The 144,179-nt window shown below is 39.9% G+C and overlaps 4 protein-coding genes and 1 long non-coding RNA gene across 5 annotated transcripts in view; 3 read left to right on the forward strand and 2 right to left on the reverse strand.

Moving 5' to 3' along the window:
- Positions 1–2,173: 2,173 nt before the first annotated feature.
- LOC311084325 (uncharacterized protein) lies at positions 2,174–11,207 on the forward strand. Its single transcript, XM_084116280.1, has 11 exons — positions 2,174–2,487; positions 4,741–4,897; positions 5,416–6,396; positions 7,048–7,095; positions 7,243–7,322; positions 8,691–8,734; positions 8,913–8,964; positions 9,166–9,254; positions 9,502–9,541; positions 10,108–10,181; positions 10,532–11,207. The coding sequence occupies exons 1-7, from the start codon at positions 2,278–2,280 to the stop codon at positions 8,962–8,964; spliced, it is 1,572 nt and encodes a 523-aa protein (XP_083972406.1). The 5' UTR covers positions 2,174–2,277; the 3' UTR covers positions 9,166–9,254; positions 9,502–9,541; positions 10,108–10,181; positions 10,532–11,207.
- A 3,481-nt stretch (positions 11,208–14,688) lies between these two features.
- Positions 14,689–24,975, reverse strand: LOC311084564 (uncharacterized protein). The gene is made up of 17 exons (XM_084116697.1): positions 24,772–24,975; positions 24,559–24,685; positions 24,408–24,467; positions 24,239–24,316; positions 23,756–24,124; positions 23,574–23,675; positions 23,253–23,485; positions 22,990–23,168; positions 22,801–22,894; positions 22,345–22,695; positions 21,830–21,947; positions 21,138–21,229; positions 20,918–21,035; positions 20,663–20,767; positions 19,211–19,375; positions 16,932–17,114; positions 14,689–15,059 (listed from the first exon to the last, which is right to left on the reverse strand). Exons 1-17 carry the CDS (start codon positions 24,856–24,858, stop codon positions 14,827–14,829), a joined length of 2,694 nt encoding a protein of 897 aa, XP_083972823.1. The 5' UTR covers positions 24,859–24,975; the 3' UTR covers positions 14,689–14,826.
- Positions 24,976–34,956: 9,981 nt separating this feature from the next.
- LOC311084248 lies at positions 34,957–72,586 on the reverse strand. The gene is made up of 3 exons (XR_014606475.1): positions 72,288–72,586; positions 70,934–71,035; positions 34,957–35,589 (listed from the first exon to the last, which is right to left on the reverse strand). It is a non-coding gene; the product is annotated as an uncharacterized lncRNA (long non-coding RNA).
- Positions 72,587–126,138: 53,552 nt separating this feature from the next.
- On the forward strand, positions 126,139–139,525 carry LOC311084219 (GTPase IMAP family member 9-like). The gene is made up of 3 exons (XM_084116134.1): positions 126,139–126,558; positions 136,872–136,941; positions 137,611–139,525. Exons 2-3 carry the CDS (start codon positions 136,930–136,932, stop codon positions 138,664–138,666), a joined length of 1,068 nt encoding a protein of 355 aa, XP_083972260.1. The 5' UTR covers positions 126,139–126,558; positions 136,872–136,929; the 3' UTR covers positions 138,667–139,525.
- A 3,437-nt stretch (positions 139,526–142,962) lies between these two features.
- The window catches only part of LOC311084218 (GTPase IMAP family member 9-like), a 2,950-nt gene continuing 1,733 nt past the window's right edge, over positions 142,963–144,179 (forward strand). Inside the window, exon 1 of the mRNA XM_084116133.1 lies at positions 142,963–143,640. Within this exon, the coding sequence (XP_083972259.1) occupies positions 143,629–143,640 (12 nt within the window). The 5' untranslated portion in view covers positions 142,963–143,628. The remainder of the gene's footprint in view (positions 143,641–144,179) is intronic.

Below are 144,179 nucleotides of genomic sequence, written 5' to 3' on the forward strand. Positions count from 1 at the left end.
CTCTAGTTTAATTAAAGTTTCAATGCATTTTTACGTGGATAAAGATGTGAAAAGGGGAAACTCCTTTTCCTCGATTTACTGAAGCCTGTAATGTAAAACGCATTTAAACCACAATCGCCGTCCCGGCGCAACAGGGCCACACCGGGCGGCACGTCACCATGGTTACAGGTGGCAAAGAGATGCATTTTTCCTTCCTTTCCAAGTAGCTGCTACAGGGATGCAAACAGCGCGCTTTTCGGCGCCTCCCGCTTTTTTTCCACGTCAGTTTGGGTGACAAAGTCATCTGAAGCCTATTTCATAGATTAATGTGAGGGACAGAAGTCTATTTACATCATTAAAGTTTACGAAAACTCGTTTTCCCTCCTCTGCGGCTGTCAATCATTTTCCATTCAGTATTCAAACAGCGCGCGCGCCTCTTCCGGTTACAGCAGCATACATGCACGGTAAAACTCTCTCCAATATGATATCCACATTATAATGCTTGATCTGTAGAGAAAAGGCTGTGGATTTGCATAAAATGACTATTTTGTTGGAGTTTGTTGCTGTTTTTAAACGACTCGCGCTACCGTTTGCCTGTTAGATCCAACCCAGGCTCATTGGAAATACGTTACTCTGGGTACTTTTTTGCAAACCCTGAAATACGTACCTGAAAGTACATTTCCCTGCACTTTCCGGGTGAAACGTCCACTAGAGGCATACATACATTTAAGCTTGGCATACATTTCCCCCGTTCCAGATGCTTGTTTATAAGCTTATAAAGGCGACAATATTAATAAATGATGTTCAGCATACACTTATTTTAATATAAATTAGGAATTATTTCCACGCCTTTGAGGTGCCAAGCATGCCAGACTGAGGATAGACGTCCGACGAGCACCTTGGATCGCACTTCCCCGAGGTAACTTACCGAAATAGTATGGTATTGCCTCGCAAAAGGAACAATTCATAATTAAAATGCTTTTGCATGTTTTAGTTTTCATGTGTTTTGTGTAAATTAAACGGCAGGGAATCGCGCAATCATGACCGTGTTGATTACGTACCAAACCGCACAAAACTTGTTGGCAAACTATTCGCGAACAGCCAGCCAAAAAATATTATACCTTTGCTATGTGTCTCACTATGTCTCACACTAGTATGATTTAATAAGATATCAAACGCATTAACAAGTTTTGCCAGAACGATACGTTTCAGTCAGGTGATTTGTTTTATTAACACTTTATTGCAGCGCCACAAATATGTACCACTCGGTACGTAAAGTTAATGCTCAATGCTCAAACATCCATTGGAGTCGCTAAAGAGAAGGACTGTCACTGTATGTGGCATTGCGATCGACAGTCGGAGAGGTATGTACTGTAATATATCCAATTTCCTAAAACTGTGTTATTTAATGATAAATGTTAAGTGGTACGCGTTGTTTTACTTGATCATGTTTTCTGTAATGATAAATCTAACTTTAGAACCATGTGAGTGATCATGACGTCAGTAGGACAAATGAATGCCTCGTGATTTAGCTGAAGTTCGTAAAGTTACATCGGCAAAGTACGCATGTAGCCAGCTGGCCAGCTAGCTGCTAGCTAGCGCTTGTTAAGTTATTTTTTAGTGATATGTTTGCTGTAATGGTAAATATGATGTTAGAATCGTATGTGAGCACTCTCGATGAAACCAATGGCCTTCAGTTACGTATCCTGTAATGTTTTGTAAAGTTAGTTAACGTTACGTATTTAGTGAGCTAACCCTGTACTGTCTGAACGATATATATTTGCACATACACACATTCTTCAACAAATATGTGCAAACAAATGCAAGATATATTGCATTACTTTCATGTAGATAAGCTGCGTGTAGGCCTATGCCTTAAGAACTACAGATCCCATGAAACTTTCGACCAATTAAGTCACGTGTTCCTGCCATAATACAGCGTGTACTATGGTACAAACCTTACAGTGTTAGGTGCAAATTAAAAACGTGTATTTTTAGTATAACGTACACAGACAGGTGAGTTGATTAATGCTAGTTGGTTGCTTTTTTTATATATACAATTTAATGTTTGCCTATCCAAAATTTTAATTTATTTATTTTATAATTTAACAGCAACATTACACTAACTAAAGTTAGAAAAGTGAAATCATATTCAACCACCCCTTTACTTTTTAAATGCTTTTTAAATGTGATTTTTGGTTTAACCCAACATTATAATTGTGCCTCTTGTTACTGGATCTCATGTTACAAAAACAAGTTGTATATAGGTTTTAATATAATTTTTTCTTCATTTTAGAGATGCCAGGAAGTTCTCAGAAAATGTGCACAGGGTGCAACACCCTAATAAGTGTTGCATACAAGACCTGTCCAGCTTGCAAACAACTGCAGCCGTACAAAGCCAAAGTTGCAGCCAAGAGACGCAACTTTGAAAATCAAAAAATCAAGTGGAAGGATTCAATAAATAAAAACAACAACAGGACAGTTGTTCTTAATAGCAGTCATCTGTTGGTAAGATTAGTTCAGAGTTAAGGATGCTAATATGGATTTATGAAATTAAGTCAATTGACCCTTTGCAGGGAGCTCGATTGACAGGACGATTGACACCCCCTGACAAATCATACTTCGCCATCTGCCATTTTGCCCGACAACTTTTCGGTTACTTTTGATATTAAACATATTAAAGGCACAATATGTAGTTTTTTTGCTTTAAAAATAGCAAAAATCAATATATCTATGTTATGTATCTTTTTAGTTGTGTACTTACATTATCCCGACTCTTTTCAACAACTTTCAAATAAGGATAAATTTGTAATTTAATTCTAAGACATGGGACGTGTCTTTATTTTCGTTTTGTCTCCCGTCAATGGCGTCATATCCGCTTCTCTCTGGTTTCCGCTCGTACTGACATACACCCATATACAGTCTATGCATACACCAGAGCACCTTAACCAAGGCGACAGACATGGACAACTGTGTAGCTTGTAATGTCTATCTGCATGCTGTTGTTGTTTCGTTCAAACATTATGCATCATGGCAAGCAGACTTTGGATAAAAAAGGAGAACTAAAACGAGGATTAAGATCAGCGCTGTGTTTTTGAGATGTTGAGATCGAGTTCCACGTCTATGACTAACTTCGACCGCTCGTACATGTACTTTATTAAACAGGTGAGCACATTTACATAAACTAATCAATGTTATATAGTTCAGCAATGATAAAATGTTATAATATGATCTGTAGGGCCTACGTTATTCTAATATTAATTGAGCTTACTGCTACAGCTTAATGTTCGTTTGTCATACAGACAAACGAACACATAGAATAACATAAATGTTTATTGTGTTTATGTGCAGTTTTGTGTGATAGTGTAACGTTAGACCAAGTGAAACAGTGCTGCATTACCTCACATGTTTAATTTGTTTAATAAACTGACCTGTGAGTAGTAATTCTGCACTTTGGTAGAATGAAATGTCCATATTCCTTTTGACGTTACATTTGCGTGGGACTCGATTCGCGTGTGATTCTGCTGATAGCTGAAATGTCCATAGCATATTCCTTTTAACGTTAGCTGTTATATCTGCTGGACTCACGTCGCGTTTGGAACTGATAGCTGTCTCTTAGCAAACGCGCCCTGCTTAATATCACATTGATGTATTTACTCATCCGTAAACAATATTAGATTGGTGGACTTGGAAGTTGACCACAAGATCCATAATTCTTCTTAGCAAGTGTTGCGTCATCAAAATACGCCTTTGTTATTGTAAGAGGTTAGCGACCCCTAGCGGCGAAAAAATTACATATTGTACGTTTAAACAAAGGCTCGCCTTTCAAATTTGGTCATTTTTTTAAAAGAAATATAAACAATAAATATCGTAATAATGTGTCGTGAGACTCTTGACAGATCATTGTAGAGCATCAGTTACAGCTTCTCGTGACACGATCATCTCTTCCTTTCAGTTCAGTTATATCATCAAATAAATATGAATGAACATAAGAAGAAATGTTGTTTTAACCGCGGAAAGACATTAGTACACTCCGTTTCTCAACTTCAAATCCTCACGTTAATCTGCTATCTCTTCTGACTGCATTGTCGGGCAAAATGGCAAAGTATGATTTGTCAGATCACCTGTCAATTAAGCTCCCTGTGAAGGGTCAATTGACACAGTAAAGGTCAACAGTCAATAGCCATGTTTCCATTTATTTGTCAAGTGAAATTTTTAAATGTTTCGAAAAAGAGAAATTTTTTGTAAAATATGAATCAGGTGTTTCTATCAACTGGTTTGGAGGGAATTAATTAAGATCCAGCTAGGGAAATTACAGATTTGCCTTACACCACATTTCCCATTCCGCCTGTCAGATAAGTATTAAGTGCTGGGATCTTTGCTCACTGCTACTGAGAGTTTCCTGGTTAGTTTATTTTCTTCCTCTTAGTAATGTGCCTGACTGCATATACAGCTTGGAACTTTGTCAAAGCTTTTTCCATATCCCGTTCAGCACATTAACTCTTTTTCGAAAAAGGCAAATACCACCTCAAACAACAGTTAAAATAAAGTTTTTTGCTAAATTGAGGATATTTTTTTCTCTAATGTTGATGAAAACATGGTTAGTGAAACATATAGTATAGTAATGAATTCCTTGATATGAGCTGTACATTAAATATTACCATTAAACAGCTGTCATGAAATTCATATTTAAATATTTTTTTAATATTTAAATTAAAAAAAATATGTGCATGTTTTTTATTTAATGTTTTTATATTTCAGCTTGACAAACTTGCTGCCCTTGATTTCTACCCCGTACTACTTTTGGGGAAGAAATGCAAAGGAAGCTTAGTGGCCGATGTCATCCTAGGAGGGGATTATGTTTTGGATCCTGATTTGCTTCAGAGGGTTAAACTTATGTATGAAGCTGTGCTAAAGAGTAAGTATTTTTGTACAAACACGGAGCTCTGTAATGTGGAAACACTGGTAACCCAAAGGAATGTGAACCCACAAGTATCTTTCTCTTTATTTTTCATATTGACGCAAAGGATGAGCATTACTTTCAGCCATAATAGGATAAAGTAGCATGTGATCACCCAATCGTTTTTTTTAGCAGTTTTTCAACAAGCTAGATAAAAAGTAAGCAGAAAATCAAGAATGCTCTGATCAGCACAGCATTACCTTGACTGAGAACTAGATGACTAGATTTGTTGACATAGACTGTAGATAATTAATGGCACTTTTCAGTCATAACATAAAACACCTGTAATGTAGAAATCAATCTTATTATAAATACTATTCTGTTATCATCACCCGCTGCAGGTCCTATTAATTAGATCCGCTGCAGGTCCTATTAATTATAATTAGTCATATTCTATATAGAATAAAGTGGCACTAACAAAAATGTAGGCAAACTGTTTAATTTTTCTTGTGTTTGATGTTTGTCTTTTCTGCAAGTTCATTTTCAAAGACAGAAGGCAACAAGTAGCACAGAAACCCCTGACCCTCCAGAAGCTACTGTCAGCGAGACCGAGAACCCTCCAGTAGCTACTGTCAGCGAGACCGAGAACCCTCCAGTAGAGAACCCTCCAGAAGCTACTGTCAGCGAGACCGAGAACCCTCCAGTAGCTACTGTCAGCGAGACCGAGAACCCTCCAGTAGAGAACCCTCCAGTAGCTACTGTCAGCGAGACCGAGAACCCTCCAGTAGCTACTGTCAGCGAGACCGAGAACCCTCCAGTAGCTACTGTCAGCGAGACCGAGAACCCTCCAGTAGAGAACCCTCCAGTAGCTACTGTCAGCGAGACCGAGAACCCTCCAGTAGAGAACCCTCCAGTAGCTACTGTCAGCGAGACCGAGAACCCTCCAGTAGCTACTGTCAGCGAGACCGAGAACCCTCCAGTAGCTACTGTCAGCGAGACCGAGAACCCTCCAGAAGCTACTGTCAGCGAGACCGAGAACCCTCCAGAAGCTACTGTCAGCGAGACCGAGAACCCTCCAGTAGAGAACCCTCCAGTAGCTACTGTCAGCGAGACCGAGAACCCTCCAGTAGAGAACCCTCCAGTAGCTACTGTCAGCGAGACCGAGAACCCTCCAGTAGCTACTGTCAGCGAGACCGAGAACCCTCCAGTAGCTACTGTCAGCGAGACCGAGAACCCTCCAGTAGCTACTGTCAGCGAGACCGAGAACCCTCCAGAAGCTACTGTCAGCGAGACCGAGAACCCTCCAGTAGCTACTGTCAGCGAGACCGAGAACCCTCCAGAAGCTACTGTCAGCGAGACCAAGAACCCTCCAGTAGCTACTGTCAGCGAGACCGAGAACCCTCCAGTAGCTACTGTCAGCGAGACCGAGAACCCTCCAGTAGCTACTGTCAGCGAGACCACAGGCTCATCAGAAGCTACAAGACCCCGGGGCCCTAAGGCAAAAAAAAGACAAAGAAGTGAAGTATATTTCCTTAATTGTCAGTAATGTCTTATTAGTGAATAATATGTGGGGCATCTCAGAACTATGTCTTTTAATACAGTACCAGTCAAAAGTTGGAACCCACATACCCATTTGAGAGAATGGGAAAGCGTGCCCAATCTTTTGACTGATACTGTACATTCTAAATGAGTCTGTAGAACCCAGTTCTGGCAGGTCACGTTAGACAAGCTCGCATCAGCTGATCCACGTCTACCTATAGGAATACAACGCCTATCACTGAATACATATATACGCTCCTCCAGTATTATTAACAGCTATTGCGTTTCCCAGGAGCTATTTACTCTCCTCCATCCCCAGCTCCTCCTCTCATCAATCAGTATGTGGCATTCTGATTCCCTCTGAATGAGACTTAAATTCTCTAATAATGTTGTACATTACAAATAATTAATGATATCTGCAATACATTAATGTTGGTTATGTTCTGTTATTGCTGCTCTCCCTGCTCTTATTCATGCTAGGCTGCATGGATGCGCATGGAGTTCTTGTCCAGAGCAAAACTAAATCGCCAATCAAAACTGTATGCTAACTGTCAATCATGTTTGATGATTGTGGTCCTGACTGAAATAATGTTTAATAAAATGTGGTATGTTGTATATTCTTTATACAGATTCAGTCCAACAGAGGGTAGCCAGCAAGATGAAGCAAAAAAAAAAGTGTTAAGTAAATTTTCTCTATTTAAAATGATATGATGTATCAATTACACATTGATTCAGGGTATTTGGTAACAGTTTGCCACAGTTTGGTATTGTCTATACTGGCATATTGGTATACTTATTTCAATGTTATATTGCCTATCTTTCAGATGAGTGTCCAGAATGCTGTATGAGAGTGAGGCAAAACAACTTTGAGTACTCCAAGGTTTTGAAAAGAAGAGTGAGAGAGGTTTGTCTTTCTAAAGCCATTTCAAACTGTCTTGCTTTATATCAATGTACCCTCATTCACTCATTATTAATATTTTAATCCTTTTTGATTCTACAATGAAAAAAGGCCATGTGTCCACCAAAGCGTTTTTTTCACGCGACTGCCGTATTTTTCCAATTGTTTTTAATGGGAGTGCCGTGGTTTTAAAACATGCATGGGTGTAACAAGGTGCTGAGCGTATTTTACACGCTGATATACCGAGCCTTCTGCGTTTTTTACCAGTCGCCGAGAGTTGACGAATGTTCAACTTTGGGTAAAACGCAGCGCTCATCACTGTCACTTTTTACCCAGCCGTCCAATCACAGTGGAGGAGGGGCTGGACAAATGCCACACAGACCAACTGTCACATTCTGCTTGCTCACATTTAAATTTATTGGAATTTTTAACAACACAGAAATAAAATGATCTGTGAAATGAGATACTAGTACACTTTTGTTGATATTTCATATAATATGTGATTTTAGCAGAGCGCCTAGCGTTTTCAGCTGGCTAAAAACGGTTTGGTGGACATGCGGTTTAATACTGCGTTAAAAAAATGTCTTCATTGTTTGAGCACTTGACTCTACAACTGGATGTTTGGAGAACAATAATCTGGATTTAGTGTTCATGCACTGAGCACTAATTTAACCAGAGTTTTACAAACAAGATGCATACATACTTTACAATAACAGAAAATAATTTGGCTGTACGTATTGCTCATATAATGTAGACTGCTGTCCAATCAATACTTCGGTTACCAACCAATATATGTTTAGGTAGGTCTTATGTTGGAATTTATTTAACGTTACTTGTAGTTATTAGTTGTCTGTCTGTCTGACAAATATGAAACCTACAATTGCACATTAATGTAATTTTTCAAGTAATTATTCGTCTTTGATTTTCCTTATAGCCTTCATACTTTTTTGCAAGTATTGACATGAAATAGGTCTTAAATTCTTAAAATCTTAAAAATATTTATTTACTAATTAAATGTAATTTACTTGTTGAAACTTGCAGAAACCTTGAAAACATTAATGTAAAGATAAAATAGTAGAATGAATACGTTGGTAATGTAAAGTTAACATGAATTGAAACTGTCACAATGTTTTCATGTAATTTACTAGACCACTCAGATGTATGATATTGTACTGTACCACTTTGAAACACCACCTTACAGCAATAAATGTTCTTGTTTTAATGTTATTACATGTTAATATTTTCCAACAAAGTATATTTTGAGTACTCCTGACATGACTTACTTGCTACCACCACAATTGCAAGACTTGTGCCAAGACAAACGTTGCTGGATGTTGTGTTGTGATAGTTTTTCTGTGTGTGTTTATTCTATAGGGAACAGAGGAGGTCCTTATTTGTTGGGTTCCATGCAAGACCTGGTAGGTGTACTAATGTACAGTTTATTACACACTGACACCATACACAACAGTTTAAACATTAACAATGTTAACAGTTTTTTTTAATAGTTATATTTCATAAAATGATATACCATTTTGCTAGCCTGACAGAGTTACTCAGCAAATGTAAATTTTTACTTTAAACGTTGTATCTTTACAGTGGGACCAAATGGAAGGACTCCTGGGAGCCCTCCTCCCTTCTTGAAGAATGAGTTAAGCATTTTGTTTGTTAATTTTAAAATTATAATGAATAAAATAACTACAAAGTTTTTGGCTTGTTATTCATTGTCTAAAAAACTATGCTATATACAGTTCATACAGATCTTTAGAAATAACTTAATTTAAAATATTGTATTAAATGTCAGTTTTGTATGAATAAATGTTCACTAGTTCACACTTACATATAATTTCAGGTAGCAAGGTTTAATGCCTATTTGGCGTGCTGTCCGGAGGGAGGGCTCCGAGCTCGGATTAGGCCCGAATCCAGAGTACTCCCCCCCGTGTAAGTGTTCAGAACTAGAAGTGTGGAGAAGGGGTGGTGGAGGGATGATGCAAACTGTTAATGGATCGAGGTAAAACTGTTGAGTCTATATATACCCTCTTGTTTGCTGAGTGCTATCCACTCGTGTTAATTATCTGAACGTGTTCCTCCCAAACTTAGTTAATAAAACTTAATTTATATTTATGTCTGTGAAAGATGTTATTTTTTTTCACCTGTGTTTTTCTGTATGTGTCTTGTTTGTAAACAGGATTACTTGTAACTTGATGGATGGGTGGGGCATGGTCCAGGTAGGAAACTATCAAATTTTTTATTAGGGTTTAGATTAATTAAAATGGATGTATTTGGAGACATTTGCTTTACTATATGCCCTTGATGTTCAGGTTTGTGTCCCTTTGTTCAGATGACATTGTGTGGTAAACATCATAATGGTCCTGGTTCCACACTAGGGAAGGAAGTGGAACAGTAGTTGGCATGCCATGTAATGGCAGTTTTCCACTACACAGTACCAGCTTGGCTCGGCTAGCTTTTCACTGTGTTTTCCATTGCAGCTAGTACCTCCACAATAGTCTGTATTTGGATAGAAGACCAGTAGCAGTTGTATCTTTTGATCTATTATTCATTGGCAATGCAATAATTATGCCTTCTAAGCATCAAACTGATTTAATATTGGCATAAAATTACATATAAATTTAAATACATAAAAAAGAGACCTGTTTAATATCCAAGAAACAAATGTAACTTGTTTTTAACAATATGAACATGATTAAACAGAATAACCTGAATTATCAAGTAATCAGATAACAAAAATCAAATGGTGGTTCGTACACTAATAATACGTTTCTTGTAATTTTAGACTTCTAAAGCAGATCCACTTTGGGACCTGGAAACCCTGAAAGCACCAGCTGGAAATGAGAGAGTGGGAGGATGGTAAGAAAATAATGAACATGATCTGACATGAAGAAGTTTTGTGTTTATTACGAAGTTGACCACAATGTTAATCTGCTGTAGTAATCTGTAATTAAATGCTTGTCTGTCACAATTTCACAATATCTCCAGCCAAATATTTATAGCCACTTGTATGATATCTTGGTATCGTTTACATGAAGCTGCATTTTCTTTTGACGAGTAAAGATAATGATTAAAAGGTTATTTTGATGTTGGAAATGCAGCATTGTAGACTATTTGTAGATATTTGGAATTGTCATGTTTTTTTGGGACCTTGACTGCTGTGTGATGTCATCTTTTTCTTTCTGTTTTTCCTTACAATTCCTCTACAGGTTCCTGTGACTTGATAGAGGACGCTAGATGTGGGCACAACAGTTCTATCAATCGTCTGTTTGTCTGTTGGAAAATAGTGCAATTGAATTTTACATTTCAAACCAAAGCTAATAAGTGTCTCTCTTGACTGGCATCACCAGTAGCGAAATAATAATGTTAAAAGTTTGTTAGTGAACTAAAAAGTCCTTAGCCTACTGCTTTAATAAATCACTGTAACTTTTGCATGAAGTACATTGACAGGGTATGTAATATTGCCTCTGATCTTCTTCAATTTCTTCATATTATTCTATATGTGTATGTATGCAATATCTATTCACTGTTTGTTGAACATCATCAAATGGAATTTAAACCATAGATGTTTTTCTGTTATGTTTTCCATATTGTATCATCGATAAAATCCACTTTCACTGACATCCTGTAAATCTGTGGAGAAATTTCTTCCTTTGTCTTGATGCATACATATGTTCACTACTGTAATAAACACAATTGTAATGGCCGGTTGTGTGAACCTAACAGAATACATATTTAAAAAAATAAATTAAAGAAAGTAGACTTATAATTTTATTCAGCAAGGATACATTACATTAATTAAAAGTGACAGTAAAGACATTTACAATGCTACAAAAGCTTTCTGTTAAATAATATAAAATAATTATTTTAAACTTTCCATTCATCAAATAAACAAAAATTAAATGTATCATGCTTACTATAGTTTTTATTTCTCACAAGTTCATGACTCATGCAAAAGCACTTAGGCCTATAGTGTAGCCTATTTTACTGTGGTTCATACGTATGTGCACTAATAAACACCATTGTGATGGCATTGCCTGCTATGAAAGTACCATTTGGACACCTAATTGACTTATTCTCTATAATGCAGATGCTCACAAGTAGGCTACATGAATTGTGCAAAAACACTTAGCAAACACTTTCGTGCAAAAACACTTAAATGGTGCATATTTTACTTGTGTGGTGCGTACACTACTGTAAAGACAATTGTTAAGACAATTATAAAGACAATTGTGATGGCATTGCCTGTTGAGTGAACTACACTACAGTTTACCGTAGTAAAAACTAAACAGTAGGCTACACTTTATCAGGGTTCTGTAGTATTCATTAACAAAGTGTTGTAATACAGTTAGGCCTACTACAATTTACTAAAGTAAGTTTCACATCCAAAAGTAAATGCAAACTACAAACATGTTTACCCAAATAGCATTATTCATATCACATTAATCCTACACTGTTAACAACATGCTAACTGCTAATTTCTAAGTAAGGGGGCAGTTTAGTAAAGCCATGGCCAAACAAACGTTTTAAAACTCCAGCTGCAGTAAAACCTTTTTATATTATGTGCATAGATGGTTTTATAACCCTATATTTAACCCCTAATTTGCTAAGACAACGAGAGTGGTGCTGCTGATGTTTTTATAAAGCTGCTCCAAAATATTAACTAACATCTTTACTTTTTCTCAACATAGATCTATAAATACAGTGTAAGTATGACTTCGGTTTTAGGCTACTATAGGTTTGATATATTCCGTAGATGTATCTTTTTACAACCCTATTCACAGCAATACTTTGGTAACTGGAAGAACTACAAATATGGCGCTAATTTGTGTCAAGCTGGAAGGTGCTGCTATAGGAAATTGTAGTTTTAAATAAATATAGCTTATTACTTAAAATTGAAAGTAATAAATACTGAATTAAGAGTACAATTAGGCGGGATTTAAGTGGATGTAATCGCATTTGTGTGATAATATTTTATATAACTGCTAAATAGGTGAGAATCAATTTTGACCATAATTGACTGCACCCCATTTTAGTGACTCTATCCTTAAGAGTATAGTCACATAGCTAAAGAGCTCTCTATAACAATTGGTCCGATGTATTTCGCCCCTTCTGTATTTTGAATGACAAGGCTTAACACCCTGCTGAAAAATCCAGCTAAAACCAGCCTAAGACAGTTGGCTGGTCTAAGCTGGTTTAAACTGGAAGTAGCTATAGCAGATTGGTTTTAGAGGGGTTTTGAACATTTTTTAGCTGGTCTTAGCTGGTTTTAGCTGGTCAGGCTAAAACCAGCTAGGCCAGGCTGGAAAAAAGCTAGGCCAGGCTGGGAGACCAGCCATGGCTAGCTGGATTTTTCAGCAGGGCATGCACTGAGGTCAAGGTTCAGAGGTCAATATTCCAAAGCAGGAGCCATTTCCAATCTTCATACTGGCATATATTATTCTCTAATCCTACGTCAAGGCTTTAATTTCAACATTTCATGGACACAGCTTTTTCCCAGGGATAGTTTCAGTGAAACCTTTGGAAGCCCAACCTCCAGCCTCCAACCTCACAGGCATCCCATCACAATTGTGTTTATTACAGTAGTGCACATATGCATGTACCATGTACCACACCCAATTAAAATATGCACTATTTAAGTGTTTTTGTATGAGTCATGAACTTGTCAGCATGGGGTCAACCCTATGTTCCCACATTTCTAAGAATTTTTTTTTTCTTGTTACGAAGAATTTAGAAAATTAGGCCCTATGTTTCCACAGTCTTATGTTCCCACAGCCCTATGATCCCACAGTCTCGTTTATACTGGGTTTAGGGTTAGGGTTAAAGAAAATCAACCTTGGAAATGATGGAACATAGGGCTGTGGGAACATAGACACGCTCCCGTGAGCATCTGCATTGACTTATCAAATGACTCTCTTTACTAATCAAAAAGAGAGTAATCAAATTAGGTGTCCAAATGTTACGTTCACAGGAAGTTCGCTCAACAGGCAATGTCCCTATTTGATCATCTAAGCCAGTATATGTGGGGTTTCCTCAGGCTTAACCCTAACCCTAACCTTCTCTGGTTTCCCTACAACAGTCCAAAAACATGCATCATAGTTCAATTGGAGACATAAACTGTCATTAGGTGTGAATGTGACCCCTGTTATAGACTGGCCAATCATCCAGGGTATTTCTCTACATGTGGCCCAAGATGTTGGGGAAGGCAAACCAGCCTCTGAAGTCTCATGCCTCTAAAGAGGATTAGTGGTCTGGAGAATGAGTGGATGGATTATATTGACAACTTAAAGTGATAGGTCATAAAGAAATTGTTTATTTCTTTTCTTAAACAGAGTAGATTTTTTTTCTCCCCATATTATTAAAGTCAAAGGGGGCTATCAACTGCTTGGTACGCAGAATCTTCAACATATCTTCTCTTATGTTTAACAGAAAAAAAACTCAACAACTTGAGGGTGAGTAAATGATGATAGAAGTTTCATTTTTGGGTGAATTATACTTTTAAGCAGTTTAAGAAACCTGATTTGAAGTGTAGTGTGTATATATTTGGCTAAAGGGCATTTAAGGGTGAGGAGAAAACATCATCCTGCACAAACATTCAATACAAAGCAATTTAAACTATGTGACCAGATTCACTAGAATGGATCATGTTTTAGTGTGGTTAATTTTGATTAACTTATATAATTTATAAAATAGTCTGTTGAGGGAATATATTTTTCACAATTAGATTACAGGTTTTTTTTTTTTTAGAACAGCTAAAAATAAAAATTAACATTACCCTTAGCATGGTTATAAGGAGCCACTAATGGTCTAACCTGTAAATGTATCCTTACTGGAAGAAATGCTATAGAAATCCTTTCAGATATTCTAAGAGATGACAGAAAATTTACATTTTCAATATACGGTAAGTAAATGAAGTTATTTAAGTTATTTTTTTAAAACTGATAGGGTTTTATGATTTAGAATAATATAAAATGCATCATATAACCAATGCAAACAAGTAATTGTTAACTAAGCTATTACTTTATTGTAGTTGTTATCAGCAAATAATGCATATGGATGATCCTACTAAAGGAAATTTTGCTAAAATAAATGAACAAACAGGCAAACAAAAATGTCATAATAGAGCATGCCCTGGGACTGTTTAGGCCTATTTTAAACAAAAAGAGTGAGTCAAACATTTCTTTAACTTTTTAATCCATGCAATAGTGCTTTTTGAACCAGTCTTTACTCCAGAAGTGCAATCTACAATGTTGTACATTTTTATGCAGATAAAAAAAATTAAATACATTGGAAATCTCTGGAAAATCAGAAATGTGGATCTACGCTGTCTTCGTCAGCTGATTCGTAGGAATCTGTAGACATGCTTTCATAGTTGCCAGTCATCTTTTTAATCCATGCAATAGTGCTTTTTGAACCATTCTTTACTCCAGAAGTGCAATCTAAAAATCTTGTACATTTTTAGGCAGATACAAAAAATAAAAATACATTGGAAATCTCTGGAAAATCAGAAATGTGGATCTACGCTGTCTTCGTCAGCTGATTCGTAGGAATCTGTAGACATGCTTTCATAGTCGCCACAGTCATCTTCTTCAAGGACATCCAAACTATCCCATCCAGTCACTAATCGGTGATATGCTTCCTTCACCCTTTGTTTTTCAGTCTTCAGATCATGCAGCTGCTTTCGAAGAAGACAGAGCAAGCCACAATATGCATCCTCTGACAGTCCTGATGGATAGGCTAAAAAAATAAATAAAAAATAGGCATTATAAATATAGGTAATATAGGTAACATGAAACCAGGGGTGGATCTACAGGGTGGCAGCTGCCACCCATGGGATAAAGCCTTGCCACCCATGTTGCCACCCCATTTATAAGTCAGATAATATTTCTTAAAGGTGCATTATACGATCCCGGTTGGTATAACCTCTTGTTGATATTTGAAATTATCATCAAACAAAACGGACGCTAACTAGCCCCTCCCTTCTCCTCATACTTTCCCCGAACCCCACCCCCACATCATTCTAGTCAGTTATTGACTGGAACAGTCTGTTATGTTTACTGCTTACGGGTCGAACTGTTTTTGCTCAGTTTGTTTGAGCTGCTTTTGTGGAGAATAGGCTGTCTGCAGAGACCTCGTTTCTCTACAGTGTGTTCAGGAGACAGCCAGCTAGCGGATCGTGAGATGTTGTTTGCGGTAGGTGAAAAAAAATGTTTTGGCCTAAAAGACGCCTGACATCACTGATAGCACCTTTAAGTATATTTTATGTTCATAGCCTACGTTGAAGACCAAGGAGACCCGCATCAAACAGAAATCGCCGATTTAGAATCCCCTCCCCTTCACAATGGTTTCACCCATCATCAGCACAGCAGTGACCCCTGCGAAATTTTACAGTCTGCAGTACGCAGTGTCTCCATTGACGGTATATAATAAGTGTCTCGGAAAAGAGAGGCTGATAAGCAGTTAGCAGTGAGTTTAGAGGTAAGTTTTACACCAAGTTGAAAAAGTCCATAAGCAGACAGTTAAGTAACCCTGCAACAACCACATTGTTACGTTATTTACATACGCAATACTTTCAAATTTTTCTATGATTGTCAGGTCTCTCAGATAAGGGTCTAACAACGTTAGTCTAGCTCTTTGGGTGTTAAACTAATTAACATTAAAAATAATGTTTGATTAAAAAGGTACTTTACTGAGTCTTTATGGAATTAGAGGGAAATGTTTGAACGTCATGGTTATCATTGCAACAATCCTGCATTATAATATTGTTTCAATCCAGATAACCTAAATCTACAGACCCTTTCCAAAAATTTGAATATCGTGGAAAAAGTTCATTTATTTCAGGAATAAAATGTGAAACTAATATATAGACTCATTGCATGCAAAATGAGATAGCCTATTTCAAGCCTTTTTTGTTGTAATTTTGATGAAACCTTTATTTGTTGTGATTTTGATGAAGCTTGTTAATTAATGATTACAGCTTGTGAAAACAACAAAATCGAAATGTCAGAAAATGATAATATTGCATGAAATCACACAGTAGTTACACAGTAATCTCATGCTCATTGAACCAAGTTTTGGTTAATTTGGCAGTGTGGGCAGGTGCAAGTCCTGCTGGAAAATGAACTCAGCATCTGCATAAAGCTTTTCTGCTGAAGGAAGCATAAAGCGTTCTAAATGTCCTGGAAGACGGCTGCGTTGACTGGTCATAAATCTAATCCTGATTTTGTGGTTTTCACAAGCTGTAAGCCATAATCATCAAAATTATAACAAATAAAGGCTTGGAATATCTCACTTTGCATGCAATGAGTCTATAATATTAGTTTCACATTTTAAGTTGAATTCCTGAAATAAATTAACTTTTTTTAATTTTTTGGAAAGGGTCTGTATTGATGGCTTATGTTTTATGACAAACGATAGTTTGCCTCAGGTAGATTAACAAGACGACCCTAGGTTGCATTTTGGCGAGAGTTACCTTTTAAGAAGCAACTTAGCGATGTATATCAATACACTAAATTTGACATGCCTGTCAAAATTCTTAAGTAAACTCCAATGAGAGGTAAAATATTTATAATTTAATAATCAATGATTTCTGAGAAAACAAACACTTACTCTTAGTAGTGAGGCCATCTGACAACGCATCAGTCTGATCGTTTAGATCTTTGACACGTCTGCAGATGTGATCCCAGTGTCTCTTCATCTCCTCCACAAGTATAGCCTCTTCTTCCTCAAGTCTCTGTACTTGCATCAGCTTGTCAAATACCTTTTTTTTCATGGCCAGAGAAGCATCACCAACTGAAAATGAAAATGAACTTGATATGTAACAAAAAATAAAAGGTATGATACAAGTTTTTGGACGTTTATCAATTAAATAAATTGTTTACATAAATTAAAAGATTTAATCACGTCAATATAAACATTTCTTGATAATCTACTCACCCCAATGCCAACCAAAATGTTCATTGCTCGATTTCTTAAGTTTTTTTAATAAAACATTTCAGGATTTTTCTCCCCATGATGGACTTCAACTAACCAGGGAAAACACAGACCAACTTCTGGCAAATGTAGATTTGCTCTGCAAGTTAGTCTGGCCAAGAGTCCATTTAAGCTCATTTCTAATCTTTCCAAATCTTGGCAATAATCTCAAAAGTTGAGGTGGCTTTACACAATGATGATCGCTCTGATTGGTTTTAGGTCTATCCAATTACCCCCAGCGACATCCGTTGGTGAAGCGCAACAACTTTGAAATGCGTTATTATATTAAAATTGCAAACACATGAGGACAGTCTCAATGAAAGACCCACGACTGACAGAGGAACGTGCTATTACATTTCTCTCCTAAATGGTAGGAGATTAAATTAGATTTAATGGAGCATTTTAACTGTGACAAGATGATTGACAGGGCAGTTTATGTGACAGGATGTATATGAAAGATCCGTCCAATAAAGATAACAAAGTAGTATGTCCCAAAGCTTGCCTACTCTTCTGCTACACATTCAAAAGTAAATACCTTTTATTCACAAAAAGAGTAAGTAGGCAAATTGGGACGCAGCATATGGCTTTACACAATGACGATCGCTCCGATTGGTTTTTGGTCTATTCAATTGCGCCCAGAGGCATTTGAGCAACGTCTGTTTGTGTTCTTTGAAAATGAGTTGTTAATGAAGCTTTTCCAGACCCTATCTCAGTTACGACTGAGAAGGGTCTGGTTTTAACCAGGCTAGACTTCAACCACAACCAACATATTGAAGTCTAAATCAATGCAGTTTCAAAGGGCTCTACACAATAGGGTCTTTATCTAGCATTTATATACTCTTTAACCACAGTTGTTCATCTTGTGATGGTCTGCCAGGCATCCGGTTCAAAAAGGCAGGGAAGGGGCGAAAAATTCCATCTCATTCTCCTCCAAATTCAAAATTGTTGTCGGACATCTTTGATTTAGTTTATTATTACCATTTAAAAAAAAAAAAACTCTTGTGACATTTCCAACATGCCGACGTAATTTCCGGCACATCGCAGACCAGCACAAGATGAACAATTGTAGTTCAAGTATATCAATGTATATATATATTTTTTAGAAAATGACCAATCGTTTAGCTAGATAAGACCCTATTCCTCAGCTGAGATTAGGGCTGGGCGATATGGACCACAACACTTCTAATATACATGCATTTGAAAAGCAGATTTCTCAAAATTTTCTCGGTTTGCTTTCAGCTTAGACATAACCAACTTTATGTAAACCTTGTGTGTATTTGAGAGTATTAGCAAAATAAGACTCGAAAGATAACTTAGTCCAATAGTAACCAGGCGCTGTTAAATAGGCTTCAGTGCATGTGCGCTTCAGGTGTTCGTGCTCAGTAAAGCGCATGTTAGAACAGCCCATCAGCAGTGAATGACACGTTTAACTGGGAAGGCTTTAAAGCACATGGAAATAATGAACTTTTGTGAACTCACTAAACTGCAGTGTCCCGTTCCTCTGCGTTAACATTCGATGCAAGTATGTGTCGCGCTGTACCCTAGGCTGTTGAGATGCACTCTACATAAGCAGTCAGCAGCTTGCTTGGAGCAATGATCACAGTGCAAATTTGAACTATATCGAGATATATGCGATATGGTCGAATTTTGTATCGTATTTTAAAATATATCGATATATTTTATATATCGATATATTGACCAGCCCTATAGCTGATATTCTACAAAGCCCTTTGAAACTGCATTGATTTTGACATCAACATATTGGTTGCAGTTGAAGTCCATTGTGTTGAAAAAATCCTGAAATGTTTTCCTAAAAAAAAAAATATATATTTTACACTGAAGAAAGAGAGACATTGACATATTGGATGGCACTGAAGGGAGTAAATTATCAGGAAACTAATCATTTATGGTCATACCCATTTCCCATGGCCAGATAGGCGTTTCTGCAGCAAGCAAGTCATCTGCAGAATTCAAAGCTTTGGTACTTGTTGGAAGAGAATTGTACTTGGATATTGCATCGGATAACTTCTTCTTCTCTTCGACAATCCTCCGTCGGACTTTGTGCCGCTGCTTGTTGCGATCTGGGTTATATAAAAAAAGGTGATTAAAACAGCCCATTTAAAAGAATTTAGGATTATCCAAATAAGAAACAACAGATTAGGGGTATGACGAGACACCTATCTCACGAGATGAGACGCAATGGGTTCACAAGAACGAGGAAAGATTTTTGCACAATATTTTATTCAAATCCTCAATGGTCAGGCCAAATCATGACTTGAAAAATTTGAATTGTTTTACTGATAATCTTCTAATGAATGTCATTTCAGTACTACTTCATTGGAGTATGAATTATCAAATGCTTACAGACAATTATATACAAGCACTTTAAAAGGTTTTGCCAAACTCAACTGACTGGTTTTTCTCCTATATTATTTAAGTCTCTTCAGACCTTACTGTACATGAAAACATAAAAATAAAAACAGCATAACTAATAATAAAAATAAAATTTTCTTAGTCTTATTAAAGGAATAGTTCACCTCAAAATCAAAAACTGTGTCATCATTTACTCACCCTCAAGTTGTTTTAAACCTGTATGAATTTCTTTCTTCTGCTGAACACAAAGAAAGATATTTTGAAGAATGCCGGTAACCAGACAGTTCATGGACCCCATTGACTTCCATAGTAGGAAAAAAAATACTATGGGAAGTCAATGGGACCCAAGTTACCAACATTATTCAAAATATCGTTGTGTTCAGCAGAAGAAAAATTCATACAGGTTTGAAACAACTTGAGGGTCAGTAAATGATGACACAATTTAAAAAAAAAAAATTTCAACTATAATCCAAGTACTCTCTCAGTTTTGAAGTGCAAACAAACCAAAAACAGAGACCAGAGTCACAGTACAGAGATATAAGTTTGATATTAGGTTATTGTATGCAGCTTAAATTGCACACATTAGAAAGAGCTCTTGTTTTATTTTCACTTTCAAATTCACGATTGCACGTACTATGTACCCGGAGCAGCGGTGCTGAACACGACGTGTTCTACAATACAATACATGCAGGCTCTTTTATGCAACAAATCCGTCGCAATCTTCACGCAATCAGTGAAATGTGATTCCTGTTACACTATTAGCAACTGCAACTCATGTTGGATGAGCAGAGCAGACTTTACAATAGTTTACAATGGTTATATTTATTTTTTTAACAGCAAAACATCAGTGGAGGCATGTAATGGGAATGTAACTGTGACATTCTATGCTAATTTCATCTTGTCACATTTTAGTCTTGTCACATTTTAGTCAAGCAAGATATTGTAGCAAGAGATCTCGACACACCCCTACAGCATATATAGAGCATTTTATTTACCTGTTAGCCGATACAAATCTCTCTTTTTCTGCTGAATGCCTAAATACAACCCTTCAATCTGATGCTGCAACCCCACTGGATCGTCGGTTCTACTGCCATCGGGAACTGTTTAAAATAGCATATCAGATTACTGAATCAGGACATTAAGCAAGAAAAGTATTTTAAGATTTTACTTCAAATAAATTATTAAAAACTATGATATTTACTTAATATAAAAACTGTAAAAATATGAAAAACAAAAAATTGAGAATGCACCTTGAGTTGCCCATTGCTTAACATCGCACACCCATTGCTGCAGCTCTATTTTGGACTTAGCCAGGACTGCCTGAACCGCCTCGACATCTTCCTTGGCTTCCTTCATCTTTTGCCCAGTCTTAAACATAGATGAGATTAAACATTTAACTGAATATGACTGTTTAAAAATAAATTAATAGTAAATGTATGGCTTAAAACAACTGTTTTAAATGCGTGGTACCTTGATATACCGCTTAGACAAGTAAATGTGAAGGTTCTTCCTCTTTCTCTCATTCCATCCTTTAGCATGAAGGGTGATCATGTCCACTCGTGCTAAACAAAAACAAAAAACAAACACACACAAACATATATACATACATATATATATATATATATATATATATATATATATATATATATATATATATATATTTTTTTTTTTTTTTTTTTTTTTAAATGTCTATTCACTGCACATTGATATTCCAAGATTAAAGGAATTGTCCATTTCAAAATTAAAATTCTGTCAAGATTCACCCTCAATTTGTATGGAAGTTGTTCACCCTCAATTTTTTATACAAGAGAACACAACATATATTTTGAAGAATGTTGGTAACCACGCAGGTGATGGACCCGATTGACTTCCATAGTAGGAAAAAAAATACTATGGAAGTCAACAGGGTCAATCAATGATGAAAAAAATATTATTTTGAATGAACTATGTGATTTACGAAAAGCTAAACAACTAATATGAGCACAAATATAAATTTAAATAATAATAATTAACTGAACAATTCCAATAGGGTCCTCACACCATTGCTGCTCAGGCCCTAAATCAGGCATCATTTTCATTTTTAAATTTGATTATGAAATTTTAGATTATTTTGTCTAAATCTATGGACTACAAAAATACAAGGCTGTGTACATGACACTTACCAGCCTTACTCATATATTTTGTTGTAAGAGCAACACGTGATAAAAAACTGTTAACTTGCTCCACTTCTTCACCAATAGTAGTGCCTGCTCCCGTTTGATTTTTACCACTCCACTGAACCTATAAAACAAACCGGCACAATTTTACAGACAAATCAAGTTTAAAGTGAAAATGAGTATGCAGAAAAAGATATTTATATATAAATATAACAAATTATAATTGTTACCTTTAACAATAATAATTAAGACCTTTAACAATTTCATGTTATTTAAAACAATCGATCAACGATTACCTTTACACAACTGCGGGTAAAAAAAAAAAAAAAATCCTGTACACGGTCAATACTTGCACAACTGTTATTAAAGTTTAGATCCCATGACCATCATGAATGTAGGTATATTACTGTGATGAAGGTCATGGGACCAAAACGTTGTTAATGGGCTATTTTGATACATGTGCAAGTACTGATAATGTGCAGGATTTTTTTTTTTTTTTATGTCATTTAAAACAGAGTTACCTCACAGCTAGTAGAGTGTCCCTTTGCGTGCATAACAGAAAGAAAAGGCTTCATCTCTGTTAACGGCTGCAGACGTGGAACTGCCTGTGCAACTTTTTGCAAATAGGGCCAATATCGGCACATAATGTCTGTGCAGAAGAATCTGCAGTTTGTTTTTGTAGCCACTTCATTTTGCAAAAACATTGGATAGGCAAATATTTCCCCCCTCTTCATGTTGAGTCCTTTAAGCAAAATGTTGTGTCTGCACACTGCCACCTCCAACCCTTCCTCATCCAATTTATTGCTTGACTTTTTTGAGGTCTCCCTGGCAGCAGACCATGTTGACTGTCCACATGTGCCTCTCCCTTTTACCTGCAAGACAGTAATAATCATAATAATAAACAACATTATCAGTAAAGATGTATAACATGTATACAGTTAAACAACAAAAATACTAATAAAATGATGGAAACATACAGGGTTGGTGTTTTGCTGAATGAAATCAACAAATGCTGCCACATCTTCATCCTTGGCAATGAAAATACCTTCGTAGAAAGGCTGCTCCTCTACTCTATGTTAATTACAGTGGAACAAATTGGATTAGAGGGCCAATATACACTAAACATGTATAGAAATATTCCTTTAATATATTAGTTATGCTATTACTCTTTGGCTTTGTTAAACCGGTATAGTTTACGGTTTCCATCTGCAGACACAGCAACTGCATCTGGGACACATGCAGGGCACAAGAAATGATCGACTCCACTGAGCTTCTCTTTCTCATGACGACAATAAGTCCATTCCAAAAATGCTTTTTGGAATGTTTTGCCACAAATAGTATCAATCTAGCAGTGAAAAAAAAAAAATTTAATTAATTGGGGATAAGGAAAAGTTCATTAACAAAATTAATTGTAATTTTTTTAAAGTACCCGTCCAAATGTCCGTGACCTATTCTCTAACATGTTCACAAAGGCTTGTCTTGAGAGGCCTGGTGCAGTGACTTTGAACTGCTCAAAAGATGTAAATAGGTCAATCTGATATATAGTTTGAAATGCAGAAGAGCCTGGCCAGTAACCACTTTGGATAAGGTCCTGCAGCTCAGGTGTCCATGTTTTGTGGCATGTAATGCAGCGCCAAACAGGCAAAGAGAGGTCATAGCGACCTACAATACAGTCCAAATAAGTTAGTGACAAGCCTGAATATCAAAAATTTTGGATTGAGTAAATACTTTGGTTTTAAAGAGTACATACCATTTATGTTGATGAGATGTACTAATCGGCCAGCACTTACAGACATGTTTTGAGCCACACAACTGCAAATGTTTTGCGGTTGTTGGATGGGTAACAAACATGCTAAAGAAAAGAAAAAAAAGAACATAACTAACATATGACTTAGATTTTTAGACAACACATCTTAAAAATGTTTTACTTACCTTGCTCACATAATGTGTGTTGGCCATTGATGTTCTTTATGACATTTGATGGAGGAATAGGTTTAAAAAAAAAATCTAAAAAACACTCCCTGTTATGCAAAACAAGGTATTGGTGGGTTGACACATCACAGTTGTCGCAGTAATGTGGTTTTGGCAAACAGTCCTTGCACCTTATCACTGCTGCATTCACTCTGCAGTGATCACAAGATACGGAAAATACCCTGTCCGAGGCAAGCGAGCAGTCCAAGAGCTTTTGTCTTGCTTCCATCCAATGGTTTTCAGACACTATTTTTCTTACTGTCCAGTTGTGAGATGCAGACATACTTTTCTCTGAGATAAGTGCATCATGGAGCTGATGTAACTGTATATCTTAAAAGCCAAAAGTCATATAAAAAACAAAGTCATTATCTATTATAATTTATCAAAACACAGATAATGGTTTAAAAAAAAATCTTGACAAGATGGAAGACTTTTGTTACTTACCAATAGCACACTGTGCATTGATGCGTGTATCTGAACAATCCTCATTCATAGACTCAGAGTCAGCAGCACTTGAATTTACTAGAATATATATTTTTTTAAATCAGTAAACCCATTATTGTGTTTTTTATTGGCTCTTTTATAAACTACTAAATTGACACAATCGGCTTACCAGGATCAATCAAAGTTTGGTTGCTTGTTGATGCATGGACCACTGAAGCTCTGGATTTACCTGTAACGTACCAGTGTAAAAGTGATAAGCCTCTATACGATTTTTGAAAACAGAAACATTAAGAGAAAATAAACATGATATTATCACTTACCTCCTTTTCCTTGTTTGGCTTCTCTTTTTGTATACACCAAATGACCACTTTTGTCTCTTTTTTTCCATCTGATCCTTGGAACGTCTTTCTTTTTTTTTTTAGGTCGTGATTTAAGAGCAGTATCCTCCTAGCCATAATGATATATGTTATCAGAATAAAATGCTACAAAACGAACAGTATCAATACTTACAGACATTTCAAGAGACAATTTACTTCCTGCAACTCCTGCAAATCAGACATTATTTCATCGATGTCGAGTTCAAATTCTGCAGATGGATCAGAGAAATCATTGGTGGCCATTATTACAGAATGGTTTTCAGGTTTACAGATGGTTATTTACAGGTATAGGCCTGTAAATTCACAGCCAGGCCGCGGGTCGTCTTCTTTTTTTAAATTGCAGTTGTCAAACAACTTTTAAGTGTGCATTACCGCCACCTTCTGATATGGAGTGTGGATCACATTCGCCGTTGCTCACTACTCTATAAATAAATAAATAAATATATAACCCCATAAATATCTAAAGCATTTACGATGCTGATCGTAGCCTGATCAGTCTGTGAATGTTCAATGTAAGACTATTTATATTTGCTTACATTCACTGATAACAAAAATAATAAAACGTTATCAATTAGCCTAAATGTGATTAGTCCCCTCTATATGTAGCCTATATGTTAAATTCAAAAGAATATGTATGTATATAATATAGATATGATTATGGGGTCAACGTACTATTTTTTTTTACCAGGGTTAATTGAAGCTCAGCTGGGTGTCCTCATGCTTACTAACGTTAACTTGCTGTAGTACGTTTCACGGAGTAGTCTACATAAAACAATCACCTGACTGAAACGTAGCCTTGACTACATATCGTAAGGTTCTGGCAAAACTTGTTAAAGCGAGTGATTATGTACATTCACTGAATGAATATTATGAAAATAAAATATATATTTCTCGCTAGAAATGTAATCAAAACTTATTTTTATCCAGAATCTAACTCAAAATATTGATTTTTTTTTCACCAAAAATGATAGAAATGTCCGCCATGTTATTTTGTTCTCGCGACCGGAATCTTGAAAGTCACGTGACTTGGACATAGTGCCTCTAGTGGACGTTTCACCCAGAAAGTGCAGGGAAATGTACTTTCAGGTACGTATTTCAGGGTTTGCAAAAAAGTACATAGTGCCTCTAGTGGACGTTTCACCCAGAAAGTGCAGGGAAATGTACTTTCAGGTACGTATTTCAGGGTTTGCAAAAAAGTACATAGTGCCTCTAGTGGACGTTTCACCCAGAAAGTGCAGGGAAATGTACTTTCAGGTACGTATTTCAGGGTTTGCAAAAAAGTACCCAGAGTAACGTATTTCCAATGAGCCTGGGTTGGTTAGATCACACACATCACAAGGACTATGAATTGGCATCAAGCGCACAATAACTGGAATTTAAAACTGTGAAGAAACAAATTATCAATAAACTGTTGGACAGATAGACACTAGGATTTGTGCGCTCGACATTTCTTCGCTTTGTGCCGTGAACTTTTAAATGCGCACTTGTGCAGCGCAGCACACTCCATGTTGCTTTGAGCACATCATTCTGCACCCGCGATGCGCATACGAGCTTTGTGCGCTCTGTTTTGAAGCGTTTCATATTTTCATGGTTTTGCGCACTGAAAGATTATTAAAAGCCTATATTTGTGTATATCTAGCCTGCACAATACATTAAAAATAAGCATAATTTAAGTGTATGTTATTTCTGTGTAGTGTAGTGTAGGCTATATAAATATACACACTTCTGAATTCTTGACATTCATATATAAATATAAAATTGTGAAATGTATGATTGCCTGATTGAATTTCAGTATATTTTCCTGCTTTCTTGTCCTTCGCCAATCACATGCCTGATTACTACACCTGCCGTTAATATTTACATAGGTCAGGTAAAAAAAATTGCCCATAGGTTGTTTCAAAAGTTTTTCATTTGATGAGAATTTGATTAGAGCAAAATAAACAAGTTTTATGCATTTTGTTTGTGATTTGTGTCATGTATGACTATTGTGCATCTGACATAATACTATTATTGTTAATGTGATGTCCTAATTATAAAATATAAAAATCGCAAATTTTTTCACAAATTTCTGGAAATTACCACCACAAAATCAGTGATTTTGATCGCAAAAATCACACAAAAAAATCGCGAAATCCTGGAGGGACTGGATTATATACCATGCTATGGTATACTGTCATACCACCCAGCCCTAATGTGCGGTATGGGTGGGGCAATGACAATAATTTCCATATTAAAAACCTAGAAAATATGGTTTCAGATGGAGTAAGTAATAGTTTATAGTTCATTTTTGAATATAAAAGCACTTTCATTTTAGGGTGGTCTATGCATATTTCAACCACTTACACAATGTTTTTTTTTTTTTTTTTCTATCAGATTACCTATCTGGGTTTGGTTGGTGGCTTTGACCTGGATAACACCGTGTGGAGAGTGCTGAAAGGCACTTTTACAACTGCTTTGGCACGTTATGAATTGGAGAGAAGTCAATGGGAAGATTGGTGTCCAACGCCTGGTCGTAAAGGAAATTGTCATTGGTGAGACCTTTTTTAGAAGTCACTTTTATTTGTATAGCACTTTGCACAATACACAACTTTTCAAAACCGCTTTACAGAACATTGTATTTTTATTTCTGTTATCTCAGTAATAGTAGTCACAAATTCATGGTTCAGAGCTTAAAGGGATGGTTCGGAGTAAAATCAACCTATAGGGTCATTTGCACCATGAGATCGAGCCAAACACCAGCGCATGCCTACAACTATCTGTATTTAGTTCATTATCACTGTGTATTTAAAGGGTTAGTTCACCCAAAAATGAAAATTCTGTCAGTAATTACTTACCCATGTTGTTTCACCCCGTAAGACCTTCTGTTCATCTTCGGAACACAAATTAAGATATTTATGATGAAATCTGAGAGATTTCTCAGTCCTCCATATGCTTCTCTGTTATTGAAACTTGCCAGCCCAGAAAGTTAGTAAAGACATTGTTAAAATAGTTTAAGAATACAGTGGCTCAACCTTAAGTTTATCAAGTGTTGAGAATATTTTTTGTGCGCAAAACAAGCAAAAATAACGACTTTATTCAACTCTTCATTTTCCTCTAAGTGAGTTCACGTAGTGTAACAGCGCAGCGCTTCTGTGTTGTACGTCAGAACGTAGGCTCACGATTGGCCAGCATCCCACACATGACCAGCGTCGGCCAATAGTGAGTCTACGCTCTGACGTACAACCCAGAAGTTGGAAAAACTTGAGGGTAATTACAGACAGAATTTTCATTTTTGGGCGAACTAACCTTTTATGTTCCTCCTTGCATTCAGTACTTGGCCCATTATTGTTTGTGTGTTTCTGCTTCCAAATTGTCTCGCATCATTGCGGGTCATCTTGAGTTTATTTTGTGTTAGTAAAAACACTTATTTTTGTAGACTCTGTCTTTGGACTAAAACATGGCATTAATGCTATCTGTGTTGGTGTATTTTTACATTAGAGTGTGCATGTCTTTTAAAAAAAAACAAAAAACGCAGAATACATGCAGTGCTGTAAATTTTAACCGGTTGGTGCAAAAGTATTCTAAAAATCTAAATAATTTGTCATAAGGAATTATGGTAATTCTGGCCCACATATTGAAAAATACAATTTGCAATTCCTTTAGAAAATTTATTGGAAAAAACCTTCATACAGTGGTAATTTAGAGGTGTTTAATTTGTTAATAATTGCAATTAAAATATTAAAGGAAATTTACATTAATGATTTTCTTCTTCATTCTCCTGCAGCTCTAGCTTCCAGGTTGTATTGCTGCTAACATTATTTAAATTCTTCTTTATTGCAGGTGCAGTCAGGCAGAATCCCCTTACTGGAAAAGGTCAACACATTGCCAACCCTCATTGGAGACTTCTCTGCACATCAACACACTTCTCAACTCTTTAAGGCGGGCATACACTGTGCGAGTTTCGTCCGATTTTGAGCCGAATTCTGACTCGTGCGACTCTTTTTTGGGTCGGGCCGATTTTCAGCTTTGTCGTGCGTCGTTTGTCGTGCAGTGTTCGTGCAGTGTACAGGGGGAAACGAGAGGCGATTAACCTCTCCCGACCGGCAATCGGATGGTCGGATGAATTTCTGGCATGTTAGAAATTTTGGTCACTCCTCGTGACTATATCGCACAGTTGAAGCAGAGCTACGAACCGATTGCCCTAAACTCAGTGTTTTCCCTCACTGCGCCTGCGCGAAAACAGAAGTTTAACCATTTCATCTGCAGCAAAAAAAAAAAAAAAAAAACGAAAAGAGGGAGCTCTTTAAGTTCTGTAGGCTAGTTCAAACTAGCTACAAATTACTGTTGCTTACCTCCAGTTTGTGTTGCAAAATGGATTAACCATTACCCACTTCTTCCAAGCCACCTGCGATGTACACTTTGCCTCTTCTATTAATTTATTAAACAATGTTTTTGAAATAAAGCTGTTTTTAATTTTCATTGATTAATTATTGCAGTGTTCGGACATATTATAGATGGTAATAATTAATTATATGCCTATAATTCATTGTAATCGACCTAAATGTTTTAGACAATTTTCAATGAGGAGGAGTAAGCTTCTACGTAAAATTTTATCATCTTCACAGCGCGTTGGTTATGCGGTGATGCGCTATGAAATTATTACGTGGCAATTTAACAGCCTATCACTTTAATAATAAAAGCCTAGGCCTTCCCTAATAATAATAATAATATACAATAATACTAATAATAATTTAATACATAATTTGGAAATGTTAAATCATCTTGTTATTGATAGCTGATGCTTGTTTTGACAATATCTCTGGATACATGATATCGTCTATAGGCGCAACCCGGCACGAGGGTTTATCGCGCTGATTCGCGCATATTTCACACGTATAGTGTGAGCAGTGAAGTCGCAGCTCGACGTTTGGACCGTACAGTGTGAGCACAGAAATCCTGAGCTTTGGCTTTACATCGCATGCGATCTACTCGTTCAGTGTGAGTAGGTACCTTGCTGAAATCGCAGAGACATCGCACAGTGTATGCCCGCCTTTACCTTTCAAGTTTGCTTTAACTTTCTCAATTTCTCTTTAAAGTTCTCTTTACCCAAGTTACTGTGATTTATTTGTATTACTCTCATTAGACTAATTGAACATAACATTAATACATGCTTTGATCGTGTTTTGAACTTTGGTGTAAAAAATTAACTTTGAATGCTATTTATATTAATTTGTATTCTTAAATGTTTTCAACTGAATTCTACTTAAAATAAGTACAACTGAGTAGCTGTAATTCTATGTATTCTTAAATGTTTTCAACTGAATACTACTGTAATTATTAAATTCAACTCTGCTGTAATTATATTTATTTTTATGAAATGTTTTCAACTGAATACTACTGTATTATTCAACTCTTGCTGTAATTTTATTTATTTTTATGAAATGTTTTCAACTGAATATTAGTGTAATTAAGTACAACACTTTAGCTGTAATTATTTAAATGCTTGTCAAAATAAATTGTTTTGAGTGCATTTGTTGTTGAGTGTTTAATTTACCTGTGAGTTAATAAGACTTTAAATACTGTCAGCTGCATGTGGGCCACATAAGGGCCGTTAGATTTTAACAGAACTCAACCATACTAAAGTTGTATACCAGGCTCACATATGGGCCACATGAAATTGTAGTATTTGGCTCATGCTTGGTGGAGTTATGGCAGTCCTTTGGTTCAGTTCTGGTAAAGGAGATGTGGGCCATATCTGGGCCGGCAAACACAAACTAATCTGGGCCACAGCTCAGCTGTTTATCTGGCCCACATCTTTGCCAAAGGAAATTTGCTGACTGGGTTGTGACAGCGTGGATACCTTCTGTTCGTTTAAATAAAGCACAACACGATCAGGTAGACAACCCTTAAAATCTTCCAGCAAGACCAATTCTCTCAGTGACGCAAAATCATTGGCTTTATTTGCATGACACCATTTATCAAGCAAATTACTTTTCTCTCGGGCGAACTCGACAAAAGTAGAATTAGAATTTTTTTTATGACTTCGAAACCTCTGCCTATAGGCTTCAGGAACCAATTCATACGCATGGAGAATTGCCAGCTTCACGGTCTCATATTTTAAACTTTCTTCAATAGGTAAAGTCGAAAATACCTCTTGTGCCTTCCCTACCAATCTACATTGGAGCAGGACCGTCCACACTTCCTTCGGCCAAGCGAGCGAGGTCGCAATACGCTCAAAGGCACAAAAATAAGAATCAACCTCAGTTTCCCTGAAATGAGGTACTAACGATATGTATTTACCTACATCAAATGTGTTCGTTGCCGAACTTGAGACTGGAATCGGAGGAGCACTCATGACTATAGGAGTAGCTCTCGCAGCTTCAGAAGGAACGGGCTGCACAGCTACGCCACCAACAATTCTCATAGCGTCTAACTCTAATTGCCGCATCTTTACTTGCTTCTCTGCCTCAATCTCAAGGGTGCGTATTTTAAGACGCATATCCAAATCTGCCTGTCGGTTATGCGCTTTATCTTGAGCTTCCATCTGTAAACGAGCCAAACGCACTTTTAACTTCGTATCTTCTTTAGACGAGGGGGAGACAGGTGAAAATGGTTCAAACGGCGATAAACCAGTCCGCCTCTCAGTTCCAAACACAGAATCAGTAACCTCACTTCGCGCACTGTCTTGATCCGTTAAATTACGATCAGGAGGACCACCCTCCGCACCATCTAACTCGTCTGACACAGGCCCTACTAATAACTTTAATTCCACTAAACGATTCCACACAGCAGTTTTAATATCCCTCTTAAGAGCCTGTCTCACTACCGGAATCTGAAAATGACCCGCAATGGATAATAAATCATCCTTTCTGCATTTCTCAAACTGCTCTAAAGTTGGACTCTCAACAAAAGTTTGTAAGTTAAACGAAGTCATGATTATTATGCCTATCCAGTACACTATATTCCACGACATGAACGATACAAACTTACAAATTCAAACAATCCATGACCTGTACCATTACAAAATTTTCCAGTACATGAACAATATTTATATTATCGGGAAGAGTTATAAATAACGATCCCGGACGAGCCCCCATTAATGCTACAACCCTATTTAATATCTAGAGGGATTAAGGAATGTAACATTAAAATAGTGAGCGTGTACTGGAAAACATCAAACACATCACCCGATTGAGTCTTTTTAGGGAAGTGATTTATTACAATGAGTCTCAACATGAGAAGGACACCTCAAAGTAATTAGTTAGATTATAATAAAGAAAGGTAAAGAGAAAAGAACTAGATTTGTGCCAAATCAAAGAACTAAATAAAACCAAAAACCAGTCTTACTAAAAAACAAAACAAAGTAATCTGACTAGATCAGCGTCCAGCAAGAACCAAACAAAACATCTTCAGCGTCAACAAGACGCCCTAAATAAACTATTCTTACTAACAAAACAAAACTTACAAGGAGTGGCACAAGTCACTAAACTGGTGTTCTAAACACAAATTGATCTCTCAGTGTGGCATATGTATATCACGTGATATCTAAGCTATTCTTTTCTCTTCCCCAATTTAACAGTAGATCAAACCACCAGACAGAATAAATGGTGATACTCACAAGGACAAAAAAAACAGCGCAAATGAGCCTCACTTACAGAGGTCTCATTACTGAGTTCTCAAAGAACACAATCCAAGTAATGGTACAGGTCAGGCAAACTAACAAGCGAGAGCTCTAGCGTGCGCAAAGTCATCTCCCGCCTCCAACACAGGTGCGCTCTTTAAAGGCACATGGCGCGCCCTCATTGGTGTAGCCGCGTTGAATCATCATCCAACAGCAATGATGATGATGACGTCGCCCGGATGATTGACAGATGGATAAGCCAATCAGGTAGCCGCATCGTCCTGCTGACAGTGAAAGTGAAACAGAAGAAAGAGCGTACGGGAGGAAAAAAACAACAACAACAACAGCTCCAAACAGATGACAGTATAAGACGTAACATAAAACGTAATAACACCAAAACATACTTTGTAACATGAAGCGCCGTTTTATATGGGTTAAACGATTGCAGTGAAATAAAAGGAAGCTATGTGAATAACAAGAGGCTGCAGTGGCTATGTGATAGATGTGACCAGTAAAGGAAAAGCAACACGGAGGCAGCAGGCTACTGCAAACGTTTAGGGGTTTATTTCCACAGAATGGGGTTACAAAAGTAAAGCAAACGTTGACCCAACTGAGGTAAACCAAACATACCGAAATAAAAAAAAAACATACAATAAAGATAAGTCACTGCATTTGCCTCTCAAACGACTACAGAGGTCTAGGGTCTACAGGACCAGTTCTTTCCCAGAACACTACTCCCTCACACAGAAACAATTAACAAATTTATACATTGGTGGCCAGCACCAATTAACACAAAAAGGGGAATACACAGACATATAATGGCCATTACATACAATCAACAAATATGAAAACATCAAATATACATAAACAAACAGTTCAAATAATACTATGAAATAACTTCACTTAATAAATGTACTTGTACATAAACAACAACAAAAAAAGAAGCGAAATAGTCGAAGTTCCCCCAGGGCAGAAACCGGAATGGTCGCGGCCCGATCATTGGCCGGAACCATATATATAGGTGTTTCCACCCGAACCCCTTTTGACGGTGCACCAGCTCACGGGACTCCGACATAAACAGACAAAAGAACGGTAAGAATAAACTCAAACTAAACATTAAAGAGTGTGCGCACTTAACTCCCAATGAAAGTTTAAATAAAGTTTATTAAACCAAATTAATGTTGTTGTGTATTCTTTACTATAAACAAAATCCATTTAATAAAAAGAAACAAACTAACCTGACCCAGGCTCACCAACATCCGCCACAGGCTATCTTGCTATAAATACTTAAAGCTTAATTGAAGATGATCCATGTTGATCATTCTAGTATACTCTATATAGTATACTCTATATATCACTGATGTCAGGAATATAAGCAGCAATCAGAGGGGGTGAAAAGGAAATGTTGGCACTGTTTTTTTGTTGTTTTACTGAATGGTGCATTATCCTTGTGTAATAGTATTAGTATGTGTAGATCTGTGTAGATTATACTGCCCTTCCACCCCCAGGGGCCAAGCAACGGCCCCCAGAAATTTGCACATTTCAAATGGCTGTAACTCAAAGTCTGGTTAGTGTATCAAAGAGAAAATTGGCTGGACAACTGCTTATACTATGTTTAATAAATAATGTTGGCCACAGTTTTCAGACATATATGGAAAGCTGGCATAAAGGTTATTTTTAAAGTGCTCACAGTAAAATATCAAATTTCAGCCTGTCCCCCATATATGTCATAAAGGTTTGCACAATGAACAAATTTAGATATCCAGTTGTCCATTAAATATATTATTTATTTAACATTTATTGTTTTATTACTAAACGTTTTAAACTACATTACCCACATATCTCTGTCATTCTATCAGTGGAGCAGGAAGCATTGTGCTGTAGTTCATTGAAATGTGCAGACATGCTTAGGGTTAGGGTTAGGATCTCGGTAAAGGAGTAATTTCTCACAACATAGAGACACTTTATAGTTAGCTTAATGTATAACTAACGTAATAATAACACCAAAACATACTTTGTAACATGAAGCGCCGTTTTATATGGGTTAAACGATTGTCCAATCACAGCGAGTTCTGCGATAAAGTCACAGCCAATAACAACCCAGCTGAACAGATGCATCACACTTACATGCCCATTTATGGTAAACGATGACAGATCTCTTCTGGTTCCGGCTGCATGGATAGATACATTAAATATGTTATATTTAGGCTGTTAAACATGTATTCCTTCTAATTAAATTATAAAACTCATATTTAAAAACAAAAGACTCATTTGTGTGGTTACCATCCAAAAACGAGTTCACATGATCAATGACACAAATTTGCTTATTTGATTAGACAGATGCTTAAATACATTTGAAAGAGAAACTTTTTTCTAAGCGATGGCCTACAGCAGGGTAGTTTTGCAGTATTTTAATTAAAGATAATTGCATGTAGGCCTACTAAAGTGCTTCTAACATTTACAGTGTATGTATAGTCAAAGGTATATCAATTATATTCAAATAAATGTAACAAAAGCACAATGAATGGACACAATTTTGAAAACTTATTCCAAAATTGAATGTCAAACTGTTTAAAGACAAATGTAGCGCCAAAACTACTGCACAACAGTATAAAAATCAGTTAATTAAAAATATCCAGATACAGGGGCAATCTATTATAGTGACACATACATTAACGTTAAAAAAAATGCTATGATGAAGTTATATATTTACAAACCAAAAGATGAGATTCAACTTTGTTGTGAAAATACATTTGTTTATTCGCTTTAAAGAACAAATAGGCAAAAACGTAAGCACAACATTTTACATTCTCATCTTTCATTCTATATCCTTGTGATCATTGGTCACTTTTATTGTAACTATGCAATGAATATGTCCTTTAGCAAAACACCTGATGAGCACTGACCCTTTTTTATAAAGGCATTAGGCAGAAATCAAGTACAGTTTATGAAGCTGAAGAGAGAAAACAAAACGCTTTAACAATATGGAAAAAGATAAATCACTATTTTCAATATTGGTTCTGCATAATCAAAGAGATCCTGAGGAGGAGTGGGACTCCACATGAAGACTTTCAGAAACTGTGACAGAGCAAAGTGTGCACCTTGCTGGACACATCCTACGCATGCCCAAACAACAACACCCAAACACAGTGATGAAGTGGACATCACCAGGAGAATGCAGGAGACAGGGAAGACCAAGGAAGATACGGAGACAGATGTTCCACGAAGATCTGAAGAATGTCAGTGTCCCATGGGAAGATGTGAAGAACTTGGCCACGGATCGAATACGTTGGAGGACACTTGTTGCCCAATGTGCCCAGCACAGCACTTGATGAGGATGTTGTGAGTTTATCCTTAAGCGTGGGATATGTTTTCTGTAAAGAGTGTTGCATAATTAAATGTTAAAAGCATTTTTATGTTATAAGTTCACTGATATGTGGGCATTTCTATGAATAAAAGTATGTCTTTAATAGCAAGCAATAATCACATGAAAATGATTTACATGCAAACGGGACAGTTATCAGCAGTGTAACATTCTGATTATGACAAAATAATCGAGTATCTGATGTCATGTGACAAGTCAGATAAGCTTTTCCACTCTTGCAAACAGAGGTAGGTTATGAGGTGTGGAGAGACATCATGTATCACTGGAACATAAACAGACGGGGATCAATTTGCAAATATAGCTGCGAGCAGCGATTGCGGGCCCAAGCCGGTGGCACCGCCACCCTGGTGCCTTTAGTTACACTAAAGCCACCGGGGTGGCGGTGTCACCGGCTTGGGCCCTCCATCGCTGCTCGCAGCTATATTTATATATCTATATATATATATATATATCTATATATATATATATATCTATATATCTATATATATATATATATATATATCTATATATATATATATATATATGTATAGATATATATAAAAATGTAACAAAAAAAAAAATATATATATATATACACATTATATATATGTAACAAAAAATAAATAAATATATATATATATATATGGCGAGGCGAGGAACGGGCAGAGAAGAGCGAACGTTTTTGGACATTCATCATATTGCATTGGTTTTCATTTCTTGTCCTCAAACCGAGCACTAATCTGTTTATTTTTAAGTCACACATTCTCCATTGATTAAAAAAGACAATCAAATGTATTTTTTAATGGTATTATTTTATACAGAAATAAATTATTTATAATTCAGATGAGAATAAAGTTAGTGTTAATTAAAATTGTAAGGAAAACAAATATATTGATCTAAAATCTACTATCATTTGCTGCAAATAGGTTGACTATTTATATTTATTATTATATTTTATTACGGCTGTAATGAACCGGCTGCGATGTCAAGATTGCAATGCTGGAATGCACAGTGTGTGTGTGTGTGTGTGTGTGTGTGTGTGTGTGAGGCGTAGGCACGATCGAACAGTGGAAACATAAAAACATAGGCTACTCCGTCGGTTTGTTCATACAGGACATCATTTAAACTGCACTGTGTTTACTTATATTTATGTACACTCGCAATAAAACACAACATTGTGCTTTTGTAAAAAAACATTCAAGCAATCCCACCCCCGAAATGGCGCTATTTTTTAAATGAAACTAAAATGCTCACGGCTGCATGGGCAATAACGCGTCTACAGCGAGGAACGAGCAGAACAGAGTGAATGTTTTTTAGTTCATTCCTACTGGACGACCGTATTTCACTTTCGCTTTTAAAGGGATACTCCACTTTAAAATGAAAATTCTGTCACCATATACTCACCCTCATGTTGTTTTAATCCTTTATGAATTTCTTTCTTCTGCTGAACAGAAAGGAAGATATTTAGGAGAATGTCAGTAACCAGACAGTTTCTGATCCCATTGACTTCCATAGTAGGAAAAAAATGTATACTATGGAAGTCAATGAGACCAGAAACTGTCTGGTTACTGACATTCTTCTAAATATCTTCCTTTCTGTTCAGCAGAAGAAAGAAATTAATAAAGGATTGAAACAACATGAGGGTGAGTATATGATGACAGAATTTTCAATTTAAAGTGGAGTATCCCTTTAAGTTAGTGATTTAAAAGCCCCCGCCGCGGTGTCACACATCAATTAACCAGTGGGAAAAAATTCTCAGTCACATCGCTATTATATTTATATATAAATACAATATACAATGGGCCTACCTGATTTTGAACACAAGAGGGCAGTATAGCCCTATGTATGACTTTTTTTTTTACTAAATAGCGCATTCTGGCTGATTTTAAACTTGTACATAATTCTTGAATTGAAAAAAACTGAATAAACCCAAAACTAGTTCTGTTTCGGTTTAGTTCTGATATTTGTATAATTTTATATTAAAATAAATGGTGTATAATTAAATTTTAAGAAGATATGAGATGTTTTCTGATTCCTTTTTTGACATTATTTTAATCCCTCGCCATGTCAAAACCGTTTGAAATATTTAATATCCGTTCACAATTTAGCATCTTTAATGTATTTTCATCGTGTTAAAAAAGTTTGGTGTGAATAAAAAAAAAAATACTTAGCAGGAGTGGGTAAAAAGCAGAGGCTGAATTTGCAAATAAATCCACATTCAAACCAAAATATCTGACTTCCTATTGGTCGAAGCTAATAACTGTATATTAGAAAGTTGTCCGGCTCGATGAGACCAATGTACGTACTGATTTTTGTAACTGTGGGTAAAACTAACCCCCCCACTTTTGTCAAAAGCATTTTGAAAGTGACCCACTTCCTGTTGCCAGTTGGTGGCGCTATAACTTTGACTCACAATAGTTACATCCATCTGATCGGCCTCTTACCACGAACACACTGGTGAAGTTTCATCAAGATCAGTTAATGTATGCAGAAGTTATACCACTTCGTGTTTCTCTTTTCTCGCCATAAATTCGTTTCCTCGCCACGGCCAAACCGTTCGAGATATCAAAAATCCGTCCGAAATTTAGAATCCTCAATGTCTTGACTTCATGCACACCGAGTTTGGTGGGGATTGGATGAATTCTCTAGGAGGAGTACTTCGCATTCCACAGCAAGCGTTTTCCAAACAACCCATAATAGCCGACTTCCTGTTGGGCTGGCGTAAAACTTGACGGGGGGAAAGTTGTTCGGCCCGATGAGATCTATATGTGTACCGAGTTTCATATTAATTAATGCAAGCGTGATTGATCTATGGACCAAGTTTTGGGACCCCGTTCAAGGGGGCGCTGTTGAGCCCCCCTGCCACGCCCGGGTGCCAGCTTCAGCCCGTCCCTGATGGCAGGGGGTTCTGACTTGTGTGCAAAGTTTCAAGAGTTTTTGAGCATGTTAAGGACCCCAAAAGCCCCTGAAACCTTGATTAACAATATAAAAGCAATAGTCAAATCCCCCCCCTCCCTTCACACGCACAGAGACACAGAGAGAGGGAGAGAAAATTCTTCAGAAAATCCACATTCAAACCAAAATATCTCTCTTCCTGTTGGTCAGAGATAGTTCATGTAAATTAGAAAGTTGTCCGTCTTGATGAGAACAATACACATACCAAGTTTTGTGATTCTAGGAAAAACTAAGCCCCCATTTTTGACTAAAGGTGGCGCTACTGAGCCATTCCACCACGCCCGTTTCTGAAACTTTGCACATATCTACGGGCTAATAAATGTGATGTGTCTGTTGAGTTTCATGCAATTTCAAGTATGTTAAGAGTCTCAAAAGCATCAAAAAATAATATTAAAGTTTGATGTGTTGCCACGGCAACAGTATCTAAGATATCAATAATCCTTTCACAGGTTTATATCTGCCGTGTGTCTACATTGTACACATAAAGTTTGAAGCAAATCGGGTAAAAATAAGACACTGATTTCAAAGCATTTTGAAAAGTGATGTACTTCCTGCTGCCTGTTGGTGGCGCTATAACTTTGACTCACAATAGTCACATCCATGTGATCGGCCTCTTACAACGAACACACTGCTGAAGTTTCATCAAGATCAGTTAATGTATGCAGAAGTTATAACACACTTCCTGTTTCATTTTTTCGCCATAAATTTGTTTCCTCGCCACGGCCAAACCGTTCAAGATATCAAAAATCCGTCCGCAATTTAGCATCCTCAATGTCTTGACTTCATGCACACCGAGTTTGGAGGCGAATCGATGAATTCCCTAGGAGGAGTACATTAAATTCCACAGCATGCGTTTCCAAACAACGCTAAATAGCCAACTTCCTGTTTGGCTGGCGTAAAACTTAGAGCACGAAAGTTGTTCGGCCCGATGAGATCTATATGTGTACCGAGTTTCATATTATTACATGCAAGCGTGTTTGATATATGGACCAAGTTTTAGAACCCCGTTCAAGGGGGCGCTGTTGAGCCCCCCTGCCACGCCCGGCTACCAGATTCAGCCCCGCCCTGATGGCCGCGGGTTCTGACCTGTGTGCAAAGTTTCAAGAGTTTTCGAGCACGTTTAGGGACCCAAAAGCCCCAGAAACCTTGAAAAACAAATGAAAAAGTAAATCTCATTCAACTGACAAATCACCCCCACCCCTCACACATTCAGAGACAGAGAGAGAGAGAAAATTCTCCAAAAAATCACATTCAAACCAAAATATCTGACTTTCTGTTGCTTTGAGCTAATAAGTGTAAATTAGAAAGTTGTCCGGCTCGATAAGAACAATATACATACCAAGTTTTGTGATTCTAGGTAAAACTAAGCCCCCATTTTTGACTAAAGGTGGCGCTACTGAGCCCCTCACCACGCCCGTTTCTGAAACTTTGCCCATGTCTACTGGATAATAAGTGTGATGTGTCTGTCGAGTTTTATGCAATTTCAAGTATGTTAAGAGTCTCAAAAGCATCAAAAAAGAATATTAAAGTTTGATGCGTTGCCATGGCAACAGTATCTAAGATATCAATAATCCTTTCACAGGTCTACATCTGCCGTGTGTCTACATTATACACATAAAGTTTGAAGCAAATCGGGTAAAAATAAGAGAGTGATTTCAAAGCATTTTGAAAGTGACACACTTCCTGCTGCCAGTTGGTGGCGCTATAACTTTGACTCACAATAGTCACATCCTTGTGTTCGGCCTCTCACAACGAACACACTGCTGAAGTTTCATCAAGATCAGATAATGTATGCTGAAGTTATAACACACTTCCTGTGTCCCTTATTCGCCATAAATTCGTTTCCTTGCCACGGCCAAACCGTTCGAGATATCAAAAATCTGTCCGCAATTTAGCATCCTCAATGTCTTGACTTCATGCTGACCGAGTTTGGAGGCGATTGGATGAATTCTCTAGGAGGAGTACATTAAATTCCACAGCATGCGTTTCAAAACAACCCATAATAGCCGACTTCCTGTTGGGCTGGCGTAAAAAGTAAAAGTACGAAAGTTGTTCGGCCCGATGAGATCTATATGTGTACCGAGTTTCATATTATTACATGCAAGCGTGTCTGATTTATGGACCAAGTTTTCGGACCCCGTTCAAGGGGGCGCTGTCGAGCCCCCCTGCCACGCCCGGGTACCAGCTTCAGCCCGGCCCTGATGGCCGCGGGTTCTGACCCGTGTGCAAAGTTTCAAGAGTTTTCGAGCACGTTAAGGGTCTCAAAAGTGCCCGAAAGGTTGACAGAAAAATAATAATAATAATAATAATAATAAAATATAGCTGCGAGCAGCGATTACGGGCCCAAGCCGGTGGCACCGCAACCCCGGTGCCTTTAGTTACCTAAAGGCACCGGGGTGGCGGTACCGCCGGCTTTGGCCCTCCATCGCTGCTCGCAGCTATATATATATATATATATATATATATATATATATATATATATATATATATATATATATATATATATATATTATACAAACATATATATATATATATATATATATATATATCCCGTTCAAAAGTTTGGGGTCAGGAAGATTTTTAATGTTTTTAGGAGAAGTCTCTTCTGCTCACCAAGGCTGCATTTATTTGATTAAAAATACAAACAAAAACAGTAATATTGTGAAATATTATTCCAATTTACAGCTGTTTTCTATTTTAAAATATTTTACACTGTAATTAATTTATGTGATCAAAGCTGAGTTTTCAGCATCATTACTCCCATCTTCAGTGTCACATGATCCTTCAGAAATCATTATAATATGATGATTGATGGTCAATCAATAAATATTAATTATTATTTTCAATGTTGAAAACAGTTGTGTACAGATTTTTTTTCAAAATGCGTTGATGAATGTAAAGTTCAAAAGAAAAGCATTTATTTCAAATATAATTTTTTTTAACATTTTAAATGTCTGTACTGTAACTTTTGATCAGTTTAACTCATTCTCGATTAATAAAAGTATTGATTTATTTTATTTCTTTCCCCCAAAAATAAAATTAAAATTATTACTGACCCCAAACTTCTGAACGGTAGTGTTTAATGTTACAAAAGCTTTAGATTTCAGATAAATGCTGTTCTTTTGAACTTTCTATTCATCAAAGACTGTACACAACTGTTTTCGACATTTAAAATAATAATGAATGTTTCTTGAGCAATCATCATCATATTAGAATAATTTCTGAAGGATCATGTGACAGTGACGACTGGAGTAATGATGCTGAAAACTCAGCTTTGATCACAGGAATAAATAACAGTTTAAAATATATTAAAATAGAAAGCAGCTGTTTTAAATTGGAATACTATTTTACAATATTACTGTTTTTGTTTGTATTTTTAATCAAATAAATGCAGCCTTGGTGAGCAGAAGAAACCTCGCTTAAAAATCTTACTGACCCCAAATTTTTGAACAGTAGTGTATATATATTATATAAAAATGTAATGGATAAGACACAGATAGTTTTACTTGCCTGACCTGATTAGAACAATGAAAAAACTTAAATGAAAAAATAACTTGGGAATCTCTAAAACGAGGGCGCGATTAAACAGTGGACACATAAAAACATACTCTGTCATTTTGTTCAGAACATCATTCAAACTGCAAAGTGTTAACTTATATTTTTGTACAGTAGCAATAAAACACAACATTGTGCTTTTTTTAAATACATTCAAGCAATCCTCCCCGAAAATGAAACTAAAATGCTCACGGCTGCACAGGCATTCATAATGGTGCGCGTCCTCAGCGAGGAACGAGCAGAACAGAGTCAACGTTTTTTAGGTCATTCCTCCTTCCATAGGAATTTATTGAAAATGCTCGCTCTGCTCCGCACCATTATCAATGTCCGTGCGGACGAACATATTTTACTTTCGTTTTTAAAGGGACACTTCACCCATTTGCATTAAGCTTTGTATTGTTAGAAACCCAGTCATATATTATAATAAACGTGGATTTTTCATTCATTTTTCCCTGAGATGGGAGAAATAAGGATTTAAGTGTTTTACTTCCTGCTTATTATGACGTAAAAATCATCATTTTGCGTCATAATAAGCAGGAAGTCACATTTCATTGAAAAGTGTAGAGACTACAAACACTGGCTCCTCATTATTCCAGGGGGAGGGACCCGCTCACGCTACAGGCCTATTACAGATCAGTGGGTGGGACTTCACTTTCTGAAACTGAAAGCAATATCCTCCATCTTGTTTGGAAGCTAAGCTAACAGGCACTGTGGAGCCAGCTGTGAAGATATGACAATAGCGGAGGAGAGTGCTCAATATGATATAGAGGAAGAGGATTTCGGAAGTCTGATGCTTGAATCAGGTGTTTGTGGCTACCTTTACAAGTCGCATAGCGAAGAGCAGCCGAGGCAGAAGACCTGCCTGTCGCGGACGAGAAGCCCAGACTGGCTCGAGCTGGGGGCGGACTGGTGGCGCCGGTGATCTCACACCTCTCGTTTCAATCTAACTGAATTCATTCCGATTGGTGAATCTGACTGTAGTGTTTACATGAACGCTAAACAAGTGATCGGTTGATGTGCGCTTTACCCTTGCTAAGAAAATTTCCGCTCCTCCGTGAGAGATGCGAGACCCGGCGCGTCTCAGTAATGACGCCACCGGCCTCGCGCCGTTCTCCCGCGGCCGTCAGCCTCGTCCTGCTCGCCACAGTAAACATGATGAATGGCGACTGTAGAACGCAAAAGCCGAATCCCGGACATTTTGGGTCTCTAAATCCCTGGCAAACTCATCACTTACTGAGGCTAGCCTTGTTGTTTTCAACTGTGCTCTCTAACCGGTAGGCGTGGCCTCCTAAGGCAGCGAAGCAAGTGCATTCTGGGAGTTGTTGTCTTTCATCCACATAAGCCAAAAATACATTTTCTGGCTTTTCTCAGTCTAGAAAGCTCCAAATTCAAAAATTTCTCCACATTTCTTCTACTTAAATGACCTATTTTAAATACACATTCATCTTCCCAGAGGTGAAGTATCCCTTTAAGTTAGCGATTAAAAAGCCCCCAGCGGTGTCACACGTCAGTTAACCGGTGGTAAAATATTCTTACCGTCACATACCTAGTATATTTTTATATAGATATAATAGGCCTACCTGATTTTGAACACAAGAGGGCAGTATAGCACTATGTTTGACTTTATTTATTTATTGTTTAGACTAAACAACCATTCTGGCAGTTTTTAAACTTAAACTTCATTCTTAAATTGAAAAAAAAAAGAATAAAATGAGTTAAGTTCTGATATTTGTATACTTTTATATAGTAATAAATGGTTTATAATTAAATTTTTAGAATATATGAACCTTTTAGTGTTTCCTTTTTAGACAATACTTTAATCCCTCGCCATAGCAAAACCGTTTGAGATATTTATTATCCGTTCACAATTTAGCATCATTAATATATTTTTATCATGTTGAAAAAGTTTGGTGGGAATAAAATAAACCACTTAGATAAAGGTGGCTAAAAATTCAGAGGCTGATTTTGCAAAAAAATCCACATTCAGACCAAAATATCTGACTTCCTGATGGTCAGAGCTAATGACTTTAAATTAGAAAGTTGTCTGGGTCGACAACTGAGTTATGAACTGAGTTTTTTTTACTGTAGTTAAAACTAACCCCCCCACTTTTGTCAAAAGCATGTTGAAAGTGACACACTTCCTGCTGCCAGTTAGTGGCGCTATAACTTTGAATCACAATAGCTACATACATCTGATCGGCCTCTTACCACGAACACACTGCTGAAGTTTCATCAAGATCAGTTAATGTATGCAGAAGTTATTCCACTTCGTGTTTCTCTTTTCTCGCCATAAATTCGATTCCTCGCCACGGCCAAACCTTTCGAGATATCAAAAATCTGTCCGCAATTTAGCATCCTCAATGTCTTGACTACATGCACACCGAGTTTGGAGGGGACACGGTGAATTTTCTAGGAGGAGTATTTCACATTCCACAGCAAGCGTTTTCCAAACAACCCATAATAGCCGACTTCCTGTTGGGCTGGCGTGAAACTTGACAGAGGGAAAGTTGTTCGGCCCGATGAGATCTATATTTGTACCGAGTTTCATATTAATTCATGCAAGGGTGTTTGATATATGGACCAAGTTTTCAGACCCCGTTCAAGGGGGCGCTGTTGAGCCCCCCTGCCACGCCCGTTTCTGAAACTTTTCACATGTCTACTGGCTAATAAGTGTTATGTGTCTGTCGAGTTTCATCCAATTTCAAGCATGCTAAGAGTCTCAAAAGCATCCGAAAAAAATATTAAAGTTTGATACGTTGCCACGGCAACAGTATCTAAGATATCAATAATCCTTTCACAGGTCTACATCTGCCGTGTGTCTACATTATACACATAAAGTTTACGTATAATAACCGACGTATAATAACCGACTTCCTGTTGGGCTGGTGTAAAACTTAGAGCACGAAAGTTGTTCGGCCCGATGAGATCTATATGTGTACTGAGTTTCATATTATTACATGCAAGCGTGTTTGATTTATGGACCAAGTTTTCAGACACCATTCCAGGGGGCGCTGTCGAGCCCCCCTGCCACGCCCGGGTACCAGCTTCAGTCCAGCCCTGATGGCCGCAGGTTGTGACGTGTGTGCAAAATTTCAAGAGTTTTTGAGCATGTTAAGGGCCCCAAAAGTGCCCGAAAGGTTGACAAAATAATAATAATAATAATAAATATAGCTGCGAGCAGCGATTACGGGCCCAAGCCGGTGGCACCGCAACCCCGGTGCCTTTAGTTACCTATATACCTCGCAGCTATATATATATATATATATATATATATATATATATATATATATATATATATATATATATATATATATATATATATATACATACATACATACATACATACATACACACACATACATATATATATATATATATATATTATTGTTCAAAAGTTTCTGGTCAGTAAGATTTTTAATGTTTTTAGGAGAAGTCTCTTCTGCTCACCAAGGCTACATTTATTGATTAAAAATACAAACAAAAACAGTAATATTGTGAAATATTATTCCAATTTAAAACAGCTGTTTTCAATTTTTAAATATTTTGCATAGTAATTCATTTCTGTGATCAAAGTTGAGTTTTCAGCATCATTACTCCAGTCTTCAGTGTCACATGATCCTTCAGAAATCATACTAATATGATGATTGATGCTCAATAAATATTCATTATTATTTTCAATGTTGAAAACAGTTGTGTACAGATTTTTTTTTCAAAATGCTTTGATGAATGTAAAGTTCAAAAGAACAGCATATATTTCAAATATATATATTTTTAACATTATAAATGTCTTTACTGTAACTGTTGATCAGTTTAACTCATCCTTCATAAATAAAAATACTGATTTATTTTATTTATTTCCCCCAAAAATAAAATTTTAATTATTACTAACCCAAAACTTTTGAGCGGTAGTGTTTAACGTTACAAAAGCTTTAGATTTCAGATAAATGCTGTTCTTTTGAACTTTCTATTCATCAAAGTCTGTACACAACTGTTTTCGACATTTAAAATAATAATGAATGTTTCTTGAGTATCAATCATCATATTAGAATAATTTCTGAAGGATCATGTGACAGTGACGACTGGAGTAATGATGCTGAAAACTCAGCTTTGATCACAGGAATAAATAACAGTTTAAAATATATTAAAATAGAAAGCAGCTGTTTTAAATTGGAATAATATTTTACAATATTACTGTTTTTGTTAGTATTTTTAATCAAATAAATGCAGCCTTGGTGAGCAGAAGAAACTTCTCAGTTATGTGCGCGCCACAGACTGCACGCACGTCCGCTTAGAGTTCCGCCTTTTGCCTTCCGTCAATATTACGTTATTAGAAAAATATTTTTTTAGAGAATCGATTTTTTGACATTTGTGAATCGATTCAGAATCGTCCACGTCCGCATCGCGATGCATCTAAGAATACATTTTTTCTCCCACCCCTAGATTTCATACAACAGGTTAATAAACAGTTACAATTAAGTCACTTACATTTTAGATGCAATGTTGACTGTTTTTGTTCTGTTTCAGCAGCGAAAATAGTTAAACAAAGATCACGGCAGAACCATCACGTGTTTTCTCATAACTGAACGATTCAGCATTTTTAACGAATCGGTTGACTCAAAGATTGAATGATCAATCCATAAACATCTGTCTTAATCATGATCGACTCATTCGAACGAATCGTTTGAACGAATGAATCAATGACTCGCTTATTAAGATGGATGCCTGGCGACACCTAATGGCGGTTTAGTGTTGTTTAAAAGCATCATTCTTTCCCACATGTGTGTGATTTGTGTGTGCAACATTATCATTATTTTTCTTTCATTATTATATTAGCGATTTAAAAGCACTCACTCGTGTCACACGTCGATTAACCGGTGGGAAAATATCCTCAGACACATACCTAATAAATGTATATTTAAATACAATATTGGCCTACCTGGTAAAAAGTTTTATATACTATTTTGATGTCCTTTTGGACACAAAAGGGCAGTATAGCCCTATGTTTGCTTTTTTTGTTGAACCAAATAGCACTAAATAGCCTGTTTTAACTTTTTCATTCTTCTTGAATTGCAAAAACAGAATAAAATGGGTTTAGTTGTGATATTTGTATTCTTTTATATAGAAATAAATGGTATATAATTACATTTTTAGAAGATTTTTAGTGTTTCCTTTTTGGACATTACTTTAATCCCTCGCCATAGCAAAACCGTTTGAGATATTTATTTTCCATTCACAATTTAGCATATTTAATGTAGTTTCATCATGTTGAAAAAGTTTGGTACGAATAAAATAAATAGTTTAAGAGGAGTGGCTAAAAATTCAGAGGCTGATTTTGCAAAAAAATTCACATTCAGACCAAAATATCTGACTTCCTGATGGCCAGAGCTATTGAATGTAAATTAGAAAGTTGTCCGGCTTGATGAGAACAATATACAAACTGTTTTTTCTTTACTGTAATTAAAACTAACCCCCCCACTTTTGTCAAAAGCATGTTGAAAGTGACACACTTCCTGCTGCCAGTTGGTGGCGCTATAACTTTGACTCACAATAGCTACATCCATCTGATCGGCCTCTTACCACGAACACACTGCTGAAGTTTCAACAAGATCAGTTAATGTATGCAGAAGTTATTCCACTTCGTGTTTATCTTTTCTCGCCATAAATTCGTTTCCTCGCCACAGCCAAACCGTCCGAGATATCAAAAATCCGTCCGCAATTTAGCATCCTCAAAGTCTTGACTACATGCACACCGAGTTTGAAGGGGACACGGTGAATTTTCTAGGAGGAGTATTTCACATTCCACAGCAAGCGTTTTCCAAACAACCCATAATAGCCGACTTCCTGTTGGGCTGGCGTAAAACTTGACCAGGGTAAAGTTGTTCGGCCCGATGAGATCTATATGTGTACCGAGTTTCATATTAATTCATGCGAGCGTGTTTGATATATGGATCAAGTTTTAGAACTCCGTTTAAGGGGGCGCTGTTGAGCCCCCCAGCCACGCCCGGGTACCAGCTTCAGCCCGGCCCTGATGGCCGTGGGTTCTGACCTGTGTGCAAAGTTTCAAGAGTTTTTGAGCACGTTAAGGACCACAAAAGCCCCTGAAACCTTGATTAACAATATAAAAGCAATAGTCAAATCCCCCCCTCCCCTCACACACACACAGACACAGAGAGAGGGAGAGAAAATTCTTCAGAAAATCCACATTCAAACCAAAATATCTCTCTTCCTGTTGGTCGGAGATGGTTCATGTAAATTAGAAAGTTGTCCGTCCTGATGAGAACAATACACATACCAAGTTTTGTGATTCTAGGAAAAACTAAGCCCCCATTTTTGACTAAAGGTGGCGCTACTGAGCCATTCCACCACGCCCGTTTCTGAAACTTTGCACATGTCTACGGGCTAATAAATGTGATGTGTCTGTTGAGTTTCATGCAATTTCAAGTATGTTAAGAGTCTCAAAAGCATAAAAAAATAATATTAAAGTTTGATGCGTTGCCACGGCAACAGTATCTAAGATATCAATAATCCTTTCACAGGTTTACATCTGCCGTGTGTCTACATTGTACACATAAAGTTTGAAGCAAATCGGGTAAAAATAAGACACTGATTTCAAAGCATTTTGAAAGTGATGTACTTCCTGCTGCCAGTTGGTGGCGCTATAACTTTGACTCACAATAGTCACTTCCATGTGATCGGCCTCTTACAACGAACACACTGCTGAAGTTTCATCAAGATCAGTTAATGTATGCAGAAGTTATAACACACTTCCTGTTTCATTTTTTCGCCATAAATTGGTTTCCTCGCCACGGCCAAACCGTTCGAGATATCAAAAATCCGTCCGCAATTTATTATCCTCAATGTCTTGACTTCATGCACACCGAGTTTGGAGGCGAATCGATGAATTCCCTAGGAGGAGTACATTAAATTCCACAGCATGCGTTTCCAAACAACGCTAAATAGCCAACTTCCTGTTTGGCTGGCGTAAAACTTAGAGCACGAAAGTTGTTCGGCCCGATGAGATCTATATGTGTACCGAGTTTCATATTATTACATGCAAGCATGTTTGATTTATGGACACGTGTTTGGATCCCGTTCCAGGGGGCGCTGTTGAGCCCCCCTGCCACGCCCGGGTACCAGCTTCAGTCCGGCCCTGATGGCCGCGGGTTCTGACGTGTGTGCAAAATTTCAAGAGTTTTCGAGCATGTTAAGGGCCCCAAAAGTGCCCGAAAGGTTGACAAAATAATAATAATAATAATAATAATAATAATAATAAATATAGCTGCGAGCAGCGATTGCGGGCCCAAGCCGGTGGCACCGCCACCCAGGTGCCATTAGTTACACTAAAGGCACCGGGGTGGCGGTGTCACCGGCTTGGGCCCTCCATCGCTGCTCGCAGCTATATTTATATATATATATATTAGTGCTGTCAAACGATTAAAATATTTAATCGCGATTAATCGCATTAATGTCATAGTTAACTCGCGATTAATCGCACATTTTTATCTATTCTAAATGTCTCTTGATTTCTTTTTGTCCCATTATTTTTTCTCATTTTAATGCTCTTATCAACATGGAAAAGTGGATCGGCTTGCTTTGAGCAAATGTTTCTTTTTGAAATCAACATTGGCATACTGTAGTGTTCAATTTCACACTAACATTCTCACTTGGAGCAAATAATCTCTCACACAATGTAACACTGTCCATCAATAAAAGGGTGAAAGAAATCTTTTGAACTTTCTATTCATCAAAGAATTAAAAAAAATATTGTACACAACTGTTTTAACACTGAAAATAATAATGAATGTTTTTTGAGCAGCAAATCATCATATGTAACAATGTAACACTGTCCATCAATAAAAGGGTGAAAGAAATACTGACGAGGTCCTAATATTGACGAGGGGGTGGAGAATTCGCATCAGCGAATCAGTGTGCTTGGCCATCAAGTAGTAGGCCATTTCAGACTGGACGTGCTGCAATGATAGCTCAGTTCACAATGACAAAACACACAGATCACTTTGGTCTTGTCAACTGAAACATTTTGGCCACTTTTTTAAAATTAAACTTTTCATTCAGAATCTTATTGGCATCCATTTCGGCGTCTCGCGCTCATCATCATTCATCCACTCAAAACATAATGTTAAAGGGGGTCGCACACTGGACGAGAAGCGAAGCGCAGCGCCTCGTATTTAAAATTCGAACACATTATTCTCTATGAGTGTACACACACCTTTTATTGCTGGCCATAAACTGAGAAAGTACGCGTCCGATGTGCGATACAAGTTGTCCATAGACGCGGCTTCTCGTCCACTCTTTGGCCGGCTCGCAAGCCCAAACAAGTGTGTGCAGCGTGCCTGTTGTTTTGTTTCCGGTCTAGCTAGATCCGGTGGTGTTGTACTAACGTTACTAGTTGTTGCAAAAGCATGTCAAAAAAGAAAAAAAACTACAAAGTTTGCTAGGCGTTAATCGCGCGATAAAAAAATTGACGCCGTTAAAATGGGTTTGCGTTAACGCCGTTAATAACGCGTTTAACTGACAGCCCTAATATATATATATATATATATATATATATATATATATATATATATATTCGGACAAGTAATATTCTCTGTCTTGTCACTTTAAAATATATATATATATATATATATATATATATATATATATATATATATATATATATATATATATATATAAAATTCAGAGGCCGATTTTGCAAATAAATCCACATTCAAACCAAAATATCTGACTTCCTGTTGGTCAGAGCTAATGACTGTAAATTAGAAACTTGTCCGGCTCGATGAGACCAATATATGTACTGATTTTTGTAACTGTGGGTAAAAGTAACCCCCCCATTTTGTCAAAAGCATTTTGAAAGTGACACAGTTCCTGTTGCCAGTTGGTGGCGCTATAACTTTGACTCACAATAGTTGCATCCATCTGACCGGCCTCTTATCATGAACACACTGCTGAAGTTTCATCAAGATCAGTTAATGTATGCAGAAGTTATAACACTTTGTGTTTCTCTTTTCTCGCCATAAATTCGTTTCCTCGCCACGGCCAAACCGTTCGAGATATCAAAAATCTGTCCGCAATTTAGCATCCTCAATGTCTTGACTTCATGCACACCGAGTTTGGTGGGGATGGGATGAATTTTCTAGGAGGAGTATTTCACATTCCACAGCAAGCGTTTTCCAAACAACCCATAATAGCTGACTTCCTGTTGGGCTGGCGTGAAACTTGACAGAGGGAAAGTTGTTCGGCCCGATGAGATCTATATGTGTACCAAGTTTCATATTAATTCATGCAAGCAGGTTTGATATATGGACCAAGTTTTCAGACCCCGTTCAAGGGGGTGCTGTTGAGCCCCCCTGCCACGCCCGTTTCTGAAACTTTTCACATGTCTACTGGCTAATAAATGGGATGTATCTGTCGAGTTTCATCCAATTTCAAGCATGCTAAGAGTCTCAAACGCATCCGAAAAGAATATTAAAGTTTGATGCGTTGCCACGGCAACAGTATCTAAGATATCAATAATCCTTTCACAGGTCTACATCTGCCGTGTGTCTACATTATACACATAAAGTTTGAAGCAAATCGGGTAAACATAAGAGGGTGACTTCAAAGAATTTTGAAAGTGACACTCTTCCTGCTGCCAGTTGGTGGCGCTATAACTTTGACTCACAATAGTCACATCAATGTGATCGGCCTCTGAAAACGAACACACTGCTGAAGTTTTATCAAGATCAGTTAATGTATGCAGAAGTTATAACACACTTCCTGTTTCTCTTTTCTTGCCATAAATTTGTTTCCTCGCCACGGCCAAACCGTTCGAGATATCAAAAATCCGTCCCCAATTTAGCATCCTCAATGTCTTGACTTCACGCTGACCGAGTTTGGTGGGGATCGGATGAATTCTGTAGGAGGAGTACATTAAATTCCAGAGGATGCGTTTTTCAAACAACGCATAATAGCTGACTTCCTGTTGGGCGGAGCTAATAATATAGAGCGCGGAAGTTGTTCGGCCCGATGAGATCTATATGTGTACCGAGTTTCATATTAATTCATCCAAGCGTGTTTGATATATGGACCAAGATTTCGGACCCCATTCAAGGTGGCGCTGTTGAGCCCCCCTGCCACGCCCTGGTACCAGCTTCAGCCCGGCCCTGATGGCCGCGGGTTCTGACCTGTGTGCAAAGTTTCAAGAGTTTTCGAGCATGTTAAGGCCCCCAAAAGTGCCCGAGAAGTAGAAAAAAAATAATAATAAATATAGCTGCGAGCAGCGATTACGGGCCCAAGCCGGTGGCACCGCAACCCCGATGCCTTTAGTTACCTAAAGGCACCGGGGTGGCGGTGCCGCCGGCTTGGGCCCTCCATCGCTGCTCGCAGCTATATTTATATATATATAAATATAGCTACAGTATACAGTATATATATACAGTATATATATAACAAAAGATATATACATTATATATATATCAGACAAGTAATATTCTCTGTCTTGTCACTTCACAAAAAAATGGTACAAATTGTACTACTGACTATTTAAACAGAGCAGTGTAATTTTGATAAGTTAGGTTGACTATTTTATAATTATATTTTATTAGGGCTAATACAGGCTGCGAACAGGCTGCAATGTCAAGATTGCAATGCTGGTGTGTGTGTGTGTGTGTGTGTGTGTGTGTGTGTGTGTGTGTGTGTCGTGGGCGTGATTTAACAGTGGAGACATAAAAATATACTTTATGGTGCTAACTTTAAAATTGAAATAAAATGCTCACGGCTGCACGGGCATTCATTCCTACTTCCATAGGAATTCATTGAAAAAGCTCGCTCTGCTCCCAACCATAATCAATGTCAGTGCGGACGAACATATTTTACTTTCGTTTTTAAGTTAGCGATTCAAAAGCCCCCAGCGGTGTCACACGTCGATTAACCGGTGGTAAAATTATATTCTCACTGTCACATACATAGTATAGGCCGCCTACCTGAAAGAGAGTTTAGCTTGCCCGACCATAGTAGCCTGATTAGAACGTCAATAACAAAAAAATAACTTGGGAATCACTAAAACGAGAGATTATTCTAATTATATTACATTAATTTTAAGTTGCAATCAACAGTTGATAATAAATGTATTACTGATCAATGGTAACAAGGTTGCGCTGCTGAGGCTCGTGCAGCTTCTCCAGAAGAAACGTAAACAACTGAGCGCAGCACACAAAAAAGAAACCCAGTTAACAACATACTGACTATAAAAATTACAAATATGGAGTTTTTATATATTTTATAACATATGATAGGAGCAACCTCACTTGACGAGTAGGCTGTGTTTCCTGAATACAATCACGATTGAAACTGCGATATTGATTTCATCAACAGGTTAATAAACAGTTACAATTAAGTCACTTACATTTAAGATGCAATATTGACTGTTTTTGTTCTGTTTCAGCAGCAAAAATAGTTAAACCAAGATCACAGCAGAACCATCGCGCATCTCACAGCAACTTGTTTTCTCATTTCTGAATGATTCAGCATTTTGAACGAATCGGTTGACTCAAAGATTCAATGACCAATCAATAAACATCTGTCTCAATCATGAATGACTCAGTCATTCGAACGAATCGTTTGAACGAATTAATTAATGACTCGCTCATTAAGACGATCGCCTGGCGACACCTAATGGCGGTTTAGTGTTATGTTTAAAAGTATCATTCTTTCCAACGTGTGTGCACCATTATCAATGTCTGTGCGGACGTCTTTACTTTCACTTTTATATTAGCGATTTAAAAGCACCCGCTCGTGTCACACATCGATTAACCAATGGGAAAATATCCTCACAGTCATATACCTAATAAATTTATATTTAAATACAATAGGCCTACCTAGTAAAACGTTTTATATACTATTTGGATATCCTTTTAGACACAAGAGGGCAGTATAGCCCTATGTTTGCTTTTTTGTTGAACCAAATAGCACTAAATAGCCTGTTCATAACTTTTTCATACTTCTTGAATTGCAAAAACAGAATAAAATGGGTTTAGTTCTAATATTTGTATAATTTTATATAAAAATAAATGGTGTATAATTACATTTTTAGAAGTTATGAGATGTTTCCTGCTTCCTTTTTGACATTAATTTAATCCCTCGCCATAGCAAAACCGTTTGAGATATTCAATATCCGTTCACAATTTAGCATCTTTAATGTATTTTCATAATGTTGAAAAAGTTTGGTGGGAATAAAATAAATAGTTTAAGAGGAGTAGCTAAAAATTCAGAGGCTGATTTTAAAAAAAAATCCACATTCAGACCAAAATATCTGACTTCCTCATGGCCGGAGCTAATGAATGTAAATTAGAAAGTTGTCCGGCTTGATGAGAAAAATATACAAACTAATTTTTTTTTACTGTATTTAAAACTAACCCCCCCACTTTTGTCAAAAGCATGTTGAAAGTGACACACTTCCTGCTGCCAGTTGGTGGCGCTATAACTTTGACTCACAATAGTTACATCCATCTGATCGGCCTCTTACCACGAACACACTGCTGAAGTTTCATCAAGATCAGTTAATGTATGCAGAAGTTATTCCACTTCGTGTTTCTCTTTTCTCGCCATAAATTCGATTCCTCGCCACGGCCAAACCGTTCGAGATATCAAAAATCCGTCCGCAATTTAGCATCCTCAAAGTCTTGACTACATGCACACCGAGTTTGGAGGGGACACGGTGAATTTTCTAGGAGGAGTATTTCACATTCCACAGCAAGTGTTTTCCAAACAACCCATAATAGCAGACTTCCTGTTGGGCTGGCGTAAAACTTGACCGGGGGAAAGTTGTTTGGCACGATGAGATCTATATGTGTACCGAGTTTCATATTAATTCATGCAAGCGTGTTTGATATATGGACCAAGTTTTAGAACCCCGTTCAAGGGGGCGCTGTTGAGCCCCCCAGCCACGCCCGGGTACCAGCTTCTGCCCGTCCCTGATGGCAGGGGGTTCTGACTTGTGTGCAAAGTTTCAAGAGTTTTTGAGCACGTTAAGGACCCCAAAAGCCCCTGAAACCTTGATTAACAATATAAAAGCAATAGTTAAATCCCCCCCTCCCCTCACACACACAGAGACACAGAGAGAGGGAGAGAAAATTCTTCAGAAAATCCACATTCAAACCAAAATATCTCTCTTCCTGTTGGTCGGAGATAGTTAATGTCAATTAGAAAGTTGTCCGTCTTGATGAGAACAATACACATACCAAGTTTTGTTGCTGTTGATAAAACTAACCCCCCCACTTATGACTAAAGGCGGCGCTACTGAGCCCCTCACCACGCCCGTTTCTGAAACTTTGCACATGTCTATGGGCTAATAAATGTGATGTGTCTGTCGAGTTTCATCCAATTTCAAGTATGTTAAGAGTCTCAAAAGCATCAAAAAAGAATATTAAAGTTTGAAGCGTTGCCATGGCAACAGTATTAAAGATATCAAAAATCCTTTCACAGGTCTACATCTGCCGTGTGTTTACATTATACACAAAGTTTGAAGCAAATCGGGTAAAAATAAGAGGGTGATTTCAAAGAATTTTTAAAGTAACACACTTCCTGCTGCCAGTTGGTGGCGCTATAACTTTGACTCACAATAGTCACATCAATGTGATCGGCCTCTGACAACGAACACACTGCTGAAGTTTCATCAAGATCAGTCAATTTATGCAGAAGTTATAACACATTTCCTGTTTCTCTTTTCTCGCCATAAATTCGTTTCCTCGCCACGGCCAAACCGTTCGAGATATCAAAAATCCGTCCGCAATTTAGCATCCTCAATGTTTTGACTTCATGCACACCGAGTTTCGAGGGGATTGGATGAATTCTCTAGGAGGAGTATTTCAAATTCCAGAGCGTACGTTTTTCAAACAACCCATAATAGCCGACTTCCTGTTGGGCGGAGCTAATAACATAGAGTGCGGAAGTTGTTCGGCCTGATGAGATCTATATGTGTACCGAGTTTCATACTAATACGTTCTTGTATGTGTCCAAGATTTCAGATTGCATTCTAGGTGGCGCTGTTGAGCACCCCTGCCACGCCCGGGTACCAGCTTCAGCTCGGCCCTATTGGCCGCGGGTTCTGACCTGTGTGCAAAGTTTCATGAGTTTTCGAGCATGTTAAAGGCCCCAAAAGCCCCCGAACCCTTGAACAACAATAATAAATATAGCTGCGAGCAGCGATTACGGGCCCAAGCCGGTGGCACCGCAACCCCGGTGCCTTTAGGTAACCGCCGGCTTGGGCCCTCCATCGCTGCTCGCAGCTATATTTATATATATATATATATATATATATATATATATATATACATACATACATACATACATACATACACACACATACATATATATGTATATATATATATATATATATATATATATATATATATATATATATATATATATATATATATATATATATATATATTATTGTTCAAAAGTTTGGGGTCAGTAAGATTTTTAATGTTTTTAGGAGAAGTCTCTTCTGCTCACCAAGGCTGCATTTATTGATTAAAAATACAAACAAAAACAGTAATATTGTGAAATATTATTCCAATTTAAAACAGCTGTTTTCAATTTTTAAATATTTCACATAGTAATTAATTTCTGTGATCAAAGTTGAGTTTTCAGCATCATTACTCCAGTCTTCAGTGTCACATGATCCTTCAGAAATCATACTAATATGATGATTGATGCTCAATAAATATTCATTATTATTTTCAATGTTGAAAACAGTTGTGTACAGATTTTTTTTTTCAAAATGCTTTGATGAATGTTAAGTTCAAAAGAACAGCATATATTTCAAATATATATATTTTTAACATTATAAATGTCTTTACTGTAACTGTTGATCAGTTTAACTCATCCTTCATAAATAAAAGTACTGATTTATTTTATTTATTTCCCCCAAAAATAAAATTGTAATTATTACTAACCCAAAACTTTTGAGCGGTAGTGTTTAACGTTACAAAAGCTTTAGATTTCAGATAAATGCTGTTCTTTTGAACTTTCTATTCATCAAAGACTGTACACAACTGTTTTCGACATTTAAAATAATAATGAATGTTTCTTGAGTATCAATCATCATATTAGAATAATTTCTGAAGGATCATGTGACAGTGACGACTGGAGTAATGATGCTGAAAACTCAGCTTTGATCACAGGAATAAATAACAGTTTAAAATATATTAAAATAGAAAGCAGCCGTTTTAAATTGGAATAATATTTTACAATATTACTGTTTTTGTTTGTATTTTTAATCAAATAAATGCAGCCTTGGTGAGCAGAAGAAACTTCTCTGTTATGTGCGCGCCACAGACTGCACGCACGTCCGCTTAGAGTTCCGCCTTTTGCCTTCCGTCAATATTACGTTATTAGAAAAATATTTTTTTAGAGAATCGATTTTTTGACATTTGTGAATCGATTCAGAATCGTCCACGTCCGCATCGCGATGCATCTAAGAATACATTTTTTCTCCCACCCCTAGATTTCATACAACAGGTTAATAAACAGTTACAATTAAGTCACTTACATTTTAGATTCAATGTTGACTGTTTTTGTTCTGTTTCAGCAGCGAAAATAGTTAAACAAAGATCACGGCAGAACCATCACGTGTTTTCTCATAACTGAACGATTCAGCATTTTTAACGAATCGGTTGACTCAAAGATTGAATGATCAATCCATAAACATCTGTCTTAATCATGATCGACTCATTCGAACGAATCGTTTGAACGAATGAATCAATGACTCGCTTATTAAGATGGATGCCTGGCGACACCTAATGGCGGTTTAGTGTTGTTTAAAAGCATCATTCTTTCCCACATGTGTGTGATTTGTGTGTGCAACATTATCATTATTTTTCTTTCACTATTATATTAGCGATTTAAAAGCACCCACTCGTGTCACACGTCGATTAACCGGTGGGAAAATATCCTCAGACACATACCTAATAAATGTATATTTAAATACAATATTGGCCTACCTGGTAAAAAGTTTTATATACTATTTTGATGTCCTTTTGGACACAAGAGGGCAGTATAGCCCTATGTTTGCTTTTTTGTTGAACCAATAGCACTAAATAGCCTGTTTTAACTTTTTCATTCTTCTTGAATTGCAAAAACAGAATAAAATGGGTTTAGTTGTGATATTTGTATTCTTTTATATAGAAATAAATGGTATATAATTACATTTTTAGAAGATTTTTAGTGTTTCCTTTTTGGACATTACTTTAATCCCTCGCCATAGCAAAACCATTTGAGATATTTATTATCCATTCACAATTTAGCATATTTAATGTAGTTTCATCATGTTGAAAAAGTTTGGTACGAATAAAATAAATAGTTTAAGAGGAGTGGCTAAAAATTCAGAGGCTGATTTTGCAAAAAAATTCACATTCAGACCAAAATATCTGACTTCCTGATGGCCAGAGCTATTGAATGTAAATTAGAAAGTTGTCCGGCTTGATGAGAACAATATACAAACTGTTTTTTCTTTACTGTAGTTAAAACTAACCCCCCCACTTTTGTCAAAAGCATGTTGAAAGTGACACACTTCCTGCTGCCAGTTGGTGGCGCTATAACTTTGACTCACAATAGCTACATCCATCTGATCGGCCTCTTACCACGAACACACTGCTGAAGTTTCATCAAGATCAGTTAATGTATGCAGAAGTTATTCCACTTCCGTGTTTCTCTTTTCTCGCCATAAATTCGATTCCTCGCCACAGCCAAACCGTTCGAGATATCAAAAATCCGTCCGCAATTTAGCATCCTCAAAGTCTTGACTACATGCACACCGAGTTTGAAGGGGACACGGTGAATTTTCTAGGAGGAGTATTTCACATTCCACAGCAAGCGTTTTCCAAACAACCCATAATAGCCGACTTCCTGTTGGGCTGGCGTAAAACTTGACCGGGGTAAAGTTGTTCGGCCCGATGAGATCTATATGTGTACCGAGTTTCATATTAATTCATGCGAGCGTGTTTGATATATGGATCAAGTTTTAGAACCCCGTTCAAGGGGGCGCTGTTGAGCCCCCCAGCCACGCCCGGGTACCAGCTTCAGCCCGGCCCTGATGGCCGTGGGTTCTGACCTGTGTGCAAAGTTTCAAGAGTTTTTGAGCACGTTAAGGACCCCAAAAGCCCCTGAAACCTTGATTAACAATATAAAAGCAATAGTCAAATCCCCCCCTCCCCTCACACACACACAGACACAGAGAGAGGGAGAGAAAATTCTTCAGAAAATCCACATTCAAACCAAAATATCTCTCTTCCTGTTGGTCGGAGATGGTTCATGTAAATTAGAAAGTTGTCCGTCTTGATGAGAACAATACACATACCAAGTTTTGTGATTCTAGGAAAAACTAAGCCCCCATTTTTGACTAAAGGTGGCGCTACTGAGCCATTCCACCACGCCCGTTTCTGAAACTTTGCACATGTCTACGGGCTAATAAATGTGATGTGTCTGTTGAGTTTCATGCAATTTCAAGTATGTTAAGAGTCTCAAAAGCATCAAAAAATAATATTAAAGTTTGATGCGTTGCCACGGCAACAGTATCTAAGATATCAATAATCCTTTCACAGGTTTACATCTGCCGTGTGTCTACATTGTACGCATAAAGTTTGAAGCAAATCGGGTAAAAATAAGACACTGATTTCAAAGCATTTTGAAAGTGATGTACTTCCTGCTGCCTGTTGGTGGCGCTATAACTTTGACTCACAATAGTCACATCCATGTGATCGGCCTCTTACAACGAACACACTGCTGAAGTTTCATCAAGATCAGTTAATGTATGCAGAAGTTATAACACACTTCCTGTTTCATGTTTTCGCCATAAATTTGTTTCCTCGCCACGGCCAAACCGTTCGAGATATCAAAAATCCGTCCGCAATTTAGCATCCTCAATGTCTTGACTTCATGCACACCGAGTTTGGAGGCGAATCGATGAATTCCCTAGGAGGAGTACATTAAATTCCACAGCATGCGTTTCCAAACAACGCTAAATAGCCAACTTCCTGTTTGGCTGGCGTAAAACTTAGAGCACGAAAGTTGTTCGGCCCAATGAGATCTATATGTGTACCGAGTTTCATATTATTACATGCAAGCGTGTTTGATTTATGGACACGTGTTTGGATCCCGTTCCAGGGGGCGCTGTCGAGCCCCCCTGCCACGCCCGGGTACCAGCTTCAGTCCGGCCCTGATGGCCGCGGGTTCTGACGTGTGTGCAAAATTTCAAGAGTTTTCGAGCATGTTAAGGGCCCCAAAAGTGCCCGAAAGGTTGACAAAATAATAATAATAATAATAAATATAGCTGCGAGCAGCGATTACGGGCCCAAGCCGGTGGCACCGCAACCCCGGTGCCTTTAGTTACCTAAAGGCACCGGGGTGGCGGTACCGCCGGCTTTGGCCCTCCATCGCTGCTCGCAGCTATATTTATATATATATATATATATATATATATACACACACACACATATATATATATATATATATATATATATATATATATATATATATATATATATATATATATTATTGTTCAAAAGTTTGGGGTCAGTAAGATTTTTAATGTTTTTAGGAGAAGTCTCTTCTGCTCACCAAGGCTGCATTTATTGATTAAAAATACAAACAAAAACAGTAATATTGTGAAATATTATTCCAATTTAAAACAGCTGTTTTCAATTTTTAAATATTTTACATAGTAATTCATTTCTGTGATCAAAGTTGAGTTTTCAGCATCATTACTCCACTCTTCAGTGTCACATGATCCTTCAGAAATCATACTAATATGATGATTGATGCTCAATAAATATTCATTATTATTTTCAATGTTGAAAACAGTTGTGTACAGATTTTTTTTTTTTTCAAAATGCTTTGATGAATGTAAAGTTCAAAAGAACAGCATATATTTCAAATATATATATTTTTAACATTATAAATGTCTTTACTGTAACTGTTGATCAGTTTAACTCATCCTTCATAAATAAAAGTACTGATTTATTTTATTTATTTCCCCAAAAAATAAAATTTTAATTATTACTAACCCAAAACTTTTGAGCGGTAGTGTTTAACGTTACAAAAGCTTTAGATTTCAGATAAATGCTGTTCTTTTGAACTTTCTATTCATCAAAGACTGTACACAACTGTTTTCGACATTTAAAATAATAATGAATGTTTCTTGAGTATCAATCATCATATTAGAATAATTTCTGAAGGATCATGTGACAGTGACGACTGGAGTAATGATGCTGAAAACTCAGCTTTGATCACAGGAATAAATAACAGTTTAAAATATATTAAAATAGAAAGCAGCTGTTTTAAATTGGAATAATATTTTACAATATTACTGTTTTTGTTTGTATTTTTAATCAAATAAATGCAGCCTTGGTGAGCAGAAGAAACTTCTCTGTTATGTGCGCGCCACAGACTGCACGCACGTCCGCTTAGAGTTCCGCCTTTTGCCTTCCGTCAATATTACGTTATTAGAAAAATATTTTTTTAGAGAATCGATTTTTTGACATTTGTGAATCGATTCAGAATCGTCCACGTCCGCATCGCGATGCATCTAAGAATAAATTTTTTCTCCCACCCCTAGATTTCATACAACAGGTTAATAAACAGTTACAATTAAGTCACTTACATTTTAGATGCAATGTTGACTGTTTTTGTTCTGTTTCAGCAGCGAAAATAGTTAAACAAAGATCACGGCAGAACCATCACGCATCACGTGTTTTCTCATAACTGAACGATTCAGCATTTTTAACGAATCGGTTGACTCAAAGATTGAATGATCAATCCATAAACATCTGTCTTAATCATGATCGACTCATTCGAACGAATCGTTTGAACGAATGAATCAATGACTCGCTTATTAAGATGGATGCCTGGCGACACCTAATGGCGGTTTAGTGTTGTTTAAAAGCATCATTCTTTCCCACATGTGTGTGATTTGTGTGTGCAACATTATCATTATTTTTCTTACACTATTATATTAGCGATTTAAAAGCACCCACTCGTGTCACACGTCGATTAACCGGTGGGAAAATATCCTCAGACACATACCTAATACATGTATATTTAAATACAATATTGGCCTACCTGGTAAAAAGTTTTATATACTATTTTGATGTCCTTTTGGACACAAGAGGGCAGTATAGCCCTATGTTTGCTTTTTTGTTGAACCAAATAGCACTAAATAGCCTGTTTTAACTTTTTCATTCTTCTTGAATTGCAAAAACAGAATAAAATGGGTTTAGTTGTGATATTTGTATACTTTTATATAGAAATAAATGGTATATAATTACATTTTTAGAAGATTTTTAGTGTTTCCTTTTTGGACATTATTTAATCCCTCGCCATAGCAAAACCGTTTGAGATATTTATTATCCATTCACAATTTAGCATATTTAATGTAGTTTCATCATGTTGAAAAAGTTTGGTACGAATAAAATAAATAGTTTAAGAGGAGTGGCTAAAAATTCAGAGGCTGATTTTGCAAAAAAATCCACATTCAGACCAAAATATCTGACTTCCTGATGGCCAGAGCTATTGAATGTAAATTAGAAAGTTGTCCGGCTTGATGAGAACAATATACAAACTATTTTTTCTTTACTGTAGTTAAAACTAACCCCCCCACTTTTGTCAAAAGCATGTTGAAAGTGACACACTTCCTGCTGCCAGTTGGTGGCGCTATAACTTTGACTCACAATAGCTACATCCATCTGATCGGCCTCTTACCACGAACACACTGCTGAAGTTTCATCAAGATCAGTTAATGTATGCAGAAGTTATTCCACTTCCGTGTTTCTCTTTTCTCGCCATAAATTCGATTCCTCGCCACAGCCAAACCGTTCGAGATATCAAAAATCCGTCCGCAATTTAGCATCCTCAATGTCTTGACTACATCCACACCGAGTTTGAAGGGGGCACGGTGAATTTTCTAGGAGGAGTATTTCACATTCCACAGCAAGCGTTTTCCAAACAACCCATAATAGCCGACTTCCTGTTGGGCTGGCGTAAAACTTGACCGGGGTAAAGTTGTTCGGCCCGATGAGATCTATATGTGTACCGAGTTTCATATTAATTCATGCGAGCGTGTTTGATATATGGATCAAGTTTTAGAACCCCGTTCAAGGGGGCGCTGTTGAGCCCCCCAGCCACGCCCGGGTCCCAGCTTCAGCCCGGCCCTGATGGCCGTGGGTTCTGACCTGTGTGCAAAGTTTCAAGAGTTTTTGAGCACGTTAAGGACCCCAAAAGCCCCTGAAACCTTGATTAACAATATAAAAGCAATAGTCAAATCCCCCCCTCCCCTCACACACACACAGACACAGAGAGTGAGAGAAAATTCTTCAGAAAATCCACATTCAAACCAAAATATCTCTCTTCCTGTTGGTCAGAGATGGTTCATGTAAATTAGAAAGTTGTCCGTCTTGATGAGAACAATACACATACCAAGTTTTGTTACTGTTGATAAAACTAACACCCCCACTTATGACTAAAGGTGGCGCTACTGAGCCCCTCACCACGCCCGTTTCTGAAACTTTGCACATGTCTACTGGATAATAAATGTGATGTGTCTGTCGAGTTTCATGCAATTTCAAGTATGTTAAGAGTCTCAAAAGCATAAAAAAAGAATATTAAAGTTTGATGCGTTGCCACGGCAACAGTATCTAAGATATCAATAATCCTTTCACAGGTTTACATCTGCCGTGTGTCTACATTGTACACATAAAGTTTGAAGCAAATCTGGTAAAAATAAGACAGTGATTTCAAAGCATTTTAATAGTGATGTACTTCCTGCTGCCTGTTGGTGGCGCTATAACTTTGACTCACAATAGTCACATCTGTGCGATCGGCCTCTTACAACGAACACACTGCTGAAGTTTCATCAAGATCAGTTAATGTATGCAGAAGTTATAACACACTTCCTGTTTCATTTTTTCGCCATAAATTCGTTTCCTCGCCACGGCCAAACCGTTCGAGATATCAAAAATCCGTCCGCAATTTAGCATCCTCAATGTCTTGACTTCATGCACACCGAGTTTGGAGGCGAATCGATGAATTCCCTAGGAGGAGTACATTAAATTCCACAGCATGCGTTTCCAAACAACCCTAAATAGCCGACTTCCTGTTGGGCTGGCGTAAAACTTGACCGGGGGAAAGTTGTTCGGCCCGATGAGATCTATATGTGTACCGAGTTTCATATTAATTCATGCAAGCGTGTTTGATCTATGGACCAAGTTTTGGGACCCCTTTCAAGGGGGCGCTGTTGAGCCCCCCTGCCACGCCCGGGTACCAGCTTCAGCCCGTCCCTGATGGCAGGGGGTTCTGACTTGTGTGCAAAGTTTCAAGAGTTTTTGAGCATGTTAAGGACCCCAAAAGCCCCTGAAACCTTGATTAACAATATAAAAGCAATAGTCAAATCCCCCCTCCCCTCACACACACAGAGACACAGAGAGAGGGAGAGAAAATTCTTCAGAAAATCCACATTCAAACCAAAATATCTCTCTTCCTGTTGGTCGGAGATAGATCATGTAAATTAGAAAGTTGTCCGTCTTGATGAGAACAATACACATACCAAGTTTTGTTGCTGTTGATAAAACTAACCCCCCCACTTATGACTAAAGGTGGCGCTACTGAGCCCCTCACCACGCCCGTTTCTGAAACTTTGCACATGTGTACGGGCTAATAAATGTGATGTGTCTGTCGAGTTTCATGCAATTTCAAGTATGTTAAGAGTCTCAAAAGCATAAAAAAATAATATTAAAGTTTGATGCGTTGCCACGGCAACAGTATCTAAGATATCAATAATCCTTTCACAGGTTTACATCTGCCGTGTGTCTACATTGTACACATAAAGTTTGAAGCAAATCTGGTAAAAATAAGACAGTGATTTCAAAGCATTTTAATAGTGATGTACTTCCTGCTGCCTGTTGGTGGCGCTATAACTTTGACTCACAATAGTCACATCTGTGCGATCGGCCTCTTACAACGAACACACTGCTGAAGTTTCATCAAGATCAGTTAATGTATGCAGAAGTTATAACACACTTCCTGTTTCATTTTTTCGCCATAAATTCGTTTCCTCGCCACGGCCAAACCGTTCGAGATATCAAAAATCCGTCCGCAATTTAGCATCCTCAATGTCTTGACTTCATGCTGACCGAGTTTGGAGGAGATTGGATGAATTCTCTAGGAGGAGTACATTAAATTCCACAGCATGCGTTTCCAAACAACCCTAAATAGCCGACTTCCTGTTGGGCTGGCGTAAAACTTAGAGCACGAAAGTTGTTCGGCCCGATGAGATCTATATGTGTACCGAGTTTCATATTATTACATGCAAGCGTGTTTGATTTATGGACACGTGTTCGGATCCCGTTCCAGGGGGCGCTGTCGAGCCCCCCTGCCACGCCCGAGTACCAGCCTCAGCCCGGCCCTGATGGCCGCGGGTTCTGACCTGTGTGCAAAGTTTCAAGAGTTTTCGAGCATGTTAAGGGCCCCAAAAGTGCCCGAAAGGTTGACAAAATAATAATAATAATAATAAATATAGCTGCGAGCAGCGATTACGGGCCCAAGCCGGTGGCACCGCAACCCCGGTGCCTTTAGTTACCTAAAGGCACCGGGGTGGCGGTACCGCCGGCTTTGGCCCTCCATCGCTGCTCGCAGCTATATTTATATATATATATATATATATATATATATATATACATACACACACATACATATATATGTATATATATATATATATATATATATATATATATATATATATATATTATTGTTCAAAAGTTTGGGGTCAGTAAGATTTTTAATGTTTTTAGGAGAAGTCTCTTCTGCTCACCAAGGCTGCATTTATTGATTAAAAATACAAACAAAAACAGTAATATTGTGAAATATTATTCCAATTTAAAACAGCTGTTTTCAATTTTTAAATATTTTACATAGTAATTCATTTCTGTGATCAAAGTTGAGTTTTCAGCATCATTACTCCACTCTTCAGTGTCACATGATCCTTCAGAAATCATACTAATATGATGATTGATGCTCAATAAATATTCATTATTATTTTCAATGTTGAAAACAGTTGTGTACAGATTTTTTTTTTTTTCAAAATGCTTTGATGAATGTAAAGTTCAAAAGAACAGCATATATTTCAAATATATATATTTTTAACATTATAAATGTCTTTACTGTAACTGTTGATCAGTTTAACTCATCCTTCATAAATAAAAGTACTGATTTATTTTATTTATTTCCCCAAAAAATAAAATTTTAATTATTACTAACCCAAAACTTTTGAGCGGTAGTGTTTAACGTTACAAAAGCTTTAGATTTCAGATAAATGCTGTTCTTTTGAACTTTCTATTCATCAAAGACTGTACACAACTGTTTTCGACATTTAAAATAATAATGAATGTTTCTTGAGTATCAATCATCATATTAGAATAATTTCTGAAGGATCATGTGACAGTGACGACTGGAGTAATGATGCTGAAAACTCAGCTTTGATCACAGGAATAAATAACAGTTTAAAATATATTAAAATAGAAAGCAGCTGTTTTAAATTGGAATAATATTTTACAATATTACTGTTTTTGTTTGTATTTTTAATCAAATAAATGCAGCCTTGGTGAGCAGAAGAAACTTCTCTGGTATGTGCGCGCCACAGACTGCACGCACGTCCGCTTAGAGTTCCGCCTTTTGCCGTCCGTCAATATTACGTTATTAGAAAAATATTTTTTTAGAGAATCGATTTTTTGACATTTGTGAATCGATTCAGAATCGTCCACGTCCGCATCGCGATGCATCTAAGAATAATTTTTTTCTCCCACCCCTAGATTTCATACAACAGGTTAATAAACAGTTACAATTAAGTCACTTACATTTTAGATGCAATGTTGACTGTTTTTGTTCTGTTTCAGCAGCGAAAATAGTTAAACAAAGATCACGGCAGAACCATCACGCATCACGTGTTTTCTCATAACTGAACGATTCAGCATTTTTAACGAATCGGTTGACTCAAAGATTGAATGATCAATCCATAAACATCTGTCTTAATCATGATCGACTCATTCGAACGAATCGTTTGAACGAATGAATCAATGACTCGCTTATTAAGATGGATGCCTGGCGACACCTAATGGCGGTTTAGTGTTGTTTAAAAGCATCATTCTTTCCCACATGTGTGTGATTTGTGTGTGCAACATTATCATTATTTTTCTTACACTATTATATTAGCGATTTAAAAGCACCCACTCGTGTCACACGTCGATTAACCGGTGGGAAAATATCCTCAGACACATACCTAATACATGTATATTTAAATACAATATTGGCCTACCTGGTAAAAAGTTTTATATACTATTTTGATGTCCTTTTGGACACAAGAGGGCAGTATAGCCCTATGTTTGCTTTTTTGTTGAACCAAATAGCACTAAATAGCCTGTTTTAACTTTTTCATTCTTCTTGAATTGCAAAAACAGAATAAAATGGGTTTAGTTGTGATATTTGTATACTTTTATATAGAAATAAATGGTATATAATTACATTTTTAGAAGATTTTTAGTGTTTCCTTTTTGGACATTATTTAATCCCTCGCCATAGCAAAACCGTTTGAGATATTTATTATCCATTCACAATTTAGCATATTTAATGTAGTTTCATCATGTTGAAAAAGTTTGGTACGAATAAAATAAATAGTTTAAGAGGAGTGGCTAAAAATTCAGAGGCTGATTTTGCAAAAAAATCCACATTCAGACCAAAATATCTGACTTCCTGATGGCCAGAGCTATTGAATGTAAATTAGAAAGTTGTCCGGCTTGATGAGAACAATATACAAACTATTTTTTCTTTACTGTAGTTAAAACTAACCCCCCCACTTTTGTCAAAAGCATGTTGAAAGTGACACACTTCCTGCTGCCAGTTGGTGGCGCTATAACTTTGACTCACAATAGCTACATCCATCTGATCGGCCTCTTACCACGAACACACTGCTGAAGTTTCATCAAGATCAGTTAATGTATGCAGAAGTTATTCCACTTCCGTGTTTCTCTTTTCTCGCCATAAATTCGATTCCTCGCCACAGCCAAACCGTTCGAGATATCAAAAATCCGTCCGCAATTTAGCATCCTCAATGTCTTGACTACATCCACACCGAGTTTGAAGGGGGCACGGTGAATTTTCTAGGAGGAGTATTTCACATTCCACAGCAAGCGTTTTCCAAACAACCCATAATAGCCGACTTCCTGTTGGGCTGGCGTAAAACTTGACCGGGGTAAAGTTGTTCGGCCCGATGAGATCTATATGTGTACCGAGTTTCATATTAATTCATGCGAGCGTGTTTGATATATGGATCAAGTTTTAGAACCCCGTTCAAGGGGGCGCTGTTGAGCCCCCCAGCCACGCCCGGGTCCCAGCTTCAGCCCGGCCCTGATGGCCGTGGGTTCTGACCTGTGTGCAAAGTTTCAAGAGTTTTTGAGCACGTTAAGGACCCCAAAAGCCCCTGAAACCTTGATTAACAATATAAAAGCAATAGTCAAATCCCCCCCTCCCCTCACACACACACAGACACAGAGAGGGAGAGAAAATTCTTCAGAAAATCCACATTCAAACCAAAATATCTCTCTTCCTGTTGGTCAGAGATGGTTCATGTAAATTAGAAAGTTGTCCGTCTTGATGAGAACAATACACATACCAAGTTTTGTTGCTGTTGATAAAACTAACACCCCCACTTATGACTAAAGGTGGCGCTACTGAGCCCCTCACCACGCCCGTTTCTGAAACTTTGCACATGTCTACTGGATAATAAATGTGATGTGTCTGTCGAGTTTCATGCAATTTCAAGTATGTTAAGAGTCTCAAAAGCATAAAAAAAGAATATTAAAGTTTGATGCGTTGCCACGGCAACAGTATCTAAGATATCAATAATCCTTTCACAGGTTTACATCTGCCGTGTGTCTACATTGTACACATAAAGTTTGAAGCAAATCTGGTAAAAATAAGACAGTGATTTCAAAGCATTTTAATAGTGATGTACTTCCTGCTGCCTGTTGGTGGCGCTATAACTTTGACTCACAATAGTCACATCTGTGCGATCGGCCTCTTACAACGAACACACTGCTGAAGTTTCATCAAGATCAGTTAATGTATGCAGAAGTTATAACACACTTCCTGTTTCATTTTTTCGCCATAAATTCGTTTCCTCGCCACGGCCAAACCGTTCGAGATATCAAAAATCCGTCCGCAATTTAGCATCCTCAATGTCTTGACTTCATGCACACCGAGTTTGGAGGCGAATCGATGAATTCCCTAGGAGGAGTACATTAAATTCCACAGCATGCGTTTCCAAACAACCCTAAATAGCCGACTTCCTGTTGGGCTGGCGTAAAACTTAGAGCACGAAAGTTGTTCGGCCCGATGAGTTCTATATGTGTACCGAGTTTCATATTATTACATGCAAGCGTGTCTGATTTATGGACAAGTGTTCGGATCCCGTTCCAGGGGGCGCTGTCGAGCCCCCCTGCCACGCCCGGGTACCAGCTTCAGTCCGGCCCTGATGGCCGCGGGTTCTGACCTGTGTGCAAAATTTCAAGAGTTTTCGAGCATGTTAAGGGCCCCAAAAGTGGCCGAAAGGTTGACAAAATAATAATAATAATAATAATAATAATAATCCTACCGAAAACAATAGGGCCTTCGCCCTTTCAGGGCTTGGGCCCTAATAATAATCCTACCGAAAACAATAGGGCCTTCGCCCTTTCAGGGCTTGGGCCCTAATAATAATAATAATCCTACCGAAAACAATAGGGCCTTCGCCCTTTCAGGGCTTGGGCCCTAATAAAAATAATCCTAACGAAAACAATAGGGCCTTCGCCCTTTCAGGGCTTGGGCCCTAATAATCCTACCGGAAACAATAGGGCCTTCGCCCTTTCAGGGCTTGGGCCCTAATAATCCTACCGGAAACAATAGGGCCTTCGCCCTTTCAGGGCTTGGGCCCTAATAAATAATCCTACCGGAAACAATAGGGCCTTCGCCCTTTCAGGGCTTGGGCCCTAATAATCCTACCGAAAACAATAGGGCCTTCGCCCTTTCAGGGCTTGGGCCCTAATAATAATAATCCTACCGAAAACAATAGGGCCTTCGCCTTTTCAGGGCTTGGGCCCTAATAAAAATAATCCTAACGAAAACAATAGGGCCTTCGCCCTTTCAGGGCTTGGGCCCTAATAATCCTACCGGAAACAATAGGGCCTTCGCCCTTTCAGGGCTTGGGCCCTAATAATCCTACCGGAAACAATAGGGCCTTCGCCCTTTCAGGGCTTGGGCCCTAATAAATAATCCTACCGGAAACAATAGGGCCTTCGCCCTTTCAGGGCTTGGGCCCTAATAATCCTACCGAAAACAATAGGGCCTTCGCCCTTTCAGGGCTTGGGCCCTAATAATAATAATAATAATAATCCTACCGAAAACAATAGGGCCTTCGCCCTTTCAGGGCTTGGGCCCTAATTAATATCAACTTTCTGACAGTGTGTGGGACATCCGACTACTTTCCAAGAAGTGGCACAACTGATTTACAAATATCGCGATAAATATGTACAGGAATTGAGGCAGTGGCCAATGACAGCACTAGGAGTAAAAGCTGCAGGATTGTGTACGAGTATACAAATATGTACGAGTATCATACGGATTTGACAACTTGTTAAATCTTGTGAATTATTAAGACTTTCAGACTATGTTTGTACTGATTGGGCTATGGGTTTTGTGAGAAAAGTTTTAAGAAACAACAAATGCTTGATAAAATGTTTGATTTAGGGTTAAAACCAACACATACATACCATTGTGAATATTTGCCTTTGCAGCTGTCCGTCTCCTCCGTTTACTTCTCCTCAAACAATAATGGGCCGACTGAGTCCGAAAGGCCCTTTTGGTCTTTTCAGCTGAAAAAAGAGAAAAGAAAATATCATTATGTATAATAATATATAGGATTATTTAAAGGGAAAAGTACTGATTTACCTTACAAATATTGGATGTTACATTATAAAGCATTAAAAGCATAGCAAGTGTTGTGGTTAATATGCATTTACAACAAATATCACTTTAAAACTATCAATACTGAGGTAAAAGCATGGTAAGTTTTTTGAGTACTGTCCTTTGCTACACCAATCACAGTAAAACTAAGGTTACTGAGGTTTAAAGCATGGTAAGTTTTGCGGTTACTGTGCATTTACAATAAGTATCACATTAAAACTACCAATAGTGTGGTAAAAGCATGGTAAGTTTTGTGATTACTGTCTTTTTACTACACTTATCACAGTAAAACCAATCCCAGATAGCAAGCCAACATTGAATAAACATTGTTTTTCCATCTGAATCATCATTATGGTTGATATTGAAATTTCAATGCAAAATAAATGTTGAATCACCATTACCATATCGATGAAAACCTGATGTTATTAATGTTGATGGCAACAATATTGGAACAACATTGATCTATAGTTATCTTTATGATTGATTAAGCATTGATATTTGGTTTACCGGGCGATCGCTGAATGTGTTGAAAAGTCATTGATTTATAGTTGACCGGGAAACGACGCTGTTGTTGAAGAGTCATCGGCATATAGTTGACCGGGAAATATGATTGAAAATGCATCGATATATAGTTGACCGGGAAATATGATTGAAAATCCATCGATTTTTGGTTGACCGGGAGATCAACACCAACGTACTGCATCGGACACAGCTCATTTCTGGACCTTGGCACAAGCGTACAGGTAAGCTTGCTTAATGTTCGATATGAATTAATTGTACCAAATCAAATACTGTTAGGTTGATCGTTAACATGATGGTTAGTGTAGTAACCGACGCAGTGCTGCTGTCACTGAAATTTTTGTTTTGTTTTACCAATGTGTCAAAATCTGCCAAAAGTAGGCCTACTTCACGGTTCTCTTCTAGGTTATAAAGTTAGCAAACCCTCCGAGTCCCGTCTATTTTTGTGATAGCTAGCTCAAACTACATGTCTGCTGTACCCATTGCTAGTGTCGTGAAATCTATTAACACAGCACCGCTATTTCTTCTGTTCTGACCGTCGGAGAACACCGGCGGAACCAACGCTAGCATACTGCTCTACCTAGCGCTACCCACAGAAGTGACCGCGGCGGGCCAGAATTACACAGAAGACATGAAAGTTACCTTTACTTTATTCAATGCAGAACTGTCTCGAGTTGTAACGTTAGCTGGAAATGCCGATTAGACCATCTCGTCGTAATACAAATCCAAAATATTAATAATCCTCAAGCAGGGCTGCGATATGCGTGCGATACAGTTTTATAACTCCATTGTGTTTGTTTTCAGAAATGATAACAGTCGGTTTATACTAGTGCTTATGCGATATCACGATTTTTGATGATCTGCACCTTTTCTGAGCGCGGGGAAGCGCGCGTGCCGTGCGCGCACTGTTATTACAGCGCCTGACAACCAGGCCTGGCGTCAAGGGGGGGCTTGTATGGAGTGAAAACAGTCTCAAAACCTTCCACAAATGCACGCGAGAGATCCACATGTGCGCGCAGCAATCCACAAATGCACGCGAGAGATCCACATGTGTGCAAAGCAATCCACAATTGCACGGCGAGAGATCCACATGTGCGCGCAGCAATCCACAAATGCACGCGAGAGATCCACACACGCAAAGCAATCCACAAATGCACGCGAGAGATCCACACACACAAAGCAATCCACAAATGCACGCGAGAGATTCACACACACAAAGCAATCCACAAATGCACGCGAGAGATTCACACACACAAAGCAATCCACAAATGCACGCGAGAGATTCACACACACAAAGCAATCCACAAATGCACGCGAGAGATTATCTCTCTCACACACACACACACAGCGATCCACGAATGCACGCGAGAGATCCACACACACACACACAGCGATCCACACACAATCGTGCATTATTGTCCTTACTCGCATTGCTTTGCACACAACACAATTCACAACTTTGCTTTATCTGTACCTGTAATTTCAGAGTCTTTTGCATTGGTGTTCTGCCTTAAAAATGCCCCTGAATATGCGCTTTTGTATCTGTGGAATCTTTTGAGACTGTCGTTCCGCGGCCCTGATTCACAAATGCACACAAGCCTATCTGTCTCATAGACTGTGATCTGTCCCCATTACCTGCAAAGATGCTATATGGTGTCTTCCTCCAGAGGGCGCTAACCGGCCTTCGAGCTGAATCTCCCAAAGGGCTGGATTCATTTCGTTTTCGGACTTAGCGAGACAACTGAAGTCTAAACATTTTTCACTAAATATCATATACATACATGCAAAGGTAGAGTAAAACCAAACCCCTTTTTTATTCTTCAACGTGAAATCAGAATAGGCTATGTAACCTATTAAGAAAACCATACCCCACAGATAACAGGAAAGCTTTAAAGTATTTCTGTAACTGTTGGCAAACTACAAGGCTGTACGTTTTCTTTTGTTTATATAATTGTAGTTCTGAATGTACTTTGTGTAATGTAATAACCCCTCCCCTCACACACATATACAGTGAGGAAAATAAGTATTTGAACACCCTGCTATTTTGCAAGTTCTCCCACTTAGAAATCATGGAGGGGTCTGAAATTGTCATCGTAGGTGCATGTCCACTGTGAGAGACATAATCTAAAAAAAAATCCAGAAATCACAATGTATGATTTTTTAACTATTTATTTGTATGATACAGCTGCAAATAAGTATTTACACACCTGAGAAAATCAATGTTAATATTTGGTACAGTAGCCTTTGTTTGCAATTACAGAGGTCAAACGTTTCCTGTAGTTTTTCACCAGGTTTGCACACACTGCAGGAGGGATTTTGGCCCACTCCTCCACACAGATCTTCTCTAGATCAGTCAGGTTTCTGGGCTGTCGCTGAGAAACACGGAGTTTGAGCTTCCTCCAAAGATTCTCTATTGGATTTAGGTCTGGAGACTGGCTAGGCCACGCCAGAACCTTGATATGCTTCTTACAGAGCCACTCCTTGGTTATCCTGGCTGTGTGGACAAATGAAGATATTTTGAAGAATGTCAGAAACCAGACGGTTAACGGAACCCATTAAATTCCATAGTAGAAAAAAAAATAATACTATGCAAGTCAATGGCTACTGTCAACTGTCTGGTTTCTGACATTCTTCAAAATATCTTCATTTGTGTTCAGCTGAAGAAAGAAACTCATACAGGTTTGAAACAACTTAAGGATGAGTAAACGGTGACAGAACTTTCATTTTTTGGGTGAACTATTCCTGTTTTCGCAGATTGAAAAAACATGTTTGGCAATTAATGAACCATTCAATTTAAAGTGGTTTTTGTGTTGTGGTTGCAGCCAAATAAATATTGCCTTGAATTGAGTATATCATCCAGTCTCATTATTTAGTTGGTTGAAATAATATACTTTTCCCCCATTTTTATTATATAACTCTTAATAAACTTTGATTTTTTTTTGCTAAAGCTTTATAGTAAATGAACAGATCAAAAAAAGATGAACAACTGGTTCATCTGATTCAGCACAAAAGGAGCAACTGACGCAAATCTCACTTTCCAACTTTTCCATGTAATGGTTTGCATAAGAATTGTTTACTTGAGGGTAATACTTGTGGATTCTTTTGAAAGAAATATTTTACTTTGTTGGTTAAATTATGTGGAAGCATTCATCCATTCTTTAAAAATAAGGAAAGCAAAACATACAGGTAATTGCTGAAAATATATTAATTTCCATTTAATATATGTGTGTGAGGGGAGGGGTTATTACATTACACAAAGTACATTCAGAACTACAATTATATAAACAAAAGAAAACGTACAGCCTTGTAGTTTGCCAACAGTTACAGAAATGCTTTAAAGCTTTCCTGTTATCTGTGGGGTAGGCCTATGGTTTTCTTAATAGGTTACATAGCCTATTCTGATTTCACGTTGAAGAATAAAAAAGGGGTTTGGTTTTTGGTCCGAAAACGAAATGAATCCAGCCCTTTGGGAGATTCAGCTCGAAGGCCGGTTAGCGCCCTCTGGAGGAAGACACCATATAGCATCTTTGCAGGTAATGGGGACAGATCACAGTCTATGAGACAGATAGGCTTGTGTGCATTTGTGAATCAGGGCCGCGGAACGACAGTCTCAAAAGATTCCACAGATACAAAAGCGCATATTCAGGGGCATTTTTAAGGCAGAACACCAATGCAAAAGACTCTGAAATTACAGGTACAGATAAAGCAAAGTTGTGAATTGTGTTGTGAGCAAAGCAATGCGAGTAAGGACAATAATGCACGATTGCGTGTGTGTGTATCTCTCGCGTGCATTCGTGGATCGCTGTGTTTGTGTGTGAGAGAGATAATCTCTCGCGTGCATTTGTGGATTGCTTTGTGTGTGTGGATCTCTCGCGTGCATTTGTGGATTGCTTTGCGTGTGTGGATCTCTCGCGTGCATTTGTGGATTGCTGCGCGCACATGTGGATCTCTCGCGTGCATTTGTGGATTGCTGCGCGCACATGTGGATCTCTCGCGTGCATTTGTGGATTGCTGCGCACACATGTGGATCTCTCGCGTGCATTTGTTGATTGCTGCGCGCACATGTGGATCTCTCGTGTGCATTTGTGGATTGCTGCGCACGCATGTGGATCTCTCGCGTGCATTTGTGGATTGCTGCGCGCACATGTGGATCTCTCGCGTGCATTTGTGGAAGGTTTTGAGACTGTTTTCACTCCATAGGCTTGGCCCCACATACTTCATATAGAAACAATTAAATGCCTCGTTAATTTTAAAGACATAGCCTATTATTATTAGCCTGTTTTTGCGGTGAGATTTATGCATATTCCTATGTGTACTGTGTTCGTGCCATGTTCTGCTCCCAATCCTTGACGACAGCTTGATTGAACAAATCATTGACTAAATCACATAACATACTTTTACTTGTATTCTAGATGCCTTGACTCAACGTCTTACAACGGCAAACACCTATGACTTCGCTCAAGCTGTACAGAAGTGGCTGCGCTACGCCCCAGACCGAGCGGGAGGAGCTGGAAGACAGACGCAGCAGGAGTTAACATGTAAAAAAAAAAAAAAAAAAAATGAAATATTACAATAAAAATGATTGTTTAATTTTTAAAGAATGCGTGGGGTGTCATTTGTGCTAGTCTAGGTTATAGCCTAAAGGTATAGTTTCTATTTTCTATATTTTGCTAGCCCATCCTGGCTGTCGATAAAGCAGAATTGGGTGATTCTCCAACTATGGTACTTTTTGGACATGGATATTTTCAGAAAATGAAACATTTTTAATTAAAATATTACTGGCATATTTTGGTTACCCAGTATGCCTAGATACCTGCCCTGAAGTTGGCTGTGCTGATTTTTATGAAATAATATGTATTTTTTTACATTTTTTCCAGACATCGCAAAATAAATTGTCATTTCCACAACCGAACAAAAACATGTTTTCAAACAAAAATGTTGAAATATTTGTAGTTATAAATATATTGGATTACACATCACACTTGCATCTTTCCAAATTGTACATTGATTTATTTCTCTGAAATGCAACTGTTAAGATTTTACAAAGTTAACACCAAAAAAACGCTGAACACTGTACACTAAGCCACTGAAACCTTTCATTCATATTTCTGACATTTTCAAATCTGATATTTTTCAACTCATATACATATACTTTACCCTTAACTGCTGAATAATCAACACCACCACCATCATTACCTTAACTTTATTATTTTTAACGTTTTACCCAAAAATATTTGTGGTTGTGGAAATGACAAGGGAAAGGCGGGTTATGGTGAAAATAACATTTCAGATATAAAACCTGTAGTAGAATTATAAATGATCTCTGTCTTTCCTTAGGAACTCAGCATATTTAATTTGATCAGATTTTAGTCTTTCCCTGAATAGTCTGGACTTCTCTGCTGATGTTTTGGGTGCCATTTTAAAGAACAACAGAGAGACTATGTCAGATTTAGTTGTAAACAATAAAATATCTCAATTTAAAACATTCTCTATGACATTATATGTAAAGTTTGTGTTTACACTATATTTTTAGTACTAAAGGCAAACTACTTTACTTTTAAGCACAGACAATGTCCTTGCAAAGCCAACCTGTCTTTATCACTTCCATGGAGACAGATGTGGAAAAGACGGTTGTGGAAATGACATTTTCCCCCTTTCCCTCTAATATCTCATGTTTGACTAGGCTGTTAGTGTTAGTTTTAGAGTTAGCATGAAATAATCTCAAATATCACCTGATGAAATTGTAAAAATCCAGAAATGTTTTCGTCATAATGAATTATGAGCAGTTCAGAAATGACATACAATAAACATACTCGCAGTATTTCTCATATTTACCTTGATATATCTCAAATTTATTAACCTGTGCTGGGACCATTCTTTCATTAAGCCATATGATTTCCTCTGGAGTGTCAGTTAGTATGGTTACTGAGTATACAAATCTAGAATACTGAGCCTGGGATTGCATTTAATGCAGAGGTGTGGAAATGACAGTGAACCCAAGGGACAAGTGTTCAACATGTTTAAAATATGTAAAGTTGAAAAGAAATATTAAAAAAAATATTAGATTTGAATGAATTGGGTTATAATGCATACTTTCTGTTTGAATTTAAAATTATATCAGTATTAGATTTTAAGTGAGATAAGGTTGAAGACCCAAAGTCGGGCCTAGGGACAGTGGCGAAATAGTAAAAAACTCATATAAAATGCCACCTATTTTATATAAAACAACAAAATTGAACAATGATTTTTTTATATATATAGGTTCCCCTACACATGTAGTAAGTGTGGGGGAAAAAAAAGTGGAAATGTTTTTTAGTTTTTTTAATATCTGTTGAGGACAGAAAAAGTACCATAGTTGGAGAATCACCCAATTATAGCCTAATAATAATGTTTTTAATATTATATTAAAATTACATACCTTCAGATTAAACCTGTGGTATACTAAAACACCATTGAAGTTTTGTTGATATGCTGGGATTTCAACATTGTTTCAATATCCATTGTAATCGAAATACCATTGAAATTCTGTTGATCTCTAGGTATGATTTAAACGTTGTTTCAATGATAATAGAGGGTGCAACATGATGAAGAATCAACATCAGAGTTCGACGTTGATTCAATTACTTTATCGTTGACAGCGGGATGTTGATTTAACATCGTTTCAATTACTATTTGCTATCTGGGATGTTACTGTGGTAAAAGCATGGTAAGTGTTGTTTTTACTGTGCTTCTACTACAAATACAACTTTGGAAAGAATTGTACTATTTTTAATCTGATATGAATATCTAGGCCTATAGCACGTCACGTGACAGGCAGTGTTTAATCACCCTATTTTGAATTAGAAAGCAATGAAACGCAAAGTCTCCGTGGAGATGGTAGATATAATGGCAGATTAATATCCACAAACAGAAAAGACATTATATCACACATTATTAGAACAGCGTATTTATTTACTTACCAACATCTGACACACGTGAACTGATGCCAAATGTCGCGATGTGCTCGGAACGAGACTTCTTCAGCGCGATTTCCTACTGATAAAATATAATTTTACAAATATAAATAAAATATACAAATATAAATTTTATGATGGCAGGACAATGCAATAGCTACAATAACAGAGAGGTTAACGTCTTTATGGTATTTGGCCGTTTTACCTGCAGTTGGTTGAGTGTTGTTAAATTCACCGCTGCGTTGTTAAACTCACCGCTGAGCGCTAAACCTTTGCGGGGACTTTGATATCAGATTGCGAGGGGTTTTAAACATCAAAAACCAGTTGGAGGGCCAGATAAAAATTATCTGGGTGCCGCCATTTCACTCGCCCTGGCATAGATAATATTTTGTAGCCCAATGAGAAAAAAGGGAGTAAATAATTAAAACAAAATGAACAGCATTAGCTGCTACGTGTGAAAAGAAACCTGCTTTGGATGTATTATGTTCAGGACAAACGTATTAGCACTGCAATAGATTGGCTATATTAGGTTAAGGACCAACGTAATAGCACTGCTTATATTAGGTTAAGGACCAACGTAATAGCACTGCTTATATGTTGGCATGTAACGTAATTGCGATTTGCAAAATAGTTTCCTCAGAACGTATTTCATGTGATACGCCCTGACCGAGTCTGTTTCCACCTGAAACATAATTCCACCACAAACATGATCATTACAAGTTTTCTGAAGGCTCATCAAATCACAAAAAGTTCCTTGACTTCCTACAAACACAGGACTGACTGTAATTTATGTCAAGGGTTTTAAATCCTTACCTTGTTCACATTTCTTCTGAAGCCCATTGAGGCAGAGGCCTCAGTTTCTGGGGAATGTTGTGAAAAATCCTACAATAAAAGAGATGTGTAAGGGCCAGTCCCTTTTTTATGCCACACATTCAAATGTTTGCCATAATAAAAAGCCCAGTGCATTCACATCAGCAACTGTCTGAGAACACACAGACAGAGTGTCTTCATTTCCTCCACCCTAATAAATAAAAGTAGGTCAATGTAAAGCATAACTGTTGTAAAGCAGGTTATGTTTCTGGTGTTCTGTCTGCTGCATACTGACCTCTGTGTGGGAGACTGTGTGAATATGTGCTGGCTTCAACAGGGACACCCCACGTAGCAAAATTTGTCTGGCCCACCTCTGGGCCTCATCCTTGCTTCAATTCTGGCCCAGTTCTGGCTGGGTCCCCGGCCCAAAACTGGCCCAACACACTGAAAACGGACTTAAACAACTTCCTCTGGCCCAGATGTGGCCCTCACCCTGTAAAATGACTCTTATTTATTGATATGGCCCAGGTCTGGCCCAGGCACTGTAAGACAGATCTGGCTGAGAGTCGGCTGGGTCCCCGGGCCATATGTGGCCCACACCCTGTAAAATGACTCTTATTTATTGATATGGACCAGGTCTGGCCCAGGCACTGTAAGACAGATCTGGCTGAGTGTCGGCTGGGTCCCCGGGCCAGATGTGGCCCAGAAACTGTGAAACAGTGGCAGTGAAACACAAATTCAACCATTTAAACAGATTAAGGGTTTTTATTATAAAATGAACTAATACACTTTAATATAAACCTGTATTAACAATGAACAAATACACACTATTAACATTTATTTACAACACAATATGTAAACTACAAAATAACAAGTAAATTATATTTACTGTATACGATTAAAATAAAAACATCACTCTTTCACACACAAACTATCTTTCACTCTTTAACACTAAATAAATTCCTTTTGCAAATGTCAAGTCACCATTAAATATCTAGCGCTATATACAGTAATGACTGTTTCAAAGCAGCTTTACAGGGTTAAACAGGACAATGATCAATGATGCAAACAGTTCAATTTGGCTGTAAAGCTGCTCTAAAAAGAAAATAGTGTCATTGTTCAGCTGAATTCAGTTCAGTGTTGATTCAGTTCTGTTCAATAACTGTATAAAGTATATCAATTATAAAAAGAGTTCATTTTCATTATTAAACAGCTCTGCAGAAAACAGTGATGTCATCGTCCAGCTCAGTTCAGTTCTCATATAATGGTGTCAATGCAGGCAGATCAATATTATTAAGAATAAGTGTCCCCAACTAAGCAAGCCAGAGGCGACAGTGGCAAGAAGCCAAGAACCTAAACTCCATCAGTGACAGAATGGAGAAAGAAAAACAGGCTTAGTCAGGGGGGCAGTTCTCCTCTGGTCAAACAACGAACATGGTGTGTGTTAGGATTCAGGTCGCTTCACAAGTCAGATTGTGGATTGATATCATTCAGAGTATTTTATTCAGCTCCTTTTGCTTGAAGATTGGAAAAGATTACATCAAGGTAAAAGAGTAGCAAAACTCGAGAGCATGTAGATGTGAATTTGAGAACTTGTACAATAGATATTTGTACAATAAAAGTTGAAGCTGGCCGTTGGGTCTGTGCGGAGGACTGGTCTGGTTCTCGTGGATCTGATCCGATGACTGTGCTGAGGACTGTTGTGTCAAAGGGGTCTTCACAGTGTTTGTGTCTAGGTCTCGTCTAGTTGTGATGTTCTGGTCTGGCATTCAGGGCTGTTGTGGTCATCTGAGGGTCCAGGTCCATCATCTGGTCTGGATATGGCCTAGATCCGGCTGACTACAGTAACCTTGGGATAAGACTGAGACAGAGAGACTAACATTAGCATAGATGCCATTCTTCTTACGATGTAACAAGTACATTCAGTGTTATGGGAAGTGTTTCCGGTTCTGGTTGACCGAATTTATGCAGCCTAACAATCCTTTAACAGATGTGAATTTTAGAAATGTGAGAGTGTGTTATGTTTATGCTAGGTTAAAGAGGTGTGTGTTTTTACATAGATTTAAACTTATCTTGTGTCTGCCCCTCGATCTGCTGCCAGTCCATGATCCCTCGATCTCCATTTCAGCAGCATTAGCTGTGAGGGTTTCTCTGAACTGCATCTGTTAAATAAAGGAATAGATATTGTGAGGTCAATATTAAATCTTAAGCATTAGTTTAAGCACATAGGTTTAACAAATGTTGTTGCCAGAGTTCACACAGCAGTTTAAAATATAGGCAACACTTTACAATAAGGTCTCAATTGTTAAAATTAGGCTAGTTAATGTGTTAACTAACATTACCAATGAACAATACATTTGTTCCAGTCTTTGTTAACATTAGCTAATAAAAATACAATAAAAAAATATAATAAAAATGAGTTCACTGTGCATTAACTAATGTTAACAAATACAAATTTTGATTTTAATAATGCATTAGCAAATGCTAAAATGAAAATGAACTAATGAATAAATGCTTAAGTATTGTGCATTCTTAGTCCATCTTAACTAATGTAGTTAAACTTATATTAACGAATGAAACCTTATTGTAGTGTTACAAAAATATCTGTAAAAAGTGTTGGGTCAGATTCCAAACAGTGCGTTCAGATGTTCGATCATAATCATAGTAATCCCAGTAATCCCCTCTGCAGTAAAATGTTAAGAAGAACTACCATTTTAATAACATTACACAGTGATATATAGCCTACGCTTTACATTTTTCTTTAACTCTAAAATGCTAACGCAGATTACGCTACATTCAAGAACACAAGACGTGCCAAAGACAATGAATTAAGAAGCTGCACTTATTTTGCAGCTTCTCTTGTATCTTACAGCGCTTTTCCATTTTGGAGTTCCCCACAGCAGTGTTAAAAGCAAATAAATCTTATTTTTTTATTTCAGATTGTAGCCTACACGTCTCCGCGGGTGTAAGTTGTACACTGTGGTCAGTGTAGTTCGAATCACAAATAAATTACTCTTTTGAGAGGTTAGTGAATCAAATCAGAAAGAGTCGCCTGTATAGAGAACTATGGCGCCGAAAGCGCAACGTTAGTCCGACTCCTATGATTCGACTCCTATGAACCAACTAATCACTCGTTGAATAAGACGAATTGGCTGACTAAATTTGAGCACAAGAATACCGGTATAACTCAATATCATTTCATTAGCCAAAATCACAGTGCACTGGATACAGAACAGCAGTATTTCTAATAAAAAAAAAAGACTCAAATTTATTCTAAAAAGAGACCGTAACGTTAGGCCTTCTCATCAACACTCTCTCCGGGACCGAATGGATTTTTAACGTATTATCATCGTAAACATCTGATCTAACGTTAGATATAAAACAAAACTATATTTATTTTGACAATTAATACATCAAACAGCACTAGAACAATAAATGAATTAAATTACTTACTCGTTTTTTCAGATGAATGATTCCTCTCGAAAACGTTGGTCTGCGTCTGCAGGATCTTCCTCAGGATTTAAATTAACCGCCAAAACCTTTTTTCAAGTGGCTGAGTTCCTTAATTGTAGTAGTGGCCCGCTTATGACAAAACGAACTCGGGCCGATTGTAAATACACAAAGCTATACCGAGTATGTTAACCGCCAAAACTTTTTTTCAAGCGGCTGAGTTCCTTAATTGTAGTAGTGGCCCGCTTGTGACAAAACTAACTCGGGCCGATTATAAATACACACAGCTATACCGAGTATGGACCTGACACAAGTACAACTGCTTTCAGCCGAGGCTGGCCCATACAGAAAAAGCCGTAAGTCAGCCAGATGTGTTATGCACAGTTGGCACGGATCTGGCCCATTATCTGTTCACCGGTGCCGACAGTGAGCCAACAGTGACGCATTTCAGCCGGAATCGGCCCGACTGTGCTTGCTATCTGGGACTGTATTTCCCTCTACTGCAGAACATACAGTCAGCCATAGTTAAAACTTCAAAGTAATAATGTATTGCACACGTACCCAGTGTTACTTGCTTAGAGGAGCCAGCACCAGGGTCAGATTGTACAGCACCTGTAATCACATCCATAATCGGCCGCCCCTTATTGCCTACTCAGAGTCAACTCCTCCGCCAGTGTATTCTGGTTTTCTGAATTTAACTCTTTATTTCTGTTCGCTGCAAACAAGTGTTTGTGATAAAATGTTCACAAAAGTAATAAAAGGTTGTGGTAAATACTCACCACTTTGAATTATGATTTTTATATTTTGTCTGCTGTCAAGAACATTTGGAGTTGGGGTTGTGTTGTGGAGTAAAGGTGTTGCACAATGTATTTTATATTGCATGATCACATTTCATTGCTGTGTTTTCTTTTGTGTGAATTGCTGTGTTTTCTCTTGTTGATTGCTGTGTTTTTGCAGGCAGTATTCCTATAGCCACACCTCTATTTGTGATAATTCAATGAACTAATCAGTGATGGACTTTGGGGTGGAGCAGTGAATATGTTCCCCTATAAAAACGTAACTGAGACTGATGGTGGCAGTATCGCGCATCCGTTATTGAAGTCAACAGCGAGAGCGAGAGAAGGAGAAACCACGTTGTGCTTGCATCAGAGAGTGAGTGTTTCCCGTGCATTGGGACGGCTTATGGCTTTTCGAGATTGCAGCACATTGTAGACGAGTAATCACAAAGTCGGTGGTTCGCGGAGCACTGTTGGAGTAGCAGCGCGTGAGACGGGTTGATGACCGTATGCGAGAGACTACCGCGAGTGCGGAGGAGACGAGTGGATGATTGACGTGGTTCTTCTGCTGTGAATACATTGGACTGGATAGCAGGCTTGCTGTCCAGTCATGCTGTGAGTATATTCTGACTTCTACTGGCGGGGTGTCTATTAAATCCAGATTATTGCCTCCTAACGGATGAGAACGAGCCTACGTTGCATAATTTTACCGGAGTGACTTTTGAATCGGCCGATATTTTAAGGAAGTTCTATTTTTAATAAACTTATAAATTGTTTATACATGAAGTAATGTGATTTGGGCGTCGTATGCTGGCAGTTCTTCCTCTTCTGTGTTCCAGCATCGGGCTGATACTGGCCTCTATGAGGGACTGAGCGTGAAGGACGTCGGCTGTAACATAGATGTCTAGCAAAGACTGAGTTGAACTTTGACGGTCGCCTGGATTGGAGATCTGGACTTGGACTTGCTGCCTGTTCTTTCATCTTGATTCATCTTTCTTATAGACAATTTTACTGTAATAAAATAGTTTTTCTACTGTTATCTTTGGGTGTTGTTTTCCACTGTTCCCTTCTCCGTTAAAGAACCTGGTTTTAATATTGAGTTCCTGGGGTCTCAGTTTCAACTCTAGGTGGCGTAGTCGGCTACAACGTTTAAATATATATTTTAAAGTTTCTTGGCCACTGACATAATTTGGCGTAGTGCGGCAGGGTCGGATACGGGAACGGTGGAACAGCACTTAATAATTTTTTTTTTTTAATTTTCACTTCTTAAAAAATGATGATGCCAGTGTTTCCTGGTGCCCCTTGGGTGCCAAAGTTTACGGGTACTGATTGTGATTTGAAGTATGGAGACTGGAAAGAACAAATGCAAGGGCTTTTAGAAGCCCAAGAAGTACCTGAAGCAAAGAAAGTTAAAATTGTAATGGGTGCCCTGGGTGGTGATGCAAAGCGGGAAATAAGTGTTTTGGCTGATGGAGATAGGGATAAGGCCAGTAAGATTTTTGAGCATTTGGACACCTTGTATGCTGGAGAAATACCTCTTCCTGTCCTTAGGTCACATTTTTTTAGTTGCAGACACAGGCAAGATGAATCTTTTAAGACATTTGTGTTGCGATTACGAGAGCTTTATTGCAGGTTGCGGCGACGTAGTCCAGAAGGGGCCCTTGTGGAAGATCAACTGAAGGAGCAGTTGTTGTTGGGGTTGGAGGATGGACCTTTTCTGAGAGCCCTGAGAACGTATGCATGCCGAAACCAAGAAGGAACATTCGCAGATCTGCATCAAGAGGCTTTACTGTTGGAAGCAGAATACAGTCAACCAAGGTATGAACTGGCTTGTGCTGCTGTTAGTGGGCCTGGTAGGATTGATTCTCGCTCACAGGGGACTGATTGGAAAGCTGAATTAAAGCGAGAAATTCTGGAGGAAGTTAAAGGACAGATGCGAGAATTTACACAGGAAGTGATGAAGGAGCTGAAGTCGTCTAGTCCAGTGGCGCAATTAAATCATGCACAACCTAATTATGTACATTTCCAGCCACAAAATGTTTCTTCTAGGCGACAAAGGGGGCAGTCTTCCTCGAATATGTGGGATGCAGAGGGGAGGCCGATCTGCCGGCGCTGTCAACAGTCAGGACATATAGCAAGGTATTGCAAGGAAAGTGTGCTGCCTAATGGAGATTTAAACTAATTTGCCCTGCTGCAGAGGTCCAGGCGGTGGGGCCAGTAAGACCATCAGAAAATTCAAGGACCATTTCTTCTTTCATTGGTGGCTGTCCAATGGTGAGTGTCATGATTCAGGACATTGAGTGTACAGGACTTTTGGACACTGGCTCTCAAGTCACTCTGATGCAACGGAGTATGTTTGAGGAGAAGTTCCCTCAGTATAAGATGGGTCAAGCCCCTGTTTTGACTTTAAGAGCTGCAAATGGCCTTGAAATTCCCTATATTGGATATGCTGTGTTTGATTTTAATGTTGCTGGAGTCCAAGTTCCAGAGCGGGGTGTTGTCATTGTAAAAGATGAATTTTCTACGAATCCTTTAATAATTGGTATGAACGTGATTTCACAATGTTGGAGTGCTCTCTTTCAGAATGAGGGGCATTCTTCATCGTTGTTTCAGAGTACCAGCGAACGACAAGCATGGCAGCAAGTTACGGCAGTTTGTCAACGTGTTGCGGCACGCATTCATGAAGATGGCTCACTGGGAAATGTGTGGCTGGCTAACAGACGAGGTGTACGTGTTCCACCAAGGAGTGAAATCATAGTCTGGGGACGTGCTCGAATGGGTCTGCGACAGCGTGATTACTGTGGACTTGTAGAGCCTGTGTCTGAACAACCTGTGGCTGCTGCACGAACCATTGCTATGGTAAGAGATGGTAAAATGCCTGTGAGACTCTGTAATATACATCCATACAGTGTTTTCGTAGGAAAATATCAGAAGCTTGGACGGCTGTATGAAGTTAATAGCCTGATATTTATGGATGCAGAGACCTTGGATTAACGTTGAGTACTGAAGGCATTGTGGAGGTGAGTCTTACTGAAGCTAGCCCCATTGTAGAAGATGCATTTTCCCCTGGTATATGTCAATTTTCTCAAAGATCTGATTTGACCACACAGCAGTGCCAAGACCTTGAGGCACTCTTGAGAAAATGGTCTAAAGTCTTTTCTGAGGGTGAAGAGGATGTGGGGTACACAGAGGTGGTACAGCATAGAATTCACACTGGAAATGTGCCTCCCATTCGGGAACGGTTTCGACCATTGCCTCCTATGATGTATCAAGAAATGAAGGCCTTGTTGGCTGACATGTTGGATAAGGGAGTCATTTCGGAGAGTGCTAGTCCATGGGCAGCCCCAGTGGTGATGGTTAAGAAAAAGGATGGGAGTTGGCGATTCTGTGTGGACTATAGGAAATTGAACGCCGTCACCCACAAAGATGCTTTTCCTCTTCCCAGAATTGAGGAGACTCTGACCACTTTGAAGAGGGCCGAGTGGTTCAGCACTCTGGATCTGGCAAGTGGGTACTGGCAGGTGGGTGTAGACCCAGAGGATCGTCCCAAGACTGCCTTTGCTACCCCTTTGGGGCTATACGAATTTCAGCGTATGCCTTTTGGTCTGTGCAATGGACCTGCCACTTCAGCGGTTAATGCAGCGTTGTTTAAGTGACTATTTAATAGACTTTTCTCTGGTGTACCTGGATGATATTATTGTGTACTCATTTGACTTTTCTACCCATCTTAGCCACCTTGAACAGATATTCCAGCGGCTGTCCCATTATAGGTTAAAATTAAGATCTGACAAGTGCCGGCTCTTCCAACAGCAGGTGAAGTTTCTTGGCCATGTGGTGGACAAGGCTGGCGTACATCCTGACCCTGAAAAGACAGCAGCAGTTCAAGATTGGCCTACCCCTACAACAGTCAGGGAGGTAAGGGCCTTTCTGGGCCTTGCAGGCTACTACAGGCGTTTTATTGCTAATTTTTCCAAAATTGCTCAACCTTTAAATGCTCTCTTGGTTGGCTTTCCGGTAGATAAAAAGTCTGGTACACGTCAGATTGAGTGGACTGCTACATGCCAGGTTGCATTTGAGACCTTGAAGTCCTGCCTAACAAAAGCCCCTGTATTAGCCTATGCAGATTTCGCTTTACCATTTGTCCTGTATACAGATGCCAGTCACCAAGGGTTAGGTGCGGTCTTGTCACAAGTGCATGACGGACGGGAGCATGTGATCGCTTATGCTAGTCGAAGCCTTCACCCTGCAGAGAGAAATGATGCAAATTATAGTTCTTTTAAATTAGAGTTATTAGCATTGAAGTGGGCTGTAACAGAAAAATTTAGAGATTACCTGACTGGATCAAAGTTTACAGTGGTTACGGATAACAACCCTGTGGCCCATTTACAAACCGCTAAGCTCGGGGCTGTGGAACAACGCTGGGTGGCCCAACTAGCCAGTTATGATTTTATAGTGAAATATCGGGCGGGGAAGGAAAATGACAATGCCGACAGTTTGTCCCGATTACCTGTGCCCCCAACAGAGCAGAACCAGTTTGCAGAGGTCCAGCAGATTGATGCCAGTGGAGGTGTCACCGCTCTTGGTGCTTTGGGGATTGAGTGGCGAGAGGCACAACAAGGGGATGAGGATCTTCAGGTGGTCATGCAGTATGTAAGGTCTGCCAGTGTGCCAACTACCCTTGAGAGAAGAGCATTACCCCTGATTGCACAGCAGTTGCTTCGCCATGTATCACGACTTGTAATCCATGATGGAGTTTTGTACAAAAAGATGATTCATCCAAATACCCATGAGTGTCAATTGCAGATTGTTTGTCCAGCTGTCCAACAAGAGGAGGTGTGGAGGCGATATCATGAAGCATTGGCCCATGCAGGTGTTGAACGTACACTGACCAAAGTGCGGTCCCACTTCTACTGGCCCAAGATGGAGGAGATGATGCGAGGGTTCCATTCTGGGTGCGTCGCCTGCAGCCTGCAGAAGGGTAGGGATAGTCATAAGGCGCCCCTTAATCCTATCTCAGTGTCTTGTCCATTAGAAGTAGTGGCTTTAGACTTTTTGTCTTTGGGACGGCCTAGTGATAGCTACCAAAACATATTAGTTATGGTAGATATGTTTACGCGTTACGCATGGGCAGTTCCAACAAAAGATCAGACTGCCCAGACCACAGTGAGGGCCCTTTGGACTCATGTGGTGCAGACCTTTGGTTGCCCCTTGCGTTTCCATTCAGACAGAGGACCAAATTTCGAGTCAGAGTTGGTGCAGGAGTTTTGCCAGTTATATGGAACAGCCAAAAGTCGAACTACTTCCTATCACCCTGCAGGGAATGGTAGGGTAGAAAGAGTTAATCAGACTTTGTTAAATATGCTCCGTACTTTGGGACAAGAGAAACAGGATAGGTGGCCAGACTTCCTCCCTGAGCTGATGCAAGCCTACAACAACACTGTACATGGCGCCACAGGTTTTGCTCCATCATATCTGATGTTTGGGCGTACAGTGAGGATCCCTGTAGATTTGGGGCTGGGTGTAGTGGTTGATCAGCAGAAGTGGGATCATAGAGGTTGGGTCCAAGATCATTACAAAAAGTTAAAGTGGGCCTACGCTGTAGCTAAGAATAAGATGGATCATGCTGCTGAGAAAATGAAACAGACTTATGATCGTGGGGCTAAGGATGTACCCTTGTTAGATGGTCAGCGAGTTTGGGTTAGGGACCGAAACAGGCAAGGTCGCGGAAAGCTGTGTGGCTGGTGGGGTCCAGTGCCCCATGTTGTAATAGGAACATTGGGAGAGACAGGGTTGGTGTATCGGGTAAGACCTGAAAAGGGAGGGAAGGAAAAGGTTCTGCACCGTAATGCACTTAAATTGTGTGCTGCTTCTGAAATGGAAGTTTTAGCACCCCCTAGTAATCTTAATACTGTGCCTATAGTCATGGCTCAGGACCCTGTACCATATAGTGTTTGGGTTGCTCCGGCTTCTGAACCTGTAAATATGGGAAATGAGACTGTTAGACGATCTACACGTACAAATGTTGGACAGCGACCCATGAGATATAGAGAGTGAATTGAATAACTTTTGGCAGGGACTGCTTATATTTTACTGTGGGGGGGTGTTGTGGAGTAAAGGTGTTGCACAATGTATTTTATATTGCATGATCACATTTCATTGCTGTGTTTTCTTTTGTGTGAATTGCTGTGTTTTCTCTTGTTGATTGCTGTGTTTTTGCAGGCAGTATTCCTATAGCCACACCTCTATTTGTGATAATTCAATGAACTAATCAGTGATGGACTTTGGGGTGGAGCAGTGAATATGTTCCCCTATAAAAACGTAACTGAGACTGATGGTGGCAGTATCGCGCATCCGTTATTGAAGTCAACAGCGAGAGCGAGAGAAGGAGAAACCACGTTGTGCTTGCATCAGAGAGTGAGTGTTTCCCGTGCATTGGGACGGCTTATGGCTTTTCGAGATTGCAGCACATTGTAGACGAGTAATCACAAAGTCGGTGGTTCGCGGAGCACTGTTGGAGTAGCAGCGCGTGAGACGGGTTGATGACCGTATGCGAGAGACTACCGCGAGTGCGGAGGAGACGAGTGGATGATTGACGTGGTTCTTCTGCCGTGAATACATTGGACTGGATAGCAGGCTTGCTGTCCAGTCATGCTGTGAGTATATTCTGACTTCTACTGGCGGGGTGTCTATTAAATCCAGATTATTGCCTCCTAACGGATGAGAACGAGCCTACGTTGCATAATTTTACCGGAGTGACTTTTGAATCGGCCGATATTTTAAGGAAGTTCTATTTTTAATAAACTTATAAATTGTTTATACATGAAGTAATGTGATTTGGGCGTCGTATGCTGGCAGTTCTTCCTCTTCTGTGTTCCAGCATCGGGCTGATACTGGCCTCTATGAGGGACTGAGCGTGAAGGACGTCGGCTGTAACATAGATGTCTAGCAAAGACTGAGTTGAACTTTGACGGTCGCCTGGATTGGAGATCTGGACTTGGACTTGCTGCCTGTTCTTTCATCTTGATTCATCTTTCTTATAGACAATTTTACTGTAATAAAATAGTTTTTCTACTGCTATCTTTGGGTGTTGTTTTCCACTGTTCCCTTCTCCGTTAAAGAACCTGGTTTTAATATTGAGTTCCTGGGGTCTCAGTTTCAACTCTAGGTGGCGTAGTCGGCTACAACGTTTAAATATATATTTTAAAGTTTCTTGGCCACTGACAGTTGCATCTAAAAATCAAGGAATATTAATCTTTCTTAGTACATACATGCACATGTAGGGTATATAGGCTACACATACATATACTTTTACATAAATATAGAACGTATTTGTTTAACTTACACATTAACAATCAGCAATCTTTCTCCAACAGTCTTCTCTTGATTTGGCAGCAGAGACCGTTTTGTTTCGAGCTTGAAATACATATTTAAATTCATCGTAATTCTGAATGATTATCTCTTGCTCCTTCGCGGAAAAATATATTGCTCTCGCACCCGCGATTGGCCAAGTATAGGTCTCTGCGGAACAACAAGAAGGTGTTTCCCAATTATTGGGCGTTTTCAAACCGGTCTAGGCATTTTCCAACCATCCAATCAAAACCGTACGGAAGCCCTATCAGAAGCGGGAATGCGTTATTATTATTTCTCGTACGGAAGCCCTTTCAGAAGCGGAAATGCGTTATTATTATTTCTCGTTTTTTCCATGTTTTTTTTTTTCCCTGATTTTTACTATTATGTCGATATCCCGACAACATTTATGTCAAAATAAAATGTGTATAAAATACAGGCTACAGTACCTATTATCTTAAAAATAAAATTTAAAAAAAGTGTTACATTAAACTACTGAGAGATCTTTAATATGGAATTCTTTCATAAACCAAATTTCCCGTTCTTATGTTATAAGATACAGATCTTGTATATAATAGCCTGTGAGTGTGTATTATATTTTATAATATTCTCTCCTACCTGCATGCAATTTTTCTTTAAATGTAAACCTACAGCTAAAAGCTATAGCTGTAGCTATACAGCTAAAAGTATTAAAAATTACTTTATTACTCAACTATTTATAATTACATTAGTTTTATTTTCGTTTTGTGTGTGTGTTAACAACACAACATAAATCAAGTTGTAATGGTGATTAACAAGGAAAATTAATAGCAATTTTCAATAAAGTTACCAAATCCTAATGTAAAGTAATGGTGAAAATGATTGTATTGGTCTTTCTCACCTGTTTTTTTTTTTTTTTTTTTTTTTTTAAATATGATATTTATATGTAATGACTGATATTTAAGTGATATTTGTAGCTTACATTAAATGATATATAATGTAAAACGTATTGACCTTTAAATTAAGGTAAAATATGTTAATAATGACTCTGAAAACGTACTCGGTTACTAACGTAACCTCGGTTCTCTCTAGAGAGAGGAACGAGTACTGCGTAGAATACGCTAGGGGAAAATCCTTTTCCACGAGAATACTGAAGCCAAAAAATTATCCTTTAATTTTGTATTAATGTAAAACGCGTTGCGGCAGCATACAGACATAGGCGAGGCAGCTCGCGCGCCTATTGGCTGGTCTGCTGGCAACTGCTTAAGCCTATCGAGCGAGACCTAAAGTGACGTCAGACCCAATGAGGGCGCTTCGCGCCCTCTGCGTCACGTCCCGCCGAGACGGGCGTGGCTTAGGTCTATAAATACCGCTCGCAGGCATTATTTCTCTGGTTTTTCATAGTCGAAGCAACCAGAGCGCGTGCAGGCACGGCAGGATACGCAGTACTCGTTCCTCTCTCTAGAGAGAACCGAGGTTACGTTAGTAACCGAGTACGTTCTCTTACGAGAGATACTCTCGTACTGCGTAGAATACGCTAGGGGAACCTACTGTAAAACGCCGTGCGTGCTGGGATCTGATACCATAGACTCAAGGGCGACAGCCCGGAGTTCATACAGTACATAATCACCCAGGGGACTCAATGGGAATCCTGGAAGAGAGGGGGGTTAGCCACTATCTTCCTTATAGCAGCATAGAGCAAGGATTGCAATACTCAATAGCTGCTTAACTGACAGCGCCAGTTATGAGATTTTGGCCATACTAGACCGACAGTAGTCTGGCCTGTAGTGCGGGAACCTCTAGATTGTAAAACCTTATAAATGTAGACGGAGAGGCCCAGCCTGCCGCCATACAAATATCTTGCAAGGCAATCCCACTTGACCATGCCCACGATGAAGCCATGCTTCTCGTGGAGTGCGCTATGACACCCAGCGGGCACTGCATGCCCTTGGTTGTGTAAGCTAGCGCTATTGCGTCCACTACCCATCTGGATAGGGTCTGTTTCGAAGTGGCTAGTCCCTTAGAACGCCCGCTGAACGAAACAAAGAGCTGCTCCGTCTGTCTGAAAACAGACGAGCGAGACACATAAGCTCTTAACGCCCTGACTGGGCAAAGGGAGCTTTCGTCCATATTTCCTTCAGTGACCGGCAAGGCAGACAGGGAAATGACCTGTGCTCTGAACGGTGTATTGAGGGATTTAGGAACATAACCGTGCTTAGGTTTGAGTATAACTCTAGAGTCATTCGGCCCAAATTCCATGCACGTCGCGCTTACTGAGAGCGCGTGTAAGTCCCCTATGCGCTTCACTGAAGCGAGAGCCAGAAGAAACGCCGTCTTGAAAGACAGGTGTTTAAGATCAATCTCCTGCAAGGGCTCAAATGGATGACCTTTCATGGCTTCCAGTACCGTAGAAAGGTCCCATATAGGGACTGTGGGAGGTCTGGGAGGATTCAGTCTCTTAGCTCCTCGAAGGAAGCGAATGACTAAATCGTTCCTTCCAATAGACTGGCCGAGCGTGGTCGAAGAGAACACTGCTATGGCCGCTACATAGACTTTGAGCGTGGAAGGGGACCTGCCCTTATCCAACAGCTCCTGTAGGAAGGAGAGAACCTCCGTCACACCGCAATGCAGGGGTGACACACCACGAGCTGTGCACCAGCTAGAGAACACTGACCATTTTGAGGCATAGAGACGTCGCATAGACGGAGCTCTGGCCTGTGTGATAGTGTTTAACACTCCCTGTGGGAGGTCAGCGGGTACCCGTTGATGGCCCACACATGGAGGGACCACAGCTCTGGCACAGAAAGGCAGGACTGTGTACTGATATGCCTGGCCCTCGAAGGCGAATCTCAAAAATCGCCTGTGACGTGACGCTATCTGTATTTGAAAATACGCGTCCCTTAGATCTATTGACACAAACCAGTCCCCCTGGCGGACGTGCGCGAGGATTTTTCTGGTTGTGAGCATCCTGAACTGGCGCTTCATAAGCGCTCTGTTCAGCTGCCGCAGATCTAGTATGGGTCTGAGACCCCCGTCTTTTTTGGGCACTAGGAAGTATCTGCTGTAAAGCCCCCCTTCGCTTTGAGCTTGAGATAGGGGTTCTATAGCCCCTTTGCTCAACAGTTTCAAAATCTCGGCTCGAAGTAGATGAGCTACTTTCGATTCTACCGTGGTCTCGACGCGCCCCATGAAGTGGCGAGGGCGTCGGCGAAACTGCAGCGAATAGCCTTCTTTTATGATGTTCAGCACCCATCTCGAAACCCCGGGAAGCTTTTCCCACGCAGGTGCGCGAGTAGCTAGGGGCTGGATGCGAAGCATGCTCTGATCGGCTCGCGATACAGCGGCTTTTGTGTGCTGAGACATAAGCGTCGCGCTCATGACATCTGAGGCAGGGGGCGCGCTGATAACAGCGGGCAGAATGCCCGCGCTCGACGACTCCGCAGTGTTTAGCTGAGAGGAGGAGGGCTGGGCTAGTTTCATGTCTGTGTGTGGGCGTGGGCGCAGAGCAGCGGGCACATACACCACCTTTACAGCATTGCTCGCGTGAGCAGAGCATATGCATACTGGTCCTGTATTTACAGGGACCGTGAGACATGTGGGAAGTAGCGTTTGTGGGCACTGGGTAGTGGGCACTTTTGCTACATTTGAAGCGCAATCGATCTGAGTCGATTTTATGTGCGCGGGCCCTGTGTGAAGGGCTGTGCTTGTGTGTAGGAATGGGCACTGAGTAGTGGGCATTTTTTCTACACATGAAACACCGTCGGCCGTGGCCGGGACACCAGAAAATACACTCTTTAAGGGATTTATCTGGGTAGCCGTAAAAACGGCTTTTGTGTGCAGGCAAGCGGGTAATGGAACCGGCTTGTTGGCTGCTAAATACGCTGGACCAGTCACATTTCCTGGAACTGGACGAGCGGCAAGCTTTGGTGGAAGACTTGGACACCGTCGCTTTCCTAGGCGTGCTAGGACGATTTCGGGGCCTCTGGCTTCAACGCAATCTTCTGCCGCGGGCCATGCCGGATGAGCGAGAGCGCGGTCTCGAGCTCTGGGTTTGGCGGCGTTGAGAAGAAGAGGCGGCGGGCGGAGGCTTAGGCTGTGAGCTCTGAGCAGACGGTTTCGCACGGCCTGCTGCAGAACCGGAGCGCTTCGGGAGGAAGTGCTTCATGGCCTGGGTTGCTTTCTGCACCTCAGCGAACCTATCGGCGAAATCTTTGACCGAGGTTCCGAAGAGGCCGGCAGGGGAAAGCGGCGCGTCGAGGAACGCGGTGCGCTCTGACTCAGTCATGTCAGAGAGCGTAAGCCACAGATGTCTCTCAGACACGGTGAGCGAGGCCATGCTCCGTCCAATGGCCTGTGCTGCTGACTTGGTGGCGCGAAGAGCGAAGTCTGTAGCGCTCCTCAAGTCCGGCACGCAGATTGCGTCAGGTCCTCTCTCGTCCAGCTGGCGGAGGAGATCGGCCTGGTATATCTGGAGCGTGGCCATGGTGTGCAACGCTGACGCGGCCTGCCCGGCGGCGGAGAAAGCGCGGCGGAGCAGGGCTGACGTCGTGCGGCAGGCTTTTGAGGGCAGCGTCATCTTAGCACGCCGTCCAGCAGAGGGCGGGCATAAGTGCGCTGCAATAGCCTCTTCGACCGGCGGTAGGGAGTGGTAGCCTCTGTTCTTTGCGTCGTCGACAGCGGAGAACGCCAAAGAGACAGAGGATCGTGTCCTGGCCGAAAAAGGGGAGCCCCAAGACTTAGCGACTTCTTCATGAAGCTCAGGAAGAAAAGGCGCTGGCTTGGATGCAGGTGAAACGCGCTCCCCAGGCAGGAAGTAGCCGTCCAGCCGGTTGTGAGCAGGCTGCTCAGGCGTAATCCACTCGAGGCCGAGGCTCGCCGTGGCCTGAGTGAGCACGCGCATGAGCTCCGCCTCAATGCTCGCTCTCTTTCCCATAGAAGCACGGGCAGGGGGGGCGGGATCCTCAGAGCTCGCCCAATCCTCACTGCCTGATGCTATGAGAGAGCAGGAATCCCCCTCTCGTAGCAGCGCGTCGATCTCATCAGCGTCATCGACAGAAGCGGCGGCAGACCGCGGCCGCTGTCCGTCCGGAAGTGAAGCTGATGAAACCGGAGAAGCAGGCGGGCGCACCGGCGAGCTTTGACGGCTGAGAGAGGGCTCCGGGATTCGCTGAGCGCGGCGCTTTTTACGGCGTGGCACAACAGCAGGTGTGGGCGCAGTCTCGTTGAACAGTGCCAAGCGAGTCCTCAGAGTCGCTAATGGCAACAGCTCGCAGTGATGGCAGCCGCCATCAGCGAGCGCGAGAGCTGCATGTTCTTGACCCAGGCAGGAAGCGCAGATGACATGACGGTCCCCGTCGCTGAGTGTGGCTTTGCACGAGCCACAAGCAGGCATCTTGAAAAAGACGCAGCTCTTTTAGACAGTGTGAGTCGCGCCGGCGAACACACACACACAGTGCAGTAAAGGATATGGGCGCTGGATAGCGCAGCAAGAAGGCGATGAAGGCGGCGCGGCCAGCAGCTTCGTCGACTCGTCCCGCTGAGGTGCTTCTTCAACAGCGCGGCTTCTTCTCGGATCCAGCGATTGTGAGTTGCTTCGCTGAAGGATGAAAAATCAGAGAAATAATGCCTGCGAGCGGTATTTATAGACCTAAGCCACGCCCGTCTCGGCGGGACGTGACGCAGAGGGCGCGAGGCGCCCTCATTGGGTCTGACGTCACTCTAGGTCTCGCTCGATAGGCTTAAGCAGTTGCCAGCAGACCAGCCAATAGGCGCGCGAGCTGCCTCGCCTATGTCTGTATGCTGCCGCAACGCGTTTTACATTAATACAAAATTAAAGGATAATTTTTTGGCTTCAGTATTCTCGTGGAAAAGGATTTTCCACTAGCGTATTCTACGCAGTACGAGAGTATCTCTCGTAAGAGAACTTTAAACATTAGCATCACTTTATTGAGCGTACAGATACTGTAACCAATATGATGAAAAACTATATTGATAAATGCAGCATTCTCTACTTAATGTAATAGTAAAAAAGAGAGAATCCAATAAAATAAAATAAGCAATAAATGTGACAAGTTCAAACATGAGGAACACATTGAACCACTGGATGAAACATTAGATGCTTCCTCCAGCCTCATAGAAACAGTCGTCTCCGCAGTATCCTTGGAAGTCATCAGAGCCAAAGAACCCCTGCATCACACCTCTTTGCCCTCTTCCTCTCTAGCCTTCACCAGTCTTTGTATGTAGTTTCACAATGGAGACATCTGGATAGACTGTATGGAACCCTGTACAGGTTTCTGAAATTTTGACTGAATGCCTTCCAGTTCACGGCACTTGAAAAAAAAAAAAAAGTTGTCAGCTGACATCATCATTGTCTTAATATTCAACCATACATAACTGAAAAAAAACAGAGAGAGAGCTGTGATTAACTAAACAGTGACACTAATAAAACTTACCGTCCAACCACCGAAAGTGAGCCTCTCGGCAGAAACTATCCATGCTCACAATGCTGTTGAAGCACCTGCAGGTGAGGGCAAGGGAGCCAACTGCAACATCACCATCTTGAAGCACAACCTCCAGTAAGATTTCACGAAGGACCAGCGGAGGAAGCTATACATGAACAAAACATAACAATCTGAACTTCTTGTGGTTATAATGATTCCCTTGCATTTTATAAATTGAGTAATAACAAATACATGCCTCCTGTATGTTCAGGGGTTGGTCAACGGTTGCCACTATGAAGGGACAAATGAAGAACATCAGTAAATGACAGTAAACATTTACTATAAATAATAGAGCACCTCAAACAAAATAAATCATACCAGTTTTGTGTGGCTTGTCAATCCGCCTTCTCTTTCTTTGCTGGATTTCCATGACCGATCTTGATAAATTTATGACATAAAAACACATTAATAATACAGTATATCAAGTTTCATTGCATGAAGATATGACAACTAAAAGTCACACTAACTGTAAAGGCATTTTGCAATCCTTGTCATTATTTGTTAGAAAAGGACTAATAACAATAAAAATGAAAGAAAGAAAGAGTCAAACACCTTGGTGGGAATTTCTCCAGCAAAAGGACAGACCACCATCTTCTTATGCTTGGTATGTCTGACTATAGTTGGAAAAAGCACAAGTTTATCAAAACAATTCTTAAACTTACAGAATGTATTTTAATGAGCTTGGAAAACCCACCTGTGAAAAGTCAAATGTTCCCCCCAAGATGACATAGAGAGCATACTGCAACATGAATTATGTATTAATAACTGCACATGGGTTTAATTCTGACATGGCACCTGCAGAACCAATAGCCATTGATCCTACCATTAGAATGAAGACTCCACCGCTGCAAGACAGTGCTGTGGTTGAGGCTCTTGTCCTCTCCGCTGAATTGTGATGTGCTGAATAGACAACAAATTCATCCATTTTAATTTAAAAAAAGTTTCCTTCTCTGTACATAATCATTTTACATTTTAACATTCATCCATTATGTTAGTCTATAGGTTTGACTACACATGTGAGGTATTAATGCCTGCACTGATATAATGAAGAGTGTTGAACATTGACTAGTGAGCTGATCTCACAGCTAAAAAAAGGTCAAATCATGTTTCTATTTAAATCTAGTGGTCTGCAGAGGTTTTTGTTAGGGTTATGTTTAGGTGTACATAATGGGTTATGAGATATAATATAAATAACAGAAAAATTATAAATATTACATTAAAATTGATATTAAAAATAATAAACTTAACAAGCAATGCTTTTTCAGCTTTTCTGTGGAGCTTTTCTTGTTTTCTTACAGCGCACCTCACACTCAAACACCATTTCATATATGAAGGGAGTGTGTTCTGGACTGAATGAAAACGTAATTTATCCAAAATTATTATAGTTTTTAATAATTTTTTAATTAGATAAAATTTGCAGTTAGATTAATGTGCACAACACTTTCCTTAAAATGTATTTATAGTTATTTTTTGTACATATTAGTACCTATATACCCCCCGGTTTCACAAACAATTTTAAAGCCTAGTCCTAGACTAAAATGTAAGTCTGAGCTGTTCCAACTGAAATAAACTTGCACTGACTGATCTTAAAATATATCAGTGCCTTTGTTTTGTCTCTTTTTTTTCTAAGCATGTTTATGAAAATTATTTAAATGTCCTAATTGAACTATGGACTAATCCTGGTTTAGGCTAAACCCTGTCTGTGAAACCGGGCCATAATGTCCTGGGGACATAAATGGCACCTATTCGGTGGAATAGCCCATTAACATTTGTTTACAACTATTGTTTTCTAGTCTGACAAGCTAACAATTTTTTTTTTTATATTAGAATACGCCGACAGGAAAAAAAATTAAGCAAACTACCACTATCAACACTAAAGTAACAAATTTATGCACCAAAAACTTAGCGAATGTTTGCTAAAGGTTAGCGATAGATTGTAAGTGGCAGACCTCTTGGAGCTTTTTCTGTCTAATCATGTTGCAAGCAAATTTACACAAACTAATTAAAACGTTAACTTAGACAAAATGAGCACAGAGACCTCATTCTCCGATTGTCTGTTCAGTGTCGACGTCACTCTTTTATGTGCACGCGCGCGTGGAGTAATCATAGCTTAAAGGGACACTCCACCGTTTTTTCATATTAAACTATGTTATTCCCTTAACTAAGACGAGTTGATACATACCTCTCTCGTCTCAGTGCGTGCACTCAATCGCTCTGGCGCACGGCGAAACTTTGTTAGCCCAGTTCATTCAATATGTGCCAAGCAGAGAAGCTACCAAACACCTCCACGTTTTCCCTATTTAAATACAGTTACTCGCGTAGTGTAACTCGACCTAGGACGGTGACACAAAACAAAACATTGCGCTTTTCTAAGCGTGTAAAATGGATAACTTTATTGTATGGCGGAATGCCATAGCAAGTGCTTGGAAGCACTTCGACTTGGCGGGGTGATATCTTCACTCGTGAAAAATCCTCTCACCGGCCCCCACTCCCTCTAGTGAAGATATTACTGCGCCAAAGTCGAAGTGCTTCCAAGCACTTGCTATGGCATTCCGCCATACAATATAGTTATCCATTTTACACGCTTAGAAAAGCGCAATGTTTTGTTTTGTGTCACCTTCCTAGGTCGAGTTACACTACGCGAGTAACTGTATTTAAATAGGGAAAACGTGGAGGTGTTTGGTAGCTTCTCTGCTTGGCACATACCGGTATTGAATGAACTGGGCTAACAAAGTTTCGCCGCAAGACAGAGCAATTTATTGCACGCACTGAGACGAGAGAGGTATGTATCAACTCGTCTTAGTTAAGGGAATAACATAGTTTAATATGAAAAAACGGTGGAGTGTCCCTTTAAGGATCAAAGCCTGAGTTGACAGAGAAAGTTGATGAGCTGCATCATGGTACCAATAAAGCCTGATTGCATCAGTTTGGTTTTGTCAACTCAAAACTAATCCTGTAACCTCGAGTTTGTTCAGCTACCTTCATGGTACAGGCCCCAGGTAAACGTAGGGGAAAATCTACCACAATGTAAAGCTGTTTATTTTCCTCCAGGAGGCACTCGACATCATACATGTAATTAAACATGAAGAGACTCTTGAACCTCAGAGAGAGAAAACTTTATTGATAAAAGCAAGCAAATACATATGACAGATATAAAGCAGTCGAAGAAAAGTGAGTTCCGAGTCTTATAAAGAAATATATTATTAAGAAATATAAAAAATAAAGCCTTTCAAAATTGTAAAAATCTGACACGGAAAAAAGCAAAGAGAGAAAGCTGTTATATTTCAATGTGTTTACGTTCAGCCAGTAGATGAGCTTAATTATTTAATCATTATTAGATTCATTATTTTTAATAATTCTTATTAACACCATTAACCATCACTGACTGACCAATAATAACACTGAAAGAGAGACAAGATCCTTTAAGTGTGTTTAAAGTCCCCGAACAAAAATGAAAGATTTGATTGTAGGAAAAAAAAGTAAAAAAAAAAAAAAAGAAGAGTTTTTTAAAGAAAAAAGTAAAAAAGAAAAGCACAGCATGTTATAGCTAGCGTGGGCAAAGTCATCTTTGGTAATCTTCAGTATTTATCACGACAAACACTCTTATTTGACACTTTTAGCATTAATGTGATAATTTGTTGTTTTTTGTTTTAAAATAATCTTCTGAAATGATCCACCTATAAATGAACATTCATACCAGCAGATGAATATATGAAGCAATTACAAATAAATGAAGATTAATAAATGACTGAACTAGTTATGAGAAATTAAATCATCATTTAGGTTTCTAATTTGTGAATATGTCAAGTCAAGTCATTTTCATTTATATAGCGCTTTTAACAATGTAGATTGTCTCAAAGCAGCTTTACAGAGATAAATGTATAATTTAACGTAAGATTGTTTTGGCTTTATAGCGGTTCTTTAATAAAGTTATTTTCCAGCTAAAGTTAGTTTTGATTGATTCGCTTCCGTCGCAACGATCATTTGTTTTTAAATTAGGGCCGCCAAGACGACACCATTCTCTCTACACAGACTTTAAACGCGAACCTGTGAGAAACGCTGATGGCGTTCAGATGCGCATTAAGAACGGGTTCAATAGTTATGTGCGTTTGAATGTGTGCAGGTTTGGAAATCCCTACAAACCAAGCCTAAACAAATTACTGGTGTTTCCTTATAGTTTTGATTCAGAATTTTATTTTATCAATTCGGGGTAGATACGCAAATTGAGTTTTCCCGACGACGCGTTATCTGTAGAGTGGGAAAGGGATCCTCCATAGGGAGAGACTAGTTGGCCCTTCAGCACTGCGTTGACACCGGGTCCAGGCGAAGGTCCTTCATCAGATCTGGAAACGGCCTGGATCCGGCAGGCTGCGGGAAAACCTTGGGATAAACAAAGACACTAAAATTAGCGTAGATGCCATTCTTCTCATGATGTAACAAGTACATCAGGATTTATGGGAAGTGTTCCCGGTTCCAGCTGACCTAATCTATGCAGCCTAATATTGAATTATAGAAGTCTATAATGTATTATGTGAACGCTATGTCAAAGAGATGTGTCTTTAATCTAGATTTGAACTGACAGAGTGTGTCTGCTTCCCGGACAATGGTAGGAAGGCTGTTCCAAAGTTTTGGTGCTAAATAGGAAAAGGATCTACCGCCAGCAGTTGATTTTGATATTCTAGGTATTATCAACTGGCCAGAATTTTGAGATCGCAATAGATGTGAAGGAGTATAATGCGTTAAGAGCTCGCTCAAGTACTGCGGAGCTAAACCATTTAGTGCTTTGTAAGTAATAAGCAATATTTTAAAATTGATGCGATGTTTAATAGGGAGCCAGTGCAGTTTTGACAGAACCGGGCTAATATGCTCATACTTCCTGGTTCTGGTAAGAACTCGAGCTGCTGCGTTTTGATCTAGCTGTAGTTTGTTTATTAAGCGTGCAGGGCAACCACCCAGTAGAGCATTACAATAATCTAGCCTTGAGGTCATGAACGCATGGACTAATTGTTCCGCATTTGTCAATGAGAGCATATGATGTAATTTAGATATATTTTTAAGATGGAAAAATGCGGTTTTACAGATACTAGACACGTGACTTTCAAATGAAAGATTAGTATCAGAGAGCACACCCAGGTTCCTAACCGACGACGAAGACTTAACAGAGCAGCCATCAAGTGTTAGACAGTATTCTAGGTTATTACGTGAGGAAGTTTTTTGTCCAATAATTAGAATCTCTGTTTTTTCAGAATTTAGAAGTAGGAAATTACGAGTCATCCAATTTTTTATATCAGCTATGCATTCTGTTAATTTAGTGAATTGGTAAGTTTCGTTAGGTTTTGAAGAAATATAGAGCTGAGTATCGTCGGCATAACAGTGGAAGCTAATTCCATGTTTCCTAATGATATCTCCTAATGGCAGCATGTACAGAGTGAACAGCAGCGGTCCTAGTACTGAGCCTTGTGGTACGCCATACTGAACTTGTGATCGATGAGACATCTCATCATTTACTGCTACAAACTGATAACGGTCAGATAAGTATGATTTAAACCATGCTAGTGCAATTCCAGTAATGCCAACATCACTTTCGAGTCTATTTAAAAGAATGTTGTGGTCAATGGTGTCAAACGCAGCACTAAGATCGAGTAACATTAATAGAGAGACACAACCACGATCGGATGATAAGAGCAAATCATTTGTTACTCTAACGAGAGCAGTCTCAGTACTATGGTATGGTCTAAATCCGGACTGAAAATCCTCGCAGATATCATTTCTTTCTAGAAAGGAACATAGTTATGAAGATACTGCCTTTTCTAGTATCTTTGACAGAAAAGGTAGATTCGAGATCGGCCTGTAATTGACTAATTCTGAAGGATCAAGTTGCAGTTTTTTAACAAGCGGTTTAATCATAGCCAGCTTAAAGTTTTTTGGTACGTATCCTAGAGACAAAGAGGAATTAATGATATTAAGAAGAGGATCTATGACCTCTGGAAGCATTTCTTTCAGTAGCTTAGTCGGTATAGGGTCTAACATACATGTTGTAGATTTAGATGATTTAACGAGTTTAGTAAATTCTTCCTCTCCTATAGCAATGAATGAATCAAATTTTTCCTCAGGGAGACTACAATGCACTGCCTGATGCGATACTGTAGTAGACGGTTGCATAGTTATAATTTTATCCCTGATATTATCAATCTTATAAGTGAAGAAGTTCATAAAATCATTACTGCTGTGCTGCTTGGAACCTTCTGTGTTTGAAGCTTTCTTTTTCGTTAGTTTAGCCACTGTTTCAAATAAATACCTAGGAATGCTATAGGATTATGTTTATTTTCTTCTAATAGGTTTGAAAAATAAGCAGATCTAGCAGCTTTTAAAGCCTCTCTGTAAGCAATCGAGCTCTCTTTCCATGAAATGCGAAATACCTCTAATTTTGTTTTCTTCCAGTTGCGCTCCATTTTTCTGGCTGCTCTCTTAAGGGCCTGAGTGTGCTAGTTGTACCACGGCGTTGGATTATTTTCTTTAATCTTCTTTAAGCGCAAAGGAGCAACTGTGTCTAAAGTGCTGGAAAAGAGAGAGTTAAAAGTTTCTGTTGCAATATCAAGTTTTTCTAAGCTATCCGGGATGCTAAAATGATGAAACTGATCAGGAAGATTATTAATAAAGCAATCTTTAGTAGCAGAAGTGATAGGTCTAACATATTTGTAACACGGAGTCGGCTTTGCAGCCTTGGCTAAATGTAATTTACACGAGACTAGATAATGATCTGAGATGTCATCGCTCTGCTGCAGAATTTCAACGGCATCAACATCTATTCCGTGTGATAATATTAGATCTAGAGTATGATTACGACGATGAGTAGGTCCTGACACGTGTTGTCTAACTCCAATTGAGTTTACAATGTCTTTAAATGCCAAACCCAATGCATCTTTTTCATTATCGATGTGTATATTAAAATCACCAACAATTAGTACTTTATCTGCAGCCAATACTAACTCTGATAGAAAGTCCGCAAATTCTTTGATAAAGTCTGTATGGTGCCCTGGTGGCCTGTATACAGTAGCCAGCACAAATCTCAAACGTGATTTATCATTTTTACTATATATTTTTACATTAAGCACTAACACTTCAAAATAATTATATTCGAAACTTGATTTCTTAGTGGTTTTGAAAATATTACTATAAATTACAGCAACACCACCCCCTTTGCGTTTCAGACGGGGTTCATGTTTATAACAGTAATCTTGCGGGGTGGACTCATTTAAAGTAATGTAATCGTTTGGTTTTAGCCAGGTTTCTGTCAAACACAGCACATCTAGGTTATTATCTGAAATCATATCATTAACAATGAGTGCTTTTGAAGTAAGCGATCGAATATTCAGCAACCCAAGCTTTATCATTTGCTCATCTGTATTATAGCTGTTTTTTATTTGTTGAACATCAATTAAATTTTTAACCTTAGATAGGTTTAAACATTTTTTGGATTTCCAAAATCGGGGAACAGACACAGTCTCTATATGATGATAGCTAGGTGAAAGAGGCTCTATGTGATGGGATTTATCTGACCTGGGTGACGCGAGGCCGCTAGCAGACGGTTGGTTTAGCCAGTCTGTCTGCTTCCTGACCTGGTGCCCAATTTGTCATGTTTGAGCTCTAAGACTATGAGCCATATTACTAGAGAGAAGAGCAGCACCATCCCAGGATGGATGAATACCATCTCTTTTCAACAGGTCAGGTTTGCCCCAAAAACTTTTCCAATTGTCTATGAATTCTATATTATTACACGGACACCACTCAGACAGCCAGCGATTCAGTGAACACAATCTACTAACTATCTCATCACTCCTGCGAACAGTGTGCTTGATCTCGTTCAGCTCTTCTGGATCTGATCTCATAAACCAGAAGAATGACAGTAGCCACGCCCACCAGAGCAGAGAGGACCAATCGGATCACAGCTTCAGTAGAACCACAACAGTGGACAGAGTCTGAAGAATAAACACATCAAACTGAGATCAGATCAGTCAATAAACACTAATATCAGCGCCGACATCAACTATTATCAGCGCTGTGTATATGTGTGTTGATGTCCAGATGTGTGGTCTGGTTGCTGATGGGATTGTTCAGCACACAGCTGTAGGTGTTTTTATCCTGATATTCCACCTCCAGAGGTAGAGAGAGACTGATGCTGAGATCAGACGCACTGATGCTGGACAATACACTGATTCCTGCGTACCAGGAGAGAGTCACATGACTCACATTCACCACTGATGAACACACCAATGAACATGATGATGATGATGATGAAGAACAGTGTGAAGAGTTACTGATGAACAGGCAGAGGACCTGGAAAACACAAGAAAATAAGGATAAATGAGGATGAATGAAGATATTCAAGAAATGTAATAGAAAGTTAAATATAAACCTGGCTGTTAATGTAAAAAAGGTAATTAGTAATTTTAACTAATTAGTCATGATGAGATACTTCTTTAGATCTAGCTGTAATAAATAAAACGGGTGAAACTGATATTTAACTTACCATAGGCAGTGAGATTGAAAAGCATGATTACATTTCTGAGGATCTTTACTTTATAATCTCCAGCATGTTCAGTTGTGGTGTTTGTGATGGTCAGAGATCCAGTTTGATTGTCCAGCTTCAGTCTGTCTCTGAATCTCCCATCAAGAACATCATCATATACAGTGATTCTGTCGGCCCGTTTATTGATTTCAGCTATTAAAGTGTCTTCATCTCCAAACCTCCACTGAATCACATCATCATCCTTCATTTCAGTAAGATCAGAGTTTAGAGAGACTGAATCTCCCTCCATCACTGACACTGATATTTTAACTGAATCATACGGTGGCCGAGAGAGCTCAACGCGCTGCAACTGAAGAAAACACATGCAAATAAAAAAAAACACCTGCAAATTAAGAAAACATCTTCATCAGTTTCACAACACATGTGTGCTCCAAATACTCACAACACAAACAAATACAGAAACGCGCTGCAAAAGTTCACAACACAACCAAATACAGAAACGCGCTGCAAAAGTTCACAACACAACCAAATACAGAAACGCGCTGCAAAAGTTCACAACACAAACAAATACAGAAACGCGCTGCAAATAGGACAGAACATAACGGAAATGTTTCCGGGGAACCCAATAAGTGACGGACCCGGCTGGGACGTGCTTATTGCTCGTGAGCTTTACCTATGCCCTACTCTCTTTAAAGGGCAGACGGCAGAGCCCTTGAATTGGGCACTTTGGAGGGAGCGGGGCACTTGTGTGCCATAATGTTGATGAAGGGAGCAGCGAAAGACAACGTAATTTCCTCATTATTTTCACCTGGGATGTTCCCATGACAACGCAGCGCGCGTCCATCAGCTGAACAGCTGTTCTTACCATAAATATAGTATTATTGCTTGCTGTTAACATAACGGTTGCAAATAAATATACATTTTATACAACAAAGTTTTTAAAATATGCGTTATATTTGTGTATGAGTGTATCAACTTTAAAACTTGCCGTCTCATATTTGGACCCTAGCTGCATTCTAACATTTCTTATGAAACTTTTTAACATAACATGACAAAATGTGTACAATGTAACTGATGTATAGATTAATGTCTTTCCCTCATGTTCTTTTTCGCTCTCTTTTTTTATTTATTTATTTTAGTCTTCAGCTCATTGTTCTTTTTAGTATTCTTATGACATTGAACATATTGTAAATACATTTTGTATATTGTATACAAAGTTGTATGTCATAAACGTGTCATCTCTGTATGTTTTGCAAAACAATTAAATAATAATAAAAGTAGACAGCTGTAAGCACGTCCCAGCCGGGTCCGTCACTTATTGGGTTCCCCGGAAACATTTCCGTTGTGTTCTGTCCTATTTGCAGCGCGTTTTTGTATTTGTTTGTGTTGTGAACTTTTGCAGCGCGTTTTTGTATTTGTTTGTGTTGTGAACTTTTGCAGCGCGTTTCTGTATTTGGTTGTGTTGTGAGTATATGGAGCACACATGTGTTGTGAAACTGATGAAGATGTTTTCTTAATTTGCTGGTGTTTTTCTATTTGCATGTGTTTTCTTCAGTTGCAGCGCGTTGAGCTCTCTCGGCCACCGTAGAATCACCACACACAAACATGAAGAACATTGTTTTTCACAGATTAAAGCTTTTAAACCACTTGATGTAGGTTTGATGAAGCTTTACAAAAAAAAAACTTGTGAAATGTGAAATCAATAATATTCTGCAGCAGTGCAGACACAAAATGATGAATGAAACCAAAACAAAAATACAATGACAAGAACAATAACTAAAAAAGACACATTTACTTAAATGTTTAAAGGGCCCCTATTATGGATTTTTGAAAATGACCTTTCATGTAGTGTGTAACAGCTCTAAGTGAACGTAAACATCCTGCAAAGTTTTAAATCTGAAAGTGCACCATATATAAATGTAGCGCCCCCTTCTTGCCTTTCTTGTAATTAAGTAGGATCAGCAGCACTCCAGATTCTCTGGTTGTGAGGAGAACATGCATGCTCACGTCACGTTAATAAAAGCCTTAAACCTTAAACATTCAGCCATAACTGTTGTGTCCAAACAGAGAAATTCTGTGTTCACAATATAAAAGACAGAATATTTGTGAAGAAATTCTTTAGTGAGAAAGCAAATAACACCAACTAAACAGCAAAACCAACCAGACAGAACTGATAACATGTGAGTTCAGGGTGAGCCACTAGATGGAGGTGTTGCTCCTCAGACGAGACCACAGAGACAAATAACACTAGAGATTTAAAGACTTTATCGTTCCCTGTTGGAGGAAATGGAGCATCGATATGTTGTGTTTATTTATTTCACTGTGATCTCAAAGTATATTATAATGTGTCTCAAATCAGTATTTTCTTGGGTTAAAGGAGAAGCTGGGGAAGTTGTTTGTTTATCATTGTGGATAAAAAAAAAAATACCATGCTAATAGTAATGTATTTACAAAGAATGTTTTAATTTAAGTTTTAATAATGTAAAAACTGTATATGTGACACACTGCTAAGCTCTTTAAAATGTATATAAAGTTTGTATTACTTCAGGAGGCGCTTGACATGATAATAAAACATGGAGAGACTCTTGAACCTCAGAGTGAGAAACTTTATTGATAAAGGCAAGAAAATACATACAGCAAATATACAGCAGTATAAAGGGAGATCTGTCTTTATTCACTTTTTTGTATCTAAGAGAAATACAAATAAAAATATGATGCTGAAAGAGAGCACAAGCTCAAATAATCATCAGTATTTATCATGAGAAAAACACTACAAAAAACACGCTTGAAGAGCCTTTAAAGTTCAGCGTTCTGCTTTAGACTTCAATATTCAATTCAGTTCACAGTCATTTGTAGTGCTTTTCACAATACACATTGTTTCAAAGCAGCTTAACAGAAAATGCATGAGTCCACATTACAATTTCAGAGTTAACTGTCTTTAATTTAAGGCAGAAACAATGAGCTCATTGAAGTAATGAATACTTGTTTGTTTACAAATGATTATGAGATTTGAAAAAAGGTGCATGTTGATTCAGAGTTTGCATCATCTGAAGTCTTCTCGGGGTTTGGCGACGTCTCTTCACAGGTGTTGGGCATCTGAACTCTTCATAATAGGCTGGATCCAAACTGCAACTGACATACTCTCTAGTTACCTCAGGATGGGCATCACGAGATAAAACAGAGAAGCAAATAATTAGTGTAGGCGCTGTTCATAACATTAAGCAAGAATAATCATGTGTATTTGTTATTGCTTTTTATATATTATTGCTGATTTGTACGATGACTCGTGGCTTTCAGAGGATGTTTTGGCAAATATCTCGAAAGCAGAAGAAGAGTTTACAAAGTCACAAGCCAATAGTCAAGCAGAAAAGAAGGAAGAATCTGAAGAGGACAAAGCAGAAAAGGAAGCTGATACAGAGAAAATCGAGGATATTGAGTGAACACAAGATGTAAAAAATAATGAGCTAATAAAAAAAAAGATGTTCAACTCAAGTGATTGTGCCTTTTTTATTATCCATTGCTGATTTGATTTCAGAAAGTTCATTTGAATTTCAAGAGAAAGTTATATTCTCGAGCAACTTATTTTCTCTTTTATTTACTATCTCTTAGTGTTGTGATCCCATGACGTGAGAAAATTGCGCTAAAACACTCACTGAGTTTTTATTACTTGTTTTTCATTGCTTGGTTGTGTACTTTATTATATAGACAGTAGAACATTTATAGTTAAAAGTTAAACAGGCTCTTTGATGAATAGCAGCTATTGAGTAAAGTAACGTTAGAGAAGGCGCTGATGATGATGATATCTAACAATGCACGTACTTCAAAAAATATAATGAGTAAAGAAGGCATTACTACTAATTACCATAGTTAATGTTTTTCACAGTCAGTAATTCATACTGTAACATTCTTTTTTTCGTTGTTTCAAGTTTCAGTTTGTTTTAAATAACAAACCTGTTCACCCGAAGAAAAACTCGAAGTGCTATTATAAGACATCCTGTCATAGCTTTTTAGTAGCCTACATAACGGCTAGTCGGCTACCGTAGATGCAACGCGCATTTGAAAAAGTGAGGCGCTGGAGAGCATTATTCGTTTGAATGCAATATACAATTTCACCACTAGATGGGAGAAATTCCTACACACAGTCCCTTTAAAGCATAATATATATACATAGTGTGGTGGATATTTTTGCCTAAACCTAACTATCTGGGTCTCGTCTCCTGGCGACGTCCCCACTCGGGTAGCTGATATCTGAGTCTCGTCTCCTGGCGACGTCCCCACTTGGCAGAGCTGTTAACTCTCACGCATTCACCGTGAGACACACGCAATTGACACTTTTCACACGCTCTCACGACACACATCCATTTTCTCACGCACAGAAAAATCACGAAGCAAAGAGGACACGGAGACCGACAGACTAGACAGAGCAGGTTACTTATGATATAAAAAAATCTCAGCTCTCAGATTCTATCACTTTTATTACGAAATTCAAACAATAAATACCGTTTTGGCGCTTGTAAATGTGACGCGACCACTGATCTATAGAATGACATTAATATAGATTCAGTGGACACGACAGATCCCTAGCGGCAGGTGAACCGATCAACTCTAGCTAGTAAATAAACACGAATGAACAATGTTGAAAGATACACTACAACTTACCGAAATGTATATTCCTCATACAAAATATCGACCAATCAATCAAACAAATGGGTCAATAAAACAGCTGGAGAACAATTGTCACATAACATTTACCTCAGGAAAGCCATTTGATGACCATAATATAGGCTATAGCACATTAGTTGGCTAGAAGAAAAAAAAAAGGGCTATAGAGAGTATTTTGCTAAATATGTGTACTATATTACATATTTATTATATTTTTACTTATATCATTAAATAAAGTTATTTTTATAATAAAAAAACGCATTATATATCTCTCTGTATGTTTACAGCATTAGGTGAGATGTTTTTTTCTTAAGAAAAATGAATGCCTATCTTGTGTAGCCTACCTAATATTTATTTATTTAAATGAGTCAATATTAAATCAAATCACAATAGGCCTAATTGAATTGAAAACCAGAAATTGTACCATGTATCCTAAACATTGTAACATGTTGTATAAAATTCAGTTTAGTTACTAAAATGTTTTGACAATCACAATACACTTATTGTGATGCAATAATTTTTTTACATCCCCCCATTCCCCCCTAACATCTCTCCCCCAACATCCTGCCCCCCGCCACCATAAATCTCACTCCAAGCAAAACTCAAAAGTTGGCAGCTATGCCACTTGGATATCTTACCTAATCTAACTTGTTTCCCTAAACTAACTTACTTCCTAAACTAGCGTCCTGCGCAGAAATACATTGACAAACAGATCTGCAAATGTCCTTTAAATGCTTTAATCACGGCCAGGAGATCTTCCCGAGCAGTTCTCAGGGAATCTCTCCCAAGAAGCAAGGCCGGAGGATCTCAGAAAAATTCCATTGAGAATCCCACCGTAAAACACAGATAACACAGTTTTCTATAGTATAGAGGTATGGCATACATTTCATGCTGCATTACATAATTTCCCCACTATTTGATTGGTTCTTCAAATGCAAACCCCTTTGTTACTAGGTAAAGCAAACTCTGATCTTGTGATTACTTATCACAAGGTTTTAATGATGACTTCATTTGTTCATTTCCCCTTTTCTGTTATTAATACACATACAGTCAGTCAGTCACAAGTTTCCCCAAAGAGTTTGGAAACATTAAAAGCATATGAATGTTGTTCCTGCAAGAAAAACAAATGTTAGTTGATTAATTAAAGTTGATTAATTAAAATTCATTCACATTCCCCTCTCTGGTCGTAATCATTTATACGACCAAATACCTGGATTTTAATTACTCTAATAATCTAATTATTCCATACCTGCCTGATTTACCTGCAAACTAATTTACCTTTACCAAATCATCCCATTATAAGTCAGTGACCTTAATACCACCTGATATCTCTAATCATACCATGTTCCATCTTTTACATCATAGTACATTGCCTTTATAACTTTAGTAGACCTTGAGTCAAGTTTAAAGGGATACTTCACCTCTGGAAAGATGAATGTGTATTTAAAATAGGTCATTTATGTAGAAGAAATGTGCATTTTTTTTTTTTTTTTTGGGAGCTTTCTAGACTGAGGAAAGCCAGAAAATGTATTTTTGGCTTATGTGGATGAAAGACAACAACTCCCAGAATGCACTTGCTTCGCTGCCCTAGGAGGCCACTCCCAAGCCACGCCTACCAGTTAGAGAGCGCAGTTGAACACAACAAAGCTAGGCTACTATTGAGACTCCGTGGTGAGTTTGCCAGGGATTTCGAGATCGCCCAAAATGTCCGGGATTCGGCTTTTGCGTTCTACAGTCTCCATTCATTATGTTTACTGTGGCGAGCAGGACGAGGCTGACGGCCGCGGGAGAACGGCACGAGGCCGGTGGCGTCATTACTGAGATGCGCCGGTCTCGTATCTCTCACTGAGGAGGAATTTTCTTAGCAATGTAAAAAAGCACATCAACCGATCACTTGTTTAGCGTTCAGGTAAAAAAATACATTCAGATTCACCAATCGGAATGAATTCAGTTAGATTGAAACAAAAGGTGTGCATGTAAACAATGAATGGCGACCGCAGAAAGCAAAAGCCGAATCACAGACATTTTGAACGATCTCACCCGCCGGACAAGTCTGGGAAAAAGAGGATGGTAACCCCTACTACTCAGCTTTCTCCTACTACTCAGCTTTCTCCACAGAACAAGAGCCTGCTAGCTTAGCTTCCAAAGAAAGACGGCTGACACTGTGTACATTCTGTGAGTGAGATCCCACCTCCTATGGGCGGGTTGAAAACATGCGGGACAGCGCCTCCTACTGGCTGTAGTCTTTAGCCTCTGGCCAGAAAATCCTTCGATGACGCAAAATGACGATTTTTGCGTCATCGGAGGATTTTTTCCAGACAAAAAATACATAAATCTCTCGTCTCAGGGGGATATGAGGGTGGAAAGCACGGTAATTCGAAAATACTACAGGTTTTCTACTAATACAAAGCTTAATGCTAAATCCTGAAGTATCCCTTTAAGTATCTACTTTCTCTGAATTTTGAATCTCATTGATCTATTAGGCCTTTAAAAGGATACTGCTGATTAACCATTTAACCAATCTAACCAAAATAGAAATTCTATAATATTTTAATTTTTATCCTTAACACAAATATCAATCATTTTATTATTTTGTTTCAACCAATGTCATTATGTTAAAATTAACTCAGCTCTTGCCATGAGAATAGCCTTAGCTGCTGACATGCCATTTAATCTTTAACTATTTATCTTCCTACAGTCCTATTTTTCAGAATTAACAGATGGACATAGCATGTCCTGCCTCTATTTGTTGGAAATGCGGAATAGTTCAAAATGGATCAATTGATCCAGATCATTAAATCTGTAACTTCATTCTGAATTAAGAGAGCTTTTTTAGAATTTTGCTTTATGAGCAAATATATTCTATTTCACTGAAATGTCTTAACTGTTTAGATTCATTTTAGTTTAAATTGAACATGTTTGGGTTACATTGTTCTTGGTCTAGGTTTTAACTTTGTGCACCCTACATAATTTTCTTAATTCGTTGAAGACCTTTTCTCAACAAAACAAGTCCATATTTCATTTCTGGAAGCCGGGCTAAATAAGCTGTTACTGTACTGTATTCCTAGATAGACTAGACCCGCAGTCACCTCTCATATCAAATACAGACATTAGACAATACAAGAAAGAAACATTTCAATAATCACACTGGTAACTTCTTTAACTAATAATAATCCAGAAATTAAATATGTTTCCCAAAATCAATCTCCTTTTGAAAGTTTTTCTTTTGCTATTTTAACAAATGGAAACACCTAAAAAATATTTAATTTAGTCATTCATTCATCGCCATAGAAGTTTACCCAATTATCTATTCGAACCTAGTCCGGCAAAGTAACTTATCATCCATTCTCTCATTAGAGAACAATTATTGCCACAATTAATTTTTATATTTTTTTTAGCATCTTTGATATCTGAATTAGGGTTCTAAAACCCTCAAGTTTCTTCAAGAATAGTCCCTAGATTATTTATTATTTTTACAGTAATGTACCTATTTAGAGTCCTTATACTCTACAGAATTAAGAGATTTTCCTCTTCTTAATTTACATGTACCAAATATTTTCAAATTAATCAGTAATTGTTCAAATCATGAGATCTAAATACTCAGTCCTACAGTCTAGTTTGATTGAATCAAATAAAACATCAATAAACATCACACAAAATTAATTATTACAGTATTCTAAGCTTAAACCATTAGTTGGTCCACATCTTCCTCCAGATGTGTTGATCATCTTGTTGCCCCATGGACGTTCCATCTTCACAGAAATCTTCAAACAATCTTGGATCCATGGACAAAAAGAAAATAACATTTCCATCTCGTACCCCTGATGATGTCAGACGCTGGACAGCCGATTTAGAGGAGACGCTACGTGACGCGCTGAGTGACGTAGACTGGGAGATGTTCCGGGTGAGTGCAGACAATGACATCAGTGTGTTTGCAGATGTGGTTACGAGCTTTGTGGCCACACTGATAGATGATGTTATACCAACGGCGATGGTGAAGTCTTTTCCGAACCAAAAACCGTGGGTCGACAGATCCATCCGCGCTGCACTGAAAGAGCGCACCACCACTTACAACGCTGGACTGTTGTCGGGTGACATGACGGAATACAAGGCTGCATGCTACAAACTGAGGCGGGATATAGCGGATGCTAAGCGACGCTACACGGACAAGATGGAAACACAATTCGAGAAAAAGGACACACGAAGCATATGGCAGGGATTACATGAAATCACGGACTACAAGGGGGTTCGCCCCTGTATGGTGAGTGCGGACGCGACGCTGGCGAATGAACTGAACTCCTTCTATGCACGTTTCGAACCTAGAAATGCTAATGCTGGCCATTCTAACGCTGCACTGTCCAATGCAGATAGAAGGAGCTCTACCAGTGAGGCAGGACTCAGCCCCGTTTTTTCTGAGCACGACGTGAGGAGGGAGCTGAAAAAGGTGAACACCAGAAAGGCAGCTGGCCCGGATAGGATTTCAGGAAGAGTCATCAGGACCTGCGCTGACCTTCTGGCTCCAGTGTTCACCACCATATTTAATCTCTCTCTTACACAATCTATAGTCCCCACATGTTTCAAGATGTCCACCATCATCCCTGTGCCCAAGAACGCCTCCCCAGCCGGTATGAACGACTACCGTCCCGTAGCACTGACCTCGGTGGTTATGAAGTGCTTTGAGAGGTTGATAAAGAACCACATCTGCTCCTCTCTTCAAAGCACCTTAGACCCACTGCAGTTCGCTTACCGCTCCAACAGATCAACAGATGATGCCATTTCACAGGTCATGCACGCCACCCTCTCCCACCTTGACATCGTAGGAGGGGGTTATGTCAGACTACTGTTTATAGACTACAGTTCAGCTTTTAACACTGTAGTCCCCAGCAGGCTGGCTACTAAACTGTATGACCTGGGCCTGAATCCATCAATGTGTGCCTGGATCATGGACTTGCCAGGCCTCAGGTCGTCAGAGCGGGAGGGCACACATCACAACCTCTCGTCCTCAACACAGGGGTCCCTCAGGGCTGTGTGCTGAGTCCGTTTTTGTACTCCCTGTATACCCACGACTGTGTCGCCAGCCACAACTCCAATACCATCGTGAAGTTTGCGGACGACATGGTTGTGGTGGGCCCGATCACTAACAACGACGAACGGGCCTACCTACAGGAGGTGTCAGACCTGATAATGTGGAGTAAGGACAACAGCTTACTGCTTAATGGGAAGAAGACCAAGGAGATGGTGGTGGATTTCTGCCCACAACGTTGCAGGACCTACACCCCTCTCCTGATAGACGGGACACCAGTGGAAAGGGTGAGTAGTTTTAAATACCTCGGAGTACACATTTCCGAGGATTTATCATGGACTGTACACACGGACACTGTGGTGAGAAAGGCAAGACAGCGCCTTTATCACCTTAGACAGCTCAGGAGATTCATGGTCTCCCAACGGATCCTGATTTCCTTCTACTCTGCTGTTGTACAGAGTATACTGACTGGAGCCATATCTGTTTGGTACGGTAGCAGCTCCTGTAGGGACCGGCGAGCCCTGCAGAGGGTGGTGAAGACCGCTGAACGGATCATGGGTACCACACTTCCCCCTCTGCAGGACTTATACACCACACGCTGTATCAACAGGGCCAGAAGAATTATTAAGGATCCCCATCACCCCTGCAACAAACTGTTTGTAACCCTCAAGTCAGGCAGACGCCTGCGCTGCCACAAAACACGTACAGAGAGGATGAGGAACAGTTTTTTTCCTGCGGCAATCAGAGTACTGAACTCTGCATTCTGAACTTTTTAAACTTTTAATACACTTTCAACACTTTAAAACAGCCATTGAATTTTAACATTTGTACATTTGTCTGTCGATTTAGCTTTAACTTATATTATAATAATATATGTTTGTATGTATGTAAACTTCCGCTAAAAACCGTACTTTATTGTTGTTTTTATTGTATTTTATTTATGTTTTTTTTTAGTTACATTGTATTTATTTTTATAACAATTAAGCACAGAAGTACAGGGCGTGTCACAAAAACATTTCACTGCGCATCTTGTATGAGTATGTGACAAATAAAACCTTTGAAACTTGAAACTTGAAACTTGATGACAGCATGTGATTTCAAAAGTCTATAATTAGAAAACATTGTTTCTATTGAATCCAGAAAATTACCTTTAAATAAAATGGAGTGACCAATATTTTTGCTTTTCTAGTCATAATTTCTCATTAGACGCCTTGTGGCCTACTGTATATTGTATTTTTCTTTTCCATAGAATTCTGCATAGTCAATAACCTATTAATGCTTTTACATAACTCGCACTGCCATATCCAGCCTCAGTTTTAACCGATTCGTGAGTCATGCTCTCACTTCCGCTATTGCACTTCATGCAGTAGGGCTTTTGCTGGTACCTATTGAAAGCAGATTTAAAGTGTTAGTTTAAACAGAGTTTCAGAATATGAAGAAATATGAAGAATTGCTGAAACCAGTGGATAATCAAAAACAATCAAGTTAATAATAACTCAATTTGAAAGGGTCTCTGTAGTGATCATTGAAAATGCAGCACCTAGCCCACAAGGCTGATTGTCTTTCTGTGTGGATTGTCATTCAGTTGAACTTTAGGCTGATACATTCGTCAGGCTGTGATGGCACTCTCCTCGGTCAAGTGTCAACTTCCTCTTTCAGGATGGGAGCTGCAGGCCCCACTTCCTCTTTTTTGTTTTTCTGCAGTCATCCCCACTCAACAAGGTGTCTGAAATCTTGAACACTCAGAGAACCGCAAAAATCAAATTAAACAGCTTAACTTCCAAAAGTCTCTTCTGGTTTACAACACAGCAATTCTTCAATATATTAAAAAGCTTAGTCCTTCATTGCGGAAAAAAGCAAGCTTTCTTCATTGCAAAGATGCAGGAAAAAGCAGGAAAACTCCTCTAATTATAATACAGAATATAATGTAAACAAAATAATTTTACAAGAAACCAAAATAAAATGGCTCTAATATGTCTGTTATGTCCTTGTTCAAATCACAATTTATATTTAAAGTTGGTCACCCAATCTCATTCTCATACTATGCACAATGCACAAAAAAATATCTTAGTTAAACATAAACCATTGACTCTTAGAATCTCTGCAATGGATCAGTTTTTCACTCTGTCTCCCACAAGGGATAACGGGATACAAATTCTAGACGCCTTCAGATAGAAAGTATATTATTTAGACACGTGCAGTTAACATCTTATTATTTATTCATTACTTACTATTTATTCATCACTTTAAGAGCACCTATTGCTCGGTTTTATATACTGTATCTCATCTACATAAATAAATCAAAGTCTAACTCATAAAAGTTTCTTCATGACTCAAAATGTCCTAATTATCACAGAGTGCTTATTCTTATTATTATGATTTATAATTTTAACAATTTCTGCAATGTTTAATTGATTTCAAAATGTAAAAATTCATAAATCTCATGATAACAATATTGATTGTTTACTATTTATCTTGTTTCCACATTTCTTTCTTTATCTTTGTTTATATTCAATCAGAATTAAAGTCTTATTCAAACAAAAAGCAAGTTTCATTACTGCAGCATCTCGGGGTATTTTTCCTCACATATCTGGTTTCCAGCATGACAAGTTGCTATTTGCAGAACAAAGTTTCATTCACAGCTTTCTGGGCGCACTCTCAACCACAACAAATAAAATACTCAACATATACTAATTTGGTTGAATTTAACCATCATCATTGCCCTTATTAGCAAAGGTAAAACATTTTTTAAATCACTTAAAGCAACACTAAGGTATTTTATACCTTAAAATAATGTTTCCAAAATCGTTTCAGTGGTTCATCAAGTCGTAACAGGGTGAAAGGCACTTATGTCTCCGCTTTGTGGTCCTTTATCTGCTATATAACCACTCTATGTAAGATTGCCTGAACGGGTCGCGACTCTGTAGTTCTAATGAGACAAGTCTGCTTCCAACCTGTAGGGCGACCGCAGAGAAAAAGTTGCATTGTGTTACTTTAAAATCTTTTAGGTGTGATTACCAGTTTTCTTCAAAAATGTACTTAACAGAATTAGCCAATTTTTAATTAAACCTTTTAATTAATTTAGAAGTATTTTAAAGGAAAAAATGTCAAGTCTGTTCATCCTACCCCAGGGACGTGCACATGAATTTTGAGGGGCAGTTGCTCTGACCTGAAAAAAGGGCAAAGTAAGCAAACTGTACTTTTTATGTAATTTATGTAATAAATAGAACCTTATTGTGTTACTGATTAGTTATACACCGATTCAGACGTCTCCTGAGTTCACTGTTGGAAAGATCAGTTGTTTTAACTATTCATTAAAATTAATCGGTTCAAAGGAGTCATTAGTTCGCGAATTGGACGTGTCATGTGAGTTGGGTGATTATCCCAGCAGTAAGGACATGGACATCCAAGATTTGTGTCAAAAACACAGAAAACATTTCATCACTGGATAGTTTTTTTTCGTTTAATTAAAGTTTTGTTTTATGTCAGCTGAATGTCCGGAACGCTTTTCAGAGAAGTTAAGGCAACTTATTTAGCACAATTCACACCCAGCCCAGCGGTAATTCAGGAAAAAAAAAAAAAATTTCCAAATGCTCCACATGAAACTTTTGGTCTTCCGACCTTTTACCACCGTGTCGATTTATTTTGATTAATATGTGCGAGGGAGAGAGAGCAAGACAGTGCTTAGTTTGGAGACGGTGAAGTCATGTTTACATTTCCACCTGGCTCCGAAGAGAGAGTACGCGCGACCGGCGCGTTCGCGCTCTCTCTCTCTCTCTCTCTCTCTCTCTCTCTCTCTCTCAGTTAAACATGCTCCCTGTCACAAGCGCAGCAGTTCATCTATATTACTCACCGATCAAATAAGACTTTGGCGGGACAAAAAAATCCCCTTGGCGTGCGCTAAAACAAGTTCAATGCAGGAAAATTCAAGCGTGAATTTACATGACCATGCACTCGCACAAATGCGACCACATCAAATTTTAACTCGCACATTCTCAAAAAATGGTCGCAGTCTGGAACCCTGATGATGATCGTTTGTTTGTTATACATCACAAACTCACCTTTTCCGACAACGCTGAGTCATCTCACCCGACAACCGCGACAATCTCCTTCTAGGGCCGCTCATGCAGGCTCAGCTCAGGTACGTGCCGGTCGCTTGCAGCGCTGCAGCCACGTAAACAGAGTTTGCCCTTCCCCTACTGACTTTCACTTTCGAAAAAAATTTTTTTTTTTCAAAATTGTATCTAGGCCTACGTGAAATTCCGCATCCATTGTACTGTTTTTTTTTTTTTTTTTTTTCTCGGAAAGGCAACGTGAGTCGAGAAGGGCATATGGGCAGTTGCCCGGGCAACCTGAGCAACCCCCCTGTGCACGTCCCTGACCTACCTAAATACTTTAAGTCCTTTTAGCCCGACTGGAATGGTCCCTCTGTCGAACAGGGTTCTGCAGTCTGGCAGTGTGAAGACAACGTGGTTCCTCGCTCCCATCGATCCGACAGAGGGAGATTCCGAGGACTCCTGGATCTCTGGCTCGCCAAATTGTGGTGGATATTTTTGCCTAAACCTAACTACCTGGGTCTCGTCTCCTGGCGACGTCCCCACTCGGGTAGATTATTCCCTAAACTAACTACCTGGGTCTCGTCTCCTGGCGACGTCCCCACTTGGATATCTTACCTAATCTAACTTGTTTCCCTAAACTAACTTCCTAAACTAGCTTCCTGCGCAGGAATAAATTGACAAACAGACCTGCAAATGTCCTTTAAATGCTTTAATCACAGCCAGGAGATCTTCCCCAGCAGTTCTCAGGGAATCTCTCCCAAGAAGCAAGGCCGGAGGATCTCAGAAAAATTCCATTGAGAATCCCACCGTAAAACACAGTTTTCTATAGTATAGAGGTATGACATACATTTCATGCTGCATTACATAATTTCCCCACTATTTGATTGGTTCTTCATATGCAAACCCCTCTGTTACTAGGTGTAACGCTATACCAGGACAGGAGACCAGAAAACCATTTAAACTCAAACTTTATTTATACACATGTGCAACCCCAAGAATCCCTGGAGGCAACTGAAGGTCAAACTCAAAAGGTAACGAGAGTCTCTTGGAATACTCGAACTCAGGAAATGTCTTTGAATACTCGAACTCAGCAATTGTCTTTGAATACTCAAACTCAGCAATTGTCTTTGAATAGTCGAACTCAGGAGATGTCTTTGAATACTCAAACTCAGGAACAGACTCGAAGATCCACTGAACTTGAATGAAGACTCGCTGATGCATGGAACATTGATGCAGACTCAGTAGATACATAGATAACTGTAGACACTGAAATCATCTCAAGAGAGGAAACATGGAATCTCTTGCCGATGACCTTTGGAACCAGTGACAGATAACCAAACTCGACCCAGAACATAACATCAAGTCACATTAATACCCGGCAGTGAGTGCATGTGAGGGAACTGAATATAAAGGCAGGTGATGAGGTAATGATGAGGAGATGGCATTCAGCTGCGGTGATGAGGGAAGTGAGAGCAGGTGTGGATCCAGGGGGATGCTGGGAAATGTAGTACGTGACAGGGCCAGGGAAAACCAGGGAAACCGTGACATTACTCCCCCCTCCCGGAAGGCGCGTCCTCGCACCTTTTAGCATGAGTGGGGGGGGGGGGGGAGCCAGGGCGGGATCGGGACGGAACCAGAGTGGAGCCAGAGCGGGGTCAGGGTGGAACCAGGGTGGAGCAGGCAGAATAGGGAGCCACGGTGGTGCAGGCAAAGCAGTGGGCCACAGCGGTACAGGCTGGGGACGTGGTCATGGCGGAGCAGGAGACCACCCCTCGGGCGGTCCAGGCCAAACTGGCTGGTCAGGGGGCCATGGCGGCACAGGAGACCACCCCTCGGGCGGTCCAGGCCGAGCAGACTGGTCAGGGGGCCATAGCGGAGCAGGTTGTGCGGACGGCCAGGGCGAAAATGTCAGTCCATCTGGCGGTCAGAGTGGAGCCTTCAGGAGGCCAGGGAGGAGACGACCCTTCAGGAGGCCATGGCACAGGAACAGGCTCAGGTGGCCATGGTTCAGGAACAGGAGCTGACACCGGCTTAGGAACAGGAATTGGCTCAACGGCGGCCATCTTGCCCGGAGACACTGGATCGGCAGACGTGACAGGGCTGGACGAGACAGACGGTGAAGGCGGGTCAGGGCTGGACAGGACCAGCGGCGAAGAGGGCTCCATGCTGGTCAGGACCAGCGGCGAAGAGGGCTCCGTGCTGGGCAGGGGCTCCGTGCTGGGCAGGACCAGCGGCGAAGAGGGCTCCATGCTGGGCAGGACCAGCGGCGAAGAGGGCTCCGTGCTGGGCAGCGAAGAGGGCTCCGTGCTGGGCAGGACCAGCGGCGAAGAGAGCTCAGAGCTGGGCAGGGGCTCCGTGCTGGGCAGGACCAGCGGCGAAGAGGGCTCCGTGCTGGGCAGGACCAGCGGCGAAGAGGGCTCCGAGCTTGGCAGGGGCTCCGTGCTGGGCAGGACCAACAGCGAAGAGGGCTTCGTGCTGGGCAGCGAAGAGGGCTCCGTGCTGGGCAGGACCAGCGGCGAAGAGGGCTCCGTGCTGGGCAGGACCAGCGGCAAAGAGGGCTCCGTGCTGGGCAGGGGCTCCGTGCTGGGCATTACCAGCGGCGAAGAGGGCTCCGTGCTGGGCAGGGGCTCCGTGCTGGGCAGGACCAGCGGCGAAGAGGGCTCCGTGCTGGGCAGGACCAGCGGCGAAGAGGGCTCCGAGCTGGGCAGGGGCTCCGTGCTGGGCAGGACCAACGGCGAAGAGGGCTCCGTGCTGGGCAGGACCAGCGGCGAAGAGGGCTCCATGCTGGGCAGCGAAGAGGGCTCCGTGCTGGGCAGGACCAGCGGCGAAGAGGGCTCCGTGCTGGGCAGGACCAGCGGCGAAGAGGGCTCCGTGCTGGGCAGGACCAGCAGCAAAGAGGGCTCCGTGCTGGGCAGGACCAGCAGCAAAGAGGGCTCCGTGCTGGGCAGGACCAGCAGCAAAGAGGGCTCCGTGCTGGGCAGGACCAGCAGCAAAGAGGGCTCCGTGCTGGGCAGGACCAGCAGCGAAGAGGGCTCCGTGCTGGGCAGGACCAGCAGCGAAGAGGGCTCCGTGCTGGGCAGGACCAGCGGCGAAGAGGGCTCCGTGCTGGGCAGGACCAGCGGCGAAGAGGGCTCCGTGCTGGGCAGGACCAGCGGCGAAGAGGGCTCCGAGCTGGGCAGGACCAGCGGCGAAGAGGGCTCCGTGCTGGGCGGCGAAGAGGGCTCCGTGCTGGGCGGCGAAGAGGGCTCCGTGCTGGGCGGCGAAGAGGGCTCCGTGCTGGGCGGCGAAGAGGGCTCCGTGCTGGGCGGCGAAGAGGGCTCCGTGCTGGGCAAGACCAGCGAAGAAGGCTTTGAGCTGGGCAGAACCAGCGGCGAAGGCTCTGTGCTGGACGGGACCATGACGCTCATAGACTCTGGCTCGACGGGCATGACGCTCTCAGTTGCAGGCTCGGCTGGACTGGCGTGAAGTGCAGGCTCGGCTGGACTGGCGTGAAGTGCAGGCTCGGCTGGACTGGCGTGAAGTGCAGGCTCTGGCTCGGCTGGGCAGACGACAGGCGCTGGCTCGGCTGGGCAGACGATTTCTTTACCATGTACTAGACTCGGAACTTGACTTGAATCAAACTTGACTAGGCTGGTGGGATGTGGAGCATATTGGAGTGTTCCCCGAACGGACATCAAAGGGGGGTCGATCAACTTGGATGCCAGATTGGCACTGTTGGAAACCAGCTTGCGTGCTCAGGGCCAAACAATCCCCGCAACTGATGCCAGGCGGACACCGAGCGCCTGCTTGGTGGGTTTAACTGGTTTGACGAGATGAGTGATTTTGGTGGGAAACGCACACTCAGGGAAAAAGCTGTCCCAGCAGACAGATATCGCCTCCCTCCAGTTTAGCCCTGAAAGATCGGGGAGTGGTCGTGGGTCAACGTACTGGGCCCCGATCTTGTAACAAGATTTTATGGTCTCGTCACTCAGATAACAGTCCATAGCCAGTGAGTAAAGCTTCTTAGTGAACTCAAAAAGATTGCGGCTTTCCTGAGCCATCGCTGCGATCCGATCACAGCACATTCTGGAAGGCGTGAAATGTTGCAATGGAGAGCGAGGTAACCTTCAGTGCCCTTGGAGCTTGCACGGTGTGGGGCCGGGTATTCTGTAACGCTATACCAGGGGTGGTGATGGCGCAGTGGATAAGACACATGCCTTTGGTGTGAGAGACCCGGGTTCGAATCCACTGTGAGACACCAATGTGTCCCTGAGCAAGACACTTAACCCTTAGATGCTCCAGAGGCGTGCGACCTCTGACATGTATAGCAATTGTAAGTCGCTTTGGATAAAAGCGTCAGCTAAATGAATAAATGTAAATGTAAATGTACCAGGACAGGAGACCAGAATACCATTTAAACTCAAACTTTATTTATACACGTGTACAACCCCAAGAATCCCTGGAGGCAACTGAAGGTCAAACTCAAAGGTAATGAGAGTCTCTTGGAATACTCGAACTCAGGAAATGTCTTTGAATACTCGAACTCAGGAATTGTCTTTGAATAGTCGAACTCAGGAGATGTCTTTGAATACTTGAACTCACGAGATGCCTTTGAATACTCAAACTCAGGAACAGACTCGAAGATCCACTGAACTTGAATGAAGACTCACTGATGCATGGAACATTGATGCAGACTCAGTAGATACATAGATAACTGTAGACACTGAAATCATCTCAAGAGAGGAAACATGGAATCTCTCGCCGATGACCTTTGGAACCAGTGACAGATAACCAAACTCGACCCAGAACATAACATCAAGTCACATTAATACCCGGCAGTGAGTGCATGTGAGGGAACTGAATATAAAGGCTGGTGATGAGGTAATGATGAGGAGATGGCATTCAGCTGTGGTGATGAGGGAAGTGAGTGCAGGTGTGGATCCAGGGGAATGCTGGGAAATGTAGTGCGTGACAGGGCCAGGGAAAACCAGGGAAACCGTGACACTAGGTAAAGCAAACTCTGATCTTGTGATTACTTATCACAAGGTTTTAATGGTGGATTAATTTGTTCATCACAAGATTCTAACAGACTGTCTAGTTTTCATTTCCCCTTTTCTGTTATTAATACACATACAGTCAGTCAGTCACAAGTTTCCCCAAAGAGTTTGGAAACATTAAAAGCATATGAATGTTGTTCCTGCAAGAAAAACAAACGTTAGTTGATTAATTAAAGTTGATTAATTAAAATTCATTCACAATAGCATACAGTACCGGCCAACATTTTTGAAACATATTTTTTTTTTTTTTTTTTTTTTACAAAAAAAAAGTTTTTAACCCTATACAAATATGGAATACATGCTAAGAGAGAGAGAGAATGTTTTTGAAAGAAGTTTCTTCTGCTCATCAAGCCTGCATTTACTTGATCAAAAATACAGAAAAAATATATAATATTGTGATATATTATTACAATTTAAAATAATTGGTTTTCAATTTATTATATTTTAAATGATCATTTATTTCTGTGATGCAAAGCTGAATTTTCAGGATCATTACTCCAGTCAATCACATGATCCTTTAGAAATCATTCTAATATGATGATTCATTATCAAAGTTGGAAACAGTTCTGCTGCTTAATATTTTTTCATAAACTGTGATACTTTTTTTAGGATACTTTGATGAATAAAACATAAACAAAAAAAAAAACAAAAAAAAAAGGAGGCAAATGTTTTAAAAATATAAATCCTTTGTAACAACAATATGGTCAGTAATTTTGGCAAATGCCACCCTAAAAGAAAGCCCTGCCACCCCAGTTGGCAGCAACGAATTAAAAGTTATGGCCAATTTAACAGTGATTAAATTCAGTATATATACATCTGTCATATGTTGCCACCCCTCAAAAGTTCCTCCTTGGAAATTATTATCTCCTTAGTCTTTTTTTAAACACACTTCCACCACGAAAATCAATGGGTTATTTATTAATAAAGCATGTCAAAGTAAAAAATAAATAAATAAAAAAATAAAAAAAAAACTTTTAATTCTGAATTTAGCTTATGGGTGTCATATGGTGCAATTTCTTGTTTTCCCTTTTCTTTAGTGTGTTATATGTTTGTGCATGAATAAGATCTGCAGAGTTACAAAGCTCAATGTGTCAAACCCAAAGAGATATTCTTTGTAAAAGTTAAGGCTCAGCCCTGCCTTCCTAAAACACTAAGTTCAAACACACGTTCACAAATCTACGTCAGTGTCATGTATCCTTGCTCGAAGAATGAGACGGCCCAACGGTCAGTTGAAATTTAAAAGGCTGATTTTCGCGCTTCAGGACAGTGACGACGAGTAGCCTACATGTGTCGTCCAGTGGTTTTTATGACGCCACAGGCACAACCTTAAGCAATGGCCCTGAACGGTGGTTCAAAACGTTGTTAGAAGGTTGGTACGTTGTGCCATCATCGTTCTGTGTTTGCTGGGACAATCCTGTAAAAACAGGGGATATCGGTCGGGACTCGGGAGCTTGTTCTCTTAACTTTGCCCACTTCATTGAGAAATGCCTTGTGGGCGAGGTCATAAACGAGGGGCGTTTTATTTGCCCACGCCACATTGACTTAGGGTTTTAGGAGTGGGGTCAGGCGAGGGGGATCATTTTCGTTGCGTGATTTATAAACACCAACCAGTTTGAAAACAATCACAAATTTAGAAACGTCCGCAGTCCTTCTGGAGTCAAAACAACATCACGACAATCGCGCGGCTGTTGAAAGCGAAAGTAAACTTTTATTTCCGATATTCTGTTGAGGGAGAGTATTTTTTATCTGACGGAGGACATATTAGCTGGACTGTCTTGTGTACTTCACAGTAAGTGTAACTTTTTTAATTATTTATATTTGCCATATCTAGCAACATGTTCATCCGTAGATCTTCTGTTTGAGCGTCTGCATGTGGAATTGAGTTTGGTTTAGAAAAAAATTATGAACATGTCTGCAGAGAGAGAGAGAGAGAGAGATGTTAGATAGGGACAAAAGCAAAGATCATCATGGTTCATGGCATTTTCTTTGTATATTATTTATTATCATAAACCTTTGAAAAACAGCTGAGCGCTACATATATTGGAGTATGTAATATGTCAATATGAGAACATGAAGATTTGATAATATGGCGAAGACTAGGATTAAAGCCGATTACTGTCATTTAGCTAACGTTTCCCAGTATAATGAATCGATAAACACATCGATATCGATGCTAAAACATTCATAAGATCGTTATGAATTGGCTTATGTTTATAAAAGATACAAAGATGTGTTATACTGTTGTTTAACACGAAAAAGCTCTATTTCTCTCGTCCTACATGAGTCATGCAGCATCACTGTAATAATAAACTCAAATATTAAAGAAAAATAATGTTAATGCCTGGATTACTTTTGTGCAAATATATTTCACAAAATAAACATTGGGTCTCCGTTTTGAATATAGACATTTGGGGCCCTATTTTAACGATCTGAAACGCAAGTGTCAAAGCGCAAAGCGCAAGTAACTTTGTGGGCGGGTCTCGGCGCTGTTACTATTTTCCCGGCGGGATAAATGACTCTTGCGCCCGACGCAAATCTAAAAGGGGTTGGTCTGAAGTAGCTTCATTATTCATAGGTGTGGTTTGCTCGTAACGTGAAATAAACCAATCAGAGCATCATCTCACATTCCCTCAATTGGTCCTTGGGGTCTATATGACCCCAAGCGACTTTTCTTTAATAAAAAAAAATGGTTCCCTTCATCTCAGTGGAATAAAATTTGGTGACTTTTCCTACATTATCTATCTATACACACAGAAAAAAAACTGGGCTTGATTCGGTCGTTCTAAAGGTATGTAAAAAAAAAAGTCACAAATCTGTCCCTTGGGGTCAATATGACCCCACATTGAAATGAATGGGAAAATCGAAGAAAAAATGTTTTTTATTTTTCATTTGTCAAAAAAAAAATATAAATCCAGAATAAATCTGAAAATTTCAATACCACAATGAAGTCCTGGTACTAGAGCACAAATGAAATGTGGAACAAACATGACCACTTGCACACACACATGTTCGCGCACACAAACACACACAAAGGTCTGACTTCAAAAGAAAGCATTTTTATAGAAATTGACAAATAAAATCAATAATTCCAGCATAAATCTGAAAATTCTCACACATAAATGAAGGCCTGGTACTAGAGCACTAATGTAATGTGGAATGAACATGATCACAGACACATATGCGCCCACACAGACACAAATACACACATAGACAGAGAAAGGGTGTGACTGCAATAGAGAGCATTTTTACTGAAATTGTGAAATAAAATCAATAATTTCTGCATAAATCTAAAAAATTTCACACATAAATGAAGGTATGGTATGAGAGCACAAATGCAACGTGGAAAGAACATGACTACACACAGATCAAATACACACAGAGAGACAAACAATAAAGATATTATTGCAAATTTATATAGCATTATTGCAATAATAAGACACTTCAAAAGACCTCAAACAACAACAAAAAAAATTCTAAACTTTTTAAAATACATTAAATCAGTATTTTGTCAATGTTTAAATATGTAATTCATAAAAAAGCTATTATAAGAGCATTAAAGGGTTAGTTCACCCAAAAATGAAAATTCTGTCAGTAATTACTCACCCTCATGTTGTTCCAACCATGTAAGTCTTTCGTTCATCTTCGGAACACAAATTAAGATATTTCTGATGAAATCTGACAGAATTTTGACTCCTCCATAGGCTTCCAGTGTGACCAAAACTCACCGGCCCAGAATAGTTATTAAAACATTTTTAAAATAGTCCAAGTAACTACAGTGGCACTACATTAAGTTTATCATGCGACGAGAATACTTTTTGTGCGCAAAAACAAAGAAAAATAACGACTTTATTCCACTTTTCATTTCCTTCTCTCTGGGCCTCGTAGTGTTTTTGCGCTGCGCGTCTGTGTTGCACGTCATCACGCAACACACACATGACCGGCGTCGACCAATAGTGAGCCTACGTGGTGACGTGTAACACAGACGCGCTGCGCAAAAACACTACGCAAACCAACTAGACATCCAGAGAGAAGGAAATGAATAGTGGAATAAAGTCGTTATTTTTGTTTGTTTTTGCGCACAAAAAGTATTCTCGTCGCTTGATATACTTAAGATTGAGCCACTGGAGTCACTTGGACTATATTAACGATCTCTTTAATAACTTTTCTGGGCCAGCAAGTTTCGGTCACACTGGAAGCCTATGGAGGAGTGAAACATGGCTCAGATTTCATCAAAAATATCTTAATTTGTGTTCCGAAGATGAACGAAGGTCTTACGCGGTTGGAACAACATGAGGGTGAGTAATTACTGAAGGAATTTAAATTTTTGGGTGAACTAACCCTTTAAGTCACATCCAGAAAAATGAATGGATCTCTATGGGGCCTCTGCTGGAAGTATATGGTAATTACACTTTGTGGCTAAAACTATATTAGCTACAAAAAAACATCTAACCAGCAGATGGCAGAATTATGCATCTAACACCTAGATCAATATCCAGAAACAACTCATAGTTAAATTTGATCATCATTAATGTGTTTTTTTCATAAAAAAACGATACTTGGTTACTCACGTAACCTCGGTTCTCTCTAGAGAGGGAACGAGTATTGCGTAAGGAACTTACGCTACGGGAAAAGTCATCTTTTCTCGAGATACTGAAGCCAAAAATTATCCTAATTTTTCATATTTTGTCAACGCAGTGCTGCAGGCGGCACAGCAGAGCTAGAGCGGGCAATACTGCGTGCTCATTGGCTGCCGCGCGGCAACTGCTTAAGCCTACCAGTGAGCCCCGCGTGACGTCACGCCCAATGAGGGCGCGCGCGCCCTCGCGCGTCACAGCCCGCCAGAAGGGGCGGCGTCAGAGCGTATAAAAACAGGGCTCGGAGGCTTAACTCTCTGGTTTCTGTCGAATGAAGCGACATGAGCTCGGGGCGCAAGCACGGCAGGGAACGCAATACTCGTTCCCTCTCTAGAGAGAACCGAGGTTACGTGAGTAACCAAGTATCGTTCTCTTACGAGAGGTTCTCTCGTATTGCGTAAGGAACTTACGCTACGGGAACCCTTTGTCAACGCCGTGCGCGCCATGCATCCACACACAACTCCAGGGGGGGAGCCCGGGGAGTGAAGAGTGGGGAGAGAGGTGGCCAGCAATGCGGGCCAACACATGTACATAAGCACCCATAGGGAGAAACAGAGCGTCACAGCCGGTCTGTATATAAGAGCTTTCCCTGAAAGTGCGGCTCGACCAGGAAAGTCAAATCTAATATCCAGCCTGCGAAAGAGCAGTGCATGAACATGATTTTAGACTGCGAGAAGTTTAGCCTGCAGGGCGGGAACTTCCAGGTTATAAAACCTAACAAATGTAGACGGGGCGGCCCAGCCCGCTGCCGTACAAATGTCATGAATGGAAATCCCACTGGACCATGCCCACGATGAGGCAACGCCTCTGGTGGAATGAGCCCGTATGCCCAGAGGGCACTGCAGGTTTTTGGACGCATATGCTGTCGCGATAGCATCCACTATCCATCTGGATAACGTCTGTTTCGAGGCGGCGAGACCCTTGGTGCGCCCACCAAACGAAACAAAGAGCTGCTCTGAGAGCCTGAAGGCTGCAGAGCGCGTAATATAAAGCCTTAACGCCCTGACGGGGCAAAGGAGATTATTATCGACCTCGTTGGCTGCCGGCGGCAGGGCTGAGAGGGAAATAACCTGTGCTCTGAAAGGAGTACCCAACACTTTAGGGACATAGCCATGTCTGGGTTTGAGAATGACTAACGAGTCGTTAGGTCCAAACTCGAGACACGATGCGCTAACTGATAGCGCATGTAAGTCACCCACGCGTTTTACTGAGGCAAGGGCCAGCAGAAAAACGGTTTTGAAAGTGAGGTATTTGAGACCCACAGAGTCTAGCGGCTCGAAGGGAAAAGCTTTAAGGGCCTCCAGGACCAAAGACAGATCCCATATCGGAACCTAAGGCGGGCGCGGAGGGTTCAGCCTCCTGGCGCCTCGCAGGAAACGGGTGACGAGTTCGTTTCTTCCAAGTGCGCGGCCGCGCGCCGAGTTGGCGAATGCAGCAATCGCCGCAACATACACCTTGAGCGTGGAGGGGGACCTGCCCGCGTCCAAGAGCTCTTGGAGGAAGTTCAGAACCTGTGGAACCTCACAGGACTGAGAGTTCAAACTCTTCCCTGTACACCATTTATTAAACACTGACCATTTAGACGCATAGAGCCGCCTCGTCGAGGGGGCTCTGGAATGCGAGATCGTGTTAATTACCCCTTCTGGCAGATCAACGAATATTCGTTGATTACCCACGCATGCAGAGACCAATGCTCTGGATGGGGATGCAGAATTGATCCTCGTGCTTGAGAGAGAAGGTCTCTCCTCACCGGGATCGGCCACGGGGCTGTGTCTGACATGTTCACCAGCTCCGGGAACCAAGGTTGGTTTTCCCAGTGCGGGGCTATGAGGAGCACTGCGCAGCGCGTTTCCCTGATCTTCGCTAATACCTGAGGCAGCATAGAGATCGGGGGGAAAGCGTACAACGGGACCCTGGGCCAGGCCTGGGCCAGCGCGTCCTCGCTCTTCGAAAAGAACCTTTTGCACTGAGCGTTCTCGCTTGTGGCAAAAAGGTCCAATTTCGCTTCGCCGAAGCGGAGCCACAACGTCTGTATCGTCTGGCTGTGTAACGCCCATTCCCCTGGGGGAACATTGTCCCTGGACAGTCTGTCCGGGCCGTCGTTCAGGTGCCCGGGCACGTGCGCGGCTCTCAGCGAGCGCAGCGAGCCCTGAGCCCAGACCAGAAGGCGTTCTGTTAGAGCGCGCAGGGCTCTGGATCTGAGTCCGCCCTGGCGGTTCACGTAGGACACCACTGACATGTTGTCTGAGCGAACTAGCACGTGGTGTCCCCGCAAGTATGGGAGAAAATGCTTCAAAGCTTTCTCGACCGCTAACATCTCCAGACAGTTTATGTGGAGGTCCCGCTCTGGACCCGACCAGGGGCCGCAGATTGGTCTGCCCTCGTAAAGCGCTCCCCAACCCATGTGGGACGCGTCTGTCGAGACCACTTTGCGGTGTGAGATGGCTCCCATTGTCACTCCCTGACGGTACCATTCGGGCGCTAACCAGGGCTGCAGGGCTGAGACACAGACCTGAGTCACGCTGATTCGAACGCTGCCCGAAACCCACGCTCCGCGGGGTACTTTCGATTTCAGCCAGCATTGTAGCGGGCGCATACGAAGTAAACCCAGCCGTAGGACCGCTGCGGCTGATGCCATATGGCCTAACAGCCTTTGGAAACGTTTCAGAGGGAGGTATCTGCCCTTTTGGACGGATGCGGCGAGGTGTCGAACACAGCGCGCGCGCTGTTCTGACAGCCTGGCAGTCATCGCCACCGAGTCCAGTTCTATTCCCAGGAAGGAAATAAACTGACTGGGGATGAGTGAGCTCTTGTCCCAGTTCACCGAAAGACCCAGGCTTTCCAGATGACTGAGAAGCGCTATCTTGTGAGAGATGAGCTCCTCTTTCGACTGCGCTAGAATGAGCCAATCGTCCAGATAGTTCAAGATTCGCATGCCCTGTTTTCTCAGGGGAGCGAGAGCTGAGTCCATGCACTTCGTAAATGTGCGGGGTGCTGTGGACAGGCCGAACGGCAGAACGGTAAATTGATACACCTGGCCGTCGAAGGCGAATCTCAAGAATGGCCTGTGACGGGGTATAATCTGGATTTGAAAATACGCGTCTTTTAGATCGAGAGATATAAACCAGTCCCTCGGGCGAACTAGCGCGAGGATCTGCCTGGTCGTAAGCATTTTGAACGGCCGTCTCATGAGGGCTCTGTTCAAATGTCTCAGATCTAATATGGGTCTGAGCCCGCCGTCCTTCTTGGGCACGAGGAAATAACGGCTGTAAAAGCCCGCCTCGGTAAGAGAAGGAGGGACTCTCTCTATCGCCTTTTTTCGCAGCAGCTTCGCTATCTCTGCATGCAGCAGATGGGCTGCTTCTGCGTTCACTTTCGTTTCGGTCCGGGCTATAAAGCGCGGAGGCCGACGACTGAACTGTATCGAATAGCCCTGTATTACCGTGTCCAGCACCCATGTCGACACACCCGGAATAGCCTTCCATGCATTCGCACTCATAGCTAGGGGTCGAATGGCCTCTGAGTCCCGTCCGTCGCATAGCGCGGGACGAGGAATCTGCAGTGGCGGGCGCGCACTGAGCGCTGAGACAGTGCCGCGGGACGGGGGCTCGCTGATAGCAGTGACCGGCCGAACTGCGCCGGGAGAGCGCGCGTGAGTGTTTACAACAGAGTGTGAACGCGGGGGAGCGGGCACAGGACTCTTTATTAAAACACGGCCGGTGGCGGTGGCGATATTTGAACCCTGAATGTGTGAGACAGAGCGAGCAGTGTGTAGTTGTGAACACTCGTGAGCGGGCACATTTCCTACACTTATTACTCGAGCGGCAAGAGCGCGCTTTATGCGAGTGTGCTCTGTGGGGTACACAGGGGGATTTGTGCTTGTGTGTAGAAATGAACACTGGGTTGTGGGCATATTCATTACACTCATAACACTGTCGGCCTGAGCCGAACGGCCAGATATTATGCTCATCTTGTGATTTATCTGGGTCGCCGTAAAAACGGCGTTTGAGTGCAGGCGAGCGAGTCGACAGACTGGCTCGTTGGCTGCTGAAAACACTACTGCAGTAGCCTTCTTTAAGGGGACTGGCAGAGGATGACAGATGAGTTTTGACGGCGGTCCGGCCGCAGCGGGACCCGCCCGTCTTTTCCTCCCGACGAGTGCTAGGAGGACTTCGCAGGCTCGGGCTTCAGCGAGACTCGAGGCCGAGGCCCTCGCGGGGGCGGCGGCCTGCGCTGGCTGGATGAGCGGGACCTAGGACGGCCGCGCTGGCGCTGCTGTGTGGTCAGAGGGCGGGAAGTGCGCTGGTTAGAACTGCGTGCAGGAGGCTCTGTGCTAGAGCGGCCTGCAGCGGAGCTCGAGCGGCGAGGCAGGAAGAGGCTCATAGCCTGTGATGCCTTCTGCACCTCCGTAAACCGGTCCACGAGGCCACTCACTGCTGGTCCGAAGAGGCCGGTGGGGGAGAGCGGGGCGTTGAGGAAGACGGACCGCTCTGATTCTCCCATATCGGCTAGCGTCAGCCACAGGTGGCGCTCTGTGACGGTGAGCGAGGCCATTGAGCGACCGATAGCTTGTGCAGCTACCTTGGTAGCGCGGAGAGAAAGATCTGTCGCGCTGCGCAGGTCGGTCAAGGTGGTCTGGTCGGGGCCCTTCTCGTCCAGCTGGCGGAGGAGGTCGGCCTGAAGGACCTGAAGGACCGCCATAGTGTGCAGGGCTGAAGCGGCCTGTCCGTTAGCCGAGAAGGCGCGGTGGACGAACGCCGAATTAGTCCTGCAGGCCTTGGACGGGAAGGCAGACTTTGAGCGCCATCTCGCGGATGGGGGGCAAAGGTGCGCTGCGACCGCCTGTTCGACCGGACGGATGTTGTTGTATCCCTTCTCCGCGGCTCTGTCCACCTGGGAGAGAGCAGCTGAAGCTGAAGAGCGGAGCCTGGCCGAAACCGGAGCGTTCCACGCTTTGGAGAGTTCCTCGTGGAGCTCGGGCAGAAAAGGCGCTGGTCTGGAGGCTGTAGACTGGCGGCGGTTAGGCAGGAAGCATCCGTCGAGCCTGTTCGGTGGAGGCACCGCAGGCGGGGACCACTCGAGGCCTAAGCGCTCGACTGCCGTTGTGAGGAGGCGGAGAAGCTCGGCGTCCACACCGGTATGGGTCCTGCCAGACACTCTCGAAGACGAGGCGGAGCGGAGTGAACCGGACCACTCTTCGCTGTCTGACGCCAGAAGAGAGCAGCTGTCCAGAAGCGCGTCCACTTCCGCTTCATTGTCAGAGGCGACGGCATCGCGGGCCGTAGCCGGCGGCTGCGCGTCGGGAAGCGGGGGAGGCGAGGGAGAGAGCGAGGCTCGCGGGAGGTGTTCCGGCGATGGCCTGACTCGAATCTCCGGCTCCGGTGGTCTCTGCGAGCGGCGTTTCTTCTTACGCGGCCCGGAGACAGTTGGAGCGGGCTCTGCATTGAACAAGGCGAGTCGAGCCCGCAGGGTCGACATCGGCAGTTCCTCGCAGAATTCGCAGCCGCCCGTAGACAAGGCAACGGCTGCATGGTCACGTCCCAGGCAGAGAGCGCAGATCACGTGGCGGTCTCTGTCGCTGAGCGGAGAGCGGCATGAACCGCATGAAACTCGTGGCATTTTGAAACAAACGCCGTGCTCTTTTAGTGAGTGCTGCAAGAAAAACACACACAAGGCAAGCGAGAAAGGATATATCGCCGGATAGCTGAGCTGGCACGGCAGGCTGAAGGCGGCGAAGATTCGACCGGCTTCCTCAGGCTGTCCTAGGCTGGCTCGTTGCTGGTTTCGACGGCGACGGCTTCTCTCGGAGTGCAGCGATGCGAAGAGCTTCGCTGAAGAGACAGAAATCAGAGAGTTAAGCCTCCGAGCCCTGTTTTTATACGCTCTGACGCCGCCCCTTCTGGCGGGCTGTGACGCGCGAGGGCGCGACGTCACGCGGGGCTCACTGGTAGGCTTAAGCAGTTGCCGCGCGGCAGCCAATGAGCACGCAGTATTGCCCGCTCTAGCTCTGCTGTGCCGCCTGCAGCACTGCGTTGACAAAATATGAAAAATTAGGATAATTTTTGGCTTCAGTATCTCGAGAAAAGATGACTTTTCCCGTAGCGTAAGTTCCTTACGCAATACGAGAGAACCTCTCGTAAGAGAACTATATTTCATATGTATGCTAATGGTGTAGTTGAGGAATTTTGCAGTAAATAGGTAAAAAAGTACTTCAAATCCCCCAAAACACAGCATTAATGAATAGATGAGAAGTAAACAAAAAAAAAACATATATTATTTGTATAATTAAAAATGTATATTTTTTGTCCAATTTCTCTATCAATTGTTGGGGTCATATAGACCCCAAAGACCAGATTTGTAAACCGGAAACGAAGACCTTATGAGGGTTAAGAGCAGACGCGCTTTTTCCTTGGCGTATTGTTATTATAACGGCGGATTTGCCAGGCGCGCACCAGGAGCGGTTCACAGCCGAGGAGAGCAAGGCTCTCGTCACAGCCGTAAAAGAGAGAGAAGTGACATTGGGGATGGAGAAACACACCCAAATTAGCTTCGGTTAAACAGGCATAATGTGGGTAAATGTGTAAGCTAGATGTATGCTTTTATAATAAATTGTCTATCTATCTATCTATCTATCTATCTATCTATCTATCTATCGTTTGTTAGTTCATTAGTTTAGCGACGTGCTTCTGTGGAGGGAAAAGCGCGCTTTGCGCGGGTGCAAAATAGGAATGAAACATGCGTCGGTGTACAAAGTCAATTGCGCTGGGTGCAAGATAGGGCCCATGGTCTCTATTTGAATAAAATATATTATATATTAATTATATTATTATATAAAAATATATTTTGAATATAGACCAATGTGTGTTTTTTTTTTTTTTTTTACTCATTCATACATTAGTGATTATTAATAACTATCCGTCCATTCTCCAGACTGCCTGTCTAACATGATATTGAAGCCAGTTCAGGACTAACACACACACACACACACACACACACACACACACACACGTTTACTTAGCTATCTAAATGTGGACATTCTGTAGATTTTTATACTGTACAAACTGTATTTTCTATGCTCCTAAACCTACCCATTGCACAAAACTTTCAGCAAAAAGCATTTAATTCATTTATTTATGTTTACCCGTTTACTGTAAAAATGAGGACGTCCCTAAAGGGAGGTTTTTGGAGATTTGTCAGGTTTTGCTCAATTCTGGGTACAATTTTCCCCCCAAAATAAGTAGGTACACACAAACACTCACTCAGACACACACTTGACCCGCCCGATACACAGATTATCCGCAGATTAACCGCAATCTGTGCATATAATTATTCTGCAAACGTCTTACAAAACCGCTGTATTTCCTCCACACTCAGCTTCTTTTATACAGTATAATACAATAAAGCATGAAACAGCATTAATGTGAATGTATTGTGTTGTGTACATCTTAACATATTTGCTTATTTGTAGTTTGGACCCTATTTTTTCTTGGTGAAAGTGTCTTGAACAAAAGAAAAAGGACCTGAAAATGAAGTATCAGGTGAGTATGTTTTTTTTATGAAGGTAAAAGAATAGCAAAACCCGAGAGCATGTAGGCTAGATGTGAATTTGAAAACTTGAACAATAAATCTTCGTACTTGTACGCATGCAAAAATGTACACTCACAACTCTGTGAAAACCTGTAAAATAAAAATCTGAAGATGAATCTTGAGATTTGCACTCGCAGACAATAGTCACAAACCTGTATTCTGAATTTGAAGCCTCAGACAAGTAGTCACAAATGTGTAAAATACCATTCACAGAAATACAATTACAGACACAACCTTGTAGTACATAGTTGCACTTTTTCTCTCATCCACATTCGCAGAACAACCTCACTTAGGCATTTGCAACTTCTCAGATCTGTCACTGCAATTTAAAATCTACTCTAATGATATTAGATGCAAAACTAACTTGTGCACTAGCAACTCAGTGGCGGTAAGAGAGAAAGGCGGGGCAGGGAGAGGGGAGGGTGCAACGGAGTCGTTTTATTGGTTGGTGCCTACCCAATGAACCTGGACTTCTTTTGTACATGATGATGCCAGAAACCCACGTCTGAGTTTTGCTACTCTTTTATAGTATTTTACCCCCTCTGGATCATTTGTAACAGACATAATGATTGTATAGGTGTTTTAGTTGACTGTATCCTGCATGGTTTTATGTATTTTAGAGGTTAGAGAACCAAGAGTTGATGAGAGATGAAGATGAAGATTGTCAGCTGCTGTTAATTGGCAAAACCGGATCCGGGAAAAGCGCCACAGGGAACGTCATCTTTAATGATCGAGTGTTTGAGTCACTAAAGAGCTCTTCATCAGTGACCAGAGTCTGTCAGACACACACTGGAGAAGTTAATAACAGAAGCGTGACAGTGATCGATACTCCAGACTTCAGATTCTCCACTCACACTGACTTTGATTCAGACTCGGAGCTGAAGAGAGCTCTACGTTCACCAGGAGCTCATGTCATCCTGCTGATTCTGCCTTTAAGCACTTTCACTGAACATGAGAAGGGTTTCATTGATTGGTTTGAGCAGAAGTTTGGTGTAGAAGCTCTCAGATTTACTCTAGTGCTCTTCACTCATGTGGATCAGAGAGACATGAGATCACTAGGAGAAATGATCAGGGCAAATCCTCAATTATCTGGTTTCGTTAGCCGATGTGGTGATCAGAGATATCATGAGTTTAACGTTAAAGACCCAGCAAACAGACGGCAGGTGACTGAACTCATGGAGAAGATCCACAGACTGGTAACTGAGAACACAAACTCCCGTTACACACTAGAAATGATGCAGGAGATCGAGAGGAGAAGAGAAGAGGTAGAGAGGAGGGCAGAGAAGAAAAAGAGAGAAGAGGAGGAGAGGAGAGTGAGAGAACGTAAAACGACATTAGACAGAGTCAGACGAGAGACAGAGGAGCGAGTGATGAGAGAATATGAGGAGGAGAAACACGGGTGGGAAATACTGGAGCCAGAAGAGGAGGAGCTAGAACAAATGACATTAGAAGAAGTCGGAATAGAGCCAGAGGAGAAAATTAGAGCAAAGTGTGATGCTAAACAGAGTTATTTATCAGAAGCATCTTGGAACAATCTGTATTATGTGGCTGTTGGAACTGCTGTTGGAGCTGCTGGTGGAGCAGTTGCTGGAGGAGCTGTTGTTGGTGGAGCTGTTGGAGCTGTTTTTGGAGCTGTTTTTGGAGGTGTTAGTGGAGCTGGTGTTGGTGTCATCTGACAGAGCAAAATGTGGGACACGTTCTGATACTGAAAGCCCCTCCGGTCTGGTTAAAATTGAAGAGGCCCAAAGCAAGAAACTGTCATGAGGCCTTGAATCCCTAGTGGCAGCACTGGGTGCGGCTGTTTGTGAATATGTGTTTGTTGGGACAATGATCTTTGATCAGCAACATTTCATGTACATAAACTCATTTATAAATAAGTTAAAGGTATTATAAAATATATTCACCGTTTAAAATTATACTATAACAAGGAAAAATCCAGAAATGTAAATATTGTTTTATTTTCTAGTTTGTTCACAGATTTTGGTTCATGTGGTATGATGTATGAATTATGATCTGATTTGCATTTTTTGTGTTTGTTATCTCTCATAACTGAGGGGTTGATGTCAAGAGTGCAGTAACTTCTAATACGATCAATAAATGGTTCTGAGTGTGAAATTTATTTTACACATACAGTAATTTGTTGTTATGTGGCGTTTCTTGATTTTGTAATTAAAAGTATTATTTTGTTTAATAGTGAAGTTTCTGAGTGACATCTGTTTTTTCTGCAATCTCTAAACCTTAACTGTCAATGTGAGATTAACTTCTCAAAGATAATGAGTTAGCAATGTGCAGTTTACATCAATATTATTCTTGTTTAAGAGACTTTACCAACACAATTTCCACAATCGACTCGTATTTAAAAACTCGTTGTCCTATGTCTGTGGTATGAACATATGCATCAACATCTATCTCTCTGTAATCATTCATAAGTTCATTCTGTTCAAATAAACATGCTGTCAGTAGTTGAAATGTATTGATAATTCATCATCACCTGATTGCTATAAGAATTACCAATAAAATAATTGGAAATTATTACCTCCTTTGTCTTTTTTTAAACACACTTCCACCAAGAAAATCAATGGGTTATTTATTCATAAAGCATGTCAAAATGAAAAAAAAAAAAAATGAAAAAAAAAAAAAAATCACATTTGATTCTGATTTTAGCTTATGGGTGTCATATGATGTGATTTCTTGTTTCCCCTTTTCTTTAGTGTGTTATGTAGCTGTTTGTGCATGAATAAGATCTGCAGAGTTACAAAACTCAAAGGGTCAAACCCAAAGAGATATTCTTTGTAAAAGTTAAGGCTCAGCCATGCCTTCCTAAAACACTAAGTTCAAACACACGTATGTCAGTGTCACGTGTCCTTGCTCGACGAAGAAGACGGCCCAACGGTCATGATTATCTATGTTCTACTATATTTAGATTACTTCTTATTTATTAAATCCAGATGAAACATTGATTAAAATTAAGATAAAATTAATAAAAAAACGAAATTCACTTTAAAGAAAGGCTTTGTGCTTTCTGTTTGAGGTCTCTGGGCAATTTTTAAAGTCGCTTCAGAGCAGTCATGTCCGTGCGTAATGGAGAACTGTCACGTCCGTAACTTTTTTTTTTTTTTCACATAAATGCAAACACCAAAAATAAAATAAAAATAATATAAAATTTAATTTTCTGTGGAGGCCGATCTTTATTCATCCGGTGTGGGTATATATATTTTAAAATTACTGAAAAAATATTTTGCCACCTAAAAGTTAAAGATTTTTTTGTGTCACGTCACATGTGTATTTCCCTTATATTAAATATAAAACGAATGTGTAGACTGATATTTTTCTAATGTCTTGACTCCTTTCAGACGTTTCAAATAAATGCATTCTCTGAGAATTTTTATTTTAAGTTTTGACTGCAAATGTCACGTCCATTCACTGGAATCGCCCAATTTTAACGAATTTATCCTCAACTAGTTTTTGTGGTGTAGGTCTATGTATTTTATGTTAACTAAAATAATAGCCTACTAATAGTGATTTAAAGATGTGGTAGCGCTGCGAAGATCGCGAGTCGTCAACTTCATCTGTCTAGCCGACACTGACATAAAAAATAACTGTTTTATTAGTAAACAATTAAAATGTCTCCTGCTATATTGAACATATTTGCCTGTTCCTTACAAAACACTGACAGTGGGGTTTTTGACCGTTTTTTTTTTTTTTTTTTTGAGCAGCTGCGGACAAATTATTTCGACACACACACACACACACACAATATTGATAAACAGGATTTTTTTGTTGCTTTTTTAATACAATAAAAATTTCATTTAATTTATTGTTTAATAAAATTATAAGCCTGTTATTTTTAGTTTATTAACAGCAACAACAGCTGTAAAAATGAAGTTGACGATCGCCATCTCCGTATAGTGAACGCGCCTATAGAGAGAAATGCACATCATTACACAACCAGAGAGTAGCCTATTTCTTTTCGTTTTAAATTGTTAAAAAGACATTTCAAGCTTTCTTAAGATATATTTCATGTATGTGAGGCATATGCTGAGTTTCGTTAAGTTAGGATGAGATGCGCTCCTGTTTACGAGCAGTGCAAGTGACCGCGCGGGCGCCTCTATGATTGTGTTGTCTCCTATATTTGGTATTTGGCAATTGGTTGATAAAAAAAAAAAATTAAAATCAAGATACAATTTATAAAAAACGAAATTCACTTAAAAAAATCGTTTTCTGCAAAACAAAACTTAATTAAGTGGTCAAAATCATGTCTGACCCGCTCCATGTCTCTCGATATTGCGTACTCGTGTGTGCGGTTCACTTTTCATAATCAACATAGATGAAAAAATAACATTAGCCTATTATATTTTAACAAAAATGAAACTAAATGAACTTATTTAACAACACAGTAGGCAGACTCTGTATTTGTACAAATTGCTGCACATTCATTTTATTCTGAATTTTGCACACACAAGTTGAAAGGCATTTGTTTGCATGCATGTAAAACATATCTGCAACATTTATCAAGTTCACTGATAATTATGCGTGCATTTATTAATCATTATCTTAATGAATAATGTAACAAGGACGAAGCATGTAAACTGTTTGTTTAGAATTTGGATCGATCATCGCAAATAGATCCGAATGAAGAAACGTACAAAACCATAGGCTAGAAAATGGGTGGGCCCGGACCTAAATGCCCACCCGGGCCCAATGGTAGCGCCGCAGCTGGTGGTAGCCCTACATCTTACACATCGTGGAAACAAAATAAGAATGGAAACTAAAATATGCAGTTTTGCCCTACAGCGCACATTCTATCAGCAGTTCTGGCGCCTCAGTCCCAATACTGTAAAACTCGACGTACGTTCACATCACATGTTAATGCAGCGGTAGAGTTACACTCACAGGACACTGTGCACTTAAAAAGTTCATTATTTGCTCGTGCTTTAAAGCTTTGCCGGGTAAACATTTCTTTGGCATTCTGTTCTGACATGATGCACTTTTTCTAAGCGCGAACTGAAGCGCACACTGTCAAACAGCGCCAAACTGGATTTTTGTTGGGTCAGACCCATCTGATATCGAAGGGGGGCTGATAACGCGAGATCAACATGGAGCTAAATGGAAAAAAATAGCACCAAACAAGCCACTTTGAAATGTTGCTGTTTTAATGAATATAAAAGTTGGGTGACCCTCCCCCTAGACTAAAAAAAGTTGGATGACCCTCCCCTTAACAAAGAATAAAAAGACAAAAGACAAAAGCAATGATCATCATGGCATTATCTGAAAGAAACCTTCGAAAAACAGCTGAACGCTACATTAATATATATATATATATATATATATATATATATATATATATATATATATATATATATACTGTATATATATATTTTTTTTTTTGCACAAGTCATACATAAATTCATTCATTCATTCATGAGAACATGATGAAGATTCGATAATATGGCGAAGACTAGAATTTTAAAGTGATAACTGTCATTTAGCTAACGTTTCACGTTTCACAGTATGAATCGATAAACACATCGATATCGATGCTAAAACATTCACAAGATCGTTATGTATTGGCTTTATATGTTTGTGAAAGATACAAATATGTGTTATACTGTTGTTTAACACACCAAAAAAGCTCTAGCCTATTTCTCTCATCCTACACGAGTCATGCAGCATTACTGTAGAAATAAAGTCAAATATTAAAGAAAAATAATGTTAATGCCTGTATTACTTTTGTGCAAATATATTTCACAAAATAAACATTTGGTCTCTATTTTGAATATAGAATATGTATTTTTTTTTGACTCATTCATACAATAATGATTATTAATAACTATCCGTCCATTCTCCAGACTGGATATTGAAGCCAGTTACAGCAATTGAATAGTCCATCACAGGACACACACACACACACACACACACACACACACACACACTACTGAAGTTTCACATGCTTTTTATTATATCCAACAAAGCAGAAAAACAACGAAGAAATGAATAACAGAACTGTAGTGACACACACTAGATGGCAATACAACAGTGACACCTATTGGTAAATTACTATATAACAAAACACACACGTTTACTTAGCTATCTAAATGTGGACATTCCATAGACTTAATTATTTTTATACTGTACAAAGTTTTCTATGCCCCTACACTAAACCTACCCATCACACAAAACTTTCAGCAAAAAGCATTTAATTCCTTTATTTATTTATTCCTTTATTTATTTATTCTACCCGTTTAAAAATGAGGATGTCCCTAAAGGGAGGTTTTTGGAGATTTGTCAGGTTTTGCTCACTTCTGGGTACAAATTTGTCACCAAAATATAGTTAAGTAGGTACACACAAACACTCACTCAGACACACACTTGATCCGCCCGATACACAGATTATCTGCAGATTAACTGCAATCTGTGCATCGCTATTTGAACATATAATGATTCTGCAAACGTCTTACAAAACAGCTGTATTTCTTCCACACTCAGCTTCTTTTATACAGTATATTACAATAAAGCATGAAACAGCATTAATGTGAATGTATTGTGTTGTGTATATCTTAACATATTTGCTTATTTGTAGTTTGGACCCTATTTTTTCTTGGTGAAAGTGTCTTGAACAAAAGAAAAAGGACCTGAAAATGAAGTATCAGGTGAGTAAGTTTTTTTTATGAAGGTAAAAGAGTAGCAAAACCCGAAAGCATGTAGGCTAGATGTGAATTTGAAAACTTGAACAATAAATCTTCGTACTTGTACGCATGCAAAAATTTACACTCACAACTCCGTGAAAACCTGTAAAATAAAAATCTGAAGATGAATCTTGAGATTTGCACTCGCAGACAATAGTCACAAACCTGTATTCTGAATTTGAAGCCTCAGACAAGTAGTCACAAATGTGTAAAATACCATTCACAGAAATACAATTACAGACACAACCTTGTAGTACATAGTTGCACTTTTTCTCTCATCCACATTCGCAGAACAACCTCACTTAGGCATTTGCAACTTCTCAGATCTGTCACTGCAATTTAAAATCTACTCTAATGATATTAGATGCAAAACTAACTTGTGCACTAGCAACTCAGTGGCGGTAAGAGAGAAAGGCGGGGCAGGGAGAGGGGAGGGTGCAACGGAGTCGTTTTATTGGTTGGTGCCTACCCAATGAACCTGGACTTCTTTTGTACATGATGAT

Source organism: Abramis brama (assembly GCF_963993115.1).
Source record: "Abramis brama genome assembly, chromosome: 6".
Lineage (NCBI taxonomy): Eukaryota > Metazoa > Chordata > Actinopteri > Cypriniformes > Leuciscidae > Abramis > Abramis brama.

Coding starts and splice junctions, on each gene's coding strand:
- LOC311084564 (XM_084116697.1), bottom strand. CDS start 24,858: ATGGCCACCAATGATTTCTCTGATCCATCTGCAGAATTTGAACTCGAC. Junction 22,895..22,989: donor CGGTTTAACAAAGCCAAAGA/GTAATAGCATAA, acceptor TAATTAACATAG/AGTAGAGGAGCAGCCTTTCT. Junction 21,948..22,344: donor GACACTCTACTAGCTGTGAG/GTAACTCTGTTT, acceptor TTTGTTTTATAG/GTTCAGTGGAGTGGTAAAAA.
- LOC311084325 (XM_084116280.1), top strand. CDS start 2,278: ATGCCAGGAAGTTCTCAGAAAATGTGCACAGGGTGCAACACCCTAATA. Junction 2,488..4,740: donor TTAATAGCAGTCATCTGTTG/GTAAGATTAGTT, acceptor TTTATATTTCAG/CTTGACAAACTTGCTGCCCT. Junction 7,096..7,242: donor GATGAAGCAAAAAAAAAAGT/GTTAAGTAAATT, acceptor CCTATCTTTCAG/ATGAGTGTCCAGAATGCTGT.